This window comes from Symphalangus syndactylus, chromosome 10, assembly GCF_028878055.3.
Source record: "Symphalangus syndactylus isolate Jambi chromosome 10, NHGRI_mSymSyn1-v2.1_pri, whole genome shotgun sequence".
Classification (NCBI taxonomy): domain Eukaryota; kingdom Metazoa; phylum Chordata; class Mammalia; order Primates; family Hylobatidae; genus Symphalangus; species Symphalangus syndactylus.
In genome coordinates, this window is record NC_072432.2 from 120,644,538 (window position 1) to 120,767,476 (window position 122,939).

The 122,939-nt window shown below is 39.5% G+C and overlaps 4 protein-coding genes, 1 non-coding gene and 1 pseudogene across 17 annotated transcripts; 3 read left to right on the plus strand and 3 right to left on the minus strand.

The window, feature by feature from the left end:
* Window positions 1-12,991: 12,991 nt before the first annotated feature.
* On the minus strand, window positions 12,992-53,364 carry CCDC25 (coiled-coil domain containing 25). 6 transcript variants are annotated; one of them, XM_063610886.1, is made up of 10 exons: window positions 53,208-53,340; window positions 45,274-45,321; window positions 42,482-42,521; window positions 36,471-36,522; window positions 32,277-32,352; window positions 28,245-28,348; window positions 27,828-28,030; window positions 20,186-20,231; window positions 15,865-15,927; window positions 12,992-13,227 (listed from the first exon to the last, which is right to left on the minus strand). In XM_063610886.1, the coding sequence occupies exons 1-9, from the start codon at window positions 53,233-53,235 to the stop codon at window positions 15,898-15,900; spliced, it is 627 nt and encodes a 208-aa protein (XP_063466956.1). In that variant the 5' UTR covers window positions 53,236-53,340; the 3' UTR covers window positions 12,992-13,227; window positions 15,865-15,897. The 6 variants fall into 6 exon arrangements, with proteins under 6 accessions (XP_063466956.1, XP_055151783.1, XP_055151782.1 ...); XM_055295808.2 differs by lacking the exon at window positions 12,992-13,227 and adding an exon at window positions 51,581-51,659 and having other exon boundaries at window positions 14,728-15,927; window positions 53,208-53,236; XM_055295807.2 differs by lacking the exon at window positions 12,992-13,227 and having other exon boundaries at window positions 14,728-15,927; window positions 53,208-53,364.
* On the minus strand, window positions 34,774-34,862 carry LOC129492455 (uncharacterized; annotated as a pseudogene).
* A 990-nt stretch (window positions 53,365-54,354) lies between the features above and the next one.
* On the plus strand, window positions 54,355-54,456 carry LOC129492353 (U6 spliceosomal RNA). The gene has a single exon (XR_008660815.1). It is a non-coding gene; the product is annotated as a U6 spliceosomal RNA (small nuclear RNA).
* Window positions 54,457-55,223: 767 nt separating this feature from the next.
* Window positions 55,224-96,908, plus strand: ESCO2 (establishment of sister chromatid cohesion N-acetyltransferase 2). Of its 5 annotated transcripts, XM_063611454.1 has the most exons (13): window positions 55,237-55,333; window positions 56,216-56,284; window positions 57,082-57,886; window positions 60,888-60,981; window positions 64,716-64,773; window positions 68,625-68,742; window positions 69,579-69,710; window positions 72,676-72,765; window positions 73,380-73,523; window positions 80,228-80,403; window positions 84,125-84,192; window positions 88,669-88,813; window positions 91,769-96,908. In XM_063611454.1, the coding sequence occupies exons 2-12, from the start codon at window positions 56,232-56,234 to the stop codon at window positions 88,701-88,703; spliced, it is 1,773 nt and encodes a 590-aa protein (XP_063467524.1). In that variant the 5' UTR covers window positions 55,237-55,333; window positions 56,216-56,231; the 3' UTR covers window positions 88,704-88,813; window positions 91,769-96,908. The 5 variants fall into 5 exon arrangements, with proteins under 5 accessions (XP_055151787.1, XP_063467524.1, XP_055151788.1 ...); XM_055295812.2 differs by lacking the exons at window positions 88,669-88,813; window positions 91,769-96,908 and having other exon boundaries at window positions 55,224-55,333; window positions 84,125-85,726; XM_055295813.2 differs by lacking the exons at window positions 88,669-88,813; window positions 91,769-96,908 and having other exon boundaries at window positions 60,888-60,966; window positions 84,125-85,726.
* On the minus strand, window positions 90,100-118,294 carry PBK (PDZ binding kinase). Of its 4 annotated transcripts, none has more exons than XM_055295818.2 (8): window positions 118,095-118,294; window positions 113,261-113,338; window positions 108,606-108,699; window positions 103,254-103,396; window positions 102,520-102,689; window positions 100,783-100,912; window positions 91,421-91,597; window positions 90,100-90,970 (listed from the first exon to the last, which is right to left on the minus strand). In XM_055295818.2, exons 2-8 carry the CDS (start codon window positions 113,316-113,318, stop codon window positions 90,774-90,776), a joined length of 969 nt encoding a protein of 322 aa, XP_055151793.1. In that variant the 5' UTR covers window positions 113,319-113,338; window positions 118,095-118,294; the 3' UTR covers window positions 90,100-90,773. The 4 variants fall into 4 exon arrangements, with proteins under 4 accessions (XP_055151793.1, XP_055151792.1, XP_055151789.1 ...); XM_055295817.2 differs by having other exon boundaries at window positions 118,037-118,294; XM_055295814.2 differs by having other exon boundaries at window positions 91,421-91,630; window positions 118,037-118,225.
* Window positions 118,295-118,910: 616 nt separating this feature from the next.
* LOC129491795 (transcription initiation factor TFIID subunit 9-like) lies at window positions 118,911-120,782 on the plus strand. The gene is given in 5 exon segments (XM_055296333.1): window positions 118,911-119,204; window positions 119,555-119,571; window positions 119,842-119,898; window positions 120,462-120,616; window positions 120,619-120,782. Coding segments are annotated over 5 exon segments (687 nt in total).
* Window positions 120,783-122,939: the final 2,157 nt, after the last annotated feature.

Genomic DNA, 122,939 nt, shown 5'->3' on the forward strand with positions numbered 1-122,939 from the left:
GTTACCTAAGACTCTTACTCCATCTTTCACCCACTATGTGTGCGGGGCTTCAGAAAGAGTACTGGCTTAGGAATCAGGATCCTGGTTCTAGTCGTGTCTCTGTCACCACCTGATCAAATTAGGGTATATTTCTGTTCCAGCTGATCTCTAAGGTCCTTTCCATCACCGTCCATCCATCCATCCATCCATCCATCCATCCATCCATCCATCCATTCATCCACCCATTCATCCATCCATGCATCCATCCATCCATTTGCCTATTTATCCACTCAACCATCCATTCATCCACCCAGTCATCCAACCACTCATCCATCCATTCATCCACCTATTTATCCACCCACCCCTCTATTCATCCATCCATTCATCCATCATTCATCTATCCATTCATCCAGCCTTCTATTTATCCATCCATCCATCCATCCATTCATCTATCCATCCACCTATTTATCCACTCACCCATCCATTCGCCCACTCAGTCATCCAACCATTCATCCATCCACCTGTTTATCCATTCATCCATCTATTCATCCATCCATTCATCTAGCCATTCATCCATCCACCTGTTTATCCATCCATCCATCTATCCATTCATTCACCTACCCATCCATTCACGCACCTATTCACCAAATCTGCCAATTCATCCATTCATCCACCTATTATCCATCTACTCACCTACTCATCCATCCATCCATCCATCCCTCCTTCCCTCCCTCCCTCGCCACCTCCGTCATTTCATGAATAAGGCCATTTTAAGAACATCCAAGCTCCTTACTTTTTTAGAAGCTCTATTCCACCTCATATCAAATGCAATAAAATTTACTCATATTATGCATTAAATAAATATATATATATATCTGTATTTGCTGTAAAATTTTGAAGTTTTTAAAAACTTTGCTTTCAAAAATTTTATTTACTCAACCAATATTATTGAGTACCTACTATGAATCAGGCACTGTTCTAGGCATTGGGGACAGAGAAGTAACAAAAATTTCAGGTCTTACGGAACTTATTTGGGGTTGAGTCCAACAAATAGATAGAAAATATATACAGTATGGCAGATAAATGTCATAGATGAAAATAAAGCAAGAAATATAAAGAACAAAAGAATGAGGCAAGATTGGTTTACTGTCCATGAACAAGAGTTTTTAAATGGTTAGTTCTGGCCTTTAGAGTGATAAAAGACAATTGAGATTCATCCCAATGGCCTCAAGTTAGATGGTGTCAGTGAGACTGCGGTGGAATGAGGGTCTTGCCAGGAACACCCAGGACCCTAGAACTCACCCTTAACTCAGGAATAATTCTGATGTTTGGCTTTGAGCAACTCAGTTTACAAATGACCATGATTCTTCAGTAATCAAAGTGCACTTCCAATTTACAAGTTTAAAATGAAATAAGGCCAGGTGCAGTGGCTCTTGCCTGTAATCCCAGCACCTCAGGAGGCCAAGGCAGGCGGATCACTTGGCCAAACTCTCAAACAGGAGTTTGAGACCAGCCTGGGCAACATAGCAAGATGCCATCGCTACAAAAAGGAAAAAATACAAAAATTAGCCAGAAGTGGTGGCATGCGCCTGTGGTCCCAGCTACTCAAGAAGCTGAAGTAGGAGGATTGCTTGAGCCTGGGAGGTTGAGGCTGCAGTAAGCTATGATAGCATCACTGTGCTCTAGCCTGGGCAACAGAGTGAGATCCTGTCTCTAAATGAAATGAAATATTTATGAATGCTAACTCTAGACATAAGGATGATATGGTAGCATGACATTTGTAGACATTAATTAAATATGTATTTGATTGTGGTTTCTATTTGAATCTAGAAGCCAGTACATTTTTCCAAGGTCTCATACATTTTTTGCACGCTCCTGAAAAGCTTGCAGGTATTGTACAAATGGACAAACTGTCCTTTTGCACAAACTCCCACACTTGGGACAGGTACTCCTGTAGATGTGAAGATGCATGAAGACACAGGCAGCCCTGCCCACAGAGAGCTCATGGTTTATGTTCATAGCTACTCTGGGCTTCTGCATCTATAAAAAAGAGGTCGGATTCACCCCATAGAATGGTTGTGAGGCTTCAACAAGATCACCCCTGGCCCTCACACAGACCTCCAAACCCTCATGCCTCCATCCATATTATCTGCAGCATGTCTTCTCCAAAAGCCACCCACAGTTCCCTGCTGTGCTCTGTCCCTGGCCATTGGCCTCAGACCCGTTCTCTAAAGGCTGACTCTTGAGCTGCCATCAGAAAGCCCTGCTATCCCCAGCTTTATCACTGCAAATTTCCATTGATGTTTCAAACTTTTTTCTCCTTAGCCTTTCTTCTTAACCAAAGCAGCTTTCTCCTATCCACCTCCCCTCACCATAGCATTCTATGGCCAAGTAGGAAACCACACCTTGTTTTCTGCTGCTTCCCCAGACTGTTATCCACCATTGTCCCCCACTGAAGGTCACACCATCTGGTCCTGTTACTTTCTCCAACAGGGTATCCCTTTACTCCTAGTGACCCCAGCACCAGGTCCACTTGTCCCTGACTTCAGGTGATATGGCCGCCCCACCTGAACCCATCTCTCCCTCCCACCAGCACACTGGGCTCCCTCTTCGGCAGCAGGCAGCATTGCTTCCCCATAACACATCCCAGCATCAACCACTCTGTGCATCTGCTGCTCAGTCTCATACTTGGTGGTGCCTTCTCTTTCCTTCCATAACCCACTCATCTCTTGGACAGACCCCCAGTCATGTTACCTGTCCCATTTTCACCTGTCCACACCTTTCTTTTTTAATATATATTTGATTTCCTTCTTGTGGGGCCTGGAGCCCCTCAGCCCCTCTGATGCTGCCCCACAAATGACCTGAACTCCTTGAAGTTCACTCCTGAGCTGATGCATCCACAGCCCTGGGCTATCTTGTTTTCTTTCTTCTCTCCTGTTCCTTGGCTCAGAATTGGCAGGTGGAGAAAGTTATCATTCCATGCTAAATGGACCGACTACAAAATTGTTCTAACTCTACCACTTCCTTTTGACAATCTTCTGATTCATTTCTCGTAACAGTGTGCTTTTCATCACGCACCGACTGTCTCAACCTTTCCCCTTCATCCTCAGAGTCTTAATCTCACTCTGACTGCTGATTTCTTACAAATTACTTCATCTACCACGTTCTGGAAGCCGATCATTAAGAGCTTTGTCCCAGTCGGTCCCTTCTCTGTACTAAAAATATCTCTTGTCCTCTCCAACTCCTAGCTTCCTAGCCCAGATGACAGACACCCCAGGTACTGAAAACTTGTCAATGGAGATTTCTCAAGTGTTATTTGTGAACTTTGAGCAACCATGGAAAGCAAGACTAGATATCAAAAAGTGTAGTTCTTTTTGTTTGTTTCAGAGACAGGGTCTCGCTCTGTCACCCAGGCTGGAGTGCAACGGCACGATCTCAGCTCACTGCAACCTCTGCCTCCCAGGTTCAAACGAGTCTCTGACCTCAGCCTCCTGAGTAGCTGGGAGTACAGGCGTGTGCCACCATGCCCAGCTAATTTTTGTATTTTTAGTAGAGACAGGGTTTCACCATGTTGGCCAAGCTGGTCTCAAACGCCTAGCCTCAAGCGATTCACCCGCATGAGCCTCTCAAAGTGCTGGGATTACAGGCGTGAGCCACCGCACCTGGCCTGGAAAGGGTAGTTCTTATTTTCCAGAGGTCAATAGTGAATTCCCACAACTCTCGGCTTGATGACTTGCCATCAATCACAGGCAAAATTATAGAAACCAAAGGGCTGCTTTACATTATTTAGAAAATAGTACAGCAATTACTAGGAGTCAACACAAGTTCTCTAAGCCGCATTTCTTTTTTTTTTTTTTTGGCAAGGTTGCTAGACTGGTAGATCAGGAAGACGCCATAAATATATTTTATCTGGCTCTAAAGCAAGATGTTTTTTGACAACCATGTGAGCAAGTAGGAGAATAGAGTCCAGATTAAAGTAAAATCAGGAGGATTAAAAACTGGTCAAGTGTGGCTGGGCACAGTGGCTCACGCCTGTAATCCCAGCCCTTTAGGAGGCTGAGGCAGGCAGATCACAAGGTTGGGAGTTCGAGATCAGCCTGGCCAACGTGGTGAAACCCTGTCTCTACTAAAAACACAAAAATTAGCTCAGTGTGGTGGCAGGTGCCTGTAATCCCAGCTACTTGGGAGAGTAGGAGAACCGTTTGAACCCGGGAGGCAGAGGTTGCAGTGAGCCGAGATCGCACCATTGCACTCCGGCCCTGGCGATAGGGCGAGACTCCTTCTCAAAACAAAACAAAACAAAAAACTGGTTAAGTGTACCCAAAGAGTGCTAAGTAATGGATTAACCTCAGTCAGAAGGGATGTTTGCTAAAGGCGCTATTCTGAGACCTATCCCATTCTTCCAAATTTTGGGGGATGACAATATAGAAGGAATATTTACAAACATGTACATATATTTGTAAAAGGAATTATGTTCGAGGAAATAATGAGAACCATAAATAACTCAATAGGCAGATTCCAACTAGATGTCTTTGACAGAGAAAATTCATCAAAACATAATATTGAGTGAAAGAAGCAAGTCATAGAAAAAACATTACAATAAGATTCCATGAATGAGTTTCAAAATAGGAAGAATTGGTGGTGGCTCACACCTGTAATCCTAACACTCTGGGAGGCCAAGGCAGGAGGATCACTTGAGCTTAGAAGCTTGAGACTGAAGTGAGCTGTGATTGCACCACTTCACTCCAGCCTGGGCAAGAGAAAAAGACCCTGTCTCTAAAACAAACAAACAAACAGAAACAGGTTGAACTAAACAGTGTATTATTTACAGAAATACACACCAGAGATAAAAGATATGAAGAAGAAGCAGATGATTATCACAAAATTCAGGAGAGCTGGGGGGAAGCCAGGCAGGTGATTAGGAAAGGGTACAAACCGGGCTTTGAGGAAGGATGGGTGAGTACTGTTCTATTTCCTAACCTCAGAAATACAACATAGTATTTGTATTAATATTATCCTTGAAAATGGACATATCTTTTCATACACTCTTTTGTGTGTTTGTTACATTATATAGTAAAAAGAAATTTTAAGGAATAAATCTAAAGTCCTATACCATGGTCCAAACCACTGCCCCCTCCAAAAAAAAAACCAGAATAATCTAATCAATACAAAGTGCAGAAAAGACAGGGGATTTAATGGGTGGTGTAAGTCAGAGTCAGGTGTCTAGGCTACATTTGGAGAATTGTCTCTACCCTATTCCTGTGCAGGCCAGCTGGGATCATGGCTGGGTTCATGGCTGGGTTCATGGCTGGAGTCATGGCTGGAGACCGTGCACAGTAAGAGCTGCTCCTTCCCTGGGAGTCAGGCAAACAGGGAAGAGTTGGGGGGTCTTGCCCCATGGGATGTCAGAAGCCATCCTCTGTCCGCAGATGCCTGCTTTTCCTGCTGTCTTGCTGGATCACAGAGAATGGGATGTTTAGGGGCAGTCACAGGTGGCAGCTGACAGCTGTCTTGAAACCTTTTAAACCGTCACATGAAAGAGGAATTCAACTTGTACTGTGTGGCTCCAGAAGACAGAGCAGCAGGTAGAAGTCACTGTGAGTCATGAGCTCCCATCTCTGGATGCATTCATGCCCAGGCTTAGATCTTCTGTTTAGGGATGTTGCGGAGGTCACAGAAGAGTTCGGTCAGCTAAGATGACCCTTAAAGTCCCTTCCAACCTCCACAGGCTATGAGTCTATGAAACCTGTGCATGATATGCACAAAGGAAACGTAGAAGCTGACTACTGGTAGCTCATGCCTGTAATCCCGGCACTTTGGGAGCCTGCGGCAGGAGGTTTACTTGAGCCCAGGAGTTCGAGACCAGCCTGGGTAACATAGCAAGACCCTGCATCTATAAAATTTTTAAAAATTAGCTGGGTGTGGTGGTGTGCATCTGTGGTCACAGCTACTCAGGAGGCTGAGGTGGGAGGATTGTTTGAGCCCAGCAGTTCAAGGCTGCAATGAGCTATGCTTCTGCCACTGCACTCCAGCCTGGGCAACAGAGCAAGACATTGTCTATTAAAAACAACAACAACGACAGCTATGCGCAGTGACTCATGCCTGTGATCCCAGCACTTTGGGAAGCCGAGGCGGGTGAATCACGAGGTCAGCAGTTCCAGACCAGCCTGACCAACACGGTGAAACCCCGTCTCTACTAAAAATACAAAAAAATTAGCTGGGCTTGGTGGCGGGTGCCTGTAATCCCAGCGACTTTGGAGACTGAGGCAGGAGAATTGCTTGAAACTGGAAGGTGGAGGTTGCAGTGAGCTGAGATTGTGCCACTGCACTCTAGCCTGGGCAATAAGAGCAAAACTCCGTCTCAAAAAAAATAAAAAATAAAAACAGTTTATTCTGAAACCAAAGAGATTTGATTTTAAATATAAGCATTATGCTTTGACAGTATTTATTTATTTATTTATTTTTTGAGATGCAGTCTCGCTCTGTCACCCAGGCTGGAGTGCAGAGGTGTGATCTCGGCTCACTGCAACCTCTGCCTCCCAGGTTCAAGCAATTCTCCTGCCTCAGCTGGGATTACAGGTGTGTGCCACCACACCTGGCTAATTTTTGTATTTTTAGTAGAGATGAGGTTTCACCATGTTGGTCAGGCTGGTCTTGAACTCCTGACCTGCAGTGATCCGCACCCACCTCGGCATCTCAAAGTGCTGTGATTACAGGCGTAAGCCACCGCGCCCAGCCGACAGCATTTATTTTAAAATGAAATGGGCTCTCCCTATGTTGCCCAGGCTGGTCTCGAACTCCTGGGCTCAAATGATCCTCCTACCTGAGTCTCCCAAGTAGCTGGGATTACAGGTGTGAGCCACAGCACCTGGCTCAGTTTGCCTCTGAGATCAACAAGTAGTATTGGTTTAGAAGAAGATTCAGGCACCTTCCGCCCACATTTCTAAGATTTCGAAGGCAAAGAGCTTTGAAACCCCCCTGGAAGCACAGCTTTTTGTGAGGTGCAGCACTTCCTGTGTCCAGCCTTCTCAAGGACCGCTGAACTTCCGCGTGATGGGCGCTGAGACCAGGGTTTACTCTCTCCTGCCACCTGCTGGTCCTCCACTGCATCTCTTCTTTCTCTAGGACACTGGTGGTATCCACACTGGATAACACTCTGTCACCTAGAGTTCCTTCCAGTGGCTCATACTAAATCCAGGAAAATCAGAAATTCACAGATCATGAGGAATGGAGGAGACCCAGAGCTCTTTCTAAACTGGGCTCAGAGCCAGAGCTCTCCAGAGCCCTTAAAAACTGATAGCTCCTGGGCAATGGGCAGCCCACAGACAAACCTTGTTTGGCCCACACAATATTATATAATTTTGAGTCAATATATAAAAATTTGGAAACTTTACCTAAAAAATCTAGATTTGTAATGTTATGTTACTGGGTATTCATGAAGTCTCAAAGCAGGGAGCAAGAAGGGATTCTGGTTGTTAGACACACAATGCATGATATACGGAAAGAGAGCCAAACCATTCACCCCAACAGCTCTATAAGAAATGACAATGTAAAGGACTGCACCTAAGGGAATCCACGGGCCCAGGAAGGGAGAGCTCCACTCTTCCAATCCTACTACACCAAGCTAAATGCGGAGCCTTCTGGAACTTGGAGATGGGCCAGGGGTTGGACAGATCCTGCTTCTCACCTGGATAATTCTTAAGGCAGGACACAAGCTAGAGCTACCCACAACAGCAGGATGGGGAGACAGTGGTAGCAGCTAGCCAAACTGGACTTGCCTCATTTAGCAAGTGGTTTCCCTCGATCACAGGGAAGCAATAGCAGAAAGCTGGGTTCCAGGTGAGAGCTAAATTGTTGAGACTTCACCGACGAGGGCTGCCGGCGAAGTGGACTCAAGTCTCAGAGGTGGCTGCAGGTGTGACCTTTGTGACTGGGGAAGGGTGTGAGATTGTAAAGACCCAGTTGGGAAGCGCATTCCAGGATCAGACAACTATGGCACTGACAATCCTTACAGCCAGCCTGAAGAACCCACAATGGGTGGAAAAGAACCAGCCCTGGGGCCTCTGCTGCAGTGGGGCAGCCAACAGCCAGGTTATAAGAGTGCCTGCCATGAAAGACTCTCCTCTTTTTCTCTGACTCCTGCCCTCTGCCCCTGTCCTAGAGGATCCAGTGGCTAATCCTCCCTAAACCCACCTTCTCCAGCCTCCACCCCCATTCTGGAGGGGCCGTCGCCGGGGAAGAGGGGGACCATGGGGCATCCTGGAAGAGGCAGGGTGAAGTATCAGATGTGAACCAGGAGGTGAGCTGAAGTTCTCAATTATATGTGAGATTGAAGTTCTGATTTAAATGAGAAGAATTTTTCATATCTAAAGGGAAATTGTCATTGTAAAACAGAACAGTTCTTGGCTGGGCGGGATGGCTCATGCCTGTAATCCCAGCACTTTGGGAGGCCGAGGTGGGAGAATTACTTGAGCCCAGGAGTTCGAGGCCAGCTGGGGCAACATGGAGGGGGCCCCACTGTACATAAAACTAAAAACTTAGCTGGGCGTGCTGTTTAGTTAACTGGTTAGTAAAGGTGGTTAGTAAAGGTGTGGTGACATGCGCCTTTAGTCCCAGGTATTTGAGAGCTTGAAGCAGGAGGATTTTGAGTCTAGAAGGTTAAGGCTGCAGTGAGCTGTGATTGCACCATTGCACTCCAGCCTAGGCAACAGAGCAAGACCCTGTCTCAAATATATATAACAATTTCTATATTGGAAAGAGATCAGGAAATCATGGAATCTGATCTGTTCATCCAAGATGGCATCTAAGGGCGGGGAAGAGAATTCAGAGCATTGTTGAAGAAAGTGGGAGAAACAAGCAACTTCCTTTTCTCGGTCCTACCATGTTCAGCTCTTTCAATGCACTTTACTCATTTACTTCCCTTATAACACTCCATTTTATAAGGGGGCATTTTATAACTGAAGCAGCTGCCCTAAAGGAAGAGCTATGTGCTCTCTGGCTCCTCACAGCCCCCACAGCTCACAGGATGTGAGCCACTTTCCTCACCTTCCCACAGGTGTTACCTGCCCCTGCAGCACCAGAATGTACAGTCCTGCTCTAGCTCTATTCCTCATCTCCCAGTGGGCAAATGGAGGCCCGGGGAGGACAAGTCATGCATCTAAAGTCACATAGAAAAGGAGCAGAGGCCGGGCACGTTGGCTCACCCCTGTAATCCCAGCACTTTGGGAGGCCGAGGCGGGCGGATTGCCTGAGCTCAGGAGTTCGAGACCAGCCTGGCCAACGTGGTGAAACCCTGTCTCTACTAAAAACACAAAAATTAGCCAGACGTGGTGGTGGGTGCCTGTAGTCCCAACTACTCGGGAGCCTGAGGCAGGAGAATCGCGTGAACCCAGGAGGCGGAGGTTACAGTGAGCTGAGATGCCACTGCTCTCCAGCCCATGACAGAGCAAGACTCCATCTCCAATTAAAAAAAATTAAAAAATTAAAAATATAAACAATAAATAAAAAGAGCAGAGCTATATCCTAAATGCACACCACGGAAGGTAAAGTCTAGGAGTGGAAATGGTGTGTGTCCCCTTTCCTTCAGTAGACAGTGCATTAAATATCGTCACCCACACAAGAGCTCTTCTCCCATCCTTTCTGATGGGATAAGGAGGTGCCAGGGCCCTGGGAAGCTCTGGCAGGCTGGGCGTGGGGAGAGGATCAAAGGGGTGCTGGAGGTGCCTGGGGCCAGTCCTGTTCCCATCCTCTTGCACCTGCAGACACTCCCACTTCTGCCCCACCCTCAAGCACAGGGATGAAAGCAAACGGCTTTCTTCTTTGGGTCATTCTACATGGAGCTCAGATTTTAACTGGATCAGAGGAGATTAAGAAACCATTCATCCTGTAACTCTGTGTCCAAATAGAGGCCCGCTCAAGGGTAGGGACACCAAGTAGCTCCTAATCTTCTTGTTCCTCTTCATTTCTCGACTCATTATCTTCCCCTCAGCCCCATGGTGTGGGAATGCGGTATTCTCTCTTGGATTACAAGCCCCAGCATGCAATGGCAGAGAGAAGCCCCTCTCCCTTCCCTGTAGCTGAGCCACTGCTTCCGCCAGGCCTAGAAGCAGGCAGAATCCCCAAGCTCAGCTGAGTCCAGAACAAGAGCTTCTGCCTTTGATTTTTTTTTTTTTTTTTTTAATCGGTTCTCACTCAGGCTCAGGCTGGAGTGCAGTGGTGAGGTAACGGCTCACTGCAGCCTTGACCTCCAGGCTCGAGCAATCCTCCCTCCTCAGCCTCCTGCGTAGGTGGGACTATAAGGCGACTGCCAACACCCTGGACTTTTTTTATTGTTGTATTTTTTGTAGAGATGGGGTTTTGCCATGCTGCCCAGGCTGGTCTTGAATTCCTGGACTTAAGCAATCCGTCCCTCTTGGCCTCCCAAAGTGCTGGGATTACAGGCATGAGTCCACTGCCCCTGGCTGCCTTTGATTTTTAAAAACGTAACGCTGATTGGCCCCAAGCAGGGGAACTGGAAACACTTTCACCCTACACCTGTTTATACCTTTTGATTCTGCACCATGAGTACCTACGCCTGTAAATTTTTTAAAAATTAATTATTTTTCAGAAAGGAAAAATTCTTCCTGATCCCCAAAGCCCAGGAGATCCTGGGGGGGCCACTCCTCCACGACCTCCTGGACTTTGGGGGCATTAACAGAGGGCCTGCAGGGAGGAGGCAGCAGCTAAAATGAGGGGAGATTTGTGTGTTTTGTTTACCTGCTTTTATCTTTTTTTTCTTTTTTTTTTTAAATAGAGACAGGGTCTCCCTGTCCCCCAGGCTGGAGTGCAGTGGTGCTATCACAGCTCACTGCAGAATCAGACTCCTGGGCTCAAGCAATCCTCCCGCCTTGGCCTCCTGAGTAGCTAGGACTATAGGAATGGCTAGCTAATTTTTATATTATTATTATTATTTTGTAGAGAGGGTCTCGGTTCTTGCCCAAGCTGGGCTTGAACTCCTGCGTTCATGTAATCCTCCGACCTCGGCCTCCCAGTGTTGGGATTACAGGATTGAGCCACTGCACTCTTCTGCCTCAGCTGTTGATGTAGGCAGGTGGATCACCTGAGGTCAGGAGTTTGAGACCAGCCCGGCCAACATGGCAAAACCCCGTCTGTACTAAAAATAAAAAAATTAGCCAGGCGTGATGGTGCGTGCCTGTAGTCCCAGCTACTCAGGAGGCTGAGGCAGGAGAATTGCCTCGGAGGTGGAGGTTGCAGTGAGCCAAGATCTTGCCATTGCACTCCAGCCTGGGCAACAGAGTGAGACTCTGTCTCAAAAAAAAAAAAAAAAAAAATGCTGTTTGGGAAGCAGATTTAAGCTTTGTCTATTTCAGACCTTCCAACTGATTCCAAAGACTCTCCTAAAAGCAATTCCAGTTTTGAAATATTATGTAAGCCTCACTGATGCAGAGTACATAAAATAAAATACGAACTTCAGAGTTTGGAAGGGATATTACATGAAGACCAGGGCTTCACAGTGGAAGACGATTCTGGCAAGGCTAGGCTGGTTCCAGGGCACTGCACGGTGCCCCGAATATTTTCTCTTTTTCAGTCTGTGGTTTTCATCTGCTGACCCTGCATTGTGTCTTCGCCAAGGGTCAAAAAGCTTCAAGTCTGACAGATCAGCCTTTACCACCTGAAAGATCCCGGTTCTCTTCTGAAATCATAAGCAAATGTTAGCCTTGTCTATGGAAAGCAAACTGCTGATGCAGAAACCAAAACACCAGCAGGAGCCCAGGCAGCTAAGGCCTCATCCAGGCAGGATGTGAAATGTCAGGCTGTTTGTCTTATATTTTCACTGCAGTGGTTACAAGATGGGATTGATGTTGGAACAAAACACAACACTGACTTTGGAGAATTTCTTGTTTTTTTTTTTTCAGCTTTAAATATTGACACCCACTCACCAGGCTTGAGAACTAGAAAAGCTACATGGATTTCTAGAGTGAGCAATAATTTCCTCTGGCCGCCATTCCTTGCCAGGTCGGTGCCACTCAGCACATGCCAAGGGCAGAGACCAGTTTCTTGTTTCATCTGGCTATGGTGTAGACCTATAGTCACACCACTAAGGTAGAAAGCTCACAGCCCCTCCAAAAATTGACGCAATAATGAAATCATAAAGATTCCATTAGTTTTGTCTAAGCAATCAATTTAAGACAGAAACTAAGCAATCAATTTAAGACAGAAAAAGAGGTATGTATAATCTAATGATAAACCTGGGTTAAAAGATGGCATTGGGTAGGTATTTGTATTTTCACTGCACTGCTAAGTCACCTAGTATATACACACATCTCTAAATTTTTCTGTATAAAAATTCTGGTTTCAAATTACATTCCCTATACAGACCAATTTACTTAAACATTTAAACCCCAGAACGCTAGCAGCTAAGGGAGTTAAAACCAATGGATGCAGGTATTGCCCTGGCTAGAAATGTAAACCAAATGTGCTCTGGTAAACATTTAAGAATTCAAATATGCTTTTACAGCTGGGAGAAAAACTTACATGTTTGTGTGGCTCCTCTGAGCCTAAAACCTCCCTGCAAGCATTCTCACAATAGTGTAAACTCTATCATAAAAGAGGTGAAAATCTATCAACAGAACACAATCCATAGCCCTACAGTCATCCATGAAACCGCCCAGGAAGTCTTCACATTTGCAGGCTTGCCTTGGCCAAAATTTCAGGCAGACCCCCAGGAATTTTGGGAGAGCAGAGGGTCAAGCTGTAAACTCCAAGTGCTAGTGTTCAAATATTGTGGCCTTTCAGCTCTGGGTTCTTCAATCCTCTTCCTGGAATTCTTGGGCGACCTTCCCTTTACTAGGATTTGCTCCTCTCCTCCTGCTGTGACTGGGTGAAGGGCATCATCACATGGGGAGCAAGTACCTCCGTCTCCCCACTTGCCTAAAATAAGCAGGCACATCCCATCAGTGAGACTGGAACTTGCAGGAGAAAATAAGAAGTGAAATCTCTCACACACACACAGTTCTACTCAAACTATAAGCTTTTATTATTGTATTTTACAGATCATTCATTCAGGACATGCTGCGTCTGGGGTTGGCATCATTTCCCTTTTGAATGACAGAATGTGCATAAAAGTCTCTTGCCCACGCTGAACTCACACGTGCCTGGCAGGAAGGAGCTCTCACGAAGTGCCAGCTGGATGTGAGCTTGCTCTGGCAGCAGCAGTGCCGTCCTTGTTTCTGAGCTGCCACCTATTCACTGGAGTTAGGTGGGTCAAAGCTGAAATTTATCTTGGAATTTAAGTTGCTAATTTTATACTTTTCATTGTGGTCTGGTCAGATTTTAGTCTGCTTTAAATTCAAAAGGTCACTCAGTCACTCTAATATGATCATTTTGAATATGGAAATTTGTTATTTACATGCTGTACCTCAAATCAAAGAAAAAGCAGGCCTCAATATCACGGGTAGGAAAAACCAGAAAATTGTTCCTTTTCCATTTTGCCACCCTGCTCAGTTTTCCTCATAAACGGTTCCAGCTTGGAAAACAAGAGCTTCCCCTCTCAGACAGATGCAGCTGTGGGAGGAAGGGCTTTGGTCTTAAACCAGAAGCTGCAGCTGAAACTCTCCCCGTCTAATCCTGCTGTGTGTATGGCTCACACCATCTTTCCTGAGTGGGGAAAACCACTGGCACTGAATAGCTGAAAGGCTCGCTGACATCTATGCTTCAAGAACGAGTTAAAGACAATACAACAAAACACATAGACACTGAAGGGGTTCAACTAATGTCCATCATTTATTCTGCTAATGTCAGTGACTTTCAATAAACTTCTCAACATCTGTGTTGGTAAACTTCTCAATATTTGTTCTAGCCCAACCACGGTGACAAAGCTCCCTTGCCCAAAGATCGTGAGCCTAGACAAAGGTGGATAAGAAATATGAAGTCTAAAGCTATAGAATATAGCAGTTAGTGAAGTAAATTAAACATGCCCCTCGCCTGCATGCTGATCAGTGTTGAAACTGAAGACGGTGTTGGCAAAGTGACTCAGACCCACAGGACAGATTTGATCAAGGGCACAGCTCACAAAAATAGCAACAATTTCGAATTCTCCTATCCAACGTTTAGGGAAAATCCAATGGCAAGAAATGAGAGGAGTTCAATGCCAACAGTTTGACCTGTGGGCAATCAACCTATAAGTCCTCAAAAGAAAATTTCCTTGCTTTCCCTGGGACCAACAGAGATGGGGAAAAAAATAAAACACAGAGGCTGCGGGGTAGGGGCATAGGAATCAACACAGGGGAGGTTGGAGAGCTATGAATTCAACAAGAGAATTCAGCAGAGAGACCTGGACATTTTAAACCAGTGTAAGCTGAGAGTTAGGAAATGTTTAAAGTTTGAGCCCCAGGACCTCTCATACTATAGTAAAAATATATGTATTCTTCAAAAGCGCTATCTACATGTGTTGCAGTGTGAGGTACAGAGGAATTCTGTAGAAGCCGGACTCCTTGGAAGTATGGAAGGAGCACAGCTACGAATTCACAGTCAATCAATCTAAGAAAGGACATCCCTTTGACCCAGCGAGCAGCTGGAAGAAAGAGGCATTTAGCAGAGGAGGAGAAAGATGATAGCCCCCTGCAGAACCTGTCAGACTGAGACCATGATGAATGAGGTTTTTTAGAGCAAGATCACCCTGAAAACCAGCTTGTGAAATGGGGGCTACCGTTTTTATAGCAAATTCTAAGAATTCATATATCAATGTCCTTCCAGATAAAAAAATGATACTTTATTATAACTTTTTAAATTGCAGAACATCAGACTGAATATCATCAGACACATACACAAAACCACTCATCTCCAAAGTCATTTTCCATACCCTCTCAAAATTTGGCCTGTGAGTTTTGCCTCAGGGGATTTTCCAGTTCAACCCCATACACCAACGTGGAATAAATGGAAACACTAGCCTTTTGGTTTTGCCCACAGTTCCAAAGTGCTATTACAGGTGGAATATCTGCTGCAGGAGGTCATTCTTGCTGCTGTGGGTGTGAGTAAAACGCTTAGTTCCTTCTAAAATCATAATTGCAATATGGACTTCTGCTTCATGCTGCATCCCAAGGCACAAATCAGGTAACCTACATCTCCCAAATGATCAACAGAGCACTCCATCCTATTTTACCCTCAATGCTGAGAAACTACTCCTGGGCCCAGAAGTTGTCACATAGGTGGCTTGGGTTACCTGGTGCTCAGGCAACAACTACCACAGGCCCCACCTTGATGAACACCATCAATTTCTTTAAATATGATGATACTAAGATGGAGGCCCCTGCTCAGAGGAAGCAAGGACGTAAACGCTGGGACAGACCGCGCTGAGGGTCACTACACTAACAGACCCAGATGACACCATGGAACGTGAATACTGAAGCTGACAATCTTCTGAAAAATCTTTTTCAAAACCCATACGCCCTTTTTTCTAATCAGGAAATCAGGGACAGGGAAACATTCGCATAATTACCCACCAACATGTTCTTCTTAACAGAAGTGAAGATTATTTTAAGAATATGAAAAGTGTTTCAAGACATCTGTTTCCAGGGATAGACCAGAGCAGCAGAAGTACTTTTCAGAGCTGGTTCATGTTAAAGTCTATCTCAAGAACAAGGGCAGCCTGCTTTCACAAGGTACCGAGACATGTTCTGGCAAAAACATTTTCCCTTTAAGTTATATGCTGTCAAGTTCAACTATTTTATACATATCTGATCCTTTTCTGTCAGCAAAAAAGGTACAATTTTTTTTAAAACTCGAAAATCAATAATTTCTGGGTAAGATGAAGGTAGAATTTTGGTTGTATTTTATACTTCAGAACACAGATGAAACCAAAAGGTCTGCAACTGTCTCTACACTCACATCTTTCAAAGGTCCTTTTCTCCTTTTCTCCTTTTACATGAATTCATCTGAATCATTGCCATCCTGTAGGAAACAAAAAAAGAGACCATAAAAGCCTTGAAAATAATTCAATATTTAAAATTTATAATTATCTTAATTAGTGAGCTGCCTTCTCATCTCAGTCACTGAGTTCAGAAAGCAAAATAACTAAATTTACTCATCATTTCTCCACCTTAAGTTGTCAGTTTCCTGAGATAGGTGAATTAACAGCTATATTTTGCGAGGTGTCATTACATGGCCTGATACACAGCAATAAGTGACCACTGATCTCTAAATAATGAAGTAAGTCCCACCTGACCTAGTATAGTGCAAAACAAATGTGACTGTAAGAAAACATGGCAGATCCTTCAACAAATGTACCAAGCGAATGCTGCCTCAATGTCCTCGTGTCAACAATTCTGCCAATATGCAAACTGTTTCTGGCTTAAGTTCCACTAATTTGAGCCTCAACATTGTCACAGATTTGTGACTTCACAACATGGCTTTGATCTCTTCTTCTTTTTTAATAGGAAAGGCCATTAGGAAGTCAAATATAGGCTAGTTTACCAACTTAGTTGGTTTGCCACATTTTTTAATTTAAAAAACCTGCATAATGGTGTACAGCACAAAGGGACTGATTTTACTGTGTGGCTTACGAGCAAGTCCTGAAGCCCACACACAAAGGTAGAGCCCTGACTCCTTTTTGGACAACATTCACTAAGAGTGTGCATTCTGATTTGCTTGCCAATGTCACAACCTGAACACTGCACTTGTTTTATCTTCTTTCTCTTTCCCATTGCTTGACACCAGCATTGTTAGAGAAAGGGATCAGACTAAGGCTTATCTACATGGCCCTTATTAAAGATGGTAGAGAAATACAATATGGGTAGAAAACATTGGTTCCTGTGAAGTCTGGTTTTAGCTCCAACTTCACTTAGTGGTTTTCTCTGTGCTTCTCTTCCATTAGCACGATGTACTGAAGCCACGGTAGAAATGCCTTCGATAATTGTAGAAAGAGCAGACTAATGATTGTGTTATATCCAGGCGCCAAGACTATGATTGCCCTAGAGTCTTAAGCTGAAATAAAAACAGTAGCAATGTTTGAAAGAGTCATTTAGTATCTTCAGATGCCAGCTTTAGATCCCAAACACTGAAGATGAACAACTCAGTAAGACAGTCTGGGTTGTTATCAAGGAAAGTAAGCCATTCCCTATAAAGGCTGTGAGTTAGATGTGCAGAGTCCCCACTTGTCTGGGGCTATGTTTTGGAATTACAGTAATTATTCTTCTTGATGAACCTGTATATGCTAAATTAAAACTTAAGTCCTATATTATATAAACACTTGCCTTTAACTGAAAAATCAACTGATCACGTTCTAAATTGGATCATAAACCATCTGTATCGGTTACACTTCTTCACTGCTGGTGGGAATGTAAACTAGTACAGCCATTATGGAAAACAGCATGGAGATTTCTTAAAGAACTAAAGTAGAACTACCATTTGATCCAGCAATCCCACTACTGGGTATCTACCCAGAGGAAAAGAAGTCATTATTCAAAAAAGATACTTGCACACACGTTTATAGTGGCACAATTCACCATTGCAAAATCGTGGGACAAACCCAAATGCCCATCAGTCAACGAGTGGATAAAGAAACTGTGGTATATATATATATCTATATATATATCTATATATATAGATATATCGATATATCTATATATAGATATCTATATATAGATATATATATATACAAAGGAATACTATGCAGCCATAAAAAGGAATATATTAACAGCATTTGCAGTGACCTGGATGAGACTGGAGACTATTATTCTAAGTGCAGTAACTCAGGAATGGAAAACCAAACATTGTACATTCTCACTGATATGTGGGAGCTAAGCTATGAGGATGCAAAGGCATAAGAATGATATAGTGGACTTTGGGGACTTAGGGGGAAGAGTGGGAGGGGGGTGAGGGATAAAAGACTACAAATATGGTGCAGTGTATACTGCTTGGGTGATGGATGCACCAAAGTCTCACTAAAGAAGTTACTCATGTAGCGAAATACCATCTGTACCCCAATAACTTATGGAAACAAAACAAAACAAAACAAAACACAAACATCTGTATCCCTTAACAGAAGATGGTTACAAGGAGAATTAGTCTATTCTTTTAAAGTATGGAGAAAAACTATAAAAACATTTTCACTGAAAGAGAGAATAAAAACACCCAGTGCAAAACTTCCTTGGAATCTTGAACTTGATTCATACTTGGAGCTCAGGAACAGGGGTTGCAAGCAACAGAGGGAGAGTAAGGGTAGAAATGTTAGCAATCTTTTGGGCTACAAATTCAATTTCCTAGTCTTGGGACTTTTAACATCCGTCACTGATCAGATGGTGTTTGTATATGTATGTATGTAGGTTGGTAGGTAGGTATGTATATGCGTGTGTGTGTGTATTTGTTTATTTCTCAACTCTAGAATGACATACAAACTTTAAAAATCCATAATGATGAGAATGAAATGACTAAGGTCATGAAATAATATGGGGACTAGATTTCTGGTGGAAAGTAGCCTCTAAAATACAGAAAACTTCAATAAGCAAAATAACCACAACAATGACATCTGAGTTGTGGTATGTTAAAGACTACTGTTTAGTGTTAAACTGTTCCAATAGTTTCAAGAAATCTAAAATTAGCTTCCAGAAAGGATTAAACATATCTCATCTTTTCATAATGATATTCTGGAAAAACAGCAACCAAAGACTATATGGATAAGGTATAAAAATATGACTATTTACTGAGTAGGTCAAGGAAGACTTTCACATCGATGTGTCTTTGCTTTAATTCTGAAGCAGCCCTGTGAAATAATATGTCTCCATTTTGCTGATGATGAATACTCCCTCAGAGAGGTTAAATGACTTTATTAGGATCTAACCCAACCACTGTGACAAAGTTCCCTTGCCCAAGGGATTTTTAATCCCCCCCGATTAGCAGATGACAGTTAAGTCTCTAAACTTTGAATTCAAAGCTCTATTTAATTTAATAATGCTATTCTGGAATTTTCCAGGAATAAATTATAAAGAAACATCTCTGATTCACAAAGGAGCCTCATAAACTTAGTTCTTCATAGAGACGGGAATAAGAATGTTGTTCTTACAAATTTTTAGAAGAGTATGTAGATATAAACAAGATGTAAAATCCTATTACTTCTAATTCATGCACTAAATCTGGGGTTTGACTAGAAGACTTGTAAGGGATCTTAAATTCTGTTACAGTTGGCCCTTGATTTCTTTATCTGTGAATTCAACCAACCTCAGCTCAAAAATATTTAGAGGAAAAAAACAATTAAAAAAATACAATAAAAAATATAAATTAAAAAAATACAGTATAACAACTATTTACATAGCATTTACACTAATGAGGTATTATAAGTAATCTAGAGATAAAGTATATGGGAGGATGTGCATATGTTATATGCAAATACTACTCCATTTTACACAAGGGACTCAAGCATACTAGGATTTTGGTAGCTTCAGGGAGTCGTGGAACCAATCCCCCACGAATACTGAGGGATGACTATATTTTTAAACTATACTACAAAACATGCAAAATCCCAAATACATCCACCCGGTTTCCATTTTCTGCAGACTGCTCAACAGCAGCTAAATTGTGCTATCTCTAGACACTTCAAGATAAATTTTGGGAAAGACAGCCCTCAAGGACAATAATTCTCTGACATAGTTCCAATCAAATAATTAGATGTGATGTTAAGAAGATCCTTTCAGTACTATGTCATAGGTCACCATCTGTTTCTATCCCAGGTCCTAAGGAACATGAAAACAACCAATTTTGTCACTTAGGCTTCACTTAGTCACATAAGATCTTAGGGTAAGTACTTTTATTTTCATTGAAGGTGATAATTTTGTTCTCACTCAATTATAATATGGACTCTACAGTCACAGTGACAAAGAACACTAATAAAGGCACTTTTACATGCCTGCAACCAGAAAAGAGGGGAAATAAAGAATAAAGCCCTGTAAATATAAAATGAATAGACCTGTACGCCACAGTAGACAAGCTCTGACAATCTCTTTCCCTGAGATGACCTACTTAACAACACACATGAGAAAGTCCACAGGGAAGGAGGCGCAGTGCCTAATAGAATCCAGCCTGAGTGGTGTCCTGGTTGCCAAATCACGGTCAGCTATTTGCAACATGTAAGGCAATAATGGCCAGTAACACAATTATTAAAAACCCTTAGTGAATTATTTCAAGGCAAACATTCATGCAAACCACTTGAACATACCTGATTTGAAGACATATTTTCAACTTTCATTAGTGATGAATAGCTCCTAGAAGGAAAAAAAACACATTTAAAATATGGTGATCCAGTCAACAAATATTTGATGAACATTTCCTGTGTATCCAGCACTGCTCAGGGGCTTTAGAAGAAACACAAGAGCTATTAGATACAATCTCTGCGCTCAAGGGGATTGCAACATTCAAAGGATGAATATTTATGAACAATAAAAAAGATGTGCACAGCACTTGGTAGTTTACAAAGCGCTTTCTCCTACTTGTTTCATGTCACCACCTCCACAATAACTTGGCGAGACAGGTGGCATTATTCCTACTTTTCAGATGGGGAAATTCACCTACAGCCAAGATCTGATATGATTCACAGCTGAGGTGTACAGCTCAGACTGTAAACGCTACAGGAATTCAAAGGAGGAACCACATCAGTGTGGGCAGGAGCTGTCAGGGCACCCTTCACAGACAAGGCGGAACCCAAACCAAGCCAATCAAGTGGGCAGGATGAGTGAGGGGGCATTTCAGATCCAGAGAGTGGGATGAGCAAAGAGACAGGGATGGTATCTTTAATGACTTGCTGAAGATCCAGCTAACTCAGGTAGGTTCTCAAAGTAAAGTAGTGGGAAATCAGGCTGGATGTGAGGCCCAATTATGTTGTCTTGATTGCACGACTGAACACAATGTGTTCAGCAAGAAACCATAATACACAACTGAGTAAAGCTGTAATGAGGTTCAATGGGTATTTATTAAACATCCATGATGCATAAGACCCTGTGCTAAGCCTGGGTGGAGGATCGGATGAGAAGAAAACAGAAAATGATGACTAACACAAAGCCTGGACCCCCAGAACTTACTGGGAGTGGAAATAAGACTTAGTCATCAATAACTACGGTAAAAAGCACTATTAAAAAATACACGGCTGGGGGCAGTGGCTCACGCCTGTAATCCCAGCACTTTGGGAGGCCAACGCGGGCAGATCACAAAGTCAGGGGTTCAAGAGCAGCCTGACCAATGTGGTGAAACCCCATCTCTACTAAAAATACAAAAATTAGCCAAGCGTGGTGGCGTGCACCTGTAATCCCAGCTACTCAGGAGGCTGAGGCAGCAGAATCACTTGAACCCGGGAGGTGGAGGTTGCAGTGAGCCGAGATAGCACCACTGCACTCCAACATGGGCAACAGAGCGAGACTCCATCTCAAACAACAACAACAACAACAACAACAACAAATACACCAAGAGACAAAGGAAAGTGAGACTACATAATACCAATGTTTTGAAAAGAATAATCTGTAGCAAACAAGAGTAGAGAGAGGAGGTGGTTAAGACATGAAGGTCCATTCACGATAACAGTATTTACCAGAGTATTTTAAGCCCATTGTACAAAATAAGAAAGCAGAGTCAGGGTGATTAAGTAAGTTGTCCAAGATCTTAGAGATAAGAAGATATGCCAGGTTTTGAACCCAGGTCAGACTCCTAAGCTTATACTCTTACCAGGCCACAGCTTACTGCAATACCCCAATTTGAGGGCATGAATCCCTGGAGTTAACAGCTGTAATGGTAAGAAGGAATACAGAGAAGAAACAACAATGACATCAAGGTTTGTAGCTTGGGTGATTTGAAAAAAATAGGAGAAATGGGAAAATGTTGCAAAGAAGATGTGCCCGGTTTGAGACATGCTGCATTTGAAGCCATAGTGAGACACCCAAGTAAATATGAACTGTAGTAACTGAAAACTGAAGACCAGTGGGAAGGAGAAATGTCACAGTCAAAGATAATAAGTTGGGAGACACCCAGAGGGAGAGACCAGTAAGTCTTTTCCCTCTGGAGAGACTTGTAAGCTTGTAAGAGTAAGTGGTATCCACAAGGAATTAAAACAAAACAAAAACAAATAAACACACAAACAAAAAACAGACAAGATCAACAGGTTGCATGAGCAGGAGGAGAAAGACATGTTGATGAAACAAAAGTGGTGAGAGCAGAGAATGTCAGTCCTGAGTGCATCTGAAAATTTAACTGGATCCATATGCCCAGTTGTGGGGATCTACCCAGGCTGACGAATCACTGGGTCAAAATTCCCATCTATGTGACAATGATGCACAAATTTACCTTTCTTGGGCCGGGCACAGTGGCTCATGCCTGTAATCCCAGCACTTTGGGAGGCCAAGGCAGGCGGATCACTTGAGGTCAGGAGTTCGAGGCCAGCCTGGCCAACATGGTGAAACCCTGTCTTTACTAAAAATATAAAAATTAGCCAGTCGTGGTGGTGCATGCCTGTAATCTCAGCTACCTGGGAAACTGAGGCAGGAGAATCACTTGGACCTGGGAGGTGGAGGCTGCAGTGAGCCAAGATCGTGCCATTGAACTCCAGCCTGGGCAACAGAGTGAGACTCAGTCTCAAAAACAAAACAAAACAAAAACAAATTTACCTTTCTTTAGTTTCCTCTGAGCTCCATTTCCATTAGTCCAACTACCTCCCTGACATCTTTTTGGAGATCTCAAGGGTATTTTCAGGTTCTTATGTCCCTATCCAACTCATGGTCTTCCCACTACCAAACCAGTTTAGTTCTTTTCCAGTGTTCTCCAGCTCAAAGAATGTCATCACTATCCATTCCATTTCCAACTGGAAACCTAGGAGTCATTCTTAGCCCCCTTTTCCCTGCCCTTTGCCTCAATCCAAACTATCACCAAATCCTAATGTTTTACCTAGAAAAACAATAATCCACTTCTCTCTACCCCAAGTCACCACCATATTCTAAGCTACCATCTGTGATATGGAATGCTCTTAACCTAGTCACACCCACTCTGGTTCCCTTTACAATCAGGTCAGCAAAGTGACCTTCTCAAAACACAAGCTTCATTGCATTAACCCTTGCTTAAAGCCTTTTGATGGATTCACAGTGCTCTTAGGATGAAGACAAACACGGCCAGCAAGGGCCTGCATGGACTGGCCCCTTGATCCAAGTGCCCATTCACCCCTGCTGCTTCAGACATTTCGGACTTTAGTCCTGCATTTTGCCTTGCTGCTCCCATACAAGGTCTTTGCATACATAGTTCCCTCTGCTTAGAGCACTCCTTCCAACTCTTTAGCTATCAGAGTTTTGATCTTGGCTTCAAGACCACCATATCAGGGGACAAGTGTAATGGCTTATGCCTGTAATCCCAGCACTTTGGGAGGCCAAGGCAGGAGGATCACTTGAGCTCAGGAGTTTGAGATTAGCCTGGGCAACATAGCAAGACCTCGTCTCTACAAAAAATAAAGATATTAGCTGGGCATGGTGGAGTGAGTCTATAGTCCCAGCTACTAAGGAGGCTGAGGTGGGAGGATCGCTTGAGCCCAGGAATTGGAGGCTGCAGTGGGCTATGACGGCACCCCGGCACTTCAGCCTGGGATATGTTTGGCATGTGTTTAGCAGAAAGAGACAAACCAGTTGTTTTTGGTTTTCTGAATCCATGGAGATTATTAAAAAATACAAGTGATTAGCGACAGCTTAGAAAGTGGGACTAATTAAACTTTTGAAGCAAAAATTGTAGTCAATGAGATGGAGAATTATTTCCCCTTAGTTAATACAAATATTTTATATGTTGAGGACACTACGGAAGAAAGCCCAGAAGATACAAAAACTGTGTTTTGGTTTTTAAGTTTTGTTTAAATGCTTGTAATTTCTGAAACTCATAAAATGATACTAATGTCCTAAATTTTAGTAGCATGCAGCTTAATATGAATTATGACATATGCAAGTTACTTGGTTTTTATTGAATAAAAATTACTTTAAAATTGAAACAAAAAAAATTGAAACAAAAAAGGAATCACCATACCAGGGAAGCTAATCTCAGTATATTCATGATTTATGACTAGTCACTCACTGCACAGACAAAGCACTCTGCCACCTCTAAGGGGAGGCAAGGATGCACGAGTGCTTCCCTGAAGGAGCTCACAGGTAACACGAGGAGGCACAGCACACAGAGCATTATTTACAGTAGAAGGCAGTGGCGGTGTGTATAAGATAAAAAAAAAGGAACAAAGAAGTCGGTTCTTCATGAGACTGTCATCCATTTAATTAGTTAATGGTCTCACCATTTCCTCTCCTACACGTTACTTCATTCATCCTGTAACTCTACCTTTTCCCAATATTCCACAAAACCTATAAAGGCTCTTTATCACTTACAACATGAAATTCTGGACTAAAGGAAACCTTTTAAGTCACTCTACAATGTACCTAATTTTTCATTCTTTCACTTGCCTGTGTGTGACCTTGACTCTGGCCTTGCCAGTTTGTTCATTCCTTGCCTCAAAGGAAGCACGATACAGACTATCGGCTTCAGGATTAGACTTGAGTTTGGATTCCTGCTTTGTCAGTTACAGGCTAAAATCTTTCCACATTATCCTCCATGCTGAAGTAATCTTTCCCTGAAAATCAAGTTCATGTCAGTGTTCAAACTGATGATACATTTACTGACTTACCATTTCACCTGGGTCTTGTACTTCTCTCATTCCAATTACCTGAGCTTTGGGTTCCAATTCTGATCTCCCAGTCGCTATCACAACTTTCTATTTTTATTTTTTGAGACAGAATCTAGCTCTGTCACCCAGGATGGAATGCAGTGAGCTCACTGCAGCCTCAGCCAACAGGGCTCAAGCAATCCTCCCACCTCAGCCTCCAGAGTAGCTGCGACTATAGGCTTGTACCACCCACGCCTGGCTAGTTATTTTATTTTTTATAGAGACAGAGTCTAATTTTGTTGCCCAGGCTGATCTCAAACTCCTGGGCTCAAGCAATCCTTCTGCCTCAGCCTCCCAAAGTGCTGGGATTACAGGCGTGAACCACTTTGCCCGGCCGCATCTCAACTTTTAAATATCCCTCTCTCAGGTAGCCATAGTCCTTAACCTTTGTTTTGACTGCCTCAACCTCTCATCTGTTATTCACCCATCCTCTATTTATGACATTTCCCTGACTATTGCTTATTTCTTCTGGTTTCGACATCTACATGGGTTGACTTAATTTTGATGTAATAAATGTTTGGTACAGTAACATAAAAAGTCAAATAAAAGAATGCAAAATTAAAACAAGTAATAGACATAGATTTCTATATCTTGGGTGGAAGATTCAAAGACAGAAATTAAAGTGAATGCTAGCACTGCAAAATGTATAAAAACACATTACAAAACAAGTCAGGGGCTTAAAGCCTATTGCTGGAATTTCACAGATGCTGCAGAACACAGCAAACAGTAGCTCCGGATGTGCCAAGCAAAGCCTTGCAATGTCACCGCATCCCATTCCCGGCACTGCAGCCCTGTGCCACGTTCTTCCATCTTCTGCAGCATGTGACAGAAAGTTGTCTGTGTGGCACATGGTTAATGGAAATAAACCATTATAAAACAATAGCAATTGTTTTTGGTTTTCTGAGATCCATGGAGATTATTAAAAAACACAAATGACCAGTGACAACTTAGAAAGTGGAACTGATTAAACTTTTGAAGCAAAAATCTTATTCAATAAGATTGAGTCTTCCCTTCAGTTAATAGGAGTATTTTATATGTTGATGACACTATGGAAAAAAGCCCAGAAGATACGGAACTGTGTTTTGGTGGACAAATTTTGTTTAAATGCTTGTAATTTTTGAAACTCATAAAAATCATACTAATGTCCTTAATTTTAGGAGCATGCAGTTTAATTTGAATTATGACATCTATAAATTACTTGATTGATTTATATTGAATAAAAATTACTTTAAAATGGAATAAATTGAACAAAGGGAAGAAGAGTATAGTAAGTAATATGTGTAGGTTTGAGAATCAGACAGAGACTAACTAGCCAAATGAGCTTATAACAAGTTTCTTGATGGCTTCTCAGGCTCAGTTTTCTCTTCTATAAGATGCAGATAAAAATCTACTATGGCTATTGTTGGAATTAAATGATAGAATGCAGTAAAGCACTTTGCAGTGCAGTGTTTGGCAGATGGAAAATGTTCGGAAGGGTTAGCTAGTCTTCCTTATTCAATGTTGTAAGTAAATTAGGTGATCTTATGTTGCTAATATATGTTCCATCATGTTCCTAAACAAAATTATGTTCGATCCGTAAAGGGCACTAAAAGGCATGTTTTCAATTTCCCCCCACTCCAAACTCAAAACAAAAAAGAATTAACTGCTCTAAATCCTGCATCACTCAGAATTCCACAAATTTTACCTCACTGATGGAGTTAATACCGTTTCTTTCACTTCAAACACAAAGCAGACTCACAATTCTAGGCCATATCAAGTATTTAAACATATGTTAGTTGGCCTCATATTAGCAGATTGTAACTCAGGGTAACATTTCTGAAGCTCTCCATTTGAACACTGTATTTTAAATGAAGCTACTAAGCCTGTTTTAGCAGAACCCCAACCAGAAACACGTGCATGTGAATAATAAATAACAGTACATGTTCATTATACCTACATTCTGACCCAACAATCTTCCTAAGAATCCAAGGCATTCCAAGGAAACTGGGTTAGGACATGCCTAAGCAACATGTTTCTGATTCCACACCATTTCCAAAGGCAATATATGTTATCAGTAACCCTTTTTTCTTTTTGGTATATGTATTGCAAATAAAAAATCATAGAAAAATCTAGGAGTTCTGTGATGAGAATTCACAGGATTAATTTCCTTTAATTAGAACAACTAGGGGCTCTTCGGGTACAGCACTGTATGGCAGAATATCCACATTCTAGTCTCTAGAACCTATAAATATGTTATCTTCTATGGCAAAGTAGACTTTGCAGATGTCATTAGTTAAGGACCTAAAATGGAGAGATTATCGTGAGTTATCTGGATTAACCCAATCTAATCACACTTCCTTAAAAGCAGAGAAGGCAGTGGTCAGACAGGGGGCTGTGACCATCGAAAGCTTTGGAGAAGGAGCCACAAGCCAAGAAATGTGGGTGCCTTTCAAAGCTGAAAGGGAAGATTCTCCCCTAGTGCCTCCAGACACTTTGATTTTAGCCCAGTGAGAATCTTGCTGGACTTCTAATCTACGGACAATAAATTTGTGTTGTTTTAACCTACTACATTTGTGGCAATTTGTTTCAATGGCAATAGAAAACTAACATAATCATTATTCTCATGGCCTTCTTCACTAGAATTTCAGGAGCCAAATTGTATTTGAACTATTTAGCTGTTTAAAAATGTAGTGCTTTGAAGCAGACCTCACTACATTAGTTTAAACTTTTGAAATGTAAAAAAGAGTTTTAAAAACAGCTTTGAGAGTTACTAGCATTGGTTTTTAGAGCCAACACAACTTTATTTAAATAGCACAGCTAGTCAATAGTAAATACCTCCCACAGCACCTTTTCCTTTCCAGAAGAACTTTACAAACCAAACCAAACTAGGGATAACCTATGAAGGTTTCTCTATGAATAAAATTAGTTATTTTATTTCATCCACTTTCATATCCTGCTGCCATAAACAAGCAATTCTTTTAACCAACACATTAATATAAATGCCTTTTTTTAAAAAACTGATTTAAGGTTGAGTTTAAACTGCGCTTGTTACATGTCCCTCCTTCCACCAATATATCGTTCTTAATGGCTAATACATGATTAAAATCATCAGGGAATAATCTTTGAGGCCAGTCTCAATGCCACAGCTCCGACATACCTAAGTTCATCCATTTCCCTCTTCTTCTTCATTTCTTCTTTTTCTCTCCTTTTCATTTCCTGAATTTGGGCTTTTTTCTCATTCCTCTCTTCACGATCTCTGCATTCTTTCTCTGCTGCTAGGTCTGGGAACCGCTCCACTTTGGTCTTTTCTAATCGGTTCAGGATCTCATTTACTTTCTTCTCCACTGTCACAATTTTTACCTTTAAGGGAGATAGGAGAAAATATATTGCATCTTTTTGTTTTTTTCTCCCAGAAGAGGGGTGAGGCTTTCCAGGGGTTTAGCAACCCAGTTTAATTCCCTTTAGAAAACATATATCATGCTCAGCCCTCAACAACAATGGTGTCAGACAGAAAAGATAGGATACTCCATTCAGTATCAGGGCTCCGCCTCCTTCAGTGGCACAAAACACTTACATCCTTCTGCCTGTGAAAGCCTATCTGCCCCACATCCATGTCAGCTGTTTTCTTCAGGTTAGACCACGGCGTATATACCACATTAACGTTGTTCATCTTGCAGCCTGCCAAGAGAGACTGTCTTCAACATGCAGGCAGGATGAGACTAAGCAATGTGTTCCCTTACCCACTGGCAAACTGCCATAAGCCAACAAAGGAAACGGCTTAGAATGAACAGGCCACCCATTGTTTCAAACCACCAATACTTTTTCAAAAACCACCCACAAAAGGCAAATGGTAAAGCTGACAAAATTCAAACGGAAGTATTACTGTGGCAAGTAGGGGTCCATGGATTAGCTTCAGGGACTTCTGAGGACTCTCTAAAATTGGATGCAAAATTTATCAGTGTGGTTTTTTTCAAAAGAAAAGGACAGAATATGTTTCCTCAGATTCTCAAAGAAGTCCTTGACTCTGAAGGTTAAGCAGCAATGGAAAGCCATGGCCTGGGACTCATAAGCCCTGGACTCCATCTGGGACTACCTCGAGCTAGCCGAGCCTCTCTGGAGAAGTCCCCCAGCCCTCTGAATGTCATATGAAATGTGAGGAAATTGGACTAGTTTAACAGTTTTTGCTTATAGTTTCTTTCAGCAGTGGAACCCTTTTACCAAAGAAAACACAGAAGTCATCAAAGCAGAGGTGCTCTGGATGGAAGAAGTGCCAGGTACCTTGTTCACTCCTCCTGCTGCCCCTTGCACCGCCGCCTCCACCACTCATGCCCTCTACCCCCAATACCCTCCCTGGCAGCTCTGGAAATTGCAGTTTGATCACTGGTCTGATGCTCTCTCTGGTCCTTCCAAATTAGACGGCAAGAGATTTCAATGTTTATTAAATCCCCATGTACACTGGAAAAAGCTGGAAGACCACTTTACCCAAGTGGTCAAGGTTAACACCACTAAATACGGCAGAAAATGACATCATGTGCTGCCTGACTATAATGTGCAAAACTTCACTTATGTAATATTCCTTCCCCCAAAGTGCATGATGGGATTCTAATCCAGAGGAAGGATCAGACAAACCCCAACTGTGGGTTAGTAATCCCATTACTACAACTGGTCTGTACTTTTTGAAAGACAAAACAGTATCTCTGGATTAAAGGAGACTGAAGAGAAGTAAATACACTGCAAGTAAATACAGCACATGGCCCTGGATCCAAAAAAAAGCTATAAAGAAACAGTAGTGGGACAAGTGGCAAAACTTAAATACGGACTGTATATCAGAACACGGTATTCTATCCATGTTAAACTTCCTGAATTTTACCACTGTAATACAGTTATTTAAGACAATGTCCGTGTTCTTCAGAGGAACATGTTCAAGGTTCATGATATCTACAATTTCGTTTCAGATGGTTCAGCTAAAAAGGTTAATGGGTATGCAATATATAAAGCAAATAAATATGGAAAAATTTAAAAATTGATGAATCTAAGTGAATGGTATATGGTAGCCATACTATTCTTGCAACTTTTCTGTATATCTGAAAGTTTTTTCTAAATAAAGTTTCTTTAGAAAATCTCCATGTGCAAGGCACTGTGGGGGACACAAACATGACCAGACAATGAATCGTGCTCTCCACGATTCTAACGGAGCAGGGTAAGCACATAAATAACTTGGATTAAAAGGAGAACTGATCAAATGCTGTTGGAAAGCTACAGGAAACTGCTAAGACAGCACAGAGAAAGTGGGGCCACTCAAAGCTGAAGAAGGAAAAGCCTTCATCAAGGAGGCTCACAGAGCTCAGAGGTTACGGCAGAAGACTTGAGCCAAATGGGGTGACATCAAATCCAGTCTCTACTGCACTTCAGACCTCTAAGACCTTGAACAAGTTCCTTAATTCTCTTTAAGATCAGTTTCCTCCTCTATAAAATGAAAATAATATCTAACTCAACAGGGTGGATAATTTGTGAAGTACTTAGCACAGGGCCAAGCATGTAATTAACACTCCATCAATGTTAGCAATTATTACCACCACTACATCCACTATGTGGACCTTGAACCTTAGCTTGAATCTGGACTCTGATGACTGACAAGGACAAACCTGAGGGCAGAGGGAACAATATAAGCCGGGTGCAAGGTCAGAAAACAGCAAATATTGGCTTTGGCTGTGGTGTGCAATACGTGAAGGGAAAGAAGTCTGCAGTCAAATCAGAGACGCTTAAATGCTGGCTTCAGAAGTCCGGACTGAACAGTTTAGGCCGAGGAGAGTCAAGACAGTTTCTAAACTTTTAAAAGTTTAATCTGGAAAGATTCACTGGGTGAACACAGAACAGGCTGACCTAAGATTCTAGACCTATGACCCAGAACAGGCTGATTCTATAGCAACAAACAAATTTACCCCCAAAGCCCTTGGTTCTGAGCACTGCAGGTGGTAAACTGGGGGAAAACTTTGTCCCTACAAAGTGCCACAAGTGGAGTGTCCTCTGGAAATCTCATAGCAATGACCATTTTCTCCACTCCTTGGCACATCATCTTCTACTGACTCACAAGAGCAAGACCCTTGGGCTTAGCTCCTTATTTGCTAGCTGAGCTATTGTTGCAGAAGGCTGAAGAGGAGAGAAAGAGTAGTTCAGTGTCATGACTCTTTGCTCCTCTTTGTTTTCTCTAGAATTAGTAAACTGTGAAGAGATTAAGAAGAAAGCAGCTGGGCCAAGAATAAGGCCTCCAAAGCTCTTTTAACAAAGACATGCCTGCTAGCCAGCGGCATGGGAAGGGGTAAGGACACGTGAAGGAAGTTGGAACACAGAAGGAAAGAATATAATGACTGTTTCAATTCTTCTTGTTATTTCAGTAACTGAAGATCTTAGCTGAAAATCTTAGAAAATTCCGTTCTCCTCATAAAATGGAATGTCCCAAAATGTGTTACAATTTGTTAACTTATAGAGTTGAAAATCAGTGGCTCTGTAAAGCAACAGTTCTACCTTCTTTGGCTAGGTGCTGACTCATCATTCAGGCCGCCTAAGTGAAGGTGTGGGAAGTGCAGTCGGGGAAAGGGGAATGCTGCGCTGCTCTTGTCCTGTAATTGTCAACTCCTGGTACCTGTTATCAGCTGTGAGTCTGCCCCATGTTTATCTTCTACCCAAACCACGATTGCTTTCCAACCCTCTGTAGCATCCCTCCGCTCCATCTCAAGCCACAATAACCTTTACCCGATCTAGACCTGTGTTCTACACCCTAAAATCGGATCTACTGGCTCATTCTTAGCAGAGCACCACCTCCTGGTTTCCCTTCTTAAACCCCACCCCTACCCTAATAATCATCCTTCTTGACCCTTCATGACTATTAGATGAAATCTTGCATAGCAGAAATAAATACCAGGTAATCACCAAGCACAGTATGCCAAGCCCCACCTAAAACACTTAGGCTGATTGTTCTCAACCCACGCTGCGTAGGAGAATCACCCAGAGAGCTTTTAAAAGCAGTGATATTTGGGAATCACCCCAGACCAACTAAATAAGATTCTCTTCGGTGGGGAGGAGAAGTAACAAGATCAACTGACTTGACAACTTCACAATTTAAGAGGGAAAAAGTACGTAAGAGGAGGAGGGAAAGAAAAAGTAGAAAAGCATGATTTGGGGACTTTAATTCTAGAATCTAATGACAAATAATAGAAATAAAGATATCAAACAACATTAAAAATAAAGCCATAAAACACATTGTTCTTGCTTAGCTATCAACATTACCAAATTTCCCAAAGTCTTTTTATAATAACACTAAGTACAGACAGATCTAGACAACCTTCTATTCAAGGTAAGGGAACAGTAAAAAGAGCCGAGACTCAGATAGAACCGTCAAAATGACAGGGGTGGGGAGATCAGTTTTTAGTTCTTTGACAAGTAGCAAAATTGCCATCCATCTTAAAGAACAAAACATGGCAAAGGCACAGCACATATTATTCCTTTGATGGAGGCCAAAGTCAACAGCATGCTCACTAAAATGTAATCCATTTCAGACATAGAGAAAGTCAGTGCTAATTCTAAAAACACCTCTAGGAGAACTGACCTTGAATGCTATTGGCCTTAACAAGGTGGGCACAGTCCATCAGCACTTCCTTTGGGATGTCTTCTATATTCTCTCCCTGAAACACAAAAATAAACCAGTTGGTCCACTACCTCGTTATCCATTGACACTGGAGCACTCAAAGGACATGTGCTGCCTTACCTACTAGGCATGATTTTATTAAAAGCAGAGGTTCTTCAACTGCTACAGAACACTGAAAAGTAAATTTACTGTGTGCATTATGGGAATGTTTGTTTAAAATAAGAGAAGGCTGTAATATGAAAAATACTGACACTTAATAAGTAAAAAAACAAAACAGGAAATGAAAAAAACTGCCAGAATATTAATTATAATTATGTCTGAGAATTTTTATTCTCTTTCTTCTCATTCTGACTTCTAGAAACCTTGTGGAAAATGGTGCCTATTTTTGACAACTGAATGTCTTCCTGGCCGAGGTCCCTATGACCTTCCTCGCAAAAGAAAATGTGTAGTTTTAGTTCTCAGACATCTTGTAGTTCATCTATCCTCAGCTTTAATCAGGAAAAAAGTTCTTGTTGGGTAGATCTCAACCATTCATTGTGAGGAAGAAATAATAGAAATGACACTGATCCTTTTTCTCTACAGAAATCTGTATCAAAATCAAAGATGAATAAGTGAGGTGATGCCCCTTTTACAGAGGCAGAAACAGGCCAGTTAAATAACTTGCTCAGAGTCACGTGGTGAGTAAGCAGCAGAACCAGAATTCAAAGCCAACAGTCTGGCCCCAGAGTCTGAATGAACCCCTTAGTCTTACTGCATTTCCAACCTCCTTGGTACCTACTAAGTACAGCGGCTATGTCATTTACTGCAGGAAATTAATCAGGTAAAAGTTCCTCAAGGAGCACACACTTTCAAACTGGACACATTAGGCTGGGTTTAGGGGCTCGCGCCTGTAATCCCAGCACTTTGGGAAGCCAAGGCAGGAGGACAGCTTGAGCGCAGGTGTTCCAGACCAGCATGGGCAACACAGTGAGACCCCGTATTTACCAAAAAAAATTAAACTGAGTTCATTATGTGTTTCCAAAAGAAAGAGAAATTGAACTTCTATTCAAACAAGTAATAACTGTGGCAATGTGAACTTGGGGCTACCACCAGTATTTTCCATCTTCTGACACAGCAGGTCCCCCAAAGAATACATTAATCTGACGCCATAATTTATTTTCTCCAAATCTAATAGTTCCAAAATGGCAAGAAGCTGCCTAAAAGAATTCAGAATTTTGCTCCAGCATAGAGTTCATAATCCTCTTTTCCTTCACCATATAGTCCTCAAAAACATAAATAGTATGAGATGGGGCACACTGTTTAACCTTGCTAGTAAACTAAAAAGTGAATATTATTGCCATAATGAAGTGGCATCTTACATTCATCAAAATGGTCAAAAAGGTTTTTATTTTTATTTTTTAAGTTATAAAACCCAAAAAGGTTTTGGAAAACCTATAAATAGTAGAGAGCATTTTAAACAAGCACAATACTTTCAGAGGGCAATCTGGCGAAAAAGCAGTTACCAAACTATGTACATCTTTTGACCCAGGAAATCCATTCCTAAGAAGTATTCTAAGAGAATAATGAAAAACAAAAAACAAAAATTAAACCAGAAGGTAGTTCATGAAAAGTTATTTCTTGGTGATTCATAATGCTGAAAAATTGTAAATAACCTATATTCTGACAAAAGAGTTTCATATTAATTGCAGCATATTATTAACTCAATGCAGCCAGTCAAAATAACAAATATGAAAATTATATAGCAACATAAAAAAGTTCATAAAATGTCATGTTAAAAAGTAATCTAATCAACCAGGGGATGTCAAGATGGAATGTGGACAAGAGAATTTAACTGTATTACAAACATAGGACATCACGTCACTGAAAGGGGTGGGAAAAAAAGTAGCTTACAGCTAACTTTGGAAAACTATGTGTTTTTGTTGTTGTTGTTGTTGTTGTTCTTGAGACAGGGTCTTGCTCTGTTGCCCAGGCTGGAGTGCAGTAGTGTGATCATGGCTCACTGAAGCCTCAGCCTCCTGGGCTCAAGTGAGCCTCCTATCTCAGTCTCCCGAGTAACTGGGACCACAGGTGGGTATCCCACAACCAGCTACATTTTCTTTATTTTTTGTAGTGACAGTGTCTCCCTGTGATGCCCAGGCTGGTCTTGAACTACTGGGCTCAACTGATCCTCCAGCTCAGCCTCCCCAAGTGCGAGCATGGAAAACAATGTTTTGACTGGAAATGGTTTAAGGCAAAAAGACAACCTGTAGCAAAGGATGACAATCAGAGCCATCCCCATGAACTCATGTTTAGCTTAATATAAATACATATGGAGGGATACAGAAACAATTACAGATATGTGCATATACATGGGTTAGTATACATACATGTATCTCCTTCTCTGTCAGCTCAGAGGGCCGAAAAGCGATGACACTACAGTGGTAACAGGCGCACCCAGAGCCCAGATCTTTTTAAATTTTTTCACATCAGACATGACAAGGTTCAAGGGTGGCACATCTCATACATGCACATGAACAGCCAATCATTGCACTCAAACTACAAAAGGATCCATCTAGATCTTGATTTCAAAACACCATTACCACTGAAAAGAACCAGGGTTCCTTGAAGAAATGCCCGATTCTACAGCTGGGACGGGGAAAATATAAGACAAGCCTGGAGCTCTCTGTAGTGCCAGAAAGCAAGGATGTGCTCAAAGAACAAAAGGATGGGAGCATGTCAGAGGACATGGGAGTGCACGGGAGCCCGCTGAAAGAGCTCCAGCTGAAGCTGCAACGATATCAGAGTAAAATAACCCGGTTCCAGAACATATCTCAAAGGATAAAATAAACATAGGAGTCTAGGCTGATGCAAACAAATGACTGAATAAATAAATAGGGGAAAAGAGACAAATGTTCCTTCCAGAATTCCAAATAACGTATATAAATAACGTATATAGACACTCTCCTCTCCAGGAAGTAGTGCTTAATTCCATCCTCCACCTCCTTGAGCATGGGCTGGACTTAGTGACTTGCTTCCAAATAAGAATACAGAAAGGGGGAGAAAAGCAACCTTATAGTAGAGCAACCTCCAAACACTACCCTGGCCAGGCCATCAAGGCTTACGTCATCGATGATAAGTCACGGTAATACACGCACCCGATATGCTGTGACGAGACAGGCACTTCACCTCTGTGATATTCTCCCCCTAAACCCATAACCCATCTAGTCACGAGAAAAAATATCAGATAAATGCAAATTGAGCAATAGTCTACAAAACACCTGATCAGTACTTCTCAAACTGTCAAGGTCATAAAAAACAGAGAAAGAATGAGAAATTGTCATAGACTAGAGGAGACTAGGCAGACACAACTAAATGTAATATGGTACTCTAGACTGGCTACCAGAACAGAAAGAGGGCATTAATAGAAAACTGGTGAAATCCAAATAAAGTCCAGAGTTTAGGTGACAGCAATGTGCCAAGGTTAGTTTCTTTGTCTTGACAAATCTACCATAGTAATGTAAGATGTTAATGATGGGGGTAACTAGGTGAAGGGTAGATGGGAACTCTGTATGACTCCTGCCACTTTTCTGTAAATCTAACATTTTTCCAAAGTTGAAAGTTTATCAAAAAGAAAGCAGTACACTCACAAGCATATATACCCTATGATTCAACTATATAAAATATATGAATAGAGACAGATTGGAAAAATAATGGTATTGTATTATTAGGGGCCATTAAATATTTTTTCCTTTATTACTAGCATGTTCTTTTAAACTTCCTAAAGAAGCCCATGGTAACTGGGAACACAGGCCCTTCACTGAGGCAGTAGAATCACATGAGCCACACATGATATCCACTGGAGGAGACAGAAAGTCTGGGAGTGTCAACTGAATCGAAAGAAAAGGAAAGCAGAGATGACAGACAATACACCGGAAGTGACGGGATAAGCAGTGCATCTAGCTGGGAAATATGTACACTGCCTCCTTCTACATCTCAAAAATCATCTAGAATGTTAGAGCGATTTCCTGGGTCAGAGGGAGGACATGTCTTCATTTGTTAACTTTTAGATTTGCGTACCGACTTATTACTTCAAGCAATTTAATTGCAAAGGATAAAGAACAAGATATGATGCATCATCAGGAGAAAAGTCAAGAATCCATGTTTAAATTCAGTTACCTTATGTAATCGAAGGTATACATGAGCCGAAGAGAGTTTGTCCACATGAAACCTACAAAGAATGAAAACCACTTTTAGCAAGAGGTACAAGACAATCATCTCCTCAGGCCACATGCCATTTAAAGCATTCTGTTCTAAAAAGTCTTCACTCCATGCCTGCCACATGTGAAGCATCATGAGGAGTATAAAGCACAGTCACCACCTCCAAAGGGCTCCCCATCACCATGAAGAGGTACGAGAAACACTGAGTTATGGAGCTGTAAGTGACAAGATGAGTAGAGATACTAAATATTAACTGTGCGGGGAAGGGTGATTTTTCAAGACATAAAAAGAACTATCAGTGATCAAACGCTTCATGATAAAAAGGAGGCAGTGAGATTTGGTTGGCCCCTGACTGAAGCATAGGACTTAGAGCAGAACCAAGGAAAATAATTTCAGGTGAAAAAAGTGGGGGTGAAAGAAGTCAGCAAGTCTCCAATGCTGCCAGCCTGGGAGATTAGCAGAACCACAGTTTGGCGGAAACAGATGACCGTTTTGTTTGTGACATCTCAAATTTCAAGTGATAGCAAAACAATCCAAAGAGAATGTTGAATAGAGAGCTGGAAGAGTTAGGTGGGGCCTAAAGACGCTAAGCAGAACACATCATTAAATGGGTTACAATTCAATAATGTAACCCAATAATTCACAAGCCCAACAGTTCATCCGGCCCTATGTTCTGACAGTGATACTAATACATGTCTCTTGGGTGAGCACTGCCCTTTATTGACATTGTCCTAAAAACATTCAGAATGTCCCCCACCCCTTAAATTTACCTTGCATTATGGCTCTATCATCTATCAATTTAATTAAACCTTTTAAAATCTATGCAACATTCAGGATATGAGATTTTCATGTTTTCAATTCACCAAATGAATTTGACTTTCTCTTTCCAATACCCGGAAATGCCCCCTCAGAATCCCAGCATCACACAACAAACAAGGTAACACGATTGCCACTTCGTGATTCTGTTAACTTTAGTTGATATGATTTGGATTTGTGTCCCCACCAAATCTCATGTCGAATTGTAATCCCCAATGTTAGAAGTGGGTCCTGGTGGGGGGTGACTGGATCATGGGGGTGGATTCTTCATGAATGGTTTAGCAGCATCCCCTTGGTGCTATTCTTGTGATAGAGTTCTCATGAGATCTGTTTAAAAGTGTGTAGCCCCGGCACCCTGCTCCTGCCATGTAAGATGCCTCGCTTCCCCTTTGCCTTCCGCCATGATTAAAAGTTCCATGAGGCCTGCCAGAAACAGACACTGCCATGCTTCCTGTATAGCCTGCCAAACCATGAGCCAATTAAACCTCTTTTCTTTACAAATTACCCAGTCTCAGGTATTTCTCTATAGCAATGCAAGACGGACTAATACATTAGTCATACTGCTTCCTTGGTCCTTACCTTTCCAGACTGAAGAATGTTCAGAAAATCCTAAAGAGGCATCATTACATCCCATTATGTTTCTCTAGCCATTTTCTTAAGCACTAATAAATGTTTTAGAGGTGAAAATGGTCACCTTCACACCTAGTACAAGATGTAGACTGTAAGATTCTATATAAAAGTGCCCTCTTTAAAGAGGTTAGTCATCTTGCTATTCACTATGCATACATAAAAATATTAGGCACTTTTGGCACACAGTTTATGATGAATCTAGGTTTTACTCTTAATCATTAGTGATACCCAGAAACGGACATAACATCTTATTTGACTTATATTTCTCCAAGTGGTTCACTTACTCATTTGCATTCCCATGTGAGAGATTCATACTAATTATCACCTTCAGCTGGACATTTTCCAGCCAGAAAAACCTGTGCTTTTTGCAAATCTAAAAATGACATATATCATTATCCTCTTTCAGAATCTTAGGAAAATATCACACTAGTAACCAAGATAACTGAAAGGTAACTTCTCCCATTCCAACTTTTATTTGCCTGAAGCCAGTTCTCTATTTACAACATCTTCTTCCCTATGTACCTATAGTAGATTGAATTCTGATTTTTCTTAAAGGTCTCTGAGGTAGAATTTTGTCAAAAGAAATACCCAAATAATTCAATATATATTTAATGATATTCATACATAAGTAGAGAAAGAACCAAAACACACACAGGAATATCACTGCCAAAATACAGCAACTTTACTGATATACATCAATTTCAGGTTTGTATATGATAGATACACCTCTACAAAGGGCAGGGGAAAATGGATGAAAGTATAAGAGAAAAAATCCAGCTCTATAAACAAACTATCTTGAGCAAGTTTCCTTAAAACAGAAGCAAATGACTTCTCAAATCTTTCTAAACGTTTACTCAAAGTTTAAATTATAACCGTAGTTCCCTCTTATCCTTGTTATCTTCCTCTCCCTGTTACCCTTTTCTGAATGCAGAGACCAGAAACTTCACTAAATGAGCATCAACTGCCTGAGGATACAGATTCAGGGCCCTGGAGCTGCGCTGTCCAACTACTTAAAGCGGAGTCTGTGGAAACACTAATAATTAGGAAGTCTGGACACAGTAAATGCACACTATTTCTATTTTCCTACATTTAAAGATTAATTTAGGGCCGCACACAGTGGCTCACGCCTGTAGTGCCAGCACTTTGGGAGACCTAGGTGGGAGGATCACTTCAGGTCAGGGGTTGGAGACCAGCCTGGCCAACATGGTGAAATCCCATCTCTGCTAAAAATACAAAAAAATTAGCCAGGCACGGTGGCGGGTGCCTGTAGTCCCAGCTACTCGGGAGGCTGAAGCAGGAGAATCACTTGAACCCGGGAGGTGGAGGTTGCATTGAGCTGAGATGGCACCACTGCACTCCAGCCTGGGAGACAGAGCGAGACTCTGTCTCAAAAAAAAAAAAAAAAAAAAAAATTAGCCTGGTGTGGTGGTACATGACTGTAATCCCAGCTACTTGGGGGCTGACACAGAATAGCTTGAACCCGGGAGGTGGAGGTTACAGTGAGTCAAGATTGCACCACTGCACTCCAGCCTGGGTGACAGAGCAAGACTCTGTCTCAAAAAAAAAAAAAAAAAAAAAAAAAAGATGAATTTAGTTCCATCCTCACTGATTCCTAGGAAAACCCTTTGCTTAAAAGAGCATCAGGAGGTTTTCCAGGATAAATTCAGATGCTGACATTCACAGAGGTAATGAATGATTCAAAAGCTCCACAAAGTGAAGCAGGTGAACACCCCACCCTGGAATGGTGATCAACTCAGGATCATTCTTAGCACTCCCTGGAATATGTCCAAAATCGACAGCTGGAATGGGTTTTGAGGTCTACACCTACTCACATCACACCTCTAATGTAGCTTCTGAAGGTAAAAGCCAATCACATCCAACAACATTCATCTCAAGACTACTAAAGGGGGTCAAAATGGGCCTCTCGGTAACTGTAGACCAATTTGGGAAGTACTAACCGTAATGAAATGAAAAACTGAGGTCATAATTTATTGGATGTGGGTTGTAAAGTGGAAATTTCTCTTCCATTTATTTAATTAAACAAATGAAAGTCAGGTAGAAGGCTATGGTACACTGATTTTCAGGTTGCATCTGATTATGTAACCTTCTCTATGCAGGTATTTATGCCTCAAACCTGATAGGTTAAAAATTTCCATCAGCTAACTGCCTAACAGGTGCAGCCATTCTTATTCCCATGACAGTCTGGAGATCGCTGGTCTTTAAAAACAACTGAAAATCATCCAGCTGGGGGTGACAGAAGCTCAAAATGGAGATAACCGTGATGTGGCCACTGTAGGGAAATATCCATGGAGACTGCTTCTATGCTGGCAGAGAGTCAATTAGGAAATCAACAAATATTTACTCAATACCTACTATGTGCCAGGACCTATGCTAGGTACTGCGGACACAGTAGTTAATGAAATAGGTGATCATTGTCCTCATACAGCTTACTGTCTCAGGCCCTAGGAAGGCGGGCAGCCCGTCTGGATGTTTTCAGCATTGCACACTGCCCACTTGAGGCAAGAGAGCACCAAGCAGGGTTTAACTTGATGACATATTTGGATTTAGAAGACAGGCTACTGTGCTGGAATAGGGACCAGATTTAAAAAGCCTTTAGGCCGGGTGCGGTGGCTCACGCTTGTAATCCCAGCACTTTGGGAGGCCGAGGCGGGTGGATCACAAGGTCAGGAGATCGAGACCACGGTGAAACCCCGTCTCTACTAAAAATACAAAAAAAATTAGCCGGGCGTGGTGGCGGGCGCCTGTAGTCCCAGCTACTCGGAGAGGCTGAGGCAGGAGAATGGCGTGAACCCGGGAGGCGGAGCTTGCAGTGAGCCAAGATTGCGCCACTGCACTCCAGCCTGGGCGACAGAGCAAGACTCTGTCTCAAAAAAACAAACAAACAAACAAACAAACAAAAAAGCCTTTAGAATTCCTTTGTTCCAGCTGGGCGCGGTGGCTCACGCTGTAATCCCAGCACTTTGGGAGGCCAATGCGGGTGGATCACCTGAGGTTAGGAGTTCGAGACCAGCCTGGCCAACATGGTGATAGCATAGCCCCAGTCTCTACTAAAAATACAAAAACTTAGCCAGGCATGATGGTGGGCGCCTGTAGTCCCAGCTACTCGGTAGGCTGAGGCAGGAGAATCTCTTGAACTCGGGAGGCAGAGGTTACAGTGAGCCGAGATCACACGCCATTGCACTCCAGCCTGGGCAACAACGGCGAAACTCCGTCTCAAAAAAAAAAAAAAAGAAAATTAAATCAACTCTTCTAAAAAGCAGTAGCCTCAACTCTATCACTAGAGGGAATTAAGGAAGGGTCTGTGTCCACATTTAGAGAAAAGAGGTCCAGAGAGAGCTGAAGCAACAGCCTGGGAGAAGAAAGGAGTTGAAGCCAAAAGAGTAGCAGCCTGGAGGAGACAGAAGCAGTGACTTAGAACCAGAGCCAGAGCCAGACGCAGACAAAGCAGACCCAGTCAGTTTCTCTTAACCTTAATTTCCTCATCTGAAAAAATGGGCAAAATATTAATATTTATTTCACAGGGTTGTTGTGAAATTAAATGTATTAATGGAGGTAAACACTTAGTATTTGGCATATAGTTAAGTGCTTGATAGATGTTCAGTATCATAATAAAGCAAATGGGACCCAGGTGCCTTTATCTTCAGGGATAGCATTTGGTAGGAGGTATGAGGAGTCAGGAAGATGATAACCCACTCCATAGGCAGGACTGTGCTCCAGAAGAGAGACAATACTAGGGTCAGAGTCAGTCGTGGAAGCTGAAGATGAAGAAAAAGAAAGTAGACTGGGTGTGAGAGTATTATAGGACAGAAGCCCATGTATTCATAAAAGGTCCCAGGTCTGAATGGCAGAAGTCTATATGGTGTTCTAAGACAGAGAAAAGAATTCAGCTTAAATGAAGTCTTTTTGTTTGTTTGGTATTCTTTTTTTCTGGACTGGGTTTTGTGAGCAGAATAAATTATCTCAAAGGGAGACTAAGAAAGTGTATGTTATTATTTAAAACAGTTCACATAAATTATTTTAGGAAGGCGTTGGGGTTGGATCAAGACAGAGCTAAACTCATCAGGGAGTTTAGAAGACAAAGGGGAACAAGTGTGCTTCTTTTAAAGCTGGACCAGTCAGAACCTCCGTCTATTCCATCTGCATGGATGTTTGTATCTATTTTCTTCATTGCTTCATGTGAAGGCTTCATTTTTCCACTCAAGAACAGTGGCCTGAATATTTAAGTAAGGTGTGGTCTCAGTAACTTACTATGGCGTGGAGACAAAAAGAAGGAAAAAGAAGGCCTGTGTCCTAGAGGCCTTTGCTCTCAAGCCTGAGATCAAACCCAAAGACATCATTTCCAACTTGCAAGGTAATTAGAAATGAAGGGAACTGGCAGTCAGCTGTTTACCCCTGAAGACCCATAAACCACAGTACAAAGCATGATTCTAGTTTGAGTGCTTGGCCGAGTCTAAGAAAGGAAACGATGATCTACAGAGGGCAGAGCCAAAATTGTTACTTACCAGATATCTTCAGGCCAGCCATGCTTGATCAGATCTTCATCTGCAATGAGATATGAGAAAAGAAAGAAACAAAAACTGTCAAATGAAGATATGCCAGGGGTTATAAATTAAGAATGGGAGAAATGTCAGCTCCTCCCATAAATTTCTCTCTCCCTCAATGAAGAAGAGTAATTCGGAGACCTTGATGCTTGAAAATATAGAAAAAATAATAATTTTCACAATTTATATAAACTTTATAATTTTTATAAATTTATATAATACTTCTAATCTAAAGCTTAGATATTATTTCTACATGAAGATAATAAAACTAACACTGACAAAACAAAGCAACCAATACATTAGATGTTTCAGAAAATCAATTCACCTAATAATACTTAAACATTAAAAAGAACTGGCTGAAACTTTAAAGCAATATTTTACTTCTTTAAGAAAAAATAACTTGATTATAAAATTACAGAAAATTTAAAACAAAACAAACACTAGAAGTATAAAAAGAAAATAAAAATCACCTAAAATTCTATCACATATGGAAATAAAATACCAGAAGAAATAGCTAACAGAGTGAAAAGTAATTGTCTGGGGAGGTAGCGGGTGGGGTGGAACATGGGTATTAAGAAGGATTTTTTTTTTTTTTTTAATTCTAAGCATTCTATTACTACTTGACTTTTCAAACTATGTATTTGTTAGATAAAAATAAAAATAAAGTTCTTTGGGAACAATGACTACGTAATTCTCTTATATGAATAAACTTTTCTATTGTTGGCCGTTGGGTTGTTTCTAATTATAAATGCTTCAATAAATTTTTTAAATAAAGTTGTCCATATTTCTGATTATTTCCTTAAGATACATTTCTAAAAGCTAAAGTATTTGCTCAAAGTAAATGCATATTTTTTAAGGCTAATATATATCACTACATAAAGGTTATATCAATAAATATTTCTTACAGCCATATTAATAATTGGTAATAATTCTGTTTAATACAGAAGTATTTAAGTATTAAACGCCAATTTAAAAATTATAAACAAGACTGGGCACAGTGGCTCACGCCTGTAATCCCAGCACTTTGGGAGGCTGAGGCAAGCAGATCACCTGAGGTCAGGAGTTTGAGACCAGCCTGGCCAACATGGCGAAACCCCGTCTCCACTAAAATTACAGAAATTAGCCAGGCATGGTAGCACATGCCTGTAGCTCCAGCCACTTGGGAGGCTGAGGTGGGAGAATTACTTGAATCCAAGAGGTGGAGGTTGCAGTGAGCTGAAATCACGCCACTGCACTCCAGCCTGGGTGACAGAGTGAGAAACTGTCTCAAAAAAATAAATAAATAAATAAATTGTGAATGATTCATATGTGATGATTTAAAATGTACCCAAGAAAGTATGGTCTATATAATTTGAATGGGGTATTTACCGTCCAGAAAAGGAAAAGCAAAAGGAAGACACATCTTGGGTGACGAAACTCATAACAATTGTAGATACTATGAGTTTTCTGAAAGGCTTTCTAATGCTTTAAGTAGGACTGAGCAAATAGCCAAAAGGTAAGCAAAAAAAGGAAAGAGAAATTTAAAAAATCTCTTGCCCTCAGTCAGGCAAAGTTTGGCTCCCTGATGACACCTGCTGGCTGATAAAAAGAACAGACCTGAAAGCTTTACAGTGAAAGTAAATCATTCCACTTAAATTGATTGTTCTATCGAGTTCTTGGTCTGAAGTCATAAACACTATTAGAAATAAATGTAATGGGCTAGGAATGCCAGACAATGGGGTGATTTAGAGAAGTAATGTCCGTTCTTACAAGGCAACCTAGGAAAAGTTGATACCTCCAAATGACTCTAAGGGTTCCTAGGGAAAAAGTGTTCCATACATACATACATTCATTTATTTCAGACAACATATTCTCGCTGTCTCTTAAGCTGGAATGCAGTGGCATGATCACGTCTCACTGCAGACTACCTCCCAGGCTCAAGCGATCTTCCTGCCTCAGCCTCCTGAGCAGCAAGGACAACAGGTGTGTGTCACTATGCCCAGCTAATATTTTCTTTTATTGTTGTTTTTTGTAGAGACAAGGTCTCTCTATGTTGCTCAGGCAGGTCTCGAACTCCTGGGCTCAAGTGATCCTCTCACCTCAGCCTGTCAAAGTGTTGGGATTACAGGCATAAGCCACCATGCCTGGCCTCTTACATTTTTTTCTACAAAGGTTTTAATGACAGCAAAATGCCACTCCAGAGGGCTCTAAAAATATCATCTAAATTTATATCTGTGACATAAATCATGTATCTAGATTTGTATCTATATATTCCTACAATAGACATTCAAAGGATTCCACAATCTAGTCCATCCTAACCCACTCCTCCACAAAGCCTTCTCAGCTTTCAATCACATTTACTATCTCTGATCTGTCTACTTCTACAACATTTACTATTCATGTTACTTCATTGTGTCTATACTTTTTAAAAAATAGACCTTAGTACTTTTTCATGATAATAAAGTTGTGACATTAACTTTGGGTGTGACTTAATGGTGAAGCAGTCTGCAGCATATTAATACTTGAGTTTTATATTTCTCCTACTAACCCATAAATCATCGCAAGTAACATTGATTGTTAAAGCATTTTTCTTACGTAGCTTAGGAAGTGCTGCTGTCTCCCTATGTGAGCTTGTTTTGTTTCTCAAAAGCTAGTCTGTCAAAGTAGGTGAAAACTCAGAACCAACAAACTGGGTGGGGGGCATGGAAGGTGGTGAGTGAGAGATAACACTTACCTGCTGAAAATTTCAAAATCAAATGCTTTTGAAAACTTACTTTCATATTTATCTTTTCCCATGTAAATAGTGTAGGCAGATGAATTAACTAAGATAAAACAAAAATAAAAAACAATTAGTAACTTAATCACCAACAAAATTTTTTTTTTTTTTTTTTTTTTGAGACTGAGTCTAGCTCTGTCGCCCAGGCTGGAGTGCAGTGGCGCGATCTGGGCTCACTGCAAGCTCCGCCTCCCGGGTTCATGCCATTCTCCTGCCTCAGCCTCTCCGAGTAGCTGGGACTACAGGCGCCCGCCACCACGCCCGGCTAATTTTTTTTGTATTTTTAGTAGAGACGGGGTTTCACCGTGGTCTCGATCTCCTGACCTCGTGATCCGCCCGCCTCAGCCTCCCAAAGTGCTAGGATTACAAGCGTGAGCCACCGCGCCCGGCCCAAAATTGTTTCATGTGAAAAACAAGTGACAATTCTTAGATTAGGGGTTGGCAAACCATGGCCCATGATCCAAATCCAGCCTACCACCTGTTTTTGGACAGCGCTTGAGCTAAGAATGGTTTTTACATTTTTAAAGGGTTGGAAAAAAAGCAAAACAAAGAAGAATAAGCCACAGAGATTGTAGGTGACTCACAAAGCCTAAAATATTTACTATCTGGCCCCAAAAGAAAAAGGTTACCATCCTTACCAACAGCTACTTTCCTACTTTCTCAGGGTTACAGTTCAATGGTATTGCTAGTCCAGTCCTATACTTTTGCCTTAAGAGTTAAAAAAAAAAAAAAAAAAAAAAAAAAAAAAATTAAACACCACGACTAGGTTCCCATGTTTACCAAAGTTTTATTTTGCATAATTGTATTTAGCCAATATTACCCATATTCCAGGTGTGCTGCATATTCTAACAGGCTCTCTATCACATTCAGGGATACCATGACTCTCCAACTTCTAAACCAGTGACTCTGACCCCTGAGTCATTAGAATCATCTAATTATGCCCCAGCTCCACCTCAGATCAACTAAATCCAAACCTCTGGTGGGCAAGAGTGAGCATCTGTGTTTTCTAAAAGCCTTCCAAGTGATTCTAATGTAAGGTCAGGGTTAGAAACAACTACCCTAACTCAAATGGAATCTTCTGGGTATGGCTTATCCTAGAAATGACATTTGCTTTACCAAGGTGGTGTTTTATTGCAGACGTCCCTACCTTGGATTCCTACTGAAATTATAACTGAGTGCCAGGTTTCAAAGCTAGTCTACCAAAACTTGTTTGATCCAATTGGACTAAACTCCTGAATTCATAGACACTGGGCCCTCAGGCTACAAAGCCTGTGATGGAGAAGTACTGAAGCACAAATACACACTGAAGCAAAGTACTGATAAGTGCAGAGTTGGGCTGGACAATCTGTTGGCTATCACTCCACAGCACAGAACACACACATGTACCTGGAGCCCTGAAGGACAAAGAGCAATACGCTCTCCTAAATTAAAAAGCCTTATATCACAGAGATTCCCTGTACTTTCAGTAATGAGAAGCTTCTTCAATGATCAATCCTAGTTGCCTTTCTTGGGGGAGAGAAAACTAATTCCTTTGTTTAACATTTATAATAACTAAAGTCCAGAAGTAGTTGAGAAAAGTACCTTGAAAGAATGTGTGCATCGCCAAGTTTATAGAAATGCTTGTCTATTACTGAGCATTGTAGTACCTTGATCAGGCCTTAGTGTAGCATGTAACAAATGCCAAAAGGGTGGGAATAAAACTAAAAAGCATTTCAGATTTTCTCTGCATGGCCTGACAATAGTTCAAGTATATACCCTTTCAATCCTACAATGTCACTACCTATAATGTTAACATGATAGAGTACCAAAATACTCCACCAAGCAATAATCTTTTTACAACCTAACACCCCTTAATAGACACTCTTTAAATATATTATAGATTTGAACATCCATAAACAAAATACCATGTACCCATTAAAAAGAAATGGCAGGTGAAGAAATTAAGTATCAGAACAGTATTTTTGTGTATCTATATATGATTCAATTTATAAAAAATAAATGATTATAATGGTATGTGTGTATATACATACACATACATGTTTTATTTTTATATAAGCACATACTTTATATGTATGGAAGCATAAACATTTTTTAACAACAGTTACCTTGGTTAGCCTGCTATAAAACATACAGATGGCTTTTGTAATTAGAACAGAATTTTCAAAATAACAATATAGGCCAGGTGTGGTGGCTCACGCCTGTAATCCCAGCACTTCAGGAGGCCACGGTGGGCAGATCACCTGAGGCCAGAAGTTTAAGACCAGCCTGGCCAACATGTTGAAACCCCATCTCTACTAAAAATACAAAAATTAGCCAGGTGTGGTGGCACACGCCAGTGGTTCCAGCTACTGGAGAGGCTGAGGCATGAGGATTGCTTGAACCTGGGAGGCAGAGGTTGCAGTGAGCCAAGATCGTGCCACTGCACTCCAGCCTGGGCAATAGCAAGACTGTCTCAAAAAAGAAAATATAATAACTGATATAAAATATTAATAAAGTTGTCTCTGCAGGCCAAGCTATCTAAGCTACAGCCAAAAGAGTAACAGAGGAATGTTTTGATGGTTGACTTATTAAATGAGGTGATTAGAAAATGGCCATAACAAACCTAAAGTGAGGGGCATTCTACAAAGTAACTCAACTAACAATGCCATGAAAGATAAAGACTGAGCAATTGCTCGCGATTAGAGGAGGCTACAGAATAATGACACCTGAAGAATGCAATGATGATTTGTAAGGTATTTTCTGTTACAAATACATCATTAGGACACAATGGGAACTGAATAAAGCCTGTTGATTAGATAATAGCATTGCTGCAATGTTAATTTCCTAATTTTGATAATGAAAAAATGTCTTTTGAGAGAGAATGCCCTTGATTTTAGAAAATAAATCTGAAGCATTCAGGGGTTAACTGCAACTTACTAACAAACATTTCAGGAAAAAGGTGTTTGCGAAAGAAAAAAATAGAGAAAAAGAGAATGGGAAAAAGAAAGACAAGGCATGTGGTAAAATGTCAGAATTTGTAGTCACAGTGGCTCACGTCTGTAATCCCACCACTTTGGGAGGCTGAGGCAGGCGGATTACTTGGGCCCAGGAGCTCGGGACCAACCTGGGCAATATGAGGAAACCCTGTCTCTATAAAAAAAAATTTAAAAATTAGCTGGGTGTGGTGGATAAAGTGGGAGGATCACTTGAGCCCAAGAAGTTGAGGCTGCAATGAGCTGTGACTGCACCACTACACTTGCCACTGCACTTCGGCCTGGGTGACACAGCGAGACTGTCTCAAAAAAAATTGGAGGACTCTGGGAGAATATACAGGAAATCTTTTACTATACTTGAAACTTCTCTGAAAGACTGAAATTATGTCATAATAGAAAATTAGTCTGGGCACAGTGGCTCACGCATGTAATCCCAACACTTTGGGAGGCTGAAGCTGGAGGATCACTTGAGGCCAGGAGTTCAAGACCAGCCTGGCCAATATGATGAAACCCTGTCTCCACTAAAAATTCAAAAATTAGCCAGCCATAGTAGCGCATGCCTGTAATCCCAGCTACTCAGGAGGCTGAGGCAAGAGAATCACTTGAACCTAGGAGGCAGAGGTTGCAGTGCGTCGAGATCATGCCACTGCATTCCAGCCTGGGCGACAGAGCAAGACTCCGTCTCAAAAAAAAAAAAAAAAAAGAAAAGAAGATGAAAAATAAAAAGGAACATCATTGCTGCGCAACAAGTCTGAATTAAGTTCCTTTCCATGTTAAGAAGGAAAAGTAAACTGAATTATTCTAGTTCATTTGTTATTCTCATCTAAATAATATGGTTGATTAGTACTGGAACCAGTTATTTGGAAGACACTTGACTTACGGGTAGCAACTAACCCAACTTCAGAGGTGATCTGATTATTTCACAATTTATAGAACAACCTACTTTTAGGTAGATGATATTAACAGCTATTAAAAGTACAAGTGGACTTTGAGCCAAGTTATCTATAATCAGATGGTCTTAAATGTGACTCTGGACATATTAGACTAATGTTCAATTATTCCCTTATGAGACATCATGAAAGAATGAAAATGGAACACATTTTAGTCAGATATTAATCTTAAAATGTAGGCCGGGCACGGTGGCTCACGCTTGTAATCCCAGCACTTTGGGAGGCCGAGGCGGGCGGATCACAAGGTCAGGAGATCGAGACCATCCTGGCTAACATGGTGAAACCCCGTCTCTCTACTAAAAATACAAAATATTAGCCGGGCGTGGTGGCGGGTGCCTGTAGTCCCAGCTACTCGGAGAGGCTGAGGCAGGAGAATGGCGTGAACCTGGGAGGCGGAGCTTGCAGTGAGCCAAGATTGCGCCACTGCACTCCAGCCTGGGCGACAGAGCGAGACTCCGTCTCAAAAAAAAAAAAAAAAAAAAAAAAAAAAAATCTTAAAATGTAAAAGAACAACTTCCTATGAATATTTTCTTCCCATTTTAAAAAAGTTTTTATGCAGTAAAAACCATCAGTTAGTTAAAAACTTGGCAAGCCATACAAATTCATTTCCTGAAGATTCTATATATTTGTTGTTTCTATACTGCCAATATGTAAAGTTTCATTACTATTTCACTGAGAAAGTTATGACTTTTCCATTAACTTTGCAGTTTTAAAAGATCAGCTGCACAAGTGCACTTTTATCAGGCTTAGAGGCCAAATATTTTTCTAACAGGAAACAGTTCTGACATTATAATGGAAGTCAATGAAAAAAAGCAGGACCCACAAATCTAGTGAAGCATTTTGCTCTATTAAGGCCAACTGTATATGTGTGACTAGCACTTGAAGAATTTAGAGTAACTTTAAGGGGAATAGAACAGCATAAAATACATTCAGTACCTACACACCCTGCCTGTATATTTGTTTTTCCATTGTTGGGTTTATATGGATATCTATGTTGTTGAAGATTCACGAGTGGAGAAGCTATAAAGAGATGCCTGAGTTGCCAAGGATGAAAATGCTTAGAGGCCTATAAGGGTATATGATTTTTCAGGCTGGTTTTGAATTTTGTTTCTAGTAATTTTAATAATATGGGTAAAACAAACCACATGTATAGAGACAGAGAAATAGCTCATAGCACACACTGTGGAAGCCTAAACTACTGAGAAAAATAAGGAGACGTCAGTGTTATGAAGGTGAAAGAGTAGGGTCTGTGAGTTACAACTTCCCTGGGCCTCAATCTTACTTCTAAAGAGAAAGTATCGCCTTATTCAAACCCACACAAACAATGTGGAACTAGTTTCACTTAAATCTTACCTTTTGGCTGAGCGTGGTGATTCACGCCTTTAATCCTAGCACTTTGGAATGCCGAGATGGGTGGATCACTTGAGGTAAGGAGTTCAAGACTAGCCTGGCCAACATAGTGAAACCCCGTCTCTACTAACAAAACACAAAAATTAGCCAGGCATGGTGGTGTGTGCCTGTAATCCCACCTACTTGGGAGACTGAGGCAGGAGAATTGCTTGAAACCAGGAGGTGGAGGTTGCAGTGAACTGAGATCACGCCACTATACTCTAGCCTGGGTGACAGAGGGAGACTCTATCTCAAAAAAAACAAAAAACAAAACAAAACAAAAACTCACCTTTTGTAATTCCAGCACTTTGGGAGGTCGAGGTGGGCAGATCACTTGAGCTCAGGAGTTCAAGACCAGCCTGGGCAACATGATGAAACCCCATCTTTACTAAAAATACAAAAATTAGCCAGGCATGTTGGCTGGTCCCTGTAATCCCAGCTGTACCAGAATCGCTTGAACCCAGGAGACAGAGGTTGCAGTGAGCCGAGATCGTGCCACTGCACTCTAGCCTGGGTGACAAAGCAAGATTCCGTCTCAAAAATAAATAAATAAAATAAATCTCACCTTTAGACCGGGCGCAGTGGCTCATGCCTGTAATCCCAGCACTTTGGGAGGCCGAGGTGGGCAGATCACCTGAGGTCAGGAGTTCGAGACCAGCCTGACCAACATGGAGAAACCCCGTCTCTACTAAAAAAAATACTAAATTAGCCAGGCTTGGTGGCGCATTCCTGTAATCTCAGCTACACAGGAGGCTGAGGCAGGAGAATCGCTTGAACCCAGTAGGCAGAAGTTACAGTGAACTGAGATCGTGCCGTTGCACTCCAGCCTGGGCAACAAGAGCAAAACTCCATCACCAAAAACAAACAAACAAACAAAAAAACAGAAGACTCACCTTTAACAAGCATATAGAGTAGCAATAGAATAGAAAGTGTTATGAGTAAGTAAAAAAATGGCATTCATTTATTCAACAAGCATTTATTGAGAACTACTAACCAGTCACTAAGTTAGGGAAACAAGTACAGTAGTCCCTCCTTATCTGTGGGGGATGTCTTCCAAGATCTCCAGTAGATACCTGAAAGGACAACACTCAATTCCATATATAAAGGGACTTGCCACATAATGACACTTTGGTCAGCAACAAACCACCCATACTATGGTGGTCCCATAACATTATAACGAAGCTGAAAAATTCTGATCACTATTGCCTGATTACCTGGTAGCCATTATAACAGCATGGTGCAACTCACTTTTTCTACGTTGAGACCCGTTTAAATACACAAATACCATTGCATTACAATTGCCTATAGCCATTCAGTACAGCAACGTGCTGTACAAGTTTGTAGCCTAGGAGCAACACGGTATACCATACAGCTTACATTTGTGGTAGGCTACACCACAGGTTTAAGTATACCCTACTGTGTTGCTACAATAATGAAACCGCCTAATGGCGCATTTCTCAGAATGTATTCTTGTCATTAAGGGACGTATGGCTACTGGTATTCCCTATACATATATATCTATGATAAAGTTAATGTATCAGAGTTCGGTGGAGTAAGAGATTATTGACAACAACTAATAATAAAATAGAACAATTATAACAACGTACTGTAATAAGTTATGTGACTCTGCTCTTTCTCTCTCAAAATCTTATTGTACTGTACTCACTCTTTTTCTTCTTGTGATGATGTGACCACGGAAAGCGAAACACAGGACAAGTAAGGACTACTGTAAAGAGATCCTGTCCACGCCCTCAAGGGACTTACACTCTAGCTCAAGCAGACACCATTTAATACCACGTGATAAGTGCAATGCCAAAGGCATACTTGGAACGTTAAGTGGGTCCCGGAAAAGGAATAGCTAAGCAATCTTGGGGTAGGAGCTAGGATCAGGAAAGGCATCTTGGAAAAGATGGGCCAAAACTGTCTTAAGGGAATTAGCTGGGGGTTGATTTTAGGAAAGGGGAATAACAGGAAAAGAATGAAACTAAGTCCGGACACGGCATTTCCTGGGAACGAACGGCACCCTTTCCTTATCTGTCAAAGATAAGTTAGAAGGATTATCATAGGTCACTTCTGAGATCTGGGACATCATCTGCCCGGGGAGTGGCTGGGTGGACATTCCAGGGTCTTTTTATTGTTTTCTGTTGCACCCCAGACCCTACAACCCCTTCCTGAAAGGGTAACGCGCACTTCCCTTAAGAAAAAGTTGTTAGCAGCTGTCTCCTTTCTCATGGGGGATAATTACCAGGGTGCAGCCAGAATAAAGGCCGCAGATGGAAGGTGGGAAGAAGACTTGGGATAAGGTGTGTGGAGGAGCCCACAGGCTCTGCCCAATCCCAGGGAGTGACTGGACGTCTTTCCAATTGGGGGACGAGAACTCCCCGATACAAATATAGCAGTGATCGCCCCTCCGCGTCCCCCACGCCATGACGAGGGGACGCCGGGGGAAATCCTGCAGCCGTGGGAGGGACAGATGTGCTGGGGGACCGAGAGGCCGCGGGAAGAGGCACTCGCATCGAGGAGGCATTTTAGAGCGAGGGTCAGGCGCAGCGGCGGACTGGGGGTCCCGGCTTCGGAGCCCGCTGTCCAGCAGGGTCCCGGAGGACGCGGCGCCCACTCACCGCTGCTGCTGGTGAAGTAGAACACCATGATCCCGGGAGCGGTGCGGTGACTCCACCGCGGAGCCGCAGCGCTCAACTCACGAAGCTCAGGATACCAGACCCGTGGCGGCTGCCTGGCCCCCGGAACTCCTCCGTGCACTTCCGGCAGACGTCGGGGCGCGTCATAACGCCGGCCGTGGGCGCCATTTTTAATCCTGGCGAGGCGGAGGGTGTCGGCAAGGAGTTTGGTTCAATGATTTGTGGGTTAAGGGAAAGAGGCTGGGCATCTTGGGCACATTAGTTAACCCGTCTGTGCTTCACTTTCCTCAGCAGCGAAATGAAGATGATACTAGAGCAGCTAACTCACAGAATATTTTTTAGGGTTAAATAAGTTAATGGGCGCCAAGGGTTTAGAACATAGCACACAGCGAGTTGTTTCTGATACTCACCAGGACAATATGCCTCTTGGGGATTGGACTTTGTTCTGGCTTAAATCGAAGGCCTGCCATCCCAAACCTCTGAACCTGAGGTCCTCCTGCTGTAAAGTAGGAATAATCATACTCATGGAAAGCTCCTACAGCACTTGGCTTTGCCCTGATTATTTCTCTTGAGAAAGCATTTTTATCTGAGGAATAAATTACTTTTATTTAATTTTATTTAAATCCAGACCTTTAAATTACTAGGTCTGGAGAGGCATTAAAATAAGACCCCATCATATTCTACTACCCCCTTCAGCTATGTATTCATCTCCTGAAACTACCTGCTTCTGCCACAAGTAGCTACCTACTAACCTAACACTGCCACACAAGACACTATGACCCACACCTGATAGCTTAACGATGTCTAGCCAATCACTGATGCATGTAGTTTCTATAAATCAATGAGAATGCTTGACAGTTGTGTATCAGCCCACTTCCTGCCCCCCCTTTTTCGTCTTTAAAAACCTGCTTGTAGCAAAGGCCGGGCAGAGCTCATATCCAAGGCTGCTGGTGGAGGGCGGTGGGGGGAGGGGGGTTGGAATCTTCTGGGCAGCTGTCCCCGCTTTAACTCAAGCAAACTCTACATTCTTATTTTTTTGCCTCAGCCTTTTCCTGTTAAACTGACACTCTTACATCAGTCACTGGCTTCATTCTAAAATTGAGGGCGTCACTTAACGAAATTGATTTACGTGCTTGCTTTGACAGCATGTATACTAAAATTGGAATGATACAGAGAATATTAACATGGCCCCTGCTCAAGGATGACATACAAATTTGTGAAAATTAAATTTGAAAAAATAAACATAAAACCCTAAACTTATTTGAAACTAAAAATGTGCCAGAAACACTGTACCAGGAGCTGGTGACACAAAGATAGTAACAATAGCTAACAATAACCGTTTTAGGAACTTTCTGGTTTTCCAGAGTAAGAATTTAGCTCTGTTCTGTAAATATCAATTGTTTTGGGTTCTCCGTTGTATTATTTGTAAAATGGGAATGGCAATAGATATTAATACCTTACAGATTGTGGTGAGAAGTAAATGAAACAAAACATGTAAAGCATCTAAGAATGCCTGGCACATAGCAAGTGTTAAGTTTTATATTTTAATTTGAAAAATAAAATAGTGAATAGAAACCTGAAGTTACTAATAAAAAAAGTGAAACTAACAAAGCTTCAAATGTGAAAAATAAGTGCATCAAGAATCTTGGAGAGGCCATTTTTATTTATTTATTTATTTATTTATTTATTTATTTTTGAGACGGAGTCTTGCTCTGTTGCCAGGTTGGAGAGGCCATTTTACAAAAATTTCTTACCCCGTGACCCCAGAATGTACCTCAACTTCAACTGGGCCGAGAACTACAATTCCCAGAATGCACCTAAACAAGGCCCCGGGAACGGAGTCCGGCGTTGCTGCAGGGGATTGTGGGTGGCGTGGTTTCCCTCAGAGATTTTTCACCTCACTAGGGCGCGAGAATCCTGGAAACAGCCACCAGGGTGGGCGGGGCAAGGGCTGGTGCTCCACCAATCACCGAGCCAGCCCCTGGAAGCTCTGAGCCGTGGCCAATCGGAGCGCAGCGGCTTCCTCCTAGCCTGGCGCGCGATAATTTGAAGACGCTCACGGAGCGGCTGGCTAGGCTGAGGAGAGCTCGCTGGGCTCTGAGGCGCAGGTAACCTCTGGAGTAGGCCGAGGCGGGGCTGTGGAAGGCTGAGGCGAGCGGGAGACCCTGTGGAACGTGGGGGCGAATGTCACGGGAAAAGAGCTTCTGCTCGGCGCTCTGCAGGTCCGCGGGCCCGAGACCGAAGAAGCCACTAACTCGTTCGCGCTCACAGGCGCCGGGTTTCCCTCTTCCCGACGCCGGCGTTTCCTTGTTTTGGGTTTAGGGTTTGTTTGTTTGTTTCCCTGACCGGGTTCAGGGTCGGGATGCTTTCCTCTCCTACCTTCCGTCGCTTAGCCCCAGAGGGGTTCCCCCTTAAGCCGCAGCTCGACCTGAATTCCCAGAGACCCTGGCCTTTCAGTTTGTTCATTCATTAATAGCTTTGAAATAACGCTTGTGTGCTGCTTTGGGGGGAATTTCCCTGATCCCAGGGAAGGGGAAGGAAATGAACTCTGACGAGCCACATAGCCGCCTGCTCGTGCATTCTAGCATTTGTTTTCAGCAGCCTTACGACTTTAAGAGATTTTTATTAAAAGGGAAGCAAACGGCTTGCTCCGGGCTCATCAGCTAGGAAAATGGCAGAGGACTGTGCTTCACCCATTTTTTTGCTGAGCTCTGAAGAAAAGTTACAGACGGTCTCTGCCTTCATTGAAGGCTGTGGAGATGGGAAAACGAAGAAATGTCTTAAATGGACTATTAGGGAAACATAGGGTGCCATGGAAGCAGAACAAGCGTGTGTAACCCTGGGAGGGGTGGAAGGAGAGCAGTGTCGAGGAAGACCTCCCAGAAAATAGGGTTTTAACTTGATGTGAAATAGACTAATTAAAGGGGGTGTAATTTTGATAAAGCGATTTTTAATATTTTGATGAATGTGGTTATTGTCATTTCTTTTAGGAATTCAATAAAGAAAATGGCAGCTCTTACTCCAAGGAAGAGGAAGCAGGATTCTTTGAACTGTGACAGGTGAATCTCAGCCTATGAATAGAAACTCTTAGAAAAATCCGCCTTCTTGTCTCTCTTGTTCTCTCCTATTTTCTAAAATTTTCGTTCTTCCGCTAGCCTACTCCTTGTGTCTACAGTGATAACCTGATAACCTATATTCTAATTCTAGTTTGGAAATACATTAAGTTTTCATAATGAATTATTTAGTCCTTTTCAAGGGAATCAAAGCTGTTTTTTAGTTTTTGTTTTTTTCTTTTGACATAGAAGCAGCACATTGAAGAAAGCTGTTTTCTATGGCTAGGAAATAGACCAAATCGGCTATTACCTTTTTCCTTTCTATTCCCCTATGATATTTTACATAGTGTTTTGCATACAGTAGATGCTTGTCTGGAAACAATTCTAGAAAGACTGTGTACTCAGATATTAATTACTCTACCCAGGAAAAGCCCCAGGGGGTCAGTTCATTACAGACAGTTATTATGGGGGCTTGTAGACAATAGTGCAAAATATATGAGCTATAATTTATATATGGCCAACACATAGAAATAGATTTTAAAACATACATGCATATATGTCTATCATAGCTTCTTTGTATATAGTATTTGTTTTCATGAACTCTTTGGGAAGATATTTGAATGTTTTATTTGGTAAAGACAATTTGAGAATCCTACTGTTAAACTAATAGAAAATTGTGTGTATGTTTGGGGGTACATGTATTGTTTTTAATATGACCTACAAGTAGAGCTTTATTACTTAGTAGATTTGTGTAAATTTTGACGCAAAATAATCTTATCAATGGACTTTGTTTCTTTTTATAGCGTTTTACACTTCACTGAAAATCTGTTTCCATCACCTAATAAAAAGCACTGTTTTTATCAAAACAGTGATAAAAATGAAGAAAACCTGCATTGCTCTCAACAAGGGCATTTTGTTTTAAGTGCGCTCAAAACAACTGAAGTAAATAGACTGCCATCAGCAAATCAAGGCTCACCATTTAAATCTGCGGTGTCCACTGTATCTTTTTACAACCAAAATAAGTGGTACCTCACTCCACTGGAGAGAAAGCTGATAAAAGAGAGTAGATCTACTTGTCTAAAAACTAGTGGTGAAGATAAATCTTTTCCCATTGTGACAGAAAAAATGCAAGGAAAACCAGTCTGCTCCAAGAAGAACAACAAAAAACCACAGAAGAGTCTAAGTGCTAAGTATCAACCAAAGTATAGACACATCAAGCCTGTATCAAGGAATTCTAGAAATTCCAAGCAAAATCGAGTGATCTATAAGCCAATTGTGGAGAAAGAAAATAATTGTCATTCAGCTGAAAATAATCCCAATGCTCCTCGGGTTCTAAGCCAAAAAATAAAACCACAAGTTACACTCCAGGGTGGAGCAGCATTTTTTGTTAGAAAAAAATCTCTTAGAAAATGGTCCCTGGAAAATGAGCCGTCACTGGGACACACCCAAAAGAATAAATCAGAAGGGATTGAAGATTCTGATATAGAGACTGTCAGTGAAAAAAAAACTTTTGCGACAAGGCAAGTGCCAAAGTGCTTGGTCCCAGAAGAGAAATTGAAAAGCGGACTACTGAGTGCAAGCAGTAAAAATAAAGAGAAATTAACAAAGGTAAAGCTAAATATATCACTTCAAAAATGGCTATATAACAAAACTTCAGTATAAATGACATAGTTGAATAAAATTTTATTTTCTGGACTGCTTTTATAAAGCCGGATAGCACAGTGTTTAGTTACTGTAAGGAGTTTATTTATTTTGAGACAGAGTCTTTCTTTATGACCCAGACTGTAGTGCAGTGGCACACTGCTCACTACAGCCTCAACCTCCTAGGCTCAAGCAATCCCATCTCAGCCTCCCAAATAGCTGGTACTATAGGTGCACACCACCTCACCCGGCTAATTCTTGCATTTTTTGTGGAGGCTGGGGTTTCACCATGTTGCTCAGGCTGGTCTCGCACTACTGGGCTATAGTGATCCACCTGCCTCACCCTCCCAAATTGCTGGGATTATGGGTGTGAACCACTGCACCTGGCCCAGCCACATTTTAAGTTCTCAATAGGTACATGTAGCTGGTGGCTATCATATTAGACCATGCTGGTCTAGAACTTCTGTTGCTGATCTCCTGTTTATAACCTTCATCAGAAAAAAAGTTGAGTTTTGTGGGGCAGCTAGGGGCAGAAAGCCATTGAAGCAACCTTAAGAAAGGTTGTCTCCAGATCAGGGCTTCCATGTCTATGGTGGCTTGTTTATATTCATCACAACCCTTGTAGCTGGAGAAATGATAGGCTTATATGATACCCAGTACACTCAGGCTTATAGTCATGTCTTTCCTAACCCACCTCTCATCATTGCCTTCCTCACTAGCTTCTCTCAAATTCAACCCCTTTCCATATCTCTCGTAATCACCTAAATTTGAAACCTCAGTGGCAAAGATAAATTCGTGGCCAGTAAACCAAATCGCACCCATAAATGTTTTGCTTGGCCTACATAATTTAAAAGTTGGAGCCAAAATTATTTTTAAATACAAGAAAAACATTTCTGGTGTCTCATATTGAAAGCTGAGCCTTCATTTCTACATGGCAATAATCAGAGCTGAGTATCAGGCTGAGTATCATACCATTTGACAAATATGGGTTCTTCATTTCTCTAAGTCAGTGTATATCTATTTAGATCAGTTTAGTTTTGATCATTTTACTTACTGCTGCCCTTGTAAGGCATTTAAGTTTTTAGTCCTCACTGCAGATGTTTTTTTTTTTTCCTGTTTATCAAGTATGGCCAAGTAGATTGTTAAATGAGATACATTCTTGCTGGCTAAGCCATGACAGTCTAATTTTACTAATTCATTTTCTGTTTATATCAACAAAACACTTCTGTGTCTTGATAGGGATTTTGATTACAAGAGTAAGCTTTATCAAAATGTATTAAACTGTGCTTTATACTTATACATTTGTATGAAAATTACGTTTTTTGAAAGTTTGGGGCATAACTCAAGCTAAAATTGTCTCAATCCAGTAAAACAAAGGAAGAGTCTGCAGTTTCCCCATGCATCTCCTGATGATTATTCTTATCTATTTGGTACAGCCTGGTGGTGTACCAAATGAATGGTGATCTGATGAATTCTCTGTAACCAGTGTAATAGAGAATTCTGTAATTCTCTTTTCTGTCTTATTTTCATTTTCTTAGCTTCACTTTATGGGTTTGGTATTAAGTTAGTTTTCAGTAGTTTGGGAAGCTGGGCTTTTGTGCATTTTAAATTTGTGGAATGGGGCTGTGCTTTTTCAGGATTTTGCTAAATACCCATGTCTGGGATTCATCTCTGCTAGCTAAGGGCGAATCTGATTTTCTGTTTTTTATTCTGAGATGGAGTCTCACTCTGTTGCCCAGGCTGGAGTGCAGGGGCATGATCTCGGCTCACTGCAACCTCCGCCCCCCAGGTTCAAGCAATTCTCTACCTCAGCCTCCCAAGTAGCTGGGATTACAGGCACCCGCCACCACACCTGGCTAATTTTTGTATTTTTAGTAGAGACGGGGTTTCACCCTCTCCGCCAGGCTGGTCTTGAATTCCTGACTTTGTGATCCACCTGCCTTGGCCACCCAAAGTGCTGGTATTACAGGTGTGAGCCACCGCGCCTGGCCGGGGAATCTGATTTTCGTGAGGATACCCTTTCCCCAACTCATGGAGCCCTGAAAAGTGTTAAACTGATGGGTTATCCCACCTCTGCTGGGATATTATGGTTTTGAGTAGAAGTTCTACTTTAACCAAGAGTTTTTTTCCTTTTTCCCCAAGCTGTATATTCCCTAGTAATTCCCAAATTAGTATGAGGGAAATCTGTCAGGATTTTTTTTCTACTTTGCTTTTCCCATATTCCTGCTACTCTCCAGTGACTCTAGAATGTTGTTCTTTCCTTAGGTGCTCATTTTTAAAGTTTATGGCAAAAAGTTGTCCCTTTCCAGTCTGGAGGCTGCTGGGGAAATTTTTGCCATTTTTACTCACTTTTTTGTTCATTTCATCATGGAAGTGATGGTCTGTAATCATTCTGCCATCTCTATCAGGAAGTATAACACATTTTTGAGAGGATGACAGATTACAACATGTGTACTCTGGCTTTTTTTCTTTAGAGACGGAGTCTTGCTCTGTCGCCAGGCTGGAGTGCAGTGACACGATTTCTGCTCACTGCAACCTCCGCCTCCTGGGTTCAGGCGATTCTCCTGCCTCAGCCTCTCGAGTAGCTGGGACTACAGGTGCGTGCCACCACGCCCAGCTAATTTTTGTATTTTTAGTAGAGATAGGGTTTCACCATGTTAGCCAGGATGGTCTCAATCCCTTGACCTCGCGATCCACCCACCTCGGCCTCCCAAAGTGCTGGCATTACAGGCATGAGCAACCAGGCCCTGCTGTACTCTGGCTTTAAAGGTAATGTACACTTAGTGAATACAGGGGAAGTTTTCCTAAAAATAGTTTGAAAATTGAAAATCACATTATGAAATGTAATTCATAATAAACCAAATCTTTTGTTTTAGAAATAGATCTGCTGGGATTCATTCAGTAGAAAATAGTTTAAAATTACAGATTTGTTTCCTTTTTTTTTTTTTTTTTTTTAACCTATTTTCAGGATTCATCAGATGACAGAGTTTCTTCCAAGGAACATAAAGTTGATAAAAATGAGGCTTTTCCTTCAGAGGATTCTCTTGGTGAGAATAAGACAAGTAAGAGAAAACTCACATGAATTTAGCTACTTAAAATAATGCTTTATTACATACATTATATAATAATAATTCTTATAAAATAATTTCTGGGTCTTTTTTCAGTAGCATGCCTGTGATTAGTATCTTTGTTTATCTCTGTGACACTGTTTTCTGTAGTAAAGCAGTGCATTGCGTTTTGAAAAACAAGAAACGAGATCCTAGGTTAAAATTTTAGGCAAAATATTAGGCTTAATTGGTCTATGGCTGTGGCCAAGTTACTTAAGCTCTCTAGAGTTGAGTGTTCTCATTATAAAATCATACCTACTCTATCTTTCACCCAAAATAATAGAAGTTGAAACTATTATGTATATTTGTGATCAAAGTCCAATCGTGAGCAGAACTTACTAAGTTTTATAAATGACACTGAAATTAAGTATCAAGAACCATGGATTTTTGTCTAGGTTTACTAATAATTAGCTGTATGATCTAGGAAGATATCTCTAAAGAGTTAGTTAATTTTTAAATTCCTGTCAGTTCTGAAATCCTATTCCTAATTTATGCTGTGTTCGATTAAATAACTTACTAAACTATGAATACATAAAGCTGGTTTTTTACGATTCTGAGATGTGATGTTAATCACTAGTATTTACTGAGTGCTGAATATAAGGCAGTGCTAAGTATTTAGTATATGTTATGTTTTTCATAGATTGTGCTCAAAGCACTGATACAATAGAAAATATAACTAAAGGGAATCTACTTACAATAGTTATAAATTTTTCTTTTAAAATATATTTTAGTACATTGTCTAAGTCAATTTAAAGAAAAATAGTGAATAAAAATACAAATGGTATAAGGATATGGGAGAAATAATGAAAGTAATATAAAAAGACCAAAATTTTATTACTTAACTACGGTTTATCATTTAATTCTCCCAACTACTCTAGGTCCTGATATGCCCATTTATAGATGAGGAAATGGACTTGGGTTAAGTAACTTACCAATAGCAGCTCAGACTCTCACCTGCCTTGGCCTTGTTTCTAGAGGATGAGCTCTAATTATTTTTCAATGCAAAGTTAAAGTTTGTTTTTTTTAGCCCACTCTCAACTTACTATTTTCCTCAAATCAATAGCTGTTTTAACTTTGCTGTTTTCTTTTAATAGACTGTTTATTTTGCCATAATTTTAGATTTACAGAAAAGTTAAAGTACAGAGAGTAGCAGTGTATCTCTTACCCTGTTTCCTCCATTCCTAACATCTTATGTTGTAATACTTTTGTCAAAACTAAGAAACTGGTATTGGTATAGACTTTTTTTTTTTTTTTTTTTTTTTTTTTTTTTTTTGAGATGGAGTTTCGCTGTGTTGCTCAGGCTGGAGTGCAGTGGCACCATCTTGGCTCACTGCAGCCTGTGCCTCTAGGGTTCAAGCATTTCTCCTGCCTCAGCCTCCCAAGTAGCTGGGATTACAGGCATCCACCACCATGCCCGGCTAATTTTTGTTAAGATGGGGTTTCACCATGTTGGCCATGCTGGTCTCAAACTCCTGACCTCAAGTGATCCCCCCGCTTCAGCCTCCCAGAGTGCTGGGATTACAGGCATGAGCCCCTGTGCCCGGCCACAAACACTAGACTTCATTTGGAGTTCACCAAATATTGGTAGTGGTATATTACTGTTAACTAAACTCTAAACTTTATTTGGAATCTTCTATTAATGTTTTCTTTCTGTCCCAGTATCCAATCCAAGGTACTATATTATGTTTAATTGTCATGTGTCTTTAGTCTTGTCTGTGACATTTTCTGTCTTATTTCTTTGTTTGCATATTGCCAACTGGATGTTGATATCTCCAACTCTAATCCAGTACTCCAGGATTTCTTCTATCCTTTTTTCATCGGTAACTTCCTTCTCGGACAGTGAGAAACTTAGTTCCTACTATTCACTATCCACCTACTTATTTGTTCTGTCCCAGTAAACATGTAAAACAGTTTCATAATTGTTAATTCATACCCCTGTGAGAAATAACCAATTAGAGTGCAATATTTTTCTCTTTGAGACAGAGGCTCACTCTGTCACCCAGGCTGGAGTGCAGTGGCGCAATCTCAGCTCACTGCAACCTCTGCCCCCAGGGTTCTAGCGATTCTCCTACCTCAGCCTCCCAAGTAGCTGGCATTACAGGTGTCTGCCACCATGCCCGGCTAATTTTTTTGTATTTTTAGTAGAGACGGGGTTTCACCATGTTGGGCAGGGTGGTCTCGAACTCCTGACCTCAGGTGATCCACCCGCCTTGGCCTCCCTTACCTTTCATCTCATAGTTCATGTTGAGGTTGAGATGAATCTTATCTAATTCAGTCTCTTTTTCTATATGTAATTATTGCTGAAGTAAGCTTTTATGGAATCCTATATCAGCTCATGCCATTCTTCTCTAAATGTGATATATTTTCAATTTTTTCCCTTTGTAGAATTGCATATATAGTTAATATATATGTTAAATAATATACGTATTTTTTAGGATGACAGGTGTGAGCCACTGCACTTGTCCTAGAGTGCAATTTTAAATGCAGTCTTTTTGTCTTTATCCTCATAACTTCTAGTCAAAACACCATTTGCTAAAGTTACTTAGGACAGCTTCTCTTTTTCCCCCTACCTCCTTCAGTGTCGTTATGCTATACAGTTCTAATATAGTTAGATTCATTTCTCACAGTCTGCATTCCATCTTAGGCTACCTCAATAGCCTGGTTGATATTTATACGTATTTTTTTTTTCTCATTTGATGTACATTGAAGTTCATTCTTTGTGATTTTTACAGTTCTGTGGGTTTTATCAAATGTATAGAATTATGTATTAGCCATTACAGTACCATACAAAACAGTTCCTTCACCCTAAAATTTCCCTATGCCTACATTTTGTTGTTACTCTCCTTCCCCTCAGCCCCCTGGCAACCATTAATCTGCTTTTTATTTCTATAGTTTTATCTTTTCCAGGAAAAACATTACACATATATATCCTTTGGGGTCTGGCTTATTTCACTTAGTAATACATTTAAGGTTCATCCATGTTGTTGGGTGTATCAGTAGTAATTCTGATTTATCACTGAACTATCGACATACCATAAGAATTCTTTATATATTCTGGATGCAAGTTTTTGATCAGATATATGATTGCAAATATTTTCTCCCCTCAATCTGTGGCTTATCTTTTCATTCTCTTTATTTTTTGTAGAGCAAAATTTTTAAATTTGATAAAGTCCAAATTAATTTTTATATATTATGCCTTTGCTGTTATATGTAAAACTTATTACCAAATCCAAGTTCATGAAAATTTTTCCCTAATATTTTTTCTAGACGTTTGATAGTTTTATGTTTTTACTTTATTATTTTTTTTTTTGTAGAGACACAGTCTCACGAAGTTGCCCAGACTGGTCTTGAACTCCTGGCCTTAGGCGATCCTCCTGCTTTTGGTCTCCTAAAGTGTTGGGATTACAGGCATGAGCCACCACGCCTGGTCATAGTTTTACATTTAGATCTGTGATCCATTTGAGTTAATTTTACATAAGGTTTGAATAGGTGTAATTTTTTTGCATGTGGACATGTAATTGGTCCAGCACCATTTGTTGAGGACTGTTTTTCCTCCATGGAATTACCTTTGCCTCTTTGTTAAATCTTGATCTTGAGTAGTATTTTGTCATATTAACCTTTGAAATCTTATGAATTAAAGCTTTGATTTTATTTGGTAATACACATTATCATGATTTTTCCCCTACCAGTTTCTCCTAAGTCCACTGTCTATCCAATCTTCAGTGCATCTTCAGTCAATTCAAAAAGGTGAGAATTATTATTGTTTTAAAGTCCAAGCCTTATAAATTACACAGGTCCTCTGGGTCTCTTTTTCAGTCTCATGCTACTTAATTTAGGGAGTTTTTTTTTCTTCCTCACTAAGGGGAATAGGAGAATAATATTGAGAATAGGGTGATGAAATCAGTCCCTCATAGAAACGTCATAAGAACTTAAGAGTTGAGAGATGGAAAAGATCTTTATATACTTGAGTAATAATAATTGCTAATGTTATTATATAATACCTTACCCATAATAAGTAGTTTTATATCTATTATCTTAATTTTCACAACAACTTAGAAGGTAGATACTGTTATTCTATTTTAAGCCTAAGAAACTGTTAGTAATTTAGCCACAGTTGCACAGCTATTAGGTGCTAGGACCAGGACTAGAATCTATATCTGAACCAAATGCCCATTAGGTCATATTGCCTTCCCTGGGTGATAGTATAGTAGCTACAATTTAATAAGCATTTACAACTTCATGTTGTAGGTACCATTATTACCCATTTTGTAGATGAGAAAGCTGGCTGGAGGAGTAAGTAACTTGCAGCAGCTTAATGTTATCATAAAGTATAGCTGAAGCTACCAGTACCCTATTCAAAGCTAAAGACTGCGATGGGGGAGGCATGGATGGGTAGAGAGCATGATAGGTGGCAGAGCTCTGAAAAAGCAGTTTCTTACAGTCTAAACATCCTCTTCCTAAGCAGCTTTGATCCTTCTCTCCCCATTTGATTATAAATAACTCCAGATATTAAGCAAGGAACTTCCCGGCTACATTTTCCTTACTCTCAGAGCACCTTACCTTAAATTTCCTCAGTGACTAGGATGGGTGGGCAGCTTTCCCTCTTCAAAGGTTTGTTTCTAGTTTTTCTGACCTTTCCCATTTTTCACCTGTGTTGTCATCTTTCATGACCTTTTATTGAAGATGGGAGCTGTCTTAGTTCGTTTTGTGTTGCTATCACAAAATACCATGGACTAGGTAATTTATAATGGACAGAAATTTATTTGGCTCACAGTTATGGAGGCTGAGAAGTTCGAGATCAAGCAGCCACATCTGGTGGGTGCCTTCTTGCTGCATGATCCCATGGCGGAAGGCAGAACAAGAGAGTGTGCATGAGAGAACAAGAGAGCTTGGCTTGCAGCCTCACATCCTTCAATAATCAACATTAATCCATTCATGAAGGTGGAGCCATCATGAGCTAGACACCTCTTATTAGGCCCCACCTCCCAAAACTGTTGCACTAGAGATTAAGTTTTCACGCATGAACTTTGGGGGACATGTTCAAACCATAGCAGAAGCCTACCACAATTAACTGATAAAAGTGTATACTAATTTAGTCTAGCATAGACAGGCCAGGCGCAGTGGCTCACGTCTGTAATCCCAGCACTTTGGGAGGCTGAGGTGGGTGGATCACCTGAGGTCAGGAGTTTGAGACTAGCCTGGCCAACATGGTGAAACCCCGTCTCTCCAAAAAATACAGAAATTAGCTGGGCATGATGGGCATGCCTGTAATCCCAGCTACTCAGGAAGCTGAGACAGGAGACTAGCTTGAACCCAGGAGGCGGAGGTTGCAGTGAGCCAAGATGGTGCCACTGCACTCCAGCCTGGGCAACAGAGCAAGATTCCATCTCAAAAAAAAAAAAAAAAAAAAAGACGGGGATACTATTTGTTAAATAATATGATATTGCTCTTTTTGTAGACTCCAAAACGTCAGTTATCAGCAATTTGAGATTTAATCTTACTTCAGATAGATTACAGATTCTCAAAGTGCTTAGTCTCACATTTGTTTTTTGGCTTTTAAAATTCAATGAACATTTAGAGAGTATCACATGCTATTGAACTATACTGAGTTCTACAGATGTGAAGATAATTAACGTGGTCTTGCTATCAAGGAGGTTATGGTTAGAGGAGGGTAGACATTTAAACAAATAGTGTTACTGTTGCTGAAATGGAAGCAAAGAGATGGCTGTCATGCATGCAGGGTCAGGGAGAGCTGAGTTACTTAGCAAAGGCTGCATAAGGTGAAAAGGGTCAGTGACTTGGACGAGTGTTTTTTCATACTGTAGGAAGCAGCCCATTAGTAGTTCATCAGACCAGTTTAGGGTGTCATATCTTGTGACAGTTACTATGGGACTGAACAAAGGTGGACGAATGCAGAAATGAAGACAAAGACAAAAGGATCTTTTTAAAGAAGGGGTCGGGAGCTCTTTGCTTCTAGTGAGCAAGGGTCCTGAGCTTTTACAGCCTTTCATATTTATTGGGTAGAAAGAGCAGGGAGGAGGAGGTAAAGGTCAGCTGCTTGATTTATCACAGGTTCACATGATTGCTAACAGGCTTCAAATGTGCCTGTAGATAATTGCAAGAAACACTGTGCCTGGGCATGACTGCCCTCAGCATTCCTTCTGGGTGGCAGATGCAGTTTGTCAGTTTGCCAACAACCTGCATTCATGAGAACGGGTTGCTCTTTGTTCATATAGCCTCCAGTGGTATACTGAGTTGGTCACAACCCTCATTCTTTTGGCCTCCAACAATAGCATTTATTTTTAGTGGAATAGTGTGTCTCTCACACAGCAAGTATATTTAGTGAAACTTTGGTTTTATGTCTGTACTAGTCATGTGAAATGTATTTCTTAGCATAGATTTGTCAAGTCAGTTTGAAAACTGCTTTTCAGACAAATGGTAAGAAGACAGCTTGACTTAGCTTAATGCAGTGGAGCTAATGCTCCACCTTTTTTTTTTTTTTTCCTACTTTGTCAGGTTTTTTTTTTTCCTGTTTGAACTTCTTATTTGGGGTATAGGGTTTTTTTTTTTTCTTTCTTATTTACTTCTACTCTTTAGGGATTTCTACTCCTTTGGTCCCTGGAAAACCAAGGTCCTTTCATTACAAGGCAAGGGTTACAAACTCAGTATCTACGGAACCAGCAGGCTGGGTGGAGACTAGGGCCAGCTGAAGAATTGCCCACTTAAAAGGGCATGTGCTATTCCAAGTTTGAACTCATAGATTCTTTGATGGAATAGAGGGTTAGTGATCTTACAGTGTTTCTTTTAATATTGGAAATACACATTTTTAAGTGAAATCTCTAGATTTTAAAATACTGGTAGCTAATCCAAAGTTTTTAAATACCATATGGGCCAACCAAAACATATCTGCTAGCTAGATTTGGCCTGAGGGGCTCCAGTTTGCAACCTCTGTAAGTGAATCTCAACATTCTTTCATAATAGGTAAAGGTTGTCTCAACTACATCTATTCAGCCTAAATATGTTTTTGTTTTTCTTTTTTTTCCTTAAGAATTTCAGAGTAGTGAGATGCTGCTTTTGGTATGAGGAAAAGCAAATTTACTAGCTTCATTGCCCAGGTAAAACGTTGCTGGGTCATAATATGATGGTGACTCTGATTTCCTGTGGATCTGTGAAGTTCAGTATTACACTTATTTTCTCCAGTACCCCAGGAATTTCTTTATAGCTGTATAGGGTAAATATTGTCCTAAGATTTGATAAAGCAAAAAAATCTTTTTTTAAAGGGTGAAGTCAATTTCCAAAGTGTGCATCTATGTGCATCTGATATTATAGAAGAAAGTCCCTAGGACTTGGAGTCAGAGGACCAGGATTTGAGTGTTAACACTGCCATTTACTAGTTACTTTACCTTGAGTAAATTACTGACCCTCTCTGAGTGGGCCTCAGGTTTCTCGTTGTTCCTGTCCCTATTACCTCATCAAGTTAATGTCAGATAGAAAGCACTAAAAATTGCAAGGTACTCTGATAAATGGCTGCTTTCTTTCCCTTGTAATTCCTCAAAAATTGTAAATTTATATAATATTTATCAACTTTCTGTGTCAAGATCTTTAGGTGAAGAACAGTTTTCTGTGGGATTTATCAACTTCATGAAACAGACCAATATCCAGAAAAATACTAATACCAGAGATACAAGTAAAAAAACAAAAGATCAGCTCATCATCGTGAGTAAATTCCAAACAAAGCTTCTCCTATCTAGCCCTTTATAGAAAAAGCTTGCCAACCCCTGTATTAGACAGTTCAGATCTTGGTATTTTCAGTGACACTAAGCAATGTTTTATGTGACAGAATGGGAGTTGTAGGTGGTGACACTGAATATTCTTGAATTTATCTGTTCTTTTCCTGCACTTTATTTTTTGTCAACTCTTGGGTCAAATAATTTTAATATTCTTTAAAATAATTTAATATTCTTAGCTGCTTAAGGAAAAATATTGTATAATTAATATAGAAGTCCTAAAATTTTCGCCCTTCCTGTTTGAAATAAGGCTTTTTCAGGTCTTTAAGAGTTTCATTAAAGAGTTCTGTTGTTCATTTTAGCTTTAATTTCCACAATTTAATCTTATTCTTTCTTAGAACCATGGGTCTAGTAAATAATCTTGTAAAAATGAAAGAATCTTTGGTTTTTACACTGTCCATTCAAATAATTCCCTTTCATCAATTTATTGCATTTTTAGATCTCTTCTCTTCCCCCTCCCCCAAAGAGATGGAGTCTCACCATGTTGCCCAGACTGGTCTCTAACTCCTTGGCTCAAGTGATCCACCCACCTCAGCCTCCCAAAGTGCTGGGATTACAGGCGTGAGCCACTGCACCTGGCCTGATCTCATTTCATTTTGTCTTGGGGGAGGGAAGGAGGATATAGTAACCAGATTTTCATTTAGTTTTTCACTTGTGTCAGCAGAAAAAAAAAATTAGGTGAAATTTGAATGAATGGTTATAGGAACTTAATTTAGAGCTATTTGTGCTATATTTAAATGGTTTTTTTTTACCCCCCAATTATAGGACGCTGGACAGAAACATTTTGGGGCTACTGTGTGCAAGTCTTGTGGTATGATATATACTGCTTCCAACCCTGAAGATGAAATGCAGCATGTACAGCATCACCACAGGTTTCTGGAAGGAATCAAATATGTGGTGAGCCAAAACTTAGTCTTTCAGTTTGTTCTAGAAGTAAAACTACTTTAAAAGAGACATTTCTTTTCCACCACCCAGCTGGAAAAGTTAACTTTTAATGATGATGTTTCAAGCTTAGTATCTCAAGATAGATATTTTGTAAACACTGCATTCTGAGCAGAGCTGAACAGTCAAGATATACAAAATTCAGAGACCTACAGAGATACCCTCTTCCCACTATAGTGTTGTCTTTATAGATAGCCTTAGAAAAAAATAGCCTTCCCATGACTTCTCCAGGTTTTTTCTGAGAGGAGAGGTCCCACCCATTTATTAAACACCTTTCAAGTCCAAACACATCCTATCATTGGCCCTATCTTTATGATTGTACCTGCTACTCAGATACATTCCTTTTTCCCTATGTTTATTACCACAGTTAATGCCTTCACAATATTTTTAGCCTGTTTATTGAAACAGCTTGCTTTCTGGGTTCCCATAGTGCTACCAGAAATAACATTTTAAAACATAAGTCTAGGCCGGGTGCAGTGACTCACACCTGTAATCCCAGCATTTTGGGAGGCCAAGGTGGGTGGATCACCTGAGGTCAAGAGTTTGAGACCAGCCTGCCCAACATGGCGAAACGCCGTCTCCACTAACAAAAAATTAGCCAGGCGTGATGGCAGGTGCCTGTAATCCCAGCTACTCGGGAGGCTGAGGCAGGAGAATTGCCTGAACCCGGGAGGCGGAGGTTGCAGTGAGCCAAGATTGTGCCACTGCCCTCTAGCCTGGGTGACAAGAGCGAAACTCGATCTCAAAAAAAAAAAAAAAAAGCCATAAATGAAACATAAGTCTAGTATGATTCTACATACTTCTGGAAAAAAAAAGTTCCCGCCAGAAGTTTGGTGCTCTTTAATCTGGCCTCAACCTTTCCTATATATGTGCATATAAAATATATACAAAAGAGAAAGTGTGTCTGTGTATAGTTTAAATTCTTGCCCTCTCTGATCTGATCTCTACATCAGCCAGAAAGTTCTTTCTAAAACATAGGTTCTGACATGGTCTGCTTCAAATTTGACAGCTTTCTGTTGCACTGGGAATAAAACCCAGACTCCTTACCTTGGCTGGCAGATCTCTTCATATTTGGCTCCTGCCCACCTTGTCACATGACACATTCCCTCTCCAGCTCTAAGCTCCTGCCGCTGGAATAAGCCACATTCTCTGATGAAACCAGACTATACCATATTGGATTTCTTTCTTTAATTTGTGGAAACATACTGGGCATGTTATCCTTTATATATTTTGTATATTATTCCTGGGTTGCAAATATGTTCTCCCTGTCCCTTTTTTTAAGGTTTGAATTTATATTTTTGATATAGTAATACTTCCACATGATTCACATTTCACAGAATGCAAAAGTATATCCAGTGAAAAGTGTTTCTCCATACCCCTTCCAGAAACCTCGTTCCCCTAGCTATAGGCATCCAGCATTAATAGGTTCATCTATATATCTTCCAGAGATATTTTCTGCATATACAAGCAAATACTGTTACTTGGATTTTTTTTAACCTTTTTGTGGTGTATATTGCTACAAAGAAAACAAAATTTTTATTTAGCTAATTTGTGACCTCTGGTTTCTTAAGTCAGGAACATCATCTCAGTCCCAAAATTAGTAAGTTTTTCCTACATTTAAAAATTTTATAGCTATAGATTTTATATTTAGACATTTAATCCACTGGAAGTTTTTCAAGACATAGTGTTAGAGATGGATCCTTATATTTTTCCTAAAGGAGTGCAAAGTGTGCCAACATTACTGTTTGACTAGTTTATCTTCCACACTGATTAGCAATGCCACCTTTGATGCATACCAAATTCCTACATATAAATGGGTTTGTTATTGGACACTTCTGCACCATCCATTTTTTCCTGTGCTAGTGCCATACTTTTATAAATATAGCTTCATACTGTATTGGATGTATAGTTAGGTAAGTTCTCTTTCATCCTTCTCTGTAAAAAATATCTTGACTTTTTCTGCACATTTACTCTTTCAATTAAAGAGCCTATCACGTTCCCCTCAAATGAAAAACCTATTCGAATTTTTATTGAGACTAGTCAAACTAATGCCATTTTCTCTAGGGAAAAAAAATCTTAGTATAACTTAAGAACTTAGTATAGCACATACTATTATATAAACTTAGTATATACTATAGTATAAACCTAGTGTATACTTAGAAACTTAGTACACCTCTGATTGATTCATATCTTTGATGTCTTTCAGGAACATTTTATAGTTTTGTCATGGATCTTATTAAATTTATTTCTAATATTTCAACCTCATTTTTTCCAATCAGTCAGTTACACCAGATTTTTTTGCCATTCTCTGCACCTTTGCTTATTCAGTTAGTTGCCTTAGCCTGAAGGCAAGTTAACCACCTTCCCCATTATGCTCACTGACATCTTACCAAGGTTGTTAAACCCTTTTCAGTACCATAATACTTCAGTATCATTCAAACACTAGGGCCACATGCCAAAGCACTATGCTGGGGGTTGAGGTTAAAATAGTAAGACTGTGCCCATCTGTGGTCTTGTCAAGCATAAGGGACAAACATATAAGGACTTTTACTTAGCTTTTTCTTGGAATTTGGCTTATTCTACCCCTCCCCTACCTGCCCACTGGTCTCGAGCTCCTGACCTCAAGTGATCCACGCACCTGGGCCTCCCAAAGTGCTGGGATTACAGGTGTGAGCCACTGCACCTTTACCTCTTTACTTTGTTTTATAGTCATATACATGTCTCCAGATAGGATATCAGCTTGTTGAGGCCAGGTACCTGTTTTAGACATCTTTTATTTCTCTTCCCACATTACTTTTAGTTGAATTTCATCCTTTTTATATCTGTTATTGTTTAGCCTTTTGTCTTCTCCACATCAGATTAATTAATGTTGGTTTTTTTTCTCTTCACAAACTGTGACCCTTTTGTTTTCCTTTGGCAGGGTTGGAAGAAAGAACGTGTAGTAGCAGAGTTTTGGGATGGGAAAATCGTGTTGGTTCTGCCACATGATCCAAGCTTTGCTATCAAAAAGGTATGGAACATTATCTTTTTAACTCTTGCATTTCCCCACCCCCAAGAAATCAACCTGTGTTGAAGTGCAAACCGCCTTTGCTGACAGATAATTCACTTGGGTACCTGCTTAATGATTACTTTCGTAGCAATTTATACAAAACTAAGAATTGTAGGACAAAGTAGTAAAGAAGGCAGATAAGTCTCCACAGCTTATCTTTTATGTTCATCTTTCCCTTGTGAAAGATAAACTAAGCTTTCAGTGTTGAGAAATTAATGGCCCCTAGGGTCTATTTCTTATATTGGTGTTGCCTGTGTTTCTGAGGTTGGGTGTTTAGTCACCGTGAATAATGAATAAAGCTAAAACAAATCTGTTTTAATTCTTCCTATTCCTTATCCCTCCCAGGTGTCTGAATTTCTGCTAAAGTGATCTTTAAAATAGGTTCTTAAAACCTTGTTTCCACAGTAGCAGCTACATGCATCAATAGTGAAATAATTTTGGAGGTGTATAAATTTAAGAAATAGAAATTAAAGAGTCTAAAGTAACAGTAATCATACATTCTGTGTATATAAATATGTATAGTTTCTATTGTACTTTTTAAAACATTCACCTGTCTTGGTTTTTAAAATCATTAGGTAGAAGATGTCCAAGAACTTGTTGATAATGAATTGGGCTTCCAGCAAGTTGTTCCTAGATGTCCAAACAAAATAAAAACTTTTCTTTTTATATCTGATGAAAAGAGAGTAGTTGGGTGTTTAATTGCAGAACCCATCAAACAGGTATGGTATATTTCTTTTAAATTATTGGCATAATTTGCAGGCAAAATAAAGAAAAGTTGGGAGAATTCTCAGCATTTAAGATTGCTACCATTAATGACATTCTTCCTACTGAAATATCCTTGACCTAGTGGATAATTGAAGTTATTTATTTCCATTAATATTTGAAATTTTGCTATATATAAACAGGATAGGTAAGCCAGTCTTTTATGTTCATGTGGTCATTTCCACAGCTGGATTATAAAGTCTAGTGATTTTAAGTAAGCAAATCTATAAACCAAAGTTTTTAAACATGTGGCTTAGTGAAGGTTAATATTTTTGGCAAAGTAGTCATTACTTATCCCTTAATTACAATCTAATTTAGGTACTAATTAGCAATGTTCTAGAAGACATATAGTTTCTCCTTGTGTTATTAGAAGTTGGAGAGAAAAGCAGCTTGTTTGTATTTTTGCCCGTATAAGTGATCAGTTTGGCCTTTTCCTTCCCCCTCAGCTTTATTAAGGTATAACTGACAAAAATTGCAAATATTTACAGTGTACATGTGATATTTTGATATAGGTATACATTGTAAAATGACCAAATCAAGCTAATATATCTATACCTCACATACTTACCAACTTACTGTGATGAGAACATTTAGATCTACTCTCCTTGCAATTTTCTTTTTCTTTTTTTTTTTTTTTTTTTCTGTTTTTGAGACCAAGTCTCACTCTGTTGCCCAGGCTGGAGTGCAGTGGCACGATCTTGCCTCACCACAACCTCCACCTCCTGGGTTCAGGCGATTCTCCTGCCTCAGCCTCCCAAGTAGCTGGGACTACAGCCGTGTGCCACCTTGCCTGGCTAATTTTTGTATTTTTAGTAGAGACAGGGTTTCACTATGTTGTCCAGGCTGATCTTGAACTCCTGACCTCCTGATCTGCCTGCCTCAGCCTCCCAAATAGCTGGGATTACAGGCATGAGCCACCGTGCCTGGCCTCTAGCAATTTTCAAGTATACATTAGCTGTAGTCATGCCATACAATAGATCTGCAGAACTTACTCATCCTAACTTAAACTTTGTACCCTTTACCAATGTTTCCCCATTTCTCCCATCTCTCACTCCCCCAGCCTGTGGCAACCACCATTCTACTCTGCTTCTATGAAGTAAGCTTCTTTAGCTTCAGTATGTAAGTGAGATGTTGCACTATTTTTCTTTTTTGCTTGGCTGATTTCACTTAGCATAATGTCCTCCAGGTTCATTCATGTTGTTGCAAATGTCAGAATTTCCTTTTTAAAGGCCGAATAGTATTTACCACATTTTCTTCATTCATCCATTGATGGACACTTAACGTTGATTACATATCTTGGCTATGAATAATGCTGCCATGAACATGAGAGCACAGATTTCTCTTCAACATACTGATTTCAGTTCCTTTGGATATACACTCAGAAGTGGGATTGCTGCATATGGTAGTTGTATTTTTATAGTAATCATTCTAACAGGTGTGAGGTGATCTTGTTTTAATGTGTATTTCCTTGATGAATAGTAATGTTGAATGAGCATTTTTTCATATGCCTGTTCCTGATTTATATGTCTTCTTTTGAGAAATATCTATTCTGATTCTTTGCCAATTTTTTAATCAGAGCATTTGTTTTCTTGCTATTGAGTTATTTATATATTTTGGATATTATCTCTTGTATATGCAAATTTTTTTTCCAATCAATCAGTAGGTTGGTTGGTGTTTATCCACTCTGTGCTATGCAGAAACTTTTCAGTTTGATGTTACATTTCTTTCTTCTTTTATTGCCCACACTTTTGGGGTCATAGCCAAAAAATTATTGCCCAGACCAATGTCAAGCTTTTTTCTCATTTTTTTTTCCCTTATAGTTTTATAGTTTCAGGTCCCTCATTTTAAGTCTTTAATCCATTTTGAGTTGATTTTTGTATGTGGTTTGAGATAAGACTCCAATTTTATTCTTCTGTTTGTGGATATTCATTTTTCCCGACACCATTTATTGAAGAGACTGTCTCCTTGCCCCATTGTTTGTTCTTGGCATGTTTGTCAGACACCAGTTGACTCTAAATGCCTGGATTTATCTGTTTTGTTCCATTGGTTGCTGTGTTTTTTAATGCCAGTAGGAGTGCAATGCCCCTCAGCTTTACTCTTTGGTCTAGATTGCTTTGGCCGTTTGGAATCTCTTATGGTTCCACAGGATTTTAGGACTGTTTTTTGTATTTTTGTGGAAAATGCCATTAAAATTTTGATAGGGATTGCATTGCATTTGTAGATTGCTTTGGGTAGTATGGACATTTTAACAATATTCTTTCAAGCCACGAACACTGGATATCCTTCCATTTATGTGGATATTCTTCATCTTTCATCAGTGTTTTCTGGTCTTCAGTGTATGGATTTTCACCTCCTTGGTTAAGTGTATTCATAAGTGGGGTTTTTAATGCTATTGTAAATGGATTGTCTTCTTGATTTCTTTTTAAGATAGTTCATAGTTCGTTGTTCCTGTACAGAAATGCTACTGACTTTTGTATGTTGATTTTGTTTCCTGCACCTTTTCTGCATTTGTTTATTCTAATAGTTTTTTTGGTGGAGGCTTTAGAGTTTTCTGTACATAAGTTCATGTCATTTGCAAACATGATTTAACTTCTTCCTTTAAATTTGAATGCCTTTCTTTTTTCTTCCTAATTGCTCTGGTGAGGAATTCCAGAACTATGTAGAATAGAAATGATGAGAGTTAGCATCCTTGTCTTGTTCCTGATCTAAGAGGAAAAGCTTTCAACTTTTCATTGCTGAGTATGATGTTAGTTGTGGGCTTGTGATATATGGCCCTTAGTATATTGAGGTACATTCCTTCTGTACCTAATTTGTTGAGAGTTCTTATGAAAGGATGTTGGATGCCTTTTCTGTATTGAGATGATCATATAGTTTTGTTCTTCATTCTGTTAATATGGTGTAACACATTGATGTGCTTATATTGAGCCATCCTTGCATCCAGGGATAAAGTCCACTGGATCATGGTGTACTATGCTTTTAATGTGCTAGTTTGCATCTGTTTATCAGGGATATTGGCTGGCAACTTTTCTTGTAGTGTCCTTTTCTAGCTTTGGTATCAGATTAATTCTGGCCTTGTAAAATGACTTTGGGGGTATTCTTCTTCAGTTTTTTGGAAGAGTTTGAGGACTAGTATTAGTTCTTTAAATATCTGGTAGAATTTAGCAGTGATGTCATTACAGATGCTTTCCTGTGATGCAAGTTTTTTTTTTTCCTTAAACTGATTGAATCACCTTTTTATTGGTTAGTTTAGATTTTCTGTTTCTTCATGATTCGGTATAGGTAGGTTGTATGCTTCTAGGAATTTATTTCTTACAGGTCACCTAATTTGTCGATATATAATTATTCATAGTCTCTTACGATCCTTTGGACTTCTATGATAATCAGTTGTAATGTCTCTTCTCTCATTTGTGATTCTGTTTAGTTAAGTCTTCTTTTTTCTTTAGCTAAAGGTTTGTCAATTATCTTTCAAAAAACCAACTCTTCATTTTGTGGATCTTTTCTATTTTTCAAGTCCCTGTTTAATTTATCTCCACTGATCTTTATTTTCTTCCTTCTACTAACTTTGTGCTTTATTCTTTTTCTAATTATTTGAGGTGTAATGTTAGGTTACTTGAGATCTTTCTTCTTTTTTTATGTAGAACTGCTTTTGCTGCATTCCATAGATTTTGGTATGTTGCGTTTCCGTTTTCATTTGTCTCAAGAAATTTGTCAATTTCCCTTTTAATTTCTTTGATCCATTGGTTGTTCAAGAGCATGTGGTTTAATTTTCACATATTTGTCAGTTTTCCACTTTTCTTCCTGTCATTGATCTCTAATTTTATACTGCTATGAATGTTCTGTGTGCACTTGAAAAGAATGCATTCATTCTGCTGCTATTGGATGGAATGCTATATGTGTTTCTGTCAGGTCCATTAGGTCTGAAGTGTAAGTTCAGTGTTTACTGGCTGAACTCAGTGGCTCACACCTGTAATCCCAACACTGGGAGGCTGAGGCAGGAGGATAGCTTGAGGCTAGGAGTTCAAGAACAGCCTGGGCAACATAGTGAGACCCTGTCTTTACAAAAATTAGGAATGGTAGTGCATGCCTATAGTCACAGGTACCTGGGAGGCCGAGGCAGGAAGATCGCTTGAGCCCAGGAGTTTGAGGCTGCAGTGTGCTATGATCGCACCAGTGCACTCCGCTCAGGGCAATAGTGAGACCCTATCTCTTAAAGAAAAAAAAAAAAGTTAAACATTTCCTTATTGATTTTCTGTCTGGATGATGTATCCATTGTTGAAAGTGGGATCTTGAAGTCCCCTATGATTTTGTATTCCTATCTATTTCTCCTTTCAGAATCCTAAATATTTATATATTTAGGTGCTCCAATGTTAGATGCATATATATTTACAACTGTTTTATCTTAATGAATTGACCCTTTTATTATATAATTACCTTCTTTGTCTCTTTTGATGGTTTTTGACTTAAAATCTATTTTGTATGATGTAAGTATAGGTACTTCCTGTTCTCTTTCGGTTTCCATTTGCGTGGAGTATGTTTTTCTGACCCTTCACTTTCAGTCTATGTGAGTCTTTTGTAGGCAATATTTAGTTGAGTCTTGTGTTTTTATCCATTTAGCCCCTCTGTGTGTCTTGATTGGCAAATGTATTCTATTTACATTTAAAGGAATTATTGATAAATAAGAATTTACTATTGTCATTTTGTTTTCTGGTTGTTTTATATATATTCCTTTCTTCCTCTCTTGCTGTCTTCCTTGGGATTTGATGATTTTCTGTAGTGGTATGCTTTGATTTCTTTATCTTTTATGTATCTACTATAGGTTTTCGCTTTATAGTCATGAGGCTTACATAAAATATCCTATAATATAACAGCCTATTTTAAGCTGATAACAATTTATATCACCTACAAAAGCTCTGTACTTTTTCTCCCTTCAACATTACTAATTTTACAGTTTACATCTTTTTATGTTGTGTATTTATTTAAAAGCCCTTTTCCTTCTTTGATCTCAAAGAAGTAGACTGTTATGTCCTGATAATAGGCAAGATGTAGCCAACTAACTCTTCTCTTTTACTCTCAGGTCAGAAACAATGTTTTGTTGTTGGTAATTAAAAACTAAATACACACCTATCAGAAGGGTAACAGTACGTACAAAATTGAGACAATACCAAATGCTAGTGAGGACATGGGGAAACTAGATCTCTCTCACCTTGTCTGTAGGAATGTAAAATATTACAGCCACTCTGGAAAAAGTTTTGAAGTTTCTTTAAAAACTAAACATAGGCCGGGCTCAGTGGCTCACACCCGTAATCCTAGCACTTTGGGAGGCCAAGGCAGGTGGATCACCTGAGGTCAGGGGTTCAAGATCAGCCTGACCAACATGGTGAAACCCCGCCTCTACTAAAAATACAAAAATTAGCTGGGCGTGGTGGTGCAATGCCTGTAATCCCAGCTACTCGGGAGGTTGAGGCAGGAGAATCACTTGAACCCAGGAGGTGGAGGTTGCAGTGAGCGAGATCGTGCCACTGCACTCCAGCCTGGGCGACAGAGTGAGATTCCGTCTCTTTAAAAAAAAAAACAAAACAAAAAAACACACAAAAAAACTAAACATGTATTTACCATATGATCCAGCCATCGTTCTCCTGGGCATTTAACTAAAACAAAGGAAAACTGATGTACACACAAAAACCTGTACAAGAATGTTAATAGCAGCTTTATTAGTAATAGCCAAAACCTGGTAACAACCAAAGTCTCCTTAAATGCTTTAGGTGAATGATAAGCTATGATACAGCCATGTGATGGAATATTACTTAGCGATAAAAAGTAACAAAGAATTGATATACTTAACAACTTGGATGAGTCTCAGGGGCATTATACTGAGTGGAAAAAGGCCAATCTCAAAAGGTCATATGGTATATGATTTCATTTATATAATATATAACATTCTCATGGCCATGGGGAATAAATTGGTGGTTGTCAGGGACTGGGGATGGGAGAGGGGGTAGTGTGGATGTGACTATAATGAGGAAGAAGATCTTTGGTGACTCAGTAGTTCTGTATTTTGATTGTGATGGCAGTGAAATGAATATATAGGTGTGATTAAGTGTCATGAAACTATACACACCATTATACCAATGGTAATTTCATGATTTTGGTATTATACCAGTTATGGAAGATGTAATCATTGGGGAAAACTCAGGGAAGGATACGTGGTCCTCTGTAGTGGTTTTTTTCAACTTCGTATGAATCTATTTCAAAATAAAAATGTTTAAGGACTTGAAATGCCAACCAAATTTCATAGTTAATAGATATAAATCTTCTTTAGTGTTACGGGTTTCTTTAGGTGCTTATATATACATTTTAGGATGGAGAGAATGAGAGAGGTTTATATACTTTATTAAAAGGAAGAGTCTAATGTTTACAATTGTTTAAGAGGAAAGTTTCATAATGCTATGGGACACACTAGAATGTGTGAATGTCTCAACACCACTAGTTTTTTTAAAGCATTGTGTGACTAAATGGATAAGAATTTAAGAAATAGAAAATATTTTTTAACATATTTGGAGATATAAGTTAAATTTTCGATACTTATTTAAGGAATTTTTTTTTAAAGCAGTGTGAACTCATCTGTAGTGTTAGCTATAGATGCTTCTGTATATCATTGCAGGCGTTTCGTGTCCTGTCTGAACCAACTGGTCCGGAATCCCCAAGCTCTACAGAATGTCCTAGGGCTTGGCAATGTTCGGATGTACCAGAACCTGCAGTCTGTGGGATAAGTAGAATCTGGGTTTTCAGACTGAAGAGAAGAAAGCGCATTGCAAGACGACTGGTTGATACCCTCAGGTAAGAAATAAAATGGATCTAGATCCAGAACCTTAGGTTCATAGCTTTCCCAGAACCTCTCGGCTTCCGAGCTAAAGGGAAGGATATTGGTAAGATACTTCTGTATAAATACTATCAAAGTCAGGCTAAGGAAGGTATTGGCACTAGAAAAACCATACTAGATGTACTCAGTCTAGGGCACATTCCAGGTCTGAAACATACTAGCCCACTGCTTTTCAAACTACCTGTGCTAAAGGACTAGTTTAATTTGTCACAGACCAACACTAATAAAATAAAAATGGATTGCTGGAAAAAAATAGAAAAACAAAACAAAAATACAATCTCAAATTGTTATTAGACTTAACAGATGTGAAATTACGCTTCAATAAATATAATCTATACAAAGTAAAGTTTTGAAAAATTACAGAAGCTGTACATGTTCATTGATAGTGACTAGATAATGAAGACTTGCTGTAACTCATAAGCATACCTAAAAAAGTGGATTTGTGAGACAATCCATGGAACGAGAGAAAATAGTTGCAAATCATTTGTCTAAGGAGGGTCTAATACCCATAAAATAATTCTTATAACACAATAAAAAGACAACACAATTTAAATGGACAAAGAATTTCAGTAGACATTTCTCCAAAGATGAATTGCAAATGGTTAATTCAACATAAAAACATGCTCAACATCTTTATCAGGGAAATCACAAAACAAAACCATAGTGAGATCCTACTTTAATACCCAGTAGGATGACTGTAATCAAAAAAACAGACAAGTGTCGGTAAGGATGTAGAGGAAACTGAAACCCTTGTACATTGCTGGTAGGAATGTAAACTGGTGCAGTTGGTGTGGAATACAATCTGATGATTTCTGAAAGTTAAACTGTTATGTAACCTAGCAGTTTCACTCCTAGGTATATACTTAAGAAAAGAAAACATGTCCACATAAAACCTTGCACATGAAGGTTCATAGCAGGATTATTTATAAAAGCCAAAAAAGTATAAATAATCCAATCTGTGATTAATGGATAAATGTGGTATATCTATACAATAATAACAATGGGATGTTATTCAGCCATAAAGGAAATTCTGGCACACGCTGCAACATGGAGGAACCTTGAAAACATTATGCTAATTGAAATAAGTCAGTTGCAGAAGATTGCACATTGTGTGATTACATTTATATAAAATGTCCATAAGAGGCAGGCAAATCCAGAAGCAGAAAGTAGATGTATAGTTTCCAGGGACTGAGGAAAGATGAATGGAGAGCAACTAATAATGAGTACGGGGTTTAGGATGATAAAAATGTTCTAGAATTAGATCGTGGTGGTGACTGGACAATATTTGTTAACATACACAAAACCACTCAGTTGTACACTTTTAAAGGGTGAGTCTTACAGTATATGAGTTATATCTCAACCAAAAAAATGAGTCTCCAGTTTTAATTCCCATGTACACACTTTGAACTAACACTATGTATTGATGTTTAAAGTTTCCAATGTCACAAACAAGCTCGTTTGCTAATTTACCTAATCTAGGTTATATGGATGAGTTTCACAACACTTGCTCTCTCAATTTCTACACATATTTCATTGTGCAGATAATAGGTTACAAACCAATAAGCACACTTTGACCAAACCAAAGACCACACTTTGGAATAGTGTTATTCAAGCCTCTTGCATTCTATGCCACTTTTAAAAAATAAATGCCAACACCGTTATGGGGACCGGATCTTGGGCCATAAATCCTAGTCAATCACACGTACTTACAAAGGGGATCAGTAGGAAAAATTGGTATCTTAAAAGATTTTTGTTTGATTAGTTATGAAATACTTTTCTGTGTTTTATATTGGATATATAAATTTGGTATGAGGAATACCAGTATCTAACCTAGTTCTACCATATTATGTATTTAATTATAGTTAATATATTAGAAGCTTGTATCTTCTAATTGAATCAAATTCTAATTTTTTATTCTGAAATAATTTCAAACTTACAAAAGAACAAGAGTAGTAAGAAACCTTTGTCAAGATCTATTAAGTTCAACATTTACCTCATTTCCTTTACCATTCTATGTTTAGATAACCTTTCTGAATTATTTTGTTACATATATTACGCCCCTTTACCCCTTCATGCATTGGTGTGTTTTTCTTAAAAACAAGAACATTCTCTTATATAACCATGATACAATTATCAAATTTGGGAAATTTAATATTGATATAATGCTTTTATCTGACAGTCCATATTTCACTTTTGTCTGTTGTCTCAAATGTCCTTCATGGCAATTTTTTATTTTTTTATTTTTTATTTATTTATATTTATTTATTTATTTATTTATTTATTTATTTATTTATTTATTTTTGCCCAGTATCACATACTGCATTTAGATTTCACGTCTCTTTAATCTTCATCTTCCCTAATCTGGAACAATTTCTCAGTCTTTCGGCATGGAAGAATTTGAAGAGTGCAAGTCAGTTATTTTATAGACTATCCCTCAATTTTAATTCTTTTTTTTTTCTTTCACAAACAAGCTGTAGGAGATGTTGAATTCTTTTGACCATTTCCTTATTACTTTTAATCCTAAGGTAAGCAAGATCAAGGAGAGTTGTCAAAATGCAGATTAGTTTTTCCCTTCTTAAAGCTCTCAGTGGATGTTTTCTTTCATTGAAAAAAATATATAGGCTGGACGGTCGCTCTTGCCTGTGATCCCTGCACTTTGGGAGGCCGAGGCAGGTGGGTTACCTGAGGTTGGAAGTTCAAGACCATCCTGGCCAACATGGAGAAACTCCGTCTCTACTAAAAAAAAAAATAAATAAATACAAAATTAGCTGGGTGCGGTGGTGCATGCCTGTAATCCCAGCTACTCAGGAGGCTGAGGCAGGAGAAGCACTTGAAGCCGGGAGGCGGAGGTTGTAGTGAGCAGAGATCGTGCCACTGCATTCCAGCCTGGGCGACAAAGTGAGACTCTGTCTCAAAAAAAAAAAAAAAAAAAAATATATATATATATATATATATATATATATATATATATACACACACTATAAAAATATATATATACTATATAAGTATATATATAAACTATATAAATATGTACATAAACTATATAAATATATATAGTTACTGGTTAAAATTGGTGATTTTTTCTAATTATCTTTGGCTTTTAATTAGCAATATGATCTTTTTTTTTTTTTTGGTTGAGTTGGAGTCTCACTCTGTTACCCAGGCTGGAGTGCAGTGGTGAGATCTCAGCTCACTGCACCCTCCGCCTCCTGGGTTCAAGTGATTCTCCTGCCTCAGCTTCCCAAGTAGCTGGGACTACAGGCATGCGCCACCACGCCCGGCTAATTTTTGTATTTTTAGTAAAGACGGGGTTTCACCGTGTTAGGATAGTCTCGATCTCCTGACCTCGTGATCCACCCGCCTTGGCCTCCCAAAGTGCTGAGATTACAGGCGTGTGCCACTGCACCTGGCCTAGCAATATGATCTTATATTAGTTGCTCTTTACCATGGATATCCTAGAGTTAGGTGGATGGTTCCCTTTGCCTCATCAGAATTTTTTCTGGACCTTAGTTTTCTCTTCTGTGAAATGATATCATTAGACTTTTGTCTCTAAAATATAAGGCATTTTTTCAGTTACTAAAAATAAGGTTAAGTCAAGAGTATTTACTTAAATTGTGCTCATGTTAATTAGAATGTTAAGTTGCTTCCATCATTAAATCATCTTTTCTTCTCTTTTAGGAATTGCTTCATGTTTGGCTGTTTTCTCAGCACTGATGAAATAGCATTTTCTGACCCAACACCAGATGGCAAGTTATTTGCAACCAAGTACTGCAACACTCCTAATTTCCTTGTATATAATTTTAATAGTTAAAGCTGATTTCAGTTATAAAGGAGTTACTATCTGGATAAGTTCAGAGAGCTCCTTATTATAAAATACAAACTATTTAATAAATATCAAAATAAAAAATACCAAGACTCACACTCATACACACACACACAGACACACACACGTCACAGTTTTGTTCCTTATGGGTTGAAAAGTCAGGAATAAATTTGTTGAAAATTATCTGGGGATTCAAAGAAAGGAAAAATCTTTGGGTGATTTGCTGATTAGCACTCTGAATGTTTAATTATGAAACTTGGTAGCTATAACTGGAAAATTACCTGACTCTTATGTAAGAGTATTAAATACAAAGTGATTTTTCTCTAGAAATGTGACCTGGTCTTTTATAAAGCACACTCTTAGACCAGGATTATCTAATGCCACATCAGAGGCAAACAGGCAAATTTAAACTTGGGCAAGTAATTTCTATGCCCAATTTGTAAAGGGAATTTCTGAATTTTTTTTTTTTGTTTTAATAGAAGCATGGGTCTCACTATGTTGCCCAGCCTGGTCTGGAACTTTTGGGCTCAAGCGATCCTCCCAAAACGCTGGGATTACAGTCATGAGCCACCATGCCCAGCCTAATTCCTGACTTCTCTATACAGAGTCTTCACTTGATAGGCACTCGTCTGTAGTAACTCAGTTTGAATATCTTTAGAAAATGTTTAGAATTTATTTGTAACAAGATGTTAAGGAATAAGATTATCCCATATGCATTTCTGTAGTGCAGAATTTTATAGCTTAATGTTTAATCTTTTTGAAAATAAACGTTTACCTGTCATCAGATTTAATTAAAATTATACTTAGTAATTGCACTATTACTTAGTTAATTTTTGTTGTATGGAAATATTGGTAGTACGACTTTGGGAACCTGTTACTGACAATTGATGTCATTAACAAAATGCCTAGTTGGATTAGATGTTTCATTTTCTAATTTTTTGCTTGTTTAAAATGCACCTTACTTGTTCCGAGATACTTGGCAAAAGTCTTTACAAAATGTATGGTAATAGAACCAAGGTTGGTAAATATACATAGGCTGGTGGATCAGAGACCATGGAACTGTGTAAATACACTTAAATGTTCACACATTTTTCTAGTATAATTCTTGGATACTTTAAAAAGCAAAACATTGTTCAAATTGTTTTGATTCTGAAAAATCATTCAACTGCTAACTGGCAATAAGACTCTAGGCAAGTCATTTTCCAGATTGTAATTATATGTAGAAACTATTCATCTGCATTCATTTTATTTGCCTGTAAGTTAACATGTTTCCAAAATTTAAAAGCCTGGGTTCCCAAAAGAATGTGGAAGTATTAAAATGTATGTAATTATGCAAACATTTTAATGCTATTTTCTGCACTTATTTCTTTTAAATATTTTATTTAAAAATTTTAATTAACATTTTGTTTGCTTAATGCTTTTGTAATGAATCAATTAAAATTATTTTATACAACTAAGTCTGATTTTAATTATATTTTATTATGAAAATAGTATATGTTAAATAAAATTCAGATAATACAGAAATAGATTGCCAAAAGAAGAGGCTTCCCTTAATCCTGCTTTGAGTTTAGTGCTTATTACTTTAGATTAACTAAATACATATGCAGTTATTTTGCATCTTGCCTCACTTCAGTATGTCTTAGATATGTTGTATTTCAAAAACTATTTCTATTTTAAATATTTAGCATGATTTGCTATTGATACTGTTGGCTTGGTTGGGTGTTTTTTTTTTGTTTGTTTGTTTTGTTTTTAATTTAAGTATAACACATACAAGAAGCAAGTGCACTGAGAAGGTCTCAAAGCAACGATACCCCAGTGGCAATGAGCACACCTACCACCCAGATCTTGGTTGGTCTCTTTCTTTTTTTCTCCCACCCTGGGCTGAAGTGCAATGGTACAAACACAGCTCACTGCAGCCTCGACCTCCCAGGTTCAAGTGATCTTCCCACCTGAGCTCCCTAAGTAGCTGGGACTACAGGTATGTGTCACCACGTCTGTTTAATTTTTGTATTTTTTTTTTTTTAGTAGAGACAGAGTGTCACCATGGTGCCCAGCCGGTCCTTAAGCTCCTGAGCTCAAGTGATCCTCCCACTTCAGCCTCCCAAAGTGCTGGATTATAGGTGTGAGCCACGGCACCCAGCCAGATCTTGCTTACTAATACCTTCTTCCACAAAAGGACCTGGGGCTCTTTGGAGAAATGGCTCATTCTAGGGATAGGGCAATGAATGTACAAGATAAGCCTAGATCACCTTGTACAGCAATCCCCCCTTATCTGCAATTTTGCTTCCCACAGTTTGTTACCAAAAATATTACATGGAAATTTCTAGAAGTAAGGAATTCATAAGTTTTAAATTGCCCACCATTCACAGTAGCCACAGTGGGTGATAAGTGCTTAGTTAAGATGGAAAAGGCATTAAATTTGTGGGCAGAAGACATGCACAAAAACATATTCCTATTGAGGGCAATCAGGTTCAGTACTGTCCATGGTTTCAGGCATTCTACTGGGGGTCTTTGTCATAAATTGTACCCATATATGTGTATGTCTATTTCTGCCTGTGTATTCTTACTAATCTTATATAGGTTCTATTTATGCTAATACCAGACTGTGTTAATTATAATATTAATGTTTGCTATAGTATTAGTACATGGTCCTACTTTTTTTCTTCAGTCTATTCTTGGACTTTGCATTTCCATATACATTTTAGAATCAATTTATTCCAGAAAAAGCTACCAACAACAAAAACGCCTGTTGGGATTTTATTGGAATTGTGTCAGATCTATAGATCAATAAAGGACTGATTTTTAGACTTGCTCAAGTATTGGATACTTTTTTTTTTTTTTTAGGTGGAGTTTTACTCTTTTGCCCAGGCTAGAGTGCAGTGGCACTGTCTTGGCTCACTGCAACCTCCGCCTCCCGGGTTCAAGCGATTGTCCTGCCTCAGCCTCGAGTAGCTGGGATTGCAGGTGCATGCCACCACGCCTGGCTAATTTTGTATTTTTAGTAGAGATGGGGTTTCACCATGTTGGCCAGGCTGGTCTTGAACTCTTGACCTCCAGTGATCCACCCACTTCAGCCTCCCAAAGTCCTGGGATTATAGGCATGAGCCAGTGTGCCCAGCTGTTACTTTTTTTTAAAGCCATTGGGAAAAGTGTTTTAAGCTACATCTTGTTTGCTGATATATAAACTACAAGTTTTCTGTTTTGACTTTGTATTCACAATCTTTCTAAACTTAATTCTAATTTATCTGTTTCTATCTACATAATATCTGTGAATAAGTTTTACTTCTTTTAGAATCTTACAGCTTTTATTTTTTGTTCTTACAATATTGCATTTCTAAGATCGCCAGTCTAGTACAGTGTTGAATAAAAGCAATGGTAGGGGGCATATTTGTTTCATTGCTGATAATAGGTAAAGTTTTCAACATTTTACTATTAAATATAAGGTTTATAGTTTCTTTGTAGATAAATTTCTAATATTAAGGAAGTTCCTCTGTCTATTCCTAGGTTTCTAGGAAGCTCTCAAACATCTTGAACAGATACTCAAGTTTTATAAAGTCTTTCTTCTTTCTTTGGAGATGATTTTGATTTTTCTTCATTGTTAATATGGCAGTTACATTGTTCTTTGAATGTTAAAGCAATCTAGCCTTCCTGAACTAAATAAACCAAACCCAATTTGGTCTTGATGTTTTTTTTTTTATGTTATTGGCTTCAGTGAACTAATTTTTTTTCTTTTGGACTTTTCATGTGCTCATGAATAAGATTGGGTATCTGTAGGATCTGTATTAGAGTTTTTTCACTCATGACATGTCTTTTTTCTCCATAGATGAGTTTTGCCTAGGGGTTTATCAATTTTGTTAGTATTTTTGAAGATTGGCATTGTTAATCCTATCATAGGTTTTCTATTTCCTATAAGTTTTAATTTCCCCCCCCAATGGAGGGGAAGTACTATGCTCTGAATGTGTTCCACCAAAAATCGTATGTTGAAACTCTGTCCCCCAAGATGATGTAATACCATCGTAAGTTGTGTCTTAGGAAGGTGAATGGGTCATGATGGTGGAAGGAACCCTTAGGGATTAATGCCCTTATAAAAATAGAGGGTCGGGGACCTCCCTTGCTCTGTCTACCATGTAAAGACACAGCCAGAAGGTGCCTTCTATGAGGATGCCCTCACCAGATACCATCTTGATCTTGGACTTCCTAGTCTCCAGAACTATGAGAAATTTCTGTGGTTTGAGGCACCTCATTTATGGTATTTTTGTTATAGTAGCCTAAGATGGGAGGCTTGTTTTGTTTTTCCTAAATTCTTAGCTGATATATATATAGCATTTTTTATATATAGTTTTTATATGTAGCATTTGTTTAGTTTAAAATCCTTTCTAATTTTTATTCTAATCAACAGATTGTAGAAGATTAAATAGGTACCAGGAGACATGAAAGAATCATCTTCAACATTTCTCAAGCAGCTGCTGATTATCTCCTTTTATGGAGGCATAACAAGCTCCTGGAGGCTTCTACAGATTCCAAAGGGAAAGATTTTCTGGGAGGTGAGAAAGCCACTTGAGAGAAGGCTATTCTGATTTACTAATTAATTCAGTGTAAAGGTAGTCCTGGGCACGGTGGCTCACGCCTGTAATCTCAGCAGTTTGAGAGGCCTAGACAGAGGTTGCTCAGGAGTTCCAGACCAGCCTGAGCAACTTGGTGAAACCCTGTCTCTACAAAAAAATACAAAAAAAAAATTAGCCAGGTGTGGTAGCACACACCTGTGGTCCCACCTACGCGGAGTGGGAGGCAGAGGTGCAAGGATCACTTGAGCCTGGGAGGTTGAGACTGCAGTGAGCCATGATTGCCCCACTGTACTCTAGCCTGAGTGACAGAGCAAGACCCTGTCTCAAAAAAAACAAAAAGCCCTCAGCCAAGTCACATGTTGCTCTTTTGAGAATGAGGGAAATGTCCAAAAAGATAACATCTGAGATTTAGAGCAAGTTCTAGAACAAGAATAAAAAAAAATTTTCTTCCAGTTGGTAGCAGATTGTCTGCAATCTTGTGTTGAGGATTTCTAGGACCTCACCAGACTCAAGGGGCAATGCATGCTGGGATTATTTTGTAATGTCTACCATAGACAAGGGCTGTGAATTTGCTGGTCTTGTCCTTGGTATTAGTTTATTCCTATTAGATATCGCAACTGTAGGAACTGGAAATAAATTTCTCAATGAAAAGCAATGGCTTATGTATTAAAGAGCAATTGAAGAAAGATCCAGTTCCTGCTTTAAGTCTTAAAGCAGGAACTGCTATTCCTGCTAGGAAAAGAATGGCCTGGAGAAGCTGCTCTGTTGGCTTGGCAAAGAAGAGTGACACATGTCAGAGTGAGGATAAGAGACCCTATTGAGTATCAGGATGCGAAATTATACATACATTTTTCTACAGATTAAGACAACTTCCAATTTACTTGTCACATTATTTTGATGGAATAGATGCAAATTAATGTTCTGTGTCCTTTTGCTTGGTACAATCTTATACCAAAAGGCATTCAGTGATTTCTAGGCATTTTTAAAGTTCAGAGTGCAGTTGTTCCTAATGTTTCTAAGAACGCCCTGTGTCAGTAATTTTTAAAATTCTGTCTACAACCCAAATCTAGGTATACCACCTACATTGGCAATTCAGTAATTTGGAAAATTCCCAGGGGACTGTGGCTAACAGAAACTACTGATCCAAAACACTTTACAGATTAGCAAAATAAGGGCAAGAGAGGGAAAGAAACCTCACATTTACTCAACAAGTTTAGTGACAACATTCAAATCAGTGAAGTATAAAATAATGCTGAGACACCTTCTGGCACCCAAAGTGTCCTTTATTCTTTATCCTATTTGAGTTTTATTGTTTTTACACAGCCGGGAAATGCTTAAGGTACAAATTAATAAATTTTAAACTCAGTATGGAAAATACATTTAATAAATTAAAGCAAAAACCAAAGATGAGATCCAAGAGATCAAGACAAGCTGTAACCAGAGTCTGAAGTATCCAAGAAGCTACTCTTTTTGAGGCATATTCTCCTCAGCTTCCAGTTATCATTTGACAAACACATCAGCAAAAGGTTAAGTGTTTTAAACAAATGTAGACTTTATTTTGTACTGTACAAAGTGCTAATTTCAGTAGATCCATTAAAATAGAGAATATTTAAGAAAGATCATTAATAAAAGTAATGGTCATTCAATTTAATGTTACACAGTTTACAGCGTTTTACTGCTAGTGTTTTAAGTCAGCATGAGCAGTATCAAAGTACTTATGTAGCTAGTTTCTAAAACTTTACAGAAAACCCAGTACAATTCCAAGTGCTTATAAGCCAATATAAGCATATTTCATATTAGAAACAGTTATCCATATGTTAACAAGAAACTATGGTCCTCAAATATGCCAATTTTAGAGAGTCTAATAACTACTGATAGTAACTATATAAATGTTTTGGAATGGTTATTTACGTAAGCCACACTTCAGCTGAGGTGATCACTAGACATCTGTTTCCAGAGCTTCAACAATGTGTGCAGCAGAAGGACGATCTTTAGGGTCTTCATTAGTGCATACAGAGAAGAGTTCAATTACTTTCTGGTATGATTCATCCAGTTCTTCCATATTAATAGGTGGCCTAGTTCCCAAGGCTGCATAGTATGCTTCATCATCAAAATCACTTTCATCAAAAGTTTTATCTTGAAGGAGTTAGAGATTGAAACAATAAACAAAATCACTTTATGTCATGGAAAAGTTTAATAGCTCACCCTTCTGAAACAAGAATTTATGGTCCAGTATGCTTTCCATTCTGCCACAGACAGAATGAAAATGTCTTCAGTTGTCCTGCCATCAAGTAGATTTGCTTTAGTCTTGGATTTATAGGTTATCGACCCCTACTCTTACTCTTTCTATGATAGTTTTCCAATCATTTTCTCAGGAAAGGGAGTTTTTAAGATAATTTTTTGCTTCTCTGGATAGCCTCAATTTTTCTCCCTATTCTCAATCTATGTCTCATTTGTGTGAGATTAAACTTTGGTGGTACCAAATCAGTCATCAGTACTAATACATATCTTAGAAAGATAAAATTATATAAACTAATCTTTAGTGTGAAATGAGAATGGGATTTATGTTAGAAATTGTATTCATACCTTCATCATCATCATCATTTGAAAGATTAATGTGTGGAATCGATAAAGTCATCATTTCCCACAAAGTAAGGCCAAAGGCAAATATGTCTGCCTTGTCAGTAATAACACCATTCTCCTCCACAGCTTCTTTGGGTTTCCATGGCTCTGTGCCAATGTAACAAGCCTCAGGGTCAGTCACTGAAACAAGCAAGATGGTTATGAAGGCACGAGCTACAAATCACGAAAAGGCAAGCAACCCAAAGGGAAACGGGCAAAATGATTTGAACAAGTAGTTCACAGGTTAATCAGTGTAGCCAGAAAATGTAAAAATACACTTAACCTCAATAAGGATTACTTTCTACCTTTCAGGTTGGTAAATATTCAAGAAGCTGGTCAGTTGGCAGGTATGTAGAGAAACAGCAATTCTCTTACAAATTAGTAGGAATATAGAATGTGGATGTTGAGATTACAGACTCTGGAGCCAGACTGCCTCGCTTGGGTTGGTTCAAAGACATGTGCAAACTGCGTGACCTTGAGCAGATCACTTCTAGACCTGAATTTCTTCATTTTGTGAACAATATTAGGCTGAGAGAAGTACCATTTCTATGCTTCCATGATTTGCTATGTCAAAGAAAAGGGAAAGGGACCAATCACACATAGGCTCTTTTTTTTAAAGCCCAAGAAAGAAATAGGTCCACTCACATTTCCATTTAAACTTGAGTCAACTTGTCAATTTCAATGAAAAAGCCAGCTAAAATTCTCATTAGAATTGGACTAAATCTCTGGATCAATTTGGTAAGCAGTAACATCTTAACAGTATTTAGTCTTCCAAACCACAGTCATATATTTCTCCACTTAGTTATATCTTACTGAATTTTCTCAGTGATGCTTTATAGTATTCATTACAGAGGATTTAGACTTTTTTGATTAGATTTATTCTGAAATATTTTGGGTTTTGGTACTTGTAAATAGATTTTAAACAATTCCATTTTCAATTATGTACTGCTAATACACAGAAATGTAATCACTAACTTCACTATAGCTGTTTTATAGATTCCTTGGGATTTTCTACCTAAACAACATATCAACTGCAAACAGGGACAGTTTTGTCTCCTTTCCAATTTTGCCTTCTCCATTTTCTTGACTTATTTTAGTGGCTAGGGCTATAGGACTGCTAAATAAAACTGGCAAGAGCAGGCATCCTGGCCTTGTTCCCTACTTCAGTATGATACCTGCAGGTTTTTCTTGTAGACGGCCTTTCTCAAGCTAAGATCCCTTCTATTTCTAGTTAGCTGAGAGGTTAATCTTTTTTTAAATCAAAAATGGATGTTGGATTTTGTCAAACACTTTTTCTGCATCTATTGAGATGATATGTAGTTTTCAAATTTGATTAAAGACTTAAATGTTGGACCTAAAACCATAAAAACCCTAGAAAACCTAGGCAATACCATTCAGGACATAGGCATGGGCAAGGACTTCATGATTAAAACACCAAAAGCAATGGCAGCAAAAGCCAAAACAGACAAATGGGATCTAATTAAAGAGCTTCTGCACAGCAAAAGAAACTACCATCAGAGTGAACAGGCAACCTACAGAATGGGAGAACATTTTTGCAATCTGCCTATCTGACAAAGGGCTAATATCCAGAATCTACAAAGAACTCAAACAAATTTACAAGAAAAAAAAACCCATCAAAAAGCAGGCAAAGGATATGAACAGACACTTCTCAAAAGAAGACATTTATGCAGCCAACAGATAGACACATGAAAAAATGCTCATCACTGGTCTTCAGAGAAATGCAAATCAAAACCACAATGAGATACCATCTCATGCCAGTTAGAATGGCAATCATTAAAAAGTCAGGAAACAACAGATGCTGGAGAGGATGTGGAGAAATAGGAATGCTTTTACACTGTTGGTGGGACTGTAAACTAATTCAACCATTGTGGAAGACAGTGTGGCGATCTCTCAAGGATCTATAACTAGAAATACAATTTGACCCACCACGGAATACTATGCAGCCATAAAAAAGGATGAGTTCATATCCTTTGCAGGGACATGGATGCAGCTGGAAACCATCATTCTCAGCAAACTATCACAAGGACAGAAAACCAAACACCACATGTCCTCACTCATAGGTGGGAACTGAACAGTGTGAACACTTGGACACACCGTGGGGAACATCACACCCTGGGGCCTGTTGTGGGGTGGTGGGGAGGGATAGCATTAGGAGAAATACCTAACGTAAATGACTAGTTAATGGGTACAGCAAACCAACATGGCACATGTATACCTATGTAACAAACCTGCACATTGTGCACATGTACCCTAGAACTTAAAAAATTTTGTTAATATGGTGAATTTTATTGACTCCTCCCCCCAGCTTTGAGGTATAATTAACAAAAATTATATACGTTTAGGGTATACAACTTGATGTTTGATATACGTAAACACTGTGATCTCATTGCCACAATCAAGCTAATTAACATATCTATCACCTCATATAGTTACCATTTTTTTGTGTGTGTGAGAATACTCAAGATCTACTCTCAGCAAATCTCAAGTGTACAGTATTGTTAACAAAGGGCAGGAAGCTTCCATTATGCAGGATGAGTAAGTTCTGGTGACCTAACGTACAGCATAGTGAGGACATTGATTCTTGAATGTTACAACTTTTCCTTCCCAGAATAAGTCCTAGTTGGTCAAGATGTAGTGTTCTCATGTAGTATTAGACTGAATTGGCTAATTTTTGTTAAGGATTTTGATATCTGTGTTTGTGAAGGATATTGGTCTATGATTTTTTTTTTCTTAATATCAGTTTATTTTTCTGGGTACACAGCAGGTGTACATGTTTGTGTTAATGTGATATTTTGATGCAGGCATGCAGTGCATAATAATCACATCAGGACTGTAGTGTGTCCAGTTTTGATATTAGAGTTACGCTGACCTCAAAAACAGACTGGGCAGAGGTTCCTATTCCTCTATTTTCTGAAAAAGTTCGTGTAAAATCCGTATCATTTCTTCCTTGGATATTTGATAGAAATCAACAGTAAAACATCTGAGTCTTGAGTTTTCTTTGTGGGAATGTTTCTTAGTAGATGTAGGGCTGTGGATTTCCTATTTCTTCCTATATTGATCTTGGTAAATTGTATTTTGCAAAGAAATTGTCCTTTTCATCTAAGTTGTCAAATTCGTTGCCATAAAGCCGTTTGTAATAGCCTAATTATTCTTGAAATGTGTGTAGAATTTACAGTAACCCTTTTCTCATTCCTGTTATTGGTGACTTGTGTTCTCTTTTTTCTTGATCAGTCTAGATAAAGCTTTATACATTTCATTATCTTTTCAAATAACCAGCTTTTGGCTTTGTTAATATTTTATAGTATTTGTTTTTTATTTCATTGATTTCTGCTCATAGCTTTATTTCCTTCCTTTGGATTTGCTCTGCTTTTCTTTTTCTAGATTAAATCAATGAACATAGGTCACTGATTTAGAACTTTCCTTTTTTCCAATATAATTTACAACTATAGATTTCCCTCTGAGCCCTGCTTTAACTATTGCTTGCACATTTTGATATGCTGTATTTTCCTTAATTATTCAAAACATTTTCTAATTTCCCTTGTCATTTTCTTTGACCCATAGGTTATTTAAATTTGTGTTACTGAATTTCCAAATACTTGGGGTTTCCTTAGATATATTGTTAGTGATTTCTAACTTAATTCCATTGTTGCCAACAAATATACTCTGTGATTCCTCCCATAGTGTTATACAAACCTTTACTTCTGCTATAACTAGGATAAACTCAAACTCTTACAAACAGAATACTCACTAGGCAGTGTTAGAGTATATTATACTAAAAAATGAAAATTTTCAGTATTTGATTACTATAATCTGCATTTCCTCACAAATAAGGTTAGAGTGAAAACAATATAATTTTGAAACAATAGAAGACACAGCGGGGCTGTTTACTGAAAGAAATTTCTCCAGAACTGAAGGAAAGTTCTGCCTTGAGAGTCTCAAGAAATTTACAAGGAAAAGAGGAGGAAACTAACAGGGCTAAAAGAAGGAAAAGTGAGAATCCATAAGCCAGGAAATTGAAGATTCCAGTTAACAAGCACTCATTTATTCCGTTAACATTTTGGGAGGTATGCCTGATAAATGAGCAGACTCTGATAAGTGAGAACAAAAATACCAGACTAGGAGGGTACCCAGTACCAGCAGGCAAGAAGGAAAAATGAGTGGTGTCTCTATGGTAGCCTTTGTACTTAGTTCTGCTTTGGGCATTACAGTTTAGAAGGTAGCCATGGACATTATAAGCTCCTTAAAGGTTTTCCCCTATACCGTACCTTATATCTTAGAGGTACTTCATGGAATTCATGACAAGAGAAAAGCCTATAGACATGGCCCACATGGGCAGTGACGCTGTGGCAATAAGGAAGGATACTTACACCATTCAGTATATACACTTATATGTTTGTGTACACATACATTCTAAGTAGGTCAGATTCCTACAAGGATCCATCAGGCTAAAAAGTAGTTTTCTAGAACACTGGGTCTAAAATAACGGCTCCAATTTGAGACTAGAACCACAAGTGCATTTCCTGTATGTATGTTTACATTTCTCCAAGTCTGTAAACATAATAGCATGTGACATAGTGAATTTAACATAGTATTTAAACATAATGGATTGGGCGCCCCCCGCCACCATGTTACTGATTGGGTTTGCTCCCTGAGAAGATGGATTGTTCTGACAACAAAAGTTTGATGAGATCATAAACTAATGGTTCAGTCATTCCTTTTGGTTGATACAGAAACAGTTTATACTTTATTTCCCTTTACTACATTCAAAGAGTTTAAGCAGACATGCTTTAGTTACTATCCCAAACTGAAAAATGATGAAACTGGAGCTCCTACTTATCCTTCAATTCTCAGCTTATTAAACATCATTTAGCAAGGCCTTTCTCAACATCTAGACTAGGTTAAGGGCCACTGCTGTGTTTATAATTCCTTGTTTCATAACTGTCATCTTGGCTCATTATTACTCAAGAGCTGCTTTCCATCCTAGATTAGGAGCTGCAACAGGGTAAGGACTGTCTATCTCATGTACTCTATATTCATGGTGCCTGACATGTACATAGTATTAATATTTGTAAATTTATCTTGAGATAAACACTTAAGATTTTGGCTTTTCATCAAATACTATATATATATATATAAATTATTTTTTGAGACGGAGTCTCTCTGTCGCCCAGGCTGGAGTACAGTGGCTTGATCTCAGCTCACTGCAAGCTCCGCCTCCTGGGTTCACACCATTCCCCTGCCTCAGCCTCCTGAGTAGCTGAGACTACGGGCGCCCGCCACCATGCCTGGCTAATTTTTTGTATTTTTAGTAGAGACGGGGTTTCACTGTGTTAGCCAGGTTGGTCTCAATCTCCTGACCTCGTGATTCGCCCGCCTCAGCCTCCCAAAGTGCTGGGATTACAGGCATGAGCCACCACACCCGGCCAGAATACTATATTTTAGTTGTGAAATGTTAATATATTACCTGTTTAAAAAAACATTTTACGATTTGGGTATTTTTTTTTTTCAAACTTTTCTTCATATATGTAAATACATATAAGTGCTATTTTATACTCTGTTTATCTCACTGGATATATTTATGCCTATAAATATAAACCTGTATAATTTATGGATATATGGTATTCTATTGTGTGGTAGTATAAATTAAACTACCTCTTATTGGTGGACATTCTCACACATTGTTGCATAGTCTGTTCTGCTACAATGTGTATTTTTGAAACAGTAAAAAGATTGATATTTTTCCCAGTACATAAATGTTATTTTTGAAGTGATCAGAAGCAAATCTCCTCACAAATAGAAAGCCTTTGCCTACAGAAATGCCTTCCCTGAGCATATGCCTGGTGTAGTAGCTTTAAGAATTGCTATGCTAACTACAAAAGCTGTGAGTGAGTCTAGGTAAAGGAGCTGCCAACACATTTCCCACATGCTTAAAAATACATTTTTTTAGTGAGAAAGCCAGATCAAATTTTTCATCTTGATGAAAAGTATCTATTGAAAATACTCTCATATGTAACCTTCAGCACAAACCCAGGGTTTATGGCTACAGAGGAACATTTTATCATCATAGAAAGTTTCACTGAACAGCACTGCTCTAGAAAGTCTTGCTCCAGCTCAGAAATGACACAAGTCATTTCTTCTGGTAGAACCTTTCAGACGACAGTTTGGAAATCTGCATTTAAAATAAGAAAAACCTTTAAAAATGTTTATGCCCTTGCAGATTTAATGTGTTAGTATCTTTCATTAGGATTATTAACTGTTTTTATTGCTTTAGTTTTCAAAGTTGCATAGGTTTTAACCCTGTTTTTTTTTTTCTATAAACCTAGTTATGTCTTGAAACTTTTGCGCAATGAAGTTTTGCAGGAAATAATATATCAGGTTATTATAAAAAAAAATGCCTGTACTGCCCAATTACTCAATTACTTCTTTGGATTGTGTTCTTAAGAATGAAACTATTGGGTCCAAGGGCATAAACATTTTTAAAGGTTTTTCTTATTTTAAATACAGATTTCCAAACTGTCATCTGAAAGGTTCTACCACAAGAAATGACTTGTGTCATTTCTGAGCTTGAGCATTTAACTATCTCTGCAAGACTTTCTAGAGTCTTTCTATGATGATTTAATCTCCTAAATCTGCATTGCCCAATGTGGTAACCATTAACCACATGTAGCTTCTGAGCACTTGAATTGTGGCTAGGGTGGCTGAGAAAATAATTTCAATGTTTTAAATATTAATGTAAATAGCCACATGCAGCTCATAACTACTGTACTGGACAGTGCCACTCTAACGCTTTTTCACCCTCCCCATAATGGTGGCCATGTTCCATATAGTGGCTGTTCCATCAGTATAGGTCCTAAAGGGAGAATGACACAGAACACAGTACTAATGGCCATGCAGCTTGAGTAATAAGCCTTGGTTGTTGTCAGTCACTGAAGTTTTTGAGGTCTATGTTACCACAGCAAAACCTATTCTAACCTCAGTGAAACACAGTTACAAGTTCTACTTAGTGTATGAGAGGACATGTTAACCTACATTGTTGCTCATACTAGCAATCTTTTTATTTACTAGCAATCTTGTTACTCCTTCAATAATATATTTACAAGTCAGGCACTATTCTAGGAGTTGAGGATATTTCAGTGGACAAGATATACAAGGTTCCCTTCTTAGAGCTTACAAGCCTAATGGAGGAATGGAGAAACGTTTAACAGATAATTTAAACAAAGTGTGATAAGTGTTGATAGCAGATTATCTCATTGTTATTTAGCTTTTAAAACATTACTAAGAACATTACATATATATTTTCCTAATTGCCATTTTTTTCATTTTTCAAGTCTTCATAATAGAGCTTTTATCTTTTTCTCATTGATTACTAATAACTCTTAATGCATTAGAAAATATTAAACCTTTATCTCATACGTTTATCTCAGTTTGTAATGTCTTAAGCTCCCTGCCCCTCTCCAACCCACAGTGATATAGAATTCTTTTTTTTTTAATGGAGATACTCATGGCTTTTTAATGATGGTTTCTAGCTTTAGTGTCCTCTTTAAAGTCCTCTCCACAGCCAACATTGAAGAAATATTTATCTACAATTTTTTCTACTGTTACTTTTTCCCCCAATCTTCAATATATGGGGATTCAAGTGTAAGGATAGAAAACAGCTGTGATTTTTTCTAAAATGTCCAGATAACATCATTTACTGACTAAACTACCTCTTTTCTCACTAATACAAAAATGTCACCTTTATCACACAACAAACTCCTCTATTTGGGAACTATTTCCTGACTCTCACATTCTATTTTTCTGCCTATTTTGGCATGAGTATCATCGCTTTAATTACTGTAGCTTTATAAAACTTCTTATCTGCTCAGGAAGATTCCTCCTCCTTTCCTTGAGTTTTCCCAGCCATGTTTGAACATGTATCCTCAAGGAGGAACTTCAGATTAATTCTGACATGTGCTAAAATAGATCACATTAAGATTATGCAGAATTTATAGGCCTTTAAATTCATTCATTTCTGCTTTCTGTTCTTCTTAGGGCGTCATTTTTTTCAATTTCAGTTGAATATTCAACTTCATAAAAGTTAAATAATGAAAATGTTTCCTTTGAGTAGTTTTGACCATATCAAATAGGGTTTGACTTGTTCTCATTATTTTCTAAGTATTTTATAAATGGAATTTGATTTCTCTTTTTAGCCAAAAATTATTCAGAAGTGTTTTAAATTCCTAAAAAGTTTGGAGTTTTTGTTTCCTATTTTATTACAAATTTCTAGATTTACAGCATCGATGTTAAGGAATATCACCTATTAGACTATTCATACTTTTTATAATTTGAAGTTTTTTTGTGTGACCTAAGAATATGGTCAATTTTAATAAATATTATGGTGCAGAGGGACTTGCCTTACTATTTACTCAGATCTTTAACATCCTTACATTTGTCTGTTTGATCTATTAAGCATTGAGAAAACTACTTTAAAAACCCTCATTTTTATTATGTTTGACAATTTATCCTTTTACTTTCTAAAGTTCCCACTTTGTAAGTTATTTAGCATAAGGTTTCACAGCATAAGGTTTCACAACAGTTCTATTTTTATTAATGATTACAGACATCATTTATTTATAAAGTCTGTCCATTCATTCTGCCTCTTGCCTTCAACTCATAAACTTTTACTTCGACGAGAAATTCAGGCATTTATATGTTCTAAACAGCATTTATTAACCATTTGTTTAACTTCTGTTCATATAAAGAGACAAATTTAAGTATTATTTACTAAATAATATGTTGCAAGCAAAGGCTTTCTCTTGAGGCTGGCTCTTGTTTCTCACCAAGAACATATCTTAAATTCCCTGAGAAGCCAATGATCAGTATATACAATAGAGAAGAAAGGGCAAAGAGCCAAAGACCAGCCTTCATTAGCACCCCTCTTTTCTGCTTCATTCTAGTTTCTTCTACCAGTTTCCTAAATCTTGTCACTTTACTGATGCTAAATAAACCGCTTTACACAACCTTTCTAAATTTTACTTTCTATTCCCAGATGCTTTACTGCTTAAAGATCCCAATCCAGTTAGAAATCTTTCCCAAAGATAACTCCAGTTAAAATATATGCTAATACTACTACTAATAATAATACAGTAATTTATACTGTACATGTGGCAAGGGAGAAGACTGTAGGCTGGGAGAGAAAAAAAGGGACTTTTTACCATATACTTTTTAAAAATAGTTTTTGTTTTTTGATCCATGTGGACTTACGTATTTAAAAATGTAAACACTATATTAAAAACAAAATTTTAAAACTTAAGAGTACAACTTACCAGTCATATTTTCATCCAGTGGTAGAGAGACTCCTACATCACAGATTTTAATTGTTTCAAAATCGCCTTTAATTACAACATTTGAAGACTTTATGTCTCCATGAAGCAGTTTCTTTTCTTGGTGCAGATACTAAAATAGTAAAAAATTTAACACATATGTGCAGAAACACAAACTAATAAAAAAAAGTGATGACCTCCAAATATAACAACTTGAACTCCCTTCCTAAACTCTAGGTTTACATTTGTCCAGCGTTTCAATTTTTTTTTTTTTTTGAGACGGAGTCTCACTCTGTTGCCCAGGCTGGAGTGCAGTGGCACGATCTCGGCTCACTGCAACCTCCGCCTCCTGGGTTCAAGTGATTTTCCTGCCTCAGCCTCCCAAGTAGCTGGGACTACAGGCAGTTGCCACCACACCCAGCTAATTTTTGTATTTTTAGTAAAGACGAGGTTTCACCATGTTGACCAGGCTGGTCTGTCTCGAACTCCTGGCTTCAAGTGATCCGCCTGCCTCAGTCTCCCAAAGTGCTGGGATTACAAGTCTGAGCCACTGTGCCCAGCATTTCAAAGTATTTGAAACAAGAGAAGGGAACATCCCATGTTATCTCAGTCTGCCATACTGACCAGAAGTCTAAAAGTTTCTTTAGAAATAGATACTTCTGCTAACCTTTTATACTTATAAATAAGTTAACTATTTTTTTCTAAGACGGATTCTTGCTCTTGTTGCCCAGGCTGGAGTGCAGTGGTGCGATCTCGGCTCACTGCAACATCTGCCTCCCAAGTTCAAGCGATTCTCCTGCCTCAGCCTCCCGAGTAGCTGGGATTACAGGCGCCCACCACCATACCCGGCTCATTTTTGTATTTTTAGTAGAGATGGGGTTTCACTATGTTGGCCAGGCTGGTCTCAAATTCCTGCCCTTGTGATCTGCCCACCTTGGCCTCCTAAAGTGCTGGGATTACAGGCGTGAGCCACCACGCTCAGCCAAGTTAACTATTTTTATATATAAGTATATATATATACTTATAGCTTATAAGTTAAGTATACGTATAAATTAGTTAACTTGGTAAGTTAACTAATCCTACATACTTTATATCAGAAGATACAACTGCAGATTTCAAAAGATACCACAATTTTGAGGCTAGTCTAGTAATTTTTAGAAATAATTTTAGAATCTTCAGTGAAGCATACATAAATTGTTGAGACCATGTGGGACAATGAATGACTAGGGCCACATGTATGTATAAGGATGTTTTGGTCAATGATGGACAACAACATAGACAACGGTGGTACCATAAGATTATAATATCATATTTTGATTTTACCTTTTCTATGTTTTGATATGTTTAGTCACACAGTACTTACCACTGTGTTACAATTGCCTATAGTATTCAGTACAGTAACATTCTATACAGGTTTGCAGCCTAGGAGAACTGGGCTATGTATACCACATAGCCCAGATGTGTAGTTGGCTCTACCATCTAGGTGTGTAAGTACACTCTATGATGTCTGCACGCACAGTGATGAAACTGCCAAATGACACATTTCTCAGAACATTAAGCTACACATGAACGTAATTTGGAAGCAGAAATGTAAGCCTCTTTTGTTTTCCACTAACCTCCTTTTGGAACTGACAAGTAACAATATCTATCCACATTCAAAGATGTCCTGCAAAGTGATTATTTGTTCATTTAAAATATGAACAAAAAGAGAAGTCATTTAAAATATAATGGCATAGTTACCTTTAACCCTCTTGACATATTCAAAGCAACTTTTAAAATTATGGCTGCTGGAAAAGGATCTCGGCTGGCTTTATATCGTTCTTCTATTAAGTCATTTAGAGACTTTTCACCTCCATATTCCATAGCAAGACACAGACTGCCATCACTGGCTTCAGTAAAAGCACGATAACCTTAAAGAAAACATGACATTTCTTCACTAATATACAGTAGAACGATAATATTTAAGTCCTTTATAGTAATGTGATTGAAAACATGGATCTGGACTAACACAAATATACAATTAAACAGCTACTATTTACAAGACTAATTCCGTAGATCTCATTTAAAATGCCTTCGGTGTTTGCCAGTAGTACCACAAATTAAAATACTTTCCTTTGCTTCCCTAAATATAATGGTTTCGCCAGCCCTACTTGTATTAAAAATGAAAAATGAAATCCAGGAAATTACCTAAATGGATTTAAATTATCTAAATGAAGATCATTTTATATTCCTAAAATCTTCATAGAACTAGCAACATAATTATTATATCTATTCCCATGAAGTTTATATACTTAGGCGTCAAAAAATACTATATGCAAATTTTTATTTTAGACCAATCACATTAATTTGATACCCATTAAATATCCAGCCCCATCCTCTTCATTTCTATTAGTGAAACCAGTTAAGAGAGCATATAAGCTGTTTCTGAATAAACAAAATAATATACCAGATACTGCTACCAAATTTAAACTTACCAACAATGTTTGGATGATGGAGGCTTTTCAAAATCTTAGCTTCATCCATTAGTCTCTTTTGATACACACTTCGATAATGATCATTACATATAGGATTAATCTTTTTTACAGCCCAAGGAGAATGAGACAAACCTCTTGGAGATCTAAGAAAAAATTTATTTAAAAAGGATAGAAAACAATAAAACCACAATACTTTTTAAAATGACTTCCAAATTTTTGGGAAAAAGCTTGAAAGAAATTTGCTTTTAAAAACTATTTAAAATAGTTTGGACTATGAACACCTCTGCTACATTTCCATTTCAATTGGGTGATAAGATCTAATATACTGAAACAAGTCTTACTATCTTATCTATACAGTGGAAGGGAGAGGATAAAAAGAATTCGAAGGGTAAAGATGGAATGTTACAAAGTTTAAACCTGAAAATTGTTACTTTCCAATTTTTCCATTTGAGCATGTCAGACTACAACTTATTAAATATTTAATTATATGTATCAGAGATGAGTTATAGGATCCTGAAGAAAAAAACATTAGGAAATTTAAAGAAGAGATAATCAAGAACATTTTGCCCATATATCATCATCCAAAGAACAGCATGCTGTTCTTATTGCTCCCCTACACTGACCAATTCACCTTATACCTTTTACCACATGCTCAAAGATACGTGCTTAAGGAGATAATGATGAACATACAAATGAGAGAATTTTAAACTTTCTATAATCTAGGAAGATTCAGCCATTTTAGAAATATTTAAGGTATAAATGTTTTCAGGCCTAAATAGGTAAAATAAAGTCAGGGAAAGGTTTACCTGAGGTGGTAGATATTTATGAGTAGAGCAAATCACAAAATACTTAAGTATATGCAGCGTATAACAGCACAAAACCTAGTGAAAGAGCCTCAGAAGTTTAAGACAGAAAGTTTAATGGTAAGAACACAAAACGAGATTGAACCAAAGATCTGTTTAGCTTTGGACTCCCGCACAGGCATAGCTCTATGACTGCAGAACCTTTTTTGTTTAATCAAAAAGCCTATACTAAAAGGATCACAAGATTTCTTAATTTATGTATATCTATCATCCGTAAGTTGATCTAAACTTCTTAAACCTCCAGTTTTAGATAACAGCAGCATTTGAGGATAATGATGAGCATCTGCATATCATTATGAAAAATATATTCTTCAAGTTTCAAGGATTGAAAGTTTAGCTCTTGAAAGTTTAGAATTTAGTAAACAAGTCAATCTTCACCTTTTCCATAACATATTCTAATCTATAGAATAAGAATAGATTTATGAAATCTGAATACTCAACCATGCAAAAAGCTGGTTCATTAAAAAGACTAATAGAAAAAAGGCAAATTTCTGATGAGATTACACAAGAAAAAATAGACAATATCACAAATAGAAATGGAAACAAAACTACAGATACAAGAGAAAAAAATATGTAAGTAAATAATAAAATCTTTATGCAATCATTTAAGACAAAATGGACAAAGACTTAGAAAAATCTAAGAAAACTGATGAAGAAATTTAATCACCAGTTTAAAATGTTCCTACTAGAAATACAAAGTGTAGATGATTTTACAGATGAGTTTACTACGCTTTCAAAGAATTCACCATTCAATCTTATACAGTTTCCCCAGGGAACACAAAAGGGACTATGAGTCTCATATAACTTTAATTTTAAAAAATTAAAAGGGACAGTAGAAAAGAAAACCATAAGTCAACTTCACTTAGATACAAAAATTGAAATAAACTTTAATATTAGCAAACTGAATCCATCTGTTTATTTAAAAATACTACATCAAAACTATGTTGGATTTAACCAAGGAATGCAAACTTGATTTAACAAAAAAATAAAGACTTCTGGGTTAAAATTGTAGCGTAAACATACACATCGTTTTTGTCCTTTCCAAGCCCACTAACATAATAGCAAATGGATATTTTAAGACATACCAGCCAGCAAGAATGGAAATAACAGCAGAGGAGACAACAGCAACAAAATTTCAGAAGCTGGAACGCAGAAGAAAGTAACTGACTTAGCCCCAGTGAACTGCTTGCAAGTTATTTAAAAAGCAGGTAGGCCTGGAAGGGGTAGCACATAACTGTAATCACAACACTTTGGGAGGCCAAGTCAGGAGGATGACTTGAGACCAGGAGTTTGAGACCAGCCTGGGCAATACAGTGAGACCCCTTCTCTACAAAAAACTTTTTTTTTTTGTTTTTGTTTTTTTTTTTTTTTGAGACGGAGTCTGGCTCTGTCACCCAGGCTGGAGTGCAGTGGCGCGATCTCGGCTCACTGCAAGCTCCGCCTCCTGGGTTCACGCCATTCTCCTGCCTCAGCCTCTCCAAGTAGCTGGGACTACAGGCGCCCGCCACCACGCCCGGCTAATTTTTTGTATTTTTAGTAGAGACGGGGTTTCACCGTGGTCTCGATCTCCTGACCTCGTGATCCGCCCGCCTCGGCCTCCCAAAGTGCTAGGATTACAAGCGTGAGCCACCGTGCCCGGCCTCTACAAAAAACTTTTAAAAGCCACATGTGGTGGCCCACGCCTGTAGTCCCAGCTACTTGGGAGGCTGAGGCAGGAGGACTGCTCAAACCAAGGAGTTTAAGGCTGCAGTGAGCTATGATGGCACCATTGCACTCCAGCCTGGGCAACAAAATGAGACCCTGTCTCTAAATAATAATGGTAAAAAACAGGTGGACTCCTAGACACCCTCCTTAATTCTGTACCAACTGGCAGCTGCCCATCCCCCACCCCCAGCTTCTAAAGATGGTAGACTAGCTTTGGAAGGTATAAAACAAGTCTTTAGCCTGAGGTTTACTGTCAGTTGAGAACCTGTAATACAGAAGCAGGTTAATAATTAATCACCATATGCATACTAAATGCTCAATGAGTTTTTACATGTGCATATACCTGTGTTATCAACACCTAGATACCGAACATTTCTAGCACTCCAAAAGACTAAAGATGCTATTTTTAAAAAGGATAATTGATTAAAAACAAGATAGAAACTCAATAGAAGTGTTGAAAGATAAAGCTGGGGAAATCTCAGAAAAAAGAGAAGATAGCAAATAAGCAAAGAAGAGGTAGATGAGAAATCAGTAAGTTCAACATTCAAATAATTGGATTCCAGATGAAGAACGAGAAAAACGGGTGAAAATCATCAGCAAAGTAATTTTTAAAATAATGTCTCAAAAATTTAAGAACAGGAACTATTCAGATTCCAAGAGCCCCACATCCACTCATGTCATTGAAATTTCAGAATGCTACCGACATACAGAAGATCATACCAGGATCCAGGACAGTGGGAGGGACAGGTAACATAAAATGGATTACATATGAAGAATTAGCAGTCAAAAAGGCTTCGTAATTCTCAACAGCAACAGTGTAAGCTAGAAAAAAAACAATGTCAGTGACTGATATTCTCAAAATTCTACAGGGAAATTGTTTCCAAATGAGAATTGTAACCCAGAAAACCAAAAAGGGCCATTCAAGTATGAGTAAAATGAAAACATTTTTGGAAATGCAAATTCTCAAAAAAATATATCTTCTGTGCACCGATTCATGGGGAGCTACCAGATGTCCTAAATGAAAACGAGATGTAAATCAAGAAATAATAATACTCAAGATACATAAAAACACAGGATCTAATTCAGCAGAGAAGCACAGGAAATTTGCAGGTTATGGATAAAAGAAATCCCAGGTTGACAGGGCTGAATCATGAGGAGTGGTAGGGTCAGGCAGGCACTGCTGTTCTTCAAGATCAGCTATTTGAAGCTTTTTGACTAAACCACATACAGTGTTACTTTGTTAAAATCACTTTACATTTAAAAATTTTTTTTAAAAGGGAAAAAATGAAACTAGCCATAAACCTGTGAGAATTTTTTTTCTTTCAAAATAGGAGTTAACACTAAAAAACAAATTAGAAAACAAATTAATACCATACAAACATACAAAAAAAGTGTTTAAACTGCAAAAATGCTTCAGGAATACCCATTGTATGTAATTACTAAATTATTCTTAATTAGCCTCTTATGAAAGAAAGCATTTCTATCTGGAAACAATGTAAACCTAGATGAAGCTAAGATACGGAGGGTTGGACTAGTCAGACTGATTCCAAGAATGCATTAAGGAATATATATTGACGTAGTTGTTTGCCACTTAACAAACATGAAACTAGGTACAGAGTAATGATTAAAAGAAGTAATTTTGGGCTAGGCATGGTGGCTTATGCCTGTAATCCCAGCATTTTGGGAGGCGAAGGCGGGCAGATCGCTTGAGGCCAGGAGTTCGAGACCAGCTGGCCAACATGGCAAAACCCCGTCTCTACTAAAAATACAAAAATTAGCTGGGTGTGATGGTGCACGCCTGTAATCCCAGCTATTCGGGAGGCTGAGGCAGGAGAATCGCTTGAACCTAGGAGGTCATGCCACTGCACTCCAGCCTGGGCAACAGAGTGAGACTCTGTTTCAAAAAAATATATGAATAATAAAAAAGTAATTTAAAAAAACACTTTGTTAACAGCTATATTGGCACCATACTTGTTTATTTCATTTTTCTTAACACAATATTCCTACTTTAAAATCATGTATTTACCCTTCTTAATAACAATGCCAGGCCGGGCGTGGTGGCTCACGCCTGTAATCCTAGCACTTTGGGAGGCCGAGGTGGGCGGATCATGAGGTCAGGAGATCGAGACCATCCTAGCTAACACAGTGAAACCCCGTCTCTACTAAAAATACAAAAAATTAGCCAGGCGTGGTGGCAGGCACCTGTAGTCCCAGCTACTCGGGAGGCTGAGGCAGGAGAATGGCATGAACCTGGGAGGTGGAGCTTGCAGTGAGCCGAGATTGCACCACTGCACTCCAGCCTGGGTGACACAGCAAGACTCCGTCTCAAAAAAAAAAAAAAAAAAAATGCCATATAAGAAATGAAAATCTTTTACTTCTTTTAGAAGAGCATATCTTAGGAGGGCAACACTGCAGAAGAGACAGCAGTCACTGACATCACCCAGTACTGGCTTCCTCTTTGAGGTTTTCTCATGAAGAATCTGGTTTAATTACCACAAAGGAACCCTTTCCCCTGCCACTTCCCCTTCTTATGGAAGCCAAGGAAAAATTAAAAAGTAAATGACTTCCCCTTTAATAACCCATCAGGAGGACGCTAGGAGAAAAGCAGAGGCAGAGCTACCGGCAAAGTTACAAAAGGGTCTAGGGACTGGAATACAGCTGTCAGCCAGGATCAGGAGCAGACAACCGAATCTAAATACTGGAATTTTCATACTACTTCTTTGTCTCCAAGTACAGTAGAATTATAGTTGCATGAAAAAAGGTTAATCTGAAATCTTATACTTACCTTTTCATTAGGTAAACATTTACCCCAGTACCAAAGCCAAGCTTCTGCATAAACGGAGAGGCCGGGATATTTATAGTTGGAGTTGAACATAATACTAAATGTCAGAGAAATAAAAAATAAAATTAATAAAAAATAAAAATAAAAAACAAAAGCATCTTAACATTCTCAATATACTACTGCCAAGAGTATTAATTGGCACGGTCTTTTTGGAGAGCAATTTGACAACATATATCCTAATTTTAAATGAGTACCTTTTGACCAAGCCTACTTTTGGAGTTTTATCCTACAGTAACTCTGAAGCAGAGATTGGGAAATGGCCTGTTTTTGTATGGCCTACAAGCTAAGAACTGTTTGCACATTTTTAAAACATTGTTAAAAGATAAAGCGGTTGGATGTGGTGGCTCATGCCTATAATCTCGATGCTTTTGGAGTCTGGGGCAGGAGGGTCACTTGAGCCCAGTAGTTTGAGACCAGCTTGGGCAACATAAAGAGACTCCATCTCTATACACAAAAAAAATTTTTTTAATTAGCCAGGAATGATGGCACACACCTGTGGTCTCAGCTACTTGGGAGAAACACTTGAGCCCAGGAGGTTAAGGGTGCAGGTGCAGTGAGCTGTGTTCATGCCACTGTATTCCAGCCTGGGTGACAGAGCAAGACACAGTCTCAAAAAAAAAAAAAAAAAAGATGAAAAGATGGAGTTCTGCTTCTGCTCATGAAAAATAATTAACTACTCCTGGACAACTAACTACTCCTAGAGTTACCATCTCGCCATGAACTAGAAAACTAGACAAAATATAATTGTTTTCAGACACGACAACAGGCAGAGCAGTGTTGTGATGCCTGAGAGAAGAGAAACAAATGAGGTGGGCCCTATCACTGCCCTAACTTACTGCTTGAAGGCAGTTTCCAGACTGCAGGACAGAGGTCACATAATCCAGAAGTCCTGTCACATTGAGGAGACAGAGATCAGAGGTCAAGAAGGACTAGGCGGCTAGAATTTGTGGAGCAGAGAACTAAAGAGAGCTCCGAAGAGAGCACTCCAAAGATCTGAACAGTCTCTCTTTGAGTGTTTGGCCAAGTACTGATCCGCACATAACAATGTGTAGATGCCCCACAGCTGGGAAAGCACCAGAGGAAAGCAATTGGCTCAACGATTACCAGAGATCATACAAGTCTAGGAACACTTCATGTCACCATGAGCTAGAGGATGGTAAGCCTGTAACACATAGTAAAGTCCTCTAAAGGGTCACAACTAGATAGTACAGCTAAAGTTTAGCCCCAGATAAACATTCATAACAAAGCTTAAAAGCCAATCTCAAAAGGAACAGGCTAATGTGCAGGTAACTTAACCTCAGACCGTAAGTAAATCAAACACTCTTTAAAGGAATAACAAAATCCAGTACTAGACAATGCAAAATATCTACCGCCCAATCAAAAAGTACCAGGCATGAAAGCAGCAAGAAAATATGAACAATATAGGAGAAAAATAAATCAATAGAGGCCCGGCGCAGTGGCTCATGCCTGTAATCCCAGCACTTTGGGAGGCCGAGGCAGGCAGATCACTAGGTCAGGAGTTCAAGACCAGCCTGGCCAACATGGTGAAACCCTGTCTCTACTAAAGAGGCAAAAATTAGCTGGGCGTGGTAGCATGTGCCTGTAATCTCGGCTACTCGGGAGGCTGAGGCAGCAGAATTGCTTGAACCCAGGAGGTGGAGGTTGCAGTGAGCTGAGATCGCACCATTGCACTCCAGCCTGGCTGACAGAGCAAGATTCTGTCTCAAGGAAAAAAAAAAATGACAGGGATGGCAAAATTAGCAGATAAGAACCTTAAGACAAATCTTAAAAATGTGCTCAATGATATAAAGGAAAATCTGAGCATAACAAGGAAAAAAAAAGACAAAATAGAACCTTAGGAATGAAAAATACAATGGATAAGAATAACATCATCTTAGAGAAGAAGGATAACTAAATCTTGAGACAGAGCAACAAAACCTATCAAAAATGAGGCAAAGAGAGAAAAAGATTAGAAAAAAATCATCAGTGAGCTGTGGGACAATAGCAAAACAGCAGATTTACATCCAACAACAGACAATTACATTGAGTATAAATGGTCTAAACAGAGCTGCCCAATACATCATGCTGCCATGTGGAAATGTCTATATCTGTGCTGTCTGAGCACTGAGCACTTAAAATGTGACTAATACAACTGAGGAACTCAATTTGTAATTTTATTTAATTCTAATTAATTTGTATCCAAATTTAAATAACCACATTTAATAATCCAAATTTAAATAACCAAATTTAAATAGCCACATGTAGCTAATGGCAAAACAGTCCAATTAAAGGAAATTACAGTTGTCAGAATGGATAAAAACAAGACAAGACATGCCATTTATAATAAACTCAATTTAAATATAAAGACGCAAATAGGGCAAGAGTAAAGGGTTGAAAAACATCATTAAAACACAAATCAAAATAAATCTGGAGTGGCTCCATTACTATCACATGAAGTGGACTTCAGAACAAAGAGTACCACTGAGGATTAAGAAGGGTATTTCATAACAGTTAAGGTATAAATTCATCAAAAGAAATAACCATCCTAGGCCAGGCACGGGAATCCCAACACTTTGGGATCTGACTTGTGGTTTATGTATCTTGGTGAATGTTGCATGCACTTGAAAGGGAGGCCAAGGCGGGTGGATCACTTGAGGCCAGGAGTTTGAGACCAGCCTACCCAACATGGCGAAAACCTGTCTCTACTGAAAATACAAAAATTAGCTGGCCATGGTGGTGCACGCCTGTAATCCCAGCTACTCCAGAGGCCAAGGCACCAGAATCACTTGAGCCCAGGAGGTAGAGGTTGCAGTGAGCCGAGATCACACTGTTGTACTCCATTATGGGTGACAACGGGAAACTCAAAAAAACAGGAAAAAGAAAAGAAATAACCATCCTAAATGTGTATATACCTAATAACAAAGCTTCAAAATACATGAAGCAACAACTGATAGAAATTGGGGGTGGGGGGAAGCAGACAAATCCACATTGTAGTTGGAAACTGCAACTCTCTTCTTTCATAATTAATATAAAAAGTATACAGAATATCAGTAGGGATATAGAAGACCTGAAGAAAATAACACAAACAGGTCAATCAACTTGACCTATTGACATTTGTAGAACACCGTACCCAACAAGAGTAGAAAAAAATGCCCTTTTCAAGTGCATGCAACATTCACCAACATACATAAACCTCAAGTCAGACTGATTCAGGAAAAGAAATTAAGAAAATATAAAATACTAGTACCAGATATGAAAAAGGACACTAGAAGGTTAATAAGGGTGTATCAAGAATAACTTTACACCAGTACATTTGAAACTTTAGAAGTGACGGACAAATTCCTTGAAAAACACTAACAAAATTCACAAAGAAAATAAGAGATCACTTGAATAGCCCTATATCTATTAACTGTGAAATCACAGTCAAACTCTTCCTACTAAGAAAACTCCAGGCCCAGACAGCTTTACTAGTGAATTCCACCAATTTAAGGAGGAATAATACCAATTCTACATAAAGTTAAAAAATATATATATTTCTATTAAAAAAAGAGAAACATTTCTCAGCTTACTTTATGAATAAAGAATAACCTAATACTAAAACTAGACAGATATCCCAAAAAGACAACTGCAGTCCAATATCCCTCATGAATATAGACAATATCAGCAAATCAAGCAATATATAAAATATATCATGACCAAACTGGCTTTACACAAGGAAGTTCAGTTTAATACTTGAAAATTAATGTAATTTACCACATTAAGAGATTTTAAAAGAAAATTTAATAGATTCAGAAAAAGCGCTCTACAAAGTTCAATACCCACTCACGATAATAACTAGAAATAGAAGAAAAATTCCTCAAACTAATAAAGGGCATTTGTGAAAAACCTACATCTAACATTAATACAGTGGGAACAAGGCAAGTATATCCACTAAACATACTGGAGCCAGTGCAATTAAAAAAAGTAAAAGAAACAAAGCCATACAGACTGGGGAACAAAGTAAAATTGTCTTTCTTCATCCACAAATGACCAACCATACACAATATCCTAAGCAATCTATTAAAAAGCTAATAGAATAAGTGAGTTTAGGATGGTTGCAGGATACAAGGTCAATATGAAAAATCTGTCACTAGAAATGGACAACAATATTTTCTCATGTGATTTTCTAGAAATTTAATTTTAGCTATTTTTTAATATAATGGGAGTTAAGGGTCAAGGCTTATTTTTTGCACGTGGATATCCAGGTGTTTGTTGAAAAGATTTTCCTTTGTCCATTGAGTTGCCTTGGAAAATATCTTTCCCTCACAAGAGCAATGTATGGATGAGAGGGAGAAAGGTAAAGCAGTTCCTTAATGGGTCAAGCTAAGTTGATTCTTGAGCAGGGAGAGCCTCCAAACCTGTTAGATTGTCAATAAAATTAGTCCAGAGATGATCAAACCGTGGCCTATAAAATAAGTCTTATTTGTTAAGATTAACATCATAAAGGGGAGTTAAAGTTTCTAAGTGACCCATAATAAAGGATCAAACTAAATAATACTAGGACATTTCTAAGAGAAACAATAGTAATAGTAAAAAAAATCTTACATCTGCTATCTTACCAGATTTCTTTTTTTCTGATAATTTGCTTGGTGTCTTGAAATTACTGATCCCTTCCATTGTGAAAGCCACTCTCAGTCCTACGATGAAAACAAATTGCAAGTTACACAGCAGATATAAGGAATACAACTCTCATTCATGAAGAAAAATGCCTATACCCAGGCACAGTGGATTATGCCTGTAATCCCAGCACTTTGGGAGGCTGAGGTGGGTGGATCACCTGAGTTCGGGAGTTCGAGACCAGCCCGACCAATATGGAGAAACCCCGTCTCTACTAAAAATACAAAATCAGCCAGGCGTGGTGGCGCATGCCTGTAATCCCAGCTGCTCGGGAGGCTGAGGCAGAAGAATCACTTGAACCCGGGAGGCAGAGGTTGCAGTGAGCCGAGATCGTGCCATTGCACTCCAGCCTGGGCAACAAGAGCAAAACTCTGTCTCAAAAAAAAAAAAAAAGCCGGGCGCAGTGGCTCACGCTTGTAATCCCAGCACTTTGGGAGGCCGAGGCGGGCGGATCACGAGGTCAGGAGATCGAGACCACGGTGAAACCCCGTCTCTACTAAAAATACAAAAAGCCGGGCGTGGTGGCGGGCGCCTGTAGTCCCAGCTACTCGGAGAGGCTGAGGCAGGAGAATGGCGTGAACCCGGGAGGCGGAGCTTGCAGTGAGCCGAGATTGCGCCACTGCACTCCAGCCTGGGCGACAGAGCGAGACTCCGTCTCAAAAAAAAAAAAAAAAAAAAAAGCCTATAACATTATCGTTCATGTTATCACAAACAAAATTTAAGAACTAAAAAGGACCTCAACAAACATTTAGCCCAATTTTACTTAAAATGAGGAAACTAAAACCAAAAAGTACAATTACCCCCATCATAATATTAGTGATCGGGTATTTTTGTTTTAATTATAAAGTAATATATGCACTTAGCTAAAAAAAAAATCACCTAGTACAAAAAGGTAAACAGTATATCTCCCTCTTACACTTCCCAGGAGCAGTTGTTAACAGGTCTCTTATATCCTTTAAGGAAACTGTTCAAGCAGCATTATTCATAACAGCCAAAAGGCAGAAACAACAGAACTCTCCATCAGATGATGAATGGATAAACAAAATATGGCATATCTATACAATGGAATATTATTCAGTCATAAAAAGGAATAAAGTGCTGATATATACAAGAATGAACCTTGAAAACATTATACTAAATGAAAGAAGCCAGACACATAAAGGCTACATATATGATGATCCTTTTTTTTTTTTTTTTTTTTTTTTTTTTTAGATGGAGTCTCACTCTGTCACCCAGGCTGGAGTGCAGTGGCATGATCTCGGCTCACTGCAACCTCTGCCTCCCGGGTTCAAGCGATTCTCCTGCCTCAGCCTCCTGAGTAGCTGGGACTACCAGTGCCCACCACCACGCCTGGCTAATTTTTATATTTTTGGTAGAGACGGGGTTTCACCATATTGGCCAGGCTGGTCTCGAACTCCTGACCTTGTGATCCACCCGCCTGGGCCTCCCAAAGTGCTGGGATTACAGGCATAAGCCACTGTGCCCGTCCAATGATCCCATTTTTAGGAAATGTCCAGAACAGGCAAATCATAGGAGACAAAAAATAGCTGAATAGTTGCTAGGGACTGGGAGACAAAGAATGTGGAATGACTGCCAGTGGGTATGGGATTTCTTTCTGGGGTGATGAAAAGGTTCTAAAACCAGATAATGGTCTAATATATTCATCTCTGAGTATATTAGAAACTACTGAATTTTACACTTTCAAAAGGTGGATTTTTATGATACATTAATTATCTCAATAAATGGTTATAAAAATTGTCTATGAAAATAAAATTAGGCCGGGTATGGGTGGCTCACGCCTATAATCTCAGCACTTTGGGAGGCCAAGGCAGGCGGATCAGTTGAGGTCAGGAGTTCAAGACCAGCCTGGCCAACATGGCGAAACCTCATCTCTACTAAATATACAAAAAAAATAGCCAGGCGTGGTGGCGTGTACCTGTCATCCCAGCTACTCAGGAGGCTGAGGCAGAAGAATCGCTTGAACCTAGGAGGCGGTGGTTGCAGTGAGCAGAGATCGTGCCACTGCACTCTAGCCTGGGCAAAAGAGCAAGATTCCATCTCAAAAAAAAAAAAGAACGGAAGAAAAGAAAATGTACATACCACATATATAAACAAAGCAACTCAATGTGTTTACTTCTTTGTAACATACTTAAGAATTTTTTTATTTTAAAAATTATATTTCTTTTTAAAAAATTAGGTTTCCTATTAGATTTATTTATTATAAAGCAAAACTGTTCCTACATGTCTATAAGCTCATTTGTATATAAAAAGTTGGGAGGCAGAGAGATTTGCTTAAATTTTTCATAGAGCCCTTAATAATAGCATCTTTAAAAACTGTGTACTAAGGGGAAGAAAATCATCTCAAAGGCCCAGCTTTAACTGTCTATTAATGACAAGTTTGTTCATCTTGTTTAAAATGTAGCTACAATCACTATTGTCTTCAGATTCACCTGTCCTGAGAACACTGAAGAGCCCCTTTACATGTATTTGTCAAGAGTATAATAATTTTATGAAGTGACCCATTTAACTTGAAGGTAGGAACAGCAGAATTTCTGAAACCAGTTTCAGAACTTTGGGGAAGGATATACTGTTTAGCAGAGTAGGTTGCAGGAGGTATTTCTACTTTGGAAATAATTTCCCCATGTCATTCTGACTCCCCTTCTTCCATCTGTGTTATCTTTCCCCATGGGACGCTGTGATGCGGCACCTCAGAGATCTTCTAAGATTTTTTTTTTTTTTTCTTGAGACAGAGTTTCGCTCTTGTTGCCCAGGCTGGGGTGCAATGGTGCAATCTCGGTTCACTGCAACCTCCGCCTCCCAGGTTCAAGCAATTCTCCTGCTTCGGCGTCCCAAGTAGCTGGGATTACAGGCATGTGCCACCATGCCCGGCTAATTTTTTATATTTAGTAGAGATGGGGTTTCACCATATTGGTCAGGCTGGTCTCAAACGCCTGACCTTAGGTGATCCACCCGCCTTGGCCTCCCAAAGTGCTGGGATTACAGGCGTGAGCCACCGCACCCAGCTTCTTCTAAGATTTCTATCTACCTGTGTGAAGCTACTCTTCATTCACTCAATCAGTATGCACACACTGAGCACATACCATGTGCCCTAACAGTGCACCGTTCTACACTCTGGAAATAGAGCAGCAAACAAGACCTAAACAAGTATGAAGATAAACATATACTATTTCAGGGGAAATATATATCAGTGAAGGGAGCAGAAGGCCTTGGGAAGGGGCTTAATATTTGAGTTTAAAGTGGTCAAGAAAGGTCTCCTTGAGAAACTCATTTGAAGGAAGTGAGGGAGCAGGCCCAAGCAAATATCTAGTGGAAGTCTTCCAGGGAGAGGACAAGAAATATAATGACCTGAGGCAGAAATCTTCACGAAGAGGCGAGCTAGCAAGGGGGAGAAGGAGACAAAGTCAGGGAGGCTGAGGGTAGGGACTGGCAAGTCAAGTACAGCATTGTAGCCACAGGACTGTGACTTCTACTCAACTGTAGTCACGGTCAAGTTTCAGCTTGTACTGAGAAACAGAAAGCTGTTGGAGAGTTTTGTGGAGGAGTCAAATAGGTGGGTGGATACGGGTCTGGAATGCAACCTTAAGATTTAAGTTTGTGGGATGGCAGCATGCAGACGTTATTAAAGCCAAGAGACTGGGTAAGATCATCTAGGGAGTAACTGTAGAGAGAAGAGGGGTGAGCCCTAGGGCATCCAAGCATGAGAAATGAAAAACAAAGCAACAAAGGAGGTGCCAACAAAGTAAGATGCAGAAAACCCTGGCGCGTAGAGTGTCCTGGAAATCTTATGATGAGCCTTATAAGTCTCATAGCCTTTTCCCGCTCAGTCTACGGAGGATTTGATATTCAGAAGCAGCACGTTTTAAAAAAGAAAACCTATCTCTGAAAACAACTAGGTTTAAACAGAAGTCTTAACATTTCATTATGTTCTCTTACGACTGAGTCCCACCTTCTACTCTAAGCTATTTGCACCTCAATGTACCATGTCCTATCCATTTCACAGTTTTGGCCAGGAGCCCAGACTCTGCCTCAGATTATGTTATGTATTGTATATGCATTCTTAACATTAATTGTTAAATAACCATACTAATTCTAAATCACAAGGTTCTCATGAAGATGACAGCAAAAAAACCAGTGACTATTTAGATGAAGATACATTAGAAATGGCGTAGGATGACCGTGAGCAGAATTTCATACTCTGTAGAATACGTAAGATATTTTTAACAATCAAGTACTGTTTAAGAGGCAGCATTAAAGTGAGCAGCTCTCAAGCAAGCTAATCTACAGCTCTACCAGGTCAAACGTCAGTGACCTTTGGGCCCTAAGCCTGGGACCCTGGGACTCAACAAATACCTGGACACTACTGACAAAGCTACGACGCGGACGGACAGCAGAAAACGGAAAATTAAAAGAATGAGAGAAAAAGTAAAGGAGAAAAGAGAAACAAAGTAGATGTAGAAAGTCCAAGGGGAAGCAAAGGGAAAGTGTGGGCCGCAAGACTCTCAGGTCCTCTGCATCTCACACGCTCAGCAGGTTTCGAGGGTGGAGGTCAGACTGTTTACCCCAATCCAGGGGCTCACAAGGGGCTGGCTGCCAAACCTTCGGCTGTAACCAGATCCTCCCCTGTCACGAAAGCCCCCGCAGAGGCCTCGGCTCCAGGCTCGGCCTCCGCCGGGGCTAGCAAAAAAACCTCCTCTTACCAGAGTCTCACCCCCTGGAAGGAAAGGTCGGAGGTGAAAAGAAGTCGTGGCCAAGTACCTCTTCAAAATTGGTCCCGAGCGGCCCCCAGCGAGACCCTGCAGCTGCCTCTAACACCGACACATACGCCCGGCAGCTGCCGTTGCAATTCGAACCCTCCCGGCTTTCAAAACGTCGCGCGCTGAGACAGCGTCGGCCCCGAGCTACGGGGCGGCGTGAGGGACACGCCCCGCCGATTCGCCATTCCTCCTCCCTCGCTCAGGACTCTCGGTGCCCGCAGGCGCCGAAGACGAGGAAAGGAAGGAAAGGCGCGGGGAGCACAAACCTTTACAAGAACCACCAGCCCTTCCGAGGAGCACAGCCCGGTGAATAGAACACAGTTGCCTGTGCTGAAGGCTGAAGCGCTCTCCAAACGCTCACATCTGTGTTGAATGTGTCGTGATTATGATGTCAATTTTATTATAGGTTTATGAGACCTTGAAACACTGTAAAGACAAATGTGTAGCTTAAGGAACAATCATCTTTAGCCGAGGGAAAAAAAAAAGATATTTAGAAATGTTGCTAACTCATGTAATTGCCACATTCAATTCAACATTCTTTAATTTATTCAACGGTTATTTAGGAACATCTGCTCCCCAGGAGGGGATGGGCCATGGGGCAGACCAGGGGCCCAGAGCTCAGGGCAGGGGGTACCCCTTGTGGGGCCGCTCATTTCTGTTTCGAGGTACACCAAGGGTTAGAAAAACCACACTAAGCAAAGAACTTGCATCGAGATCGAGACTGGAATCCATTAATGTAGGTGACAAAGCCCCGCAAGTCTGATCACCGCTTCTCCCCAGGACGCAAGGAAGATGTGCCCTGAGGCATCCCCCGAGGATGGCGCAGGTCCTGAGGGTCGTGGGGATCAAAGAATATGAGCCAAGACGTATAAATCACATGTTGGAGTTTGCCTTCCCCTATGTGACCACAGTTCTAGATGATGCCAAAATTTACTCAAGCCATGCTAAGAAAGCTACTGATGTGCAATTGCAATCCAGTATACGCCGACCAGTTTTTTTTTTACCTCTCCGCTCCAAGAGATTTTTATTAGATATTGCAAGGCAAAGAAATCAAACCCCTTCGCCTTTGATCAAGCCGTATTCAAGTCCTAGATTGCCACCCAAACTATATGTTGCAGGGAAAACCCCAAAACTAGGGTACAGCCACACAGGCCACCTGGCTTGGAGCAGGAAGGAATTTGAGAGCAGGCCCATAGAGTAAAATGAGAGCAAGTTTATTAAGAAAGTAAAGGAATAAGGTGGCTATTCCATAGGCAGAGCAGCCTGGAGGGCTGCAGGTTGGCTATTTTTACGGTTATTTCTTGATCATATGCTAAATAGAGGATGGGTTATTCATGAGTTTTACAAGAAGGCCCTGGGGATTTTCTGGAACTGAAAGTTCCTCCTCCTTTTAGACCATGTAGGGTAATAACTTCCCCGGGTTGCCATAGCATTTGTAAACTTTCATGGCACTCAGGGGAGTGTCTTTCGGCAGCTAAATCATTATAATTAGCCTATAATGAGCAATGAGGATGACCAGAGGTCATCCACTAGTGGATTTCAGTCTCAATCTTGATCCAGGTTCTTTGCCTGGAGTGGTTTTTCCAACCTTGGTGTACCAGGAAAGGGAACTCTGAGTGGCCCCCTATGGGGTGCCCTCTTGGTTTTGGTGGGTTTGGGCCGCCCTCTTTACTGCATCTGTTTTATCAGTGGGGGTCTTTGTGACCTCTATCTTGTGAAATCAGTCCTGCCAAACTCCTGTCTCATACATACAGGCTGAAGTCTTTACAGAAAAAGGCATCAACTTCTGAGGGAAGAATAACAGTCTCCATGGTATCAGTGGGCCAGGGGAGGTCCTCAAATGCCAGTGGGTCCTAGACCCCAGCAGGTGTCCAGACTCTTGACACCATCTTGAGAATGAATTCAAGGATGAGTTGGAAAATAGCGAAAGTATGGAGATCTGTTGCAAAGGGGAAAAGTACACACTTAAGAAAGGGGATTGCGGGTGTACTCAAGAGAGTCACACAGTGGGGTTTGCGGTTTCTCTCTGTATGGATTTCTTTAACAAAGGGGTGGAATATTTATGACAATTCTTGGAAAAAGATGGAGATTTCTTGGAACTGTGGTGCCACTCATTTTTACACCAAATATAGGTGTTCCCAGAACTGTCATTGCGCTGGTGGGTGTGATTTAGTGTGTTAATGAGCATATAATGAGGTCCTAGGTGAAACCTAGGTCAAATGCAGCGCCACTTTGGGTGTAGTTGGTCTGAGCCAGCTTGGTCCACACCCTGTTTTTCAGGGGTTCATCAGCCCGTAGCCCCTACTCATGGGAAACTGCTGTCTGGAGTTTTTATTCTCCTGTGAACACCCTGCATTATTTCTGTCTCACCCAGATTAAATGTTGGTTCAGTTACTAGCCGACCAGGTATTCACACACTAGGCACATCACCCCCACAAACCATGTTTGTGGCAACTAAAGTAAGGACTCAAATGTCCCTCACAAGGCAAAGGTTTACAGTGTAGATGTCTGCTTCACATTGCCCTGTGAAGTGTTAATTCTTGTAACATCAGCAATTCAGAATGTTCTGGTTAATCCATCACGAATGGAACATTCTTATTACACTAATATGGTGTCATCACAAACTACTGCCAATGGAAAAAAAAAACATGAAGAAGATGATGATGATGATGACGATGATAATTTGTAATCTAGCTTTGATGTATGTAACATGTATACTTGATCTTGAATTCACTGTACTGAAATTAATCATGTATGCTGGATGCTTTCAAGTTGTGTTTTAGAAAACTTAAATAATATTTCATGAGTATACTCTATTTTCAATTGAAATATTAGATTTTCTTTAATAGGATAAGTAATGGTTTTTCATCAGCCTTTAAGAGTAAAATAATAAAGTTGTCCTTCATCAATTAAAAAAAACACATTTATAGAGCACCTGCTTCTACCCTTCAAAGTCCAATCTTTCAGCATCCCTAAGCTTCCTTAGCCCATCTCAGGAGGAGGCAGGGGATGGGGGCTAAGGAAACTTAACCAAATCACTCCTCCTCTCCTAAGTCTTTACCTTCACCCACTTTAATAGTCATTTTTCTTCCAAATCAAACAATAGCAATAATAGCAAACACTTATTTAGTATTTATTGTATGTCAGGTCTTGTTTCATGTATTAGCTCATTTAATCTTCATAACTCTATGATGTAGGTTACTATGATTATAAACTCCAATTTTCAAGTGAGGAAACTGAGGCACAGAAAGGTTAAGTAATTTGCCTAAAGTCACAGGCTTTAACGATTGGTAGAGCCGCAATTCGAAACCACGTTGCCCTTAGACTTCCTCTTTAACAAATGTACTTAAAATCTCTTCCACATTACACATGTGTGCACACACACATACACCCCTCCACCTCTGAGGCCTTTCCATTTTTGATCACCCTCTTTCAAACATAGAAGCACAGTGTCTCACCTCTCTCTCTCAACTCTCATTCTGATTTTCTTGTGCAGGCATTATATTATAGACCTCACTACCTTTTCTTTAAAGATCTATAGTGTTCTATACTTTTTATGAAGTCCTACATTTTTACAAGCCTATTTTCTACTCTTACTGGCTAATAAAATCCTGCCTAAAGCCAGAGCCTGAAAGCTTCATAATTAACCATTGCTAGTGAAAAGAAACTCCAGGGAGATGACGTTATCGACGCAGGTGTAAGATGAGGCCAAAAGCATGCATAAGAGCGAAGGCACTGGTGTAAAGCCTTACTCATAATCATCCTGTTCCCCATCTTGTAATCATAAAACTACCTCCAGAGATTAGCCACAGAAACATCTGAACTTCACAAGTGCAGTGTTATCATTTGTGAAATGCAACCATGAACTCAAAATCTTGTATACTAGTCAGTTGTCATGGAAAATAGCTTGCAACCTAGATCATTATTTATTTCAGTGTATAAATGGCCTGGTTTCCTTGGTTTAGCAAAAGAGCCCACAACTCTGACTCTTGGCTGCCTGAGCCCAAAGAAACATCGGCACTGTCATCTTTTTACGGCATAAACTCTAACTTCTGGTCCATGCAGGACCTCACCTTTTGATTTTCAAGGGCCTAGTTTGAAAATGAAAAAGAAAATTAACTTTTTTTCTCTCTTTTTTACTGCTATTGCATTCTAATTCTCTTCGAAGCTAAGTAAATGCTGCCGATTGTGATATAGGAGTTAAGAAGAAATTAGGCAGATAGTGAGGGTAAGGAAGTCCTCAGTAAGGTTTTCCTTTTAATGAAAAGCAGCCCCCAAATCATCTTCTTTTCTAACAAAGAGCAGCCTGTAAAATCGAGCTGCGGACATAGACAAGCAAGCTGGAAGCTTGCCTGGATGAATGCTGGCAGCTGTGCCAGTAGGAAAAGGCTGCCTGGGGCTAGGCATGTCCAACATGGTGGTTCCATCTATCCCTTTCCCTGTCAACCATGTGCACAGTAAGGAGCAGGCAACATGCACTGGCCAAGTAGAAATCCATTTGCATAATAAAAGATTAGGGTGGGTGGCCAGCTATGTAAACGTCCCACCTGGTCCAACCAATCTTGGGCCCTGTGTAAATCAGACACTGCCTCCTCAAGCCTGTCTATAAAACCCTGTGCACTCCACCACGGGACAGAAGTCCTACTAGGGCACCCCTCTTTCTTGCAGGAGAGAGAGCAGTTCTCCTTTCTCTTTCTTTTGCCTATTAAATCTCTGCCCCTAAAGCCACTTCTTGTGTGTCCACATATTCGATTTCCTTGTGTAAAATGAGGAACCTCGGCTATTTACCCCAGACAACGACACCACTTCAATTGGTTAGGTGGGAACTTTTAGGAAAGAAGAGGAA

What these genes read in the sequence shown, in the direction of transcription:
- ESCO2 (XM_063611452.1), top strand. Translation starts at nt 55,410, where the DNA reads ATGTCACGGGAAAAGAGCTTCTGCTCGGCGCTCTGCAG. An exon ending in TCTTCAGTCAATTCAAAAAG is followed by an intron (nt 64,774 to 68,624) that starts GTGAGAATTATT and finishes TTCTGTGTCAAG; the next exon opens with ATCTTTAGGTGAAGAACAGT. An exon ending in CAAAAGATCAGCTCATCATC is followed by an intron (nt 68,743 to 69,578) that starts GTGAGTAAATTC and finishes CCCCAATTATAG; the next exon opens with GACGCTGGACAGAAACATTT.
- PBK (XM_055295814.2), bottom strand. Translation starts at nt 113,318, where the DNA reads ATGGAAGGGATCAGTAATTTCAAGACACCAAGCAAATTATCAGAAAAA. An exon ending in CCATCATCCAAACATTGTTG is followed by an intron (nt 102,690 to 103,253) that starts GTAAGTTTAAAT and finishes GTTTTCTTTAAG; the next exon opens with GTTATCGTGCTTTTACTGAA. An exon ending in AAATGATGATGATGATGAAG is followed by an intron (nt 90,971 to 91,420) that starts GTATGAATACAA and finishes AACTCCTTCAAG; the next exon opens with ATAAAACTTTTGATGAAAGT.
- CCDC25 (XM_063610886.1), bottom strand. Translation starts at nt 53,235, where the DNA reads ATGGTGTTCTACTTCACCAGCAGCAGCG. An exon ending in GGGAAAAGATAAATATGAAA is followed by an intron (nt 42,522 to 45,273) that starts GTAAGTTTTCAA and finishes ATCTCATTGCAG; the next exon opens with ATGAAGATCTGATCAAGCAT. An exon ending in GCTTTCACAGGCAGAAGGAT is followed by an intron (nt 28,031 to 28,244) that starts GTAAGTGTTTTG and finishes TCTCCCTTAAAG; the next exon opens with GTAAAAATTGTGACAGTGGA.